The sequence below is a fragment of the Arachis ipaensis genome, chromosome B2 (assembly GCF_059453495.1).
Source record: "Arachis ipaensis isolate K30076 ecotype BB chromosome B2, ASM5945349v1, whole genome shotgun sequence".
NCBI lineage: Eukaryota > Viridiplantae > Streptophyta > Magnoliopsida > Fabales > Fabaceae > Arachis > Arachis ipaensis.
In genome coordinates, this window is record NC_142437.1 from 75,667,670 (window position 1) to 75,788,994 (window position 121,325).

Here is a 121,325-nt window from a genome sequence, read left to right on the forward strand (position 1 = left end):
AAAATTGTTTGCTCCAATGGTAGGAATGGAGATGCTTCTTCCATGTAAATTGGAATTTGGTGCAGTAAAGTCACCAAGCATTCTCCTTGCATTGTTGTTGGGTTCGGCTGCCATCTCCTTTACTTGTTCGAAATTTTCAATCAAGTTGTCTCTGGATTGTTGTGATTTAGCTTCTGTTAGTTTCCTCTTCAGAGTCCTTTCAGGTTCTGGATCAGCTTCAACAAGAATGCCTTTTTCCTTGTTCCTGCTCATAAGAAAGAGAAGAAAACAAGAAAAGAAGAGGAATCCTCTATGTCACAGTAAAGAGGTTCCTTATTGTTAGTAGAAGAAAAGAAGAAGAGAAAAATCTGAACTCAGAAAGAGAGAGAGAGAGAGGGTTCGGATTTTTGGTGGGTGAGGGAGAGATGTTAGTAGATGAATAAATAATTAGAATAAGATGAGAGAGGGAAAATTTCGAAAATAATTTTTGAAAAAGAGTTAGTGATTTTTGAAAATAGTTTTTGAAAAGGGTTAGTAATTTTCGAAAATCAAAAATTAAAATAATTAGTTAATTAAAAAGAATTTTTGAAGAAGAGGGAAGATATTTTCGAAAATTAGAGGAGAGAGTTAGTTAGGTAGTTTTGAAAAAGATAAGAAATAAACAAAAAGTTAGTTAGTTAGTTGAAACAAATTTTGAAAAGATAAGAAGTTAGGAAGTTAGAAAAGATATTTTGAAATCAAATTTTTGAAAAAGATAAGATAAGAAGATATTTTTGAAAAGATATGATAGAAATTAGTTTTTGAAAAAGATTTGAATTTTTAAAATCACAATTAATGACTTGATTCACAAGAAATCACAAGATATGATTCTAGAACTTAAAGTTTGAATCTTTCTTAACAAGCAAGCAACAAACTTGAAATTTTTTAATCAAAACATTAATTGATGATGTTATTTTCGAAAATATGATGTAAAATTAAGAAAAAGATTTTTGAAAAATATTTTTGGAATTTTCGAAAATAACTAAAAAAATTGAAAAAGATTTGATTTTTGAAAAAGATTTTGAAAAAGATAAGATTTTTAAATTGAAAATTTGATTTGACTCATAAAAACAACTAGATTTTAAAAATTTTTGAAAAAGTCAAATCTAATTTTCGAAATTTTAAGAGAGAGAAAGGGAAAGATATTTTTTTTTATTTTTGAATTTTTATGATGAGAGAGAAAAACAAGAAAAATGATGCAATGCATGAAAGTTATGGATCAAAACAATGAATGCATGCAAGAATGCTATGAATGTCAAGATGAACACCAAGAACACTATGAAGATCATGATGAACACCAAGAACATATTTTTGAAAAATTTTTAATGCAAAGAAAACATGCAAGACACCAAACTTAGAATTCTTTAATGCTTAGACACTAAGAATTCAAGAATGCATATGAAAAACAAGAAAGGACACAAAACATGCAAATGCAAAGATCAAACAAGAAGACTTACCAAGAACAACTTGAAGATCATGAAGAGCACTATGAATGCATGAGAATTTTCGAAAAATGCAAGATGAGTATGCAATTGACACCAAACTTATAACATGACTCAAGACTCAAACAAGAACACAAAAATATTTTTGATTTTTTTATGATTTTATGATTTTTTTGTATTTTCTTTTAATTTTCGAAAATCATTTTGAAAAAGAAAAATAAGGATTCCAAAATTTTTAATATGAATTCCATGAATCTTATGCTCTTTAGTCTAAAGCTCCAATCAAAGGGTCAGGCATGGCTTAATAGCCAGCCAAGCTTTAGCATGTAACAGGTAGATCATGAACAGTAGTAGGTGGATTAGCACCAACTAGCTTGCTCTTGATAACAAATTGGAAGCCTCAGTCCAAATGAATTTAGACATGGCTTTACAGCCAGCCAGGCTTTAGCATGCTTCATGAAACACTAGAATTCATTCTTAAAAATTCTGAAAGAAAATATATTTTTGAAAACAATTTTTTTTCGAAAACAAAGGAGAAATTTTTTGAAAGATTTTTGAAAATTTTTTGAAAAGAAAACAAAAAGAAAATTACCTAATCTGAGCAACAAGATGAACCGTCAGTTGTCCAAACTCGAACAATCCCCGGCAACGGCGCCAAAAACTTGGTGCGCAGAAATTGTGATTACACTTTAATTATGTAAAATTCATCGCTCTTTCTTTACCTGGTAATGGCGCCAAAAACATGATGCCAATACCATGGTTCACAACTTCGCACAACTAACCAGCAAGTGCACTGGGTCGTCCAAGTAATACCTTACGTGAGTAAGGGTCGAATCCCACGGAGATTGTCGGTATGAAGCAAGCTATGGTCACCTTGTAAATCTCAGTCAGGCGGATATCAAATGGTTATGGAGTTTTCGCAATTAATTAATAAAATAGGGATAGAAATACTTATGTAAATCATTGGTGAGAAATTCAGATAAGCGCATAGAGATGCTTTCGTTCCTCTGAACCTCTGCTTTCCTGCTGTCTTCATCCAATCAGTCTTACTCCTTTCCATGGCTGGCTTTATGTAATGCGTCACCATTGTCAATGGCTACTTTCGGTCTTCTCTCGGGAAAATGATCCAAATGCCCTGTCACGGCACGGCTAATCGTCTGGAGGCATCACCCTTGTCAATGGTCACATCCTATCCTCTCAGTGAAAGTGGTCAACGCACCCTGTCACGGCACGGCTATTCATCTATCGGTTCTCGATCATGCTAGAATAGGATTTACTATCCTTTTGCGTCTGTCACTACACCCAGCAATCGCGAGTTTGAAGCTCGTCACAGTCATTCAATCATTGAATCCTACTCGGAATACCACAGACAAGGTTTAGACTTTCCGGATTCTCTTGAATGCCGCCATCATTCTAGCTTACACCACGAAGATTCCGATTAAGATATCTAAGAGATACTCATTCAATCTAATGTAGAACGGAAGTGGTTGTCAGGCACGCGTTCATAGGGAATGATGATGATTGTCACGTTCATCACATTCAGGTTGAAGTGCGAATGAATATCTTAGAAGCGAAATAAGATGAATTGAATAGAAAACAGTAGTACTTTGCATTAATCTTTGAGGAACAGCAGAGCTCCACACCTTAATCTATGGAGTGTAGAAACTCTACCGTTGAAAATACATAAGTGATAATGGAGTTCATTGGTCTCAGCCCCAGAGGGGAACCGGAGTAACCAAGACTGTGAATACAATGATAACAAGTTCTATTCAACTAGCTACTAAGGTTTACAGAAGTAAGTAATTGATGTATAAATCCACTTCTGGGGCCCACTTGGTGTGTGCTTGGGCTGAGCTTGAGTGTTACACGTGTAGAGGTCATTCCTGGAGTTGAACGCCAGCTTTTGTGCCAGTTTGGGCGTTGAACTCCACTTTGCAACTTGTTTCTGGCGCTGGACGCCAGAATTGGGCAGAGAACTGGCGTTGAACGCCAGTTTGCGTCGTCTAAACATGGGCAAAGTATGGACTATTATACATTACTGGAAAGCCCTGGATGTCGACTTTTAACGCAATTGGAAGCGCGCCATTTCGAGTTCTGTAGCTCCAGAAAATCCACTTTGAGTGCAGGGAGGTCAGAATCCAACAGCATCAGCAGTCCTTCTTTAACCTCTGAATCTGATTTTTGCTCAAGTCCCTCAATTTCAGCCAGAAAATACCTGAAATCACAGAAAAATACACAAACTCATAGTAAAGTCCAGAAATGTGAATTTAACATAAAAACTAATGAAAACATCCCTAAAAGTAACTAGATCCTACTAAAAATATACTAAAAACAATGTCAAAAAGCGTATAAATTATCCGCTCATCAGAATCCCACAGGATCCCCACCTACCCCACCTCTTCTTCTCTCCTCTTCACACCCTTTCATAACACTCTTCCTCAAATACCCTTCACCAATCACCTCCATATCTCTTCCCCAAATACTCTCCACCACTCACATCCATCCACTCTTTCCCAAAAAAACCCCACCTACCTCTAAATTCAAATATCCTTTCCCTCCCAAACCCAACCCTAATACACGAAACCTAACCCTTCCCCTACCCCTATATAAACCCCTCAACACTACCTCATTTTCATACATTACAAACACTTCTTCCCCCTTGGCCGAATACACTCTTCCCCTCCATCTCCTCCATTTTCTTCTTCTTCTACTATTTTCCTTCTTCTTTTGCTCGAGGACGAGCAAACATTTTAAGTTTGGTGTGGTAAAAGCGTTGCTTTTTATTTTTCCATAACCATTAATGGCACCTAAGGCCAGAGAAACCTCAAGAAAGAGGAAAGGAAAGGCAATTGCTTCCACCTCTGAGTTATGGGAGATGGAGAGATATCTCAAAGGTCCATCAAGACCACTTCTATGAAGTTGTGGCCAAGAAAAAGGTGATCTCTGAGGTCCTTTTTAAGCTCAAAAAGGGCAAATATCCAGAGATCCGACAAGAGATTAGAAGAAGAGGATGGGAAGTACTCTCCAATCCTCTTCAACAAGTCGGAATCCTAATGGTTCAAGAGTTCTATGAAAACGCATGGATCACAAGGAACCATGATCAAATTATGAACCCGAATCCAAAGAATTGGCTTACAATGGTTCGGGGGAAATACTTAGATTTCAGTCCGGAAAATGTAAGGTTCGCGTTCAACTTGCCAATGATGCAAGAAAATGCACGCCCTACACTAGAAGGGTCAACTTTGATCAAAGGTTGGACCAAGTCCTCATGGACATATGTGTGGAAGGAGCTCAATGGAAAGTTGACTCAAGAGGCAAGCCGGTTCAATTGAGAAGACCAGACCTTAAGCCTATAGCTAGAGGATGGTTGGAGTTCATCCAACGCTCTATCATTCCTACTAGCAACCAATCCGAAGTAACTGTGGATTGGGCCATCATGATCCATAGTATCATGATTGGGGAGGAAGTGGAAGTTCATGAGATTATACCTCAAGAACTCTACAAGGTGGCTGACAAGTCCTCCACTTTGGCAAGGTTAGCCTTTCCTCACCTTATTTGTCACCTCTACAATTCAGCTGGAATTGACATAGAGGAAGACATCCTCATTGATGAAGACAAGCCTATCACTAAGAAAAGGATGGAGCATATAAGAGAGCCCACTCATGGACCTCAACAAGAGTGGTGCACAAAATTGTGATCATCAATGGTGCCAACAACTTGGTACACACAATTGTAATCTCAACTCTTTTTCACAATTCCGCACAACTAACCAGCAAGTGCACTGGGTCGTCCAAGTAATAAACCTTACATGAGTAAAAGGGTCGATCCCACGGAGATTGTTGGCTTGAAGCAAGCTATGGTCATCTTGTAAATCTCAGTCAGGCAGATTCAAATGGTTATGGAGAATTGATAATTAAAAGATGAATAAAATATAAAATAAGATAGAGATACTTATGTAATTCATTGGTGAGAATTTCAGATAAGCGTATGAAGATGCTTTGTTCCTCCTGAACTTCTGCTTTCCTATTGTCTTCATCCAACATTCATACTCCTTTCCATGGCAAGCTGTATGTTGGGTTTCACCGTTGTCACTGGCTACCTCCCGTCCTCTCAGTGAAAATGGTCCAAATGCACTGTCACCGCACGGCTAATCATCTGTCGGTTCTCAATCATGTTGGAATAGGATCCATTTATCCTTTTGCGTCTGTCACTACGCCCAACACTCGCGAGTTTGAAGCTTGTCATAGTCATCCCTTCCCAGATCCTACCCGGAATACCACAGACAAGGTTTAGACTTTCCGGATCTCAAGAATGGCCGCCAATAATTCTAGCTTATGCCACGAAGACTCCGATCTTTCGGAATGGAGGCTAAGAGATACACACTCAAGCTATTGCAAATAGAACGGAAGTGGTTGTGAGGCACGCATTCATAGGTGAGAATAATGATAAGTGTCACGAATCATCACAATCATCAGGTTGAAGTATGATTAAATATCTTGGAATAAGAATAAGCTTAAATTGAATAGAAAAACAATAGTACTTTGCATTAATTCATGAAGAACAGCAGAGCTCCACACCTTAGTCTATGGTGTGTAGAAACTCCACCGTTGAAAATACATAAGAACAAAAGGTCTAGGCATGGCCGAATGGCCAGCCTCCCACAGAGGGTTCAATCATCAAAACATGATTAAAAGATTTATTGAAAGATGAAAATACAATAGCAAAAGGTCCTATTTATAGAGAACTAGTAGCCTAGGGTTTACAGAAATAAGTAAATGATGCAGAAATCCACTTCCGAGCCCACTTGGTGTGTGCTTGGGCTGAGCATTGAAGCTTTCACATGTAGAGAATTTTCTTGTAGTTAAACGCCAGCTTTTGTGCCAGTTTGGGCATTTAACTCCAGCTTTTATGCCAGTTCTGGCGTTTTGACGCAGGAATTTTTATGCTGATTTGGAATGCCGGTTTGGGCCATCAAATCTCGAGCAAAGTGTGGACTATTATCTATTTCTAGAAATCCTAGGATGTCTACTTTCCAACGCAATTGAGAGCGACCCAATTGGGCTTCTGTAGCTCCAAAAAATCCACTTCGAGTGCAGGGAGGTCAGAATCCAACAACATCTGCAGTCCTTTTTCAGCCTCTGAATCAGATTTTTGCTCAGGTCCCTCAATTTCAGCCAGAAAATACTTGAAATCACAGAAAAATACACAAATTCATAGTAAAGTCCAAAAATGTGATTTTTAATTAAAAACTAATAAAAATATAATAAAAACTAACTAAAACATACTAAAAACTACCTAAAATAGTGCCAAAAAGCGTATAAATTATCCGCTCATCACAACACCAAACTTAAATTGTTGCTTGTTGATGAGCGGATAATTTATACGCTTTTTGGCACTGTTTTTAGTATGTTTTTAGTAGAATCTGGTTACTTTTAGGGATGTTTTCATTAGTTTTTATGTTAAATTCACATTTCTGGACTTTACTATGAGTTTGTGTGTTTTTCTGTGATTTCAGGTATTTTCTGACTGAAATTGAGGGACTTGAGCAAAAATCAGATTCAGAGGTTGAAGAAGGACTACTGATGCTGTTGGATTCTGACCTCCCTGCACTCAAAGTGGATTATCTGGAGCTACAGAACTCAAAATGGCGCGCTTCCAATTGCGTTGGAAAGTAGACATCCAGGGCTTTCCAGCAATATATAATAGTTCATACTTTGGCCGAGTTTAGACGACATAAAAGGGCGTTGAACGCCAGTTCTACGCTGCTGTCTGGAGTTAAACGCCAGAAACACGTCACAAGCCAGAGTTGAACGCCAGAAATACGTTACAAACTGGCGTTCAACTCCAAGATTGACCTCTACACGTGTAACATTCAAGCTCAGCCCAAGCACACACCAAGTGGGCCCTGGAAGTGGATTTATGCATCAATTACTTACTTCTGTAAACTCTAGTAACTAGTTTAGTATAAATAGGACTTTTTACTATTGTAATAGACATCTTATGATCTTCGGATCATCTTTGATCACGTTTTGGGGGCTGGCCATTCGGCCATGCCTGGACCTTTCACTTATGTATTTTCAACGGTAGAGTTTCTACACTCCATAGATTAAGGTGTGGAGCTCTGCTGTTCCTCAAAGATTAATGCAAAGTACTACTATTTTTCTATTCCATTCAAGTTATTCCGCTTCTAAGATATTCATTCGCACTTCAACATGAATGTGATGAACCTGACAATCATCATCATTCCCTATGAACGCGTGCCTGACAACCACTTCCGTTCTACCTTAGATTGAATGAGTATCTCTTGGATCTCTTAATCAGAGTCTTCGTGGTATAAGCTAGATTGATGGTGACATTCATGAGAGTCCGGAAAGTCTAAACCTTGTCTGTGGTATTCCGAGTAGGATTCTGGGATTGAATGACTGTGACGAACTTCAAACTCGCGATTGCTGGGCGTAGTGACAGACGCAAAAGGAGGGTGAATCCTATTCCAGCATGATCGAGAACCTCAGATGATTAGCCGTGCTGTAACAGAGCATTTGGACCATTTTCACAAGAGGATAGGATGCAGCCATTGGCAAGGGTGATGCCTCCAGACGATTAGCCATTCAGTGACAGCGCATCGGACCATTTTTCAGAGAGGATTAAAAGTAGCCATTGACAACGGTGATGTCCTTACATAAAGCCAGCCATGGAAAGGAGTAAGACTGATTGGATGAAGACAGCGGGAAAGCAGAGATTCAGAGGAACGAAAGCATCTCTATACGCTTGTCTGAAATTCTCACCAATGAATCACATAAGTGTTTCTATCCTTATTTTTTGTTTACTTATTATTTAATTTCGAAAACTCCATAACTATTTTATATCCGCCTGACTGAGATCTACAAGGTGACCATAGCTTGCTTCATACCAACAATTTCCGTGGGATCGACCCTTACTCACGTAAGGTTTATTACTTGGACGACCCAGTGCACTTGCTGGTTAGTTGTATCGAAGTTGTGAATGAAAAACAATTTATTAAGACGTGCGTACAGAGTTTCTGGCACCGTTGCCTGAGATCACAATTTCGTGCACCACTTGTCCCCAAGCAACTAAAAATCAAATAGGATAAAAAGAACAGAATATTCAATGAATTCCAAAAACATCTATGAAGATCAGTCTAAATTAGATGAGCGGGGCTATTAGCTTTTTGCTTCTGAACAGTTTTGGCATCTCACTTTATCCTTTGAAGGTTAGAATGATTGGCATCTATAGGAACTTAGAATTTAGATAGCGTTATTGATTCTCCTAGTTCAGTATGTTGATTCTTGAACACAGTTACTTTATGAGTCTTGGCTGTGACCCTAAGTATTTTGTTTTCCAGTATTACCACCGGATACATAAATGCCACAGACACATAACTGGGTGAACCTTTTCAGATTATGACTCAGCTTTGCTAGAGTCCCCAATTAGAGGTGTCCAGAGCTCTTAAGCACACTCTTTTTGCTTTGGATCATGACTTTAACCGCTCAGTCTCAAGCTTTTCACTTGACACATTCACGCCACAAGCACATAGTTAGGGACAGCTTGGTTTAGCCGCTTAGGCCAGGATTTTATTCCTGTGCGCCCTCCTATCCACTGATGCTCAAAGCCTTGGATCCTTTTTATTTTACCATTGCCTTTTGGTTTAAAGGGCTATTGGCTTTTTCTGCTTGCTTTTTCTTTCTTCTCTTTTTTTTCGCCTCTTTTTTTTTCTGCAAGCTTTTCACTGCTTTTTCTTGCTTCAAGAATTAATTTTATGATTTTTCAAATTATCAATAACATTTTTCCTTTTTTCATCATTCTTTCAAGAGCCAACAATTTTAACATTCATGAACAACAATTTCAAAAATATGCACTGTTCAAGTATTCATTCAGAAAACAAAGAGTATTGCCACCACATCAAAATAATTAAACTATTTTAAAATTCGAAATTCATGTACTTTTTCTTTTTGCAATTAAAAACACTTTTTATTTAAGAAATGTGATGGATTCATAGGACATTCATAGATTTAAGGCATAGACACTTAGACACTAATGATCATGTAATAAGACACAAACATAAATAAAACATAAAGCATAATTTTCAAAAAACAGAAAAATAAGAACAAGGAAATTAAAGAACGGGTCCACCTTAGTGATGGCAGCTTGTTCTTCCTCTTGAAGATCTTATGGAGTGCTTGAGCTCCTCAATGTCTCTTCCTTGCCTTTGTTGCTCCTCCCTCATGACTCTTTGGTCTTCTCTAATTTCATGGAGGAGGATGGAATGCTCTTGGTGCTCCACCCTTAGTTGTCCCATGTTGGAACTTACTCCTAGGGATGTGTTGATTTGCTCCCAATAGTTTTGTGGAGGAAAATGCATCCCTTGAGGCATCTCAGGAGTTTCATGATGAGGAATTTCCTCATGCTCTTGTCCATGAGTGGGCTCTCTTGTTTGCTCCATCCTTTTCTTAGTGATGGGCTTGTCCTCATCAATGAGGATGTCTTCCTCTATGTCAATTCCAGCTGAATTGCAGAGGTGACAAATGAGATGAGGGAAGGCTAACCTTGCCAAAGTAGAGGACTTGTCCACCACCTTGTAGAGTTCTAGGGATATAACCTCATGAAGTTCTACTTCCTCTCCAATCATGATGCTATGGATCATGATAGCCCGGTCTATAGTAACTTCAGACCGGTTGCTAGTAGGAATGATTGAGCATTGGATGAACTCCAACCATCCCCTAGCCACGGGCTTGATGTCATGCCTTCTTAGTTGAACCGGCTTCCCTCTTGAATCTCTCTTCCATTGAGCGCCCTCTTCACAAATGTCTATGAGGACTTGGTCCAACCTTTGATCAAAGTTGACCCTTCTAGTGTAAGGGCGTGCATCTCCTTGAATCATGGGCAAGTTGAATGCCAACCTTACATTTTCCAGACTAAAATCTAAGCATTTCCCCCGGACCATTGTAAGCCAATTCTTTGGGTCCGGGTTCACACTTTGATCATGGTTCTTGGTGATCCATGCATTGGCATAAAACTCTTGAACCATTAAGATTCCGACTTGTTGAATGGGGTTGGTGAGAAGTTCCCAACCTCTTCTTCGAATCATGTCGGATCTCCGGATATTCACCCTTTTTGAGTTTGAAAGGGACCTCGGGGATCACCTTCTTCTTGGCCACAACTTCATAGAAGTGGTCTTGATGGATCTTTGAGATGAATCTCTCCATCTCCCATGACTTGGAGGTGGAAGTTTTTGCCTTCCCTTTCCTCTTTCTTAAGGTTTCTCCGGCCTTTGGTGCCATAAATGGTTATGGAAAAACAAAAACCAACGCTTTTACCACACCAAACTTAGAAGGTTTGCTCGTTCTCGAGCAAAAGAAGAAAGAAAAGAGTAGAAGAAGAAAATGGAGGAGATGGAGGGGGTTTTGTGGTTCGGCCAAGGGGGAGAAGTAGTGTGTATGATGTGTGAAAATGAATGAGTAAATATGGGTTTATATAGGAGTGGAGATAGGGGTAGGGTTCGGCCATGTATAGGTGGGTTTGGGAGGGAAAGTGGTTTGAATTTGAATGGTGAGGTAGGTAGGGTCTTATGATGGATGGATGTAGATTGGTGAAGAGATTATGGAGAAGAGGGTAGGATTTGATAGGTGAGAGGTTTTTGGGGAAGAGGTATTGAGGTTATTGGTGAAGGGTATTTGGGGACGGGTGTTATGGGAAGATGTGAAGAAGAGAGAGAGATGAGGTAGGTGGGGATCCTGTGGGTTCCACAGATCCTGAGGTGTCAAGGATTTCTCATCCCTGCACCATGTTGGCGTGTAAACGCCCCTTTGATTGCCAATCCTGGCGTTAAACGCCAGGTTGCTACCCATTTCTGGCGTTTAACACCAGCTTTTCTCCCCTTTCTGGCATTTAAATGCCAGCTCTGTGCCCATTTCTGCCGTTAAACGCCAGCTCTGTGCCCCTTACTGGCGTTTAAACGCCAGTAAGCTTCTCCTCCAGGGTGTGCTATTTTTAATACTATTTTTCATTCTATTTTTGCTTTTTCAGTTGTTTTTGTGACTTCACATGATCATCAACCTACAAAAGACATAAAATAAAAATGGAAAATAAATAGATATTGTAAAATTGGGTTGCCTCCCAACAAGCGCTTCTTTAATGTCAATAGCTTGACAGTGGGCTCTCATGGAGCCTCACAGATACTCAGAGCATGATGATGGACTCCCAACACCAAACTTAGAGTTTGAATGTGGGGGCTCTATTTGACTCTGCATTGAGAGAAGCTTGTCATGCTTCCTCTCCATGACTTCAGAGAGAGATCCTTGAGCTTTAAACACAAGGGAGTCCTCATCTACTTGAAGGACCAATTCTCCTCTGTCAACATCAATCACAGCTTTTGTTGTGGTTAGGAAGGGTCTGCCAAGGATGATGGATTCATCCATACACTTCCCAGTATCTAGGATTATGAAATCAGCAGGGATGTAGTGGTCTTCAACCTTTACTAAGACATCTTCTACAAGTCCATAAGCCTGTTTCCTTGAATTGTCTGCGATCTCTAGTGAGATTCTTGCAGCTTGTACCTCAAGGATCCCTAGCTTCTCCATCACAGAGAGTGGCATGAGGTTCATACTTGACCCCAGGTCACACAGAGCCTTCTCAAAGGTCATGGTGCCTATGGTACAAGGTATTGAGAACTTTCCAGGATCCTGTCTCTTCTGAGGTAATCTCTGCCTAGTCAAGTCATCTAGTTCTTTGGTGAGCAAGGGGGTTCATCCTCTCAAGTCTCATTACCAAATAACTTAGCATTTAGCTTCATGATTGCTCCAAGATACTTAGCAACTTGATCTTCAGTAACAGCTTCATCCTCTTCAAAGGAAGAATACTCATCAGAGCTCATGAATGGCAGAAGTAAATTCAATGGAATCTCTATGGTCTCAGTGTGAGCTTCAGATTCCCATGGTTCCTCATTAGGGAACTCCTTGGAGGCCAGTGGACGTCCATTGAGGTCTTCCTCAGTGGAAATCACTTTCTTTCCCTCCTCTATGCATTTGGCCATGTGGGACGTGTTTATGGCCTTGAATTCTCTCTTTGGGTTCTCTTCTGTATTGCTTGGGATAGTACTAGGAGAGAGTTCAATAATCCTCTTACTCAGCTGACCCACTTGTGCCTCTAAATTTCTAATGGAGGACCTTGTTTTAGTCATGAAACTTTGAGTGGTCTTAGATAGATCAGAGACTACAGTTGCTAAGTCAGATTGGCTCTGCTTAAAATTCTCTGTCTGTTGCTGAGAAGATGATGGAAAAGGCTTGCTATTGCTAAACTTATTTCTTCCACCATTACTGTTGTTGAAGCCTTGTTGAGGCCTTTGTTGGTCCTTCTATGAGAGATTTGGATGATTTCTCCATGAAGGATTATAGACGTTTCCATAGGGTTCTCCCATGTAATTCACCTCTTCCATTACTGGGTTATCAGGATCATAAACTTCTTCTTCGGATGAAGCTTCTTTGGTACTGCCTGTTGCTGCTTGCATGCCAGACAGACTCTAAGAGGTCATATTGACTTGCTGAGTCAATATTTTATTCTGAGCCAATATGGCATTTAGAGTATCAATCTCAAGAACTCCTTTCTTCTGATTTATCCCATTATTCACAGGGTTCCTTTTAGAAGTGTACATAAATTGGTTATTTGCAACCATCTCAATGAGTTTCTGAGCTTCTACAGGCGTCTTCTTCAGATGAAGAGATCCTCCAGCAGAGCTGTCCAATGACATCTTGGACAGTTCAGACAGACCATCATAGAAGATACATATGATGCTCCATTCTGAAAGCATGTCAGAAGGACACCTTCTGATCAATTGCTTGTATCTTTCCCAAGCTTCATAGAGAGATTCACCTTACTTCTGTCTGAAGGTCTGGACCTCCACTCTTAGCTTACTCAATTTTTGAGGTGGAAAAAATTTGGCCAGAAAAGCACTGACTAGCTTTTCCCAAGAGTTCAGGCTTTTCTTAGGTTGTGAATCCAATCATATCCTAGCTCTGTCTCTTACAGCAAAAGGGAATAGCATAAGTCTATAGACCTTAGGGTCAACCCCATTGGTCTTGACAGTGTCACAGATTTGCAAGAATTTAGCTAAGAACTGATGAGTTCCAATGGAAGTCCATGAAACTTGCAATTCTGTTGCATTAGAGAAACTAATTGAGGCTTCAGCTCAAAGTTGTTTACTCCAATGGCAGAAATTGAGATGCTTCTCCCATAGAAGTCAGGAGTAGGTGCAGTAAAGTCACCAAGCACCTTCCTTGCATTGTTGTCATTGTTGTTGTTTTCGGCTGCCATGGTTTCTTCTTGTTTGAAAATTTCTGTTAGGTCCTTTCCAGAGAGCTGTGCTTTGGCTTCTCTTAGCTTTCTCTTCAAGTTCCTTTTAGGTTCAGGATCAGCTTTAACAAGAATGCTTTTGTCTTTGCTCCTGCTCATATGAAAGAGAGAAGAAGAAAGTATGGAATCCTCTATGTCACAGTATAGAGATTCCTTGAGGTGTCAGAGGAAGAGAAGAATGGAAAGAGGAGGTAGAAAGGAGAGAATTCGAACTTATAGAGAGAGGGAGTTCGAATTGCACATTGAGGAGGAGTGTTAGTCCCTTAAATAGAAGAAGGTGAGAAGGGGGAAAAGAATTTTCGAAATTAAATTTTGAAAGATTTTGAAATAATTAAAAGAAATTTTGAAAAAAAAATTGATTGATGATTTTCGAAAATTAAAATTGAGAAAGTAGTTAAGTGATTTTGAAAAAGATTTTGAAATCAGAAATAAAAAAAAAAGATATGATTAAAAATCATTTTGAAAAATATGTGATTGAGAAGATATGATTGAAAATCAATTTAAAAGAAATTTTTAAAATTAAAGTTGATTACTTGGCTAACAAGAAATTAAAAGACATGATTCTAGAATTTAAAATTTGATCCTTTCTTAATAGGCAAGTAACAACTTGAAAATTTTGAATTAAATCATTAATTGCAGCAAGGATTTTCAAAAATACCAAAAAAAATGGAAAGGATTTGATTTTGAAAAGATATGATTGAAAAGATATGATCTGAAAAAGATTTGATTTTGAAAATTTATGAAAATTTTAAAAAGATTTGAATTAAAAACAAAATCTTCCCTCTTGTGCCATCCTGGCGTTAAATGCCCAGAATGGTATCCATTCTGGCATTTAACGCCCAAAATACTACCCTTTTGGGCGTTTAACGCCCAGCCAGGGTACCTGGCTGGCGTTTAAACGCCAGTTTTCTTTCCTCACTGGGCGTTTTGAACGCCCAGCTTTTTTTGTGTAATTCCTCTGCTGCATGTTCTGAATCTTCAATTCTCTGTATTATTGACTTGAAAAGACATAATTTTAAAAATTTCTTTTGAATTTTTAATGATGAGAAATAACAAAATGAAACTAATCATGGAAAAACTAAGATCAAATAAACAATGCATGCAAGACACCAAACTTAGAAATTTTTATATTAGAGATACTAATAAATTGAGAATGCATATGAAAAACAACAAAACACACAAGACAAGAGAATTCAAAGATCAGAGCAAGGAAATCATCAAGAATAACATGAAGATTAATGAAGAACATAATGCATATATTCAAAAATTGCAAGAAATTAAATAAAACATGCAGGACACTAAACTTAAAAATTGACATTGGACTCAAACAGGAAACATAGATTATTTTTGGTTTTATGATTTTATAAAATTTTTTTGTAATTTTTCAAAAATTATTTAGAAAAGAAAATAAAGATTTCAAAATTCTTAATAAGAATTTCAGGAATCATGCAATGTTAGTCTAAAGCTTCAGTCTAAAAAGATTAGACATGGCTAGCCAAGCTTCAGCAGGACATTACATACAACAGCCAAATTGATGAGAATCAATCAGCTTTTGTGATGATACAAACATCATCTGAAACTCTAGAATTCATTCTTAAAAATTCTGAAGAATAAAAATAAAATAAAGTTACCTAATCTAAGCAACAAGATGAACCGTCAGTTGTACAAAATCGAACAATCCCTGGCAACGGCGCCAAAAACTTGGTGCACGAAATTGTGTTCATCAATGGCGCCAACAACTTGGTACGCACAATTGTAATATCAACTCTTTTTCATAATTCCGCACAACTAACCAGCAAGTGCACTGGGTCGTCCAAGTAATAAACCTTACGTGAGTAAGGTCGATCCCACGGAGATTGTCAGCTTGAAGCAAGCTATGGTCATCTTGTAAATCTCAGTCAGGCGGATTCAAATGGTTATGGAGAATTGATAATTAAAAGATGAATAAAATATAAAATAAGATAGAGATACTTATGTTGTGAGAATTTCATATAAGTGTATGAAGATGCTTTGTTCCTCCTAAACTTCTGCTTTCCTATTGTCTTCATCCAATCATTCATACTCCTTTCCATGGCAAACTGTATGTTGGGTTTCACCGTTGTCAATGGCTACCTCCTGTCCTCTCAGTGAAAATGGTCCAAATGCGCTGTCACCGCACGGCTAATCATATGTCGGTTCTCGATCACGTTGGAATAGGATCCATTGATCCTTTTGTGTCTGTCACTACGCCCAATACTCGCGAGTTTGAAGCTCGTCACAGTCATCCCTTCCCAGATCCTACTCGGAATACCACAGACAAGGTTTAGACTTTTCGGATCTCAAGAATGGCCGCGAATAATTCTAGCTTATACCACGAAGACTACGATCTTTTGGAATGGAGGCTAAGAGATACACACTCAAGCTATTGCAGATAGAACGGAAGTGGTTGTCAGGCACGCGTTCATAGGTGAGAATGATGATGAGTGTCACGGATCATCACATTCATCAGGTTGAAGTGCGAGTGAATATCTTGGAATAAGAATAAGCTTGAATTGAATAGAAAAACAATAGTACTTTGTATTAATTCATGAAGAACAGCAGAGCTCCACACCTTAGTCTATGGTGTGTAGAAACTCCACCATTGAAAATACATAAGAACAAAAGGTCTAGGCATGACCGAATGGCCAGCCTCCCACAGAGGGTTCAATCATCAAAACATGATTAAAAGATTGATTGAAAGATGAGAATACAATAGCAAAAGGTCCTATTTATAGAGAACTAGTAGCCTAGGGTTTACAGAAATAAGTAAATGATGCAGAAATCCACTTTTGGGCCCACTTGGTGTGTGCCTGGGTGGAGCATTGAAGCTTTCACGTGTAGAGACTTTTCTTGGAGTTAAACACCAGCTTTTGTGCTAGTTTGGGCGTTTAACTCCAGCTTTTATGCCAGTTCTGGCATTTTGACGCCAGAATTTTTATGCTGACTTGGAACGCCAGTTTGGGCCATCAAATCTCGAGCAAAGTATGGACTATTATATATTGCTGGAAATCCCAAGATGTCTACTTTCCAACGCAATTGAGAATGTGCCAATTGGGCTTCTGTAGCTCGAGAAAATCCACTTCGAGTGCAGGGAGGTCAGAATCCAACAGCATTTGCAGTCCTTTTTCAGCCTCTGAATCAGATTTTTGCTCAGGTCCCTCAATTTCAGACAGAAAATACCTATCATAGAAAAACACACAAACTCATAGTAAAGTCCAGAAATGTGATTTTTAATTAAAAACTAATAAAAATATAATAAAAACTAACTAAAACATACTAAAAACTACCTAAAAATAGTGCCAAAAAGCGTATAAATTATCCGCTCATCAAAGAGCATGAGGAAATTCCTCATCATGAAATCCCTGAGATGCCTCAAGGGATTCACTTTTCTCCACAAAACTATTGGTAGCAAATCAACACCTCCCTAGGAGAATTAAGTTCCAACATGGGACAACTAAGGATGGAGCACCAAGAGCACTCCATTATTCTCCATGAGATTAGAGAAGATCAAAGAGCTATGAGGGAGGAGCAACAAAGGCAAGGAAGAGATATAGAGGAGCTCAATAACACCATTGGTTCTTCAAGAGGAAGAAGACGCCACCCTCACTAAGGTGGACCCATTCCTTAATCTCCTTGTCTAGTTAATTTTTCTGTTTTTGTTCTCTATGCTTTATTTTTATTTATGTTTGTGTCTTATTACATGATCATTAGTGTCTAGTGTCTATGTCTTAAATCTATGAATGTCCTATGAATCCATCACCTTTCTTAAATGAAAAATCTTCTAAAAGCAAAAGAACAAGAAGTACATGAATTTCGAATTCATCCTTGAGATTAGTTTAATTATTTTGATGTGGTGGTAATACTTTTTGTTTTCTGAATGAATGCTTGAACAGTGCATATTTTTGATATTGTTGTTCATGAATGTTAAAATTGTTGGCTCTTGAAAGAATAATGAAAAAGGAGAAATGTTATTGATAATCTGAAAAATCATAAAACTGATTCTTGAAGCAAGAAAAAGCAGTGAAGAACAAGGCTTGCGAAAAAAAAGAGAAAAATGGTGAAAATAAAAGAAAAAAAAAGAAAGAAAAAGAAAAAGCAAGTAGAAAAAGCCAAAAGCTCTCTAAACCAAAAGGCAAGAGCAAAAAGCCAGTAACCCTTTAAACTAAAAGGCAAGGGTAAAAATGATCCAAGGCTTTGAGCATCAATGGATAGGAGGGCCCAAAGGAATAAAATCCTGGCCTAAGCGGCTAAACCAAGCTGTCCCTAACCATGTGCTTGTGGCGTGAAGGTGTCAAGTGAAAAGCTTGAGACTGAGCAGTTAAAGTCGTTATCCAAAGCAAAAAGAGTGTGCTTAAGAACCCTGGACACCTCTAATTGGGGACTCTAGCAAAGCTGAGTCACAATCTGAAAAAGTTCACCCAGTTATGTGTCTGTGACATTTATGTATCCGGTGGTAATACTGGAAAACAAAGTGCTTAGGGCCACGGCCAAGACTCATAAAGTAGCTATGTTCAAGAATCAACATACTGAACTAGGAGAATCAATAACACTATCTAAATTATAAGTTCTTATAGATGCCAATCATTCTGAACTTCAAAGGATAAAGTGAGATGTCAAAACTGTTCAGAGGCAAAAAGCTACTAGTCCTGCTCATCTAATTGGAGCTAAGTTTCATTGATATTTTAGAATTTATAGTATATTCTCTTCTTTTTATCCTATTTGATTTTCAGTTGCTTGGGTACAAGCAACAATTTAAGTTTGGTGTTGTGATGAGCGGATAATTTATACGCTTTTTGGCATTGTTTTTACATAGTTTTTAGTATGTTTTTATTATATTTTTATTAGTTTTTAAATAAAAATCACATTTCTGGACTTTACTATGAGTTTGTGTGTTTTTATGTGATTTCATGTATTTTCTGGCTGAAATTGAGGGACTTGAGCAAAAATCTGATTCAGAGGCTGAAGAAGGACTGCAGATGCTGTTGGATTCTGATCTCCCTGCACTTGAAATAGATTTTCTGGAGCTACAGAAACCCAATTGGTGCGCTTTTAATTGCGTTGGAAAGTAGATATTCTGGGCTTTCCAGAAATATATAATAGTCCCTATTTGCCCGAGTTTTGACGACGCAAACTGGCATTCAAACGCCAACTTCCTGCCCTATTCTGTAGTTAAACGCCAGAAACAGGTTGCAAATCAGAGTTAAACGCCAGAAACAGGGTACAACCTGGCGTTTAACTCCAAAAAGAGTCTCTACACATGAAATCTCAATGCTCAGTCCAAGAACACACCAAGTGGGCCCGGAAGTGGATTTCTGCATCATTTACTTATTTTCTGTAACCCTAGTTACTAGTCTAGTATAAAAACTACTTTTAGTGATTTATTTTAAAATCTGGAGATCATATTGTACACATTTAGGGGGATGGCCATTCAGCCATGCCTGGACCACTTTCACTTATGTATTTTTCAACGGTGGAGTTTCTACACCCCATAAATTAAGGTGTGGAGCTCTGCTGTTCCTCATGAATTAATGCAAAGTACTATTATTTTTTTTATTCAATTCAAGCTTATTCTTATTTCAAGATATTCACTCGTACTTCAACCAGATGAATGTGATGATCCGTGACACTCATCATCATTCTCGCATATGAACACGTGCCTGACAACTACTTCCGTTCTATCCGCAATAGCTTGAGTGTTTATCTCTTGGGCTCCTGGTTCAGATCAGAGTTTTCGTGGTATAAGCTAGAATCAATTGGCAGCATTCTTGAGATCCAGAACGTCTAAACCGTGTCTGTGGTATTCTGAGTAGGATCTGGGATGGGATGACTATGACGAGCTTCAAACTTGCGAGTGCTGGGCGTAGTGACAGACGCAAAAGGATCAACGGATCCTATTCCAACATGAGTGAGAACCGACAGATGATTAACCGTGCGGTGACAGCACATTTGGACCATTTTCACTGAGAGGACGAGAAGTAGCCATTGACGACGGTGATGCCCAACATACAGCTTGCCATGGAAATGAGTATGAATGATTAGATGAAGGCAGTAGGAAAGCAGAGATTCAGAAGGAACAAAGCATCTCCATACGCTTATCTGAAATTCCTACCAATGAATTGCATAAGTATCTCTATCCTATTTTATATTTTATTTATATTTTAATTATCAAAATCCCATAACCATTTGAATCTTCCTGACTGAGATTTACAAGGATGACCATAGCTTGCTTCAAGCCGACAATCTTCGTGGGATCGACCCTTACTCACGTAAGGTTTATTACTTGGACGACCCAGTGCACTTGCTGGTTAGTTGTGCGAAGTTGTGAAGAAGAATTGAGATTATGATAGTGCGTACCAAGTTTTTGGCGCCATTGAGATCACAATTTCATGCACAATGTATATCCTATGAAGAAGGGCAGGAAGTGTTGTGGCAGTGCCATGGATCTGCATATGGAGGTCACTTCAATGGAGAAAGAACAGCAGCAAAAGTGCTTCAATCTGGATTTTACTGGCCAACAATGTTTAAGGATGCTAAGGAATTGGTGTCAAGATGTGATGAGTACCAAAGAGCTGGTAATCTAACCAAGAGAAATGAGATGCCACAACAATTCATACTAGAGCTGGAACTATTTGATGTATGGGGATTGACTTCATGGGACCCTTCCCGACCTCCTACTCAAATAGCTACATATTGGTGGCTGTTGGTTGTAATGACCCAACTTCCAATACGTCATGATCGTACCAAAAGTAAGGCGTTACTGACCTGTTTTCCTCATTAACTATTTACTATTAAGCCTTTAGTTCGATATCGCGATTCAATTTTAGTAAAAATACCATAAAGTTTTGTTTTTATTAATTAAAATCATATAGCTGATGCGCATAAACTTGTTATGCTACGATTTAGGAAATTGCACGATCGGCAAAATTCCTTCCGGCAAGTGCACCGGTTATCGTCAAGTAAAAACTCACAATAGAGTGAGGTCGAATCCCACAAGGATTGGTTGAGTGAGCAATTCAGATTAAAAGTGTGTTCTAGTTGAGCGGAATCAAGATTTAGATGAGAATTGCGGAATGTAAAATTGGCGGGAAAAGTAAATGACAAGAAATTGAAATGGCGGAATCTTAAATTGCATGAATTAAAGAGCAGAATGTAAATTGCTGAAATTAAAAGGGAATGGGGGTGATTGCAAGAATTGAGTTGCAGAATGTAAAGAGAAATTGGAAATCAGAAATGGGGAATTCATTGGGTGTTAGGAGATATTGAGATCTCCGAATCAAAACATGTATATCTCTTCCTCAACCAATGCGTTCATTAAATTTTGCTTGGCAATCTTATATGATTGGATCCCAATCCCTTGGCTCACCAATTCTCTCTAAAAACAAACAAATTCCCAATCCCTTGGTTTAAATGTTCATAAGAAGAGATGATGCTCGATCACTGATTATACCACATAGTTTCATGAACCACAATTTGGTAGGATTACATGTCACAATATCCATCCAAACCCCAATCCAATTCACTGTGAGAAAGCTTCTCTAGCATGAATCCTCCATTCCTTTCCCAAGGTTCCGAAGGATTCCAATTATGGGTAGTTTCTTTCCCAAGACAACTACCCAATGGAATTAGAACGAGAAGCTTTCTAACAAAATTCAAGAGAAAAGATTGAAGAAGAAGATAAACTATTATTGATTCATTGAATTACAATAGAGCTCCCTAACCCAATGAAAGGGGTTTAGTGAGTCATAGCTCTGAATTCAACTACAAAGATATGAAAACTAGCTAAAAATGAAAAGGTAAAAGTTCCTTCTAACTTAAATTCTATCCTATTTATACACTTTCTATATTGAGCTTCTGTTGTGTTTCCTGGGCTTTGAGGCCTCTCCCTGCTTTCCTTTTGCCTTGGGTTTATGATCCATAATCTTGATGAGGCTGCTGATCCAAATTCTGTAACATTCATTGAGCCAACTTAGTGATAATCAAATAATGGCACATGACTCAATAAATTGAAATTTCAGACTCATCAATCCTTCAGGCCCAATCCCATAAACCATGATATTCAATTGGGTTTCATACCAGAATAAGTTTAAGTTAATGTTTGTGCTCAAATACTAACTTAAACCACAATATTTTTGGTCCAGAAACCTTTTCCAAGAGTGGCGTTTAAGTTGCAGTTTAAGCTTAAACTGCAGCTTAAACGCCAGACACTTCCAGTGAGGCCTTTTGTAGAAGCACGTTTAAGCTTCAGTTTAAGGTTAAACTGAAGCTTAAACGTGGAAATGGAAGAAGGCAGCCCTGGAGAGTCATGTAGTCGAACACGTTTAAGCTTCAGTTTAAGGTTAAACTGAAGCTTAAACGTGGATATAGGAAGGGCAGCCCTGGAGGTCGAACACGTTTAACCTCCAGTTTAAGGTTAAACTGGAGGTTAAACGTGGAAATGGAAGGAGGCATCCTGGAGGTCGAACACGTTTAACCTCCAGTTTAAGGTTAAACTGGAGGTTAAACGTGGAAGCTTAGAAGGTAGCCCTGGAGGTGTCGAACACGTTTAAGCTCCAGTTTGAGGTCAAACTGGAGCTTAAACGTGGAAATGGAGAGAGCAACCCTGGAGGAGAAAACTTGGTCGAACACGTTTAAGCTCCAGTTTGAGGTCAAACTGGAGCTTAAACGTGGAAATGGCTCCCTGGTGCTTTTCCCATTCTGGCGTTTAACCTCCAGTTTAAGGTTAAACTGGAGGTTAAACGTGGAACTCCTTCCTGAGTGGCATTCTCATTCTGGCGTTTAACCTCCAGTTTAAGGTTAAACTGGAGGTTAAACGTGGAATGCTTCTTTGGTGAGACTTTCATTCTGGCGTTTAACCTCCAGTTTAAGGTTAAACTGGAGGTTAAACTTCAATTCCAGCATTTCTTAGCCTTCATGATTCTGGCGTTTAAGCTCCAGTTTAGCCTTAAACTGGAACTTAAACTCCACATGTGATATTCAAGCTTCCTTTATTGATTTTGTTGCTTCCTTGCTTAGCCTCTTCTTCCCTGAAATCATCCAAACAATTGCATCAAAGTCTTGCAAAAATTTCATGAGAAATCTTCCATTCATAGCATTCAAGTAATATAACTAAAACTCATGGAATTTGCATTAAAATCATACTGTTTGGATGGTTCATTGCTTTGTTCTTCTTTTAACCATTTTTGGTTACTTTAAGCTCAAGAAAATGCATAAAACAACTAAAACTAACAGAAAAATGCTAGTGAAACTAGCCTAAGATGCCTTGGCATCACAACACCAAACTTAATACTTGCTTGTCCCTAAGCAAGTCCTGAGTTATTTGAGAAGAAAGTATGAAACAGAAAGCAATTACATTGGCTATATTAGCAAGCATTTGAAGTTCATCAGAAGGGTTTTATGCAGAAAGTTGCAGCATCACTTTTTCATTCTTATCAGGTAAGATTATCACTTTTTCCTTGCATCCATCAAACATTGCTATGGCCTCTTGTTATTCTTATGTCCTTGGCACTTCTCTTTTTTTTGTTTTTCTTTTCTTTTTCTTAGAGCTTCTTTGCTCCTTGTTTGCTTAGTGTCATGTGTTGCACAAGCCTTTGGCATTTTCTTTTTCTTATCAGTGCACTACACATATCCACTCCAGGCATTTTAGTTCACATTTCTTCTTGAAACATTGGTGCCCAGCACCTCTTTGTGTGACTAAATATTTTGTATTTAGGTTGCTCTTGATAATGGACTTTTGGTTGATAATCCCGGGTTAGTTAACCCAAGTTACCGAGTGTTGAAACACTCCTCAGAACCTATTCATCCAAGCATATCCTTAATACATAAACACCACAGGCATTTGTCTTAGAGTTCAAACCATTGGTGCCTAGCTTATTTTCTCAATCAATTTTTTTTTTCTTTTTGGTTGCCCTTTTTCAGTGGCTTTTTCTTCTTCTTTTTCTTTCTTTTTCATGGCCAAAGACATTTATTCATCAAGATCCATAGACAGTTTTCAATTTCTACACAAAAAATGATAATTTTACACTCTATTTCCAGTGATCTGACTAAACAATCAAGCATGCATACCACCACTTAATTCTACTTGATTTGTCACTAATTGAGCCAAGTTACTTTTGTTCAACTTTTCTTTTATTTTTGGAAACAGAACAAGCATGGCAAGCATTTGTTTAAGAAGGTGGAGTTATATCCAAACATCTAGGCATTCACTTTATTCAAAGCAATAAACAGACAAATATACTAAAAACTTCACATTCCAGAAAGATTCAACATTTACAGTTTAAACCATAACAAGCATGCTTTTGTTTGCCCTTTTTAAAGAATTATCAAGGAACAATACCACCTTGTGAAATTCCTTGTTTTCTCTTTGTTGCCAGGAAATAATTTGATTTCTCCTTCTTCTCCTAATTGTTGCTTCATGCTTTAAGATCCTTGTTTCCTTTCCTGCAAAGAGTGATGAAGTTGCTTGCTTCTCAAGCACTTGAGTGGTTAGCTCAACTATGTGTGGATAAGTATCTGAGTCTTAAGTTGGTGTGTGAACACCAAACTTAGTCTTCCACTTACTTCTCTGTTCTTTGAATCCTTGAGTTCTCTTTGGAATGAAGTTGCTGTTAAGGGTTTTAAGCATTTCTGTGACTGCTTAGAATGGTTGTTCCTTTCATATAATTCAAAGGTTGTTGTGTTCAGTTGATCTTTATGGTGGAACACCAAACTTAGAGTCACACATTCCCCTTTGAATTATTGATCCATGAATTCATTGTTTGGTGTGAAACACCAAACTTAATCCTTTGCAATGCACAGAAACTACTTCACCCTTTTTATTGAAACAAATAAAAGAAACAGCAAAAGGGTATTACCTCCGGTTGGGTTGCCTCCCAACAAGCGCTTCTTTAACGTCATTAGCTTGACGGTCAGCTTCCTCAGTTGAGGTGATATTTAACCTTGTCCTTCTCCTCCACATCTCCCAAGTAATGTTTGAGTCTTTGACCGTTCACAATGAAGGTTCGTTGTGACTTTTCTTCCATGATTTCTACTTGTCCATATTTGGAGACCTTGGTGACAAGGAATGGTCCAGACCACCTTGATTTTAGCTTCCCTGGAAATAGCTTCAGCCTAGAATTGTAGAGCAATACTTTTTGTCCTTCTTCAAATTTCCTTGGGGTTATGTTGCTGTCATGCTTCTTCTTTGCTCTTTCTTTGTAAATTTTGGCATTCTCATAAGCTTCAGCTCTGAATTCTTCTAACTCTTGAATTTGCAGCATCCTTCTTTCTCCAGCAGCTTTGCTGTCCAAGTTCAAAAGTTTCAATGCCCAGTATGCCTTGTGCTCCAACTCCAGTGGCAAATGGCAAGCTTTTCCATATACTAGTTGGTAAGGAGACATTCCAATTGGTGTTTTGAAAGCTGTCCTATATGCCCAAAGAGCATCATCTAGCTTAATCGACCAGTCCTTCCTTGAAGTTCCCACAGTCTTTTCCAGGATCCTTTTGAGTTCTCTGTTAGATATTTCGGCTTGCCCACTTGTCTGTGGGTGGTATGGTGTGGCTACCTTGTGTTTGACTCCATATTTTAGAAGCAATGCCTCTAATGGTTTGTTGCAGAAGTGGCTTCCTCCATCACTGATGATTGCTCTTGGAACCCCAAAACGGCAAAAAATGTGTTTTCTGAGGAAGTTCATGACTACCTTATTATCATTGGTTGGAGTTGCTATTGCTTCAACCCATTTGGAGACATAGTCTACTGCCACAAGAATGTAATTATTTGAGTATGAGGAGGGAAAGGGTCCCATGAAATCTATCCCCCATACATCAAACAATTCAAGTTCCAGAATGAATTGTTGTGGCATTTCATTTCTTCTTGGCAGGTTCCCCGCTTTCTGGCATTCATGGCAGTGCTTCACTAATTCTTTTGCATCTTTGAAGATAGTGGGCCAATAAAAACCACACTGCAACACCTTAGCTGCTGTTCTTTCTCCTGCAAAATGTCCTCCATAAGTGGAGCCATGGCAGTCCCATAAGACTTCCCTTCCTTCTTCCTCGGATATGCATCTTCTGAGTATGCCATCGGAACATTTTTTGAACAAGTATGGTTCGTCCCAGATGAAGTATTTGGCATCATTTACCAATTTCTTCCTTTGATGTTTGTTAAATTCCAACGGTAAACTCCCAGTGGCCTTGAAGTTTGCTATGTCTGCAAACCAGGGTGCTTTGTGAATTACCATGAGTTGTTCATCAGGAAAGCACTCATTTATATGTGTGCTTTGTGCGCTTCCTTCTTCACATGGTATTCTTGATAAATGGTCTGCCACCTTGTTCTCTACACCCTTCTTGTCTTTGATTTCAATGTCAAATTCCTGCAACAAAAGAACCCATCTAATAAGTCTTGGTTTGGATTCTTGTTTAGCAAGTAAGTATTTTAAAGCTGAATGATCAGTGAAGACAATGACTTTAGATCCAATGAGATAGGATCTAAATTTGTCAAATGCAAAGACTATTGCCAAGAGTTCTTTTTCAGTGGTTGTGTAATTCCTTTGGTTATCATTCAAGACTTTACTGGCATAATAAATCACATGTACCAAATTGTCTTTCCTTTGTCCTAACACTGCCCCAATAGCAAGGTCTGATGCATCACACATCAGTTCAAAAGGTAAGTTCCAATCAGGTGGGGCAATGATAGGTGCAGAGGAAAGTTTTTGCTTCAAAAGTTCATAGGCTAGCATGCAATTTTTATCAAATACAAAGGGTGTATCAGAGACAAGCAAGTTACTCAAGGGTTTGGCTATTTTAGAAAAGTCTCTAATAAACCTTCTGTAAAAACCAGCGTGTCCCAAAAAACTCCTAACTGCCTTGACATTACTTGGTGGAGGTAATTTTTCAATGAGTTCCACCTTAGCTCTGTCCACCTCAATGCCTCTATTAGAGATTTTGTGGCCAAGGACTATTCCTTCTGTGACCATGAAATGACACTTTTCCCAGTTTAATACTAGGTTAGTCTCTTGGCACCTCTTAAGCACCAAGGCAAGGTGGTGTAGGCAGCTAGGAAAAGAATCTCCAAACACAGAAAAATCGTCCATGAAGACCTCAATAAATTTTTCAATCATGTCCGAAAAGATGGACAGCATGTATCTTTGGAAAGTGGCAGGTGCATTGCACAATCCAAAGGGCATGCGTCTATAAGCAAAAACTCCATATGGACAAACAAATGATGTTTTCTCTTGATCCCTAGGATCAACTACTATTTGGTTGTAGCCTGAATATCCATCCAAAAAGCAATAGTAAGCATGTCCGGCAAGCCTTTCAAGCATCTGATCCATGAATGGGAGTGGGAAATGATCCTTTCTGGTGGCTTCATTGAGCTTCCTGTAGTCTATGCACATCCTCCACCCAGTGACGGTTCTTGTGGGTATGAGTTCGTTCTTCTCATTCGGCACCACAGTTATGCCACCTTTCTTGGGAACTACATGGATGGGACTAACCCATGGGCTATCAGAAATGGGGTAGATTACCCCTGCCTGCCATAACTTCATAACTTCCTTTTGTACCACTTCTTTCATGACGGGATTCAATCTTCTCTGAGCTTGAATGGAGGGTCTAGCATCCTCTTCTAACAAGATTTTATGCATGCATATGGATGAACTTATCCCCTTCAAATCTGCTAGGGTCCATCCAATGGCATCTTGATGAGTTTGTAGCACCTTGATCAATTCTTCTTCCTGTTCTTGGCTCAGGGCAGAGCTAATGATAACAGGATAGCTCTCATCACTACCCAAGTATGCATACTTGAGATTAGGGGGCAGTGCTTTGAGCTCAGGTTTTGGTGCTTCCTCCTCTTCTTTCACTATCTCTGGCATGTTTGGCATGGTTGTTTCCGCAGCCTTGATGTCACTAACTTCTATGTCCTTGGTGAACTCCTCCTCTGCCACTTCCTTTGTTGTTTCCTCAAAGGTTTCTTGTACGGCAATGTCCACTACATCCACCCTCATGCATTCCCTTAGTGATTCTGATGGATAGCTCATTGCCCTGAATACGTTAAACACCAATTTCTCATCATGTAGTCTAAGAGTGAGTTCACCCTTTTGTACATCTATGATGGCTCCAGCAGTAGCCAGGAAGGGTCTTCCCAGAATTATTGAAGCTTTGGCTTCTTCCTCCATATCTAACACCACAAAATCAGCAGGAAATATAAAATCTCCCACTTTCACCAACAAATCCTCAACTATCCCATGAGGGAATTTAAAAGTTCGATCTGCCAATTGGAGGGCCATTCTTGTTGGTTTGGCTTCCTCAATCTTCATTCTTCTCATCATTGTTAGAGACATCAAATTGATACTGGCCCCTAAGTCACACAAGGCCTTCTCCACCATGACTTCTCCTATGATGCAGGGGATTTGGAAACTGCCTGGGTCCTTCAATTTCTGAGGCAATTTGTGCTGAATGATGGCACTGCATTCTTCAGTTAACAACACAGTTTCCTCATTTCTCCAGCTTCTCTTCTTGGTCATTAATTCTTTTAAGAATTTTGCATAGAGTGGCATTTGCTCTATTGCCTCAGCAAACGGAATGTTGATTTGAAGCTTCTTGAAAATCTCCAAGAACCTGGAGAATTGACCATCTTTTTCACTTTTCATCAAACGTTGAGGATATGGTGCTTTAGGTGTATAAGGCTTCAGGACCTCTTTTTCTTTTTCTTTTGTTGCGGACGGTGTAAATGATTGTCCTTGTTCCTTGTCTCTCACATGTTCCCTTGCTTCATCCTCTGTGGTTTCCTTTGAGATCTCCTTTAGATTCTTTCCACTTCTGAGGGTTATGGCCTTACATTCTTCCCTTGCAATAGCCTTGGCAGCATGAGAAACGTTTGTCCCAGGGGTTTGCTTAGACAAATACAAAATTTGATTTTCTAGTTTCTGGATGGCAGCTCCTTGGTTTTGCAGGTTCGAGTTTACTTCTTCCTTAAAAGCTTTCAATTCGGTTATGTCTTGACTCATGGTTGCAAGCATTCCTTCTATCCGGTTTAATTGATCTTGAAATTGTTGGTTCGGATTAGGTTGGGTAGGTTGATTATTTTGGCCATGATATGATGGTTGGGAGTAAGTGTTTTGTGTAGCTTGGTATGATCTTTGGTTGGAGTTTTGGTATGTGGAATTGTTATGTTGGTTGTGGTTGTAAGGTTTGTGGTTTTGTGGTTGGGTTTGTTGGTTCCCCCACCCAAAGTTTGGGTGATTTTTCCATCCTGGGTTGTAAGTGTTGGAATGTGGATCATATGATTGCCTTTGTTGGTTTCCCACATAGTTGGCCTCTTCCCAATCACCTCCTTCAATGCTTACTTCCTCTTGATCTTGTGTGTGTATTGCAGCCACTTGCTTTGTTTCTAATTGCCTGGTAAGCTCTGCTAGTTGCTTGGCAAACACTTTGTTTTGGGCTAGAATTGTATCAACATGGTTTAGCTCCATGACTCCCTTAGTGTTGTGCCTCTCTGATGCATAGTAGTACTCATTCTCAGCCACTGTCTCAATCACTTCAATGGCTTCTTCCACAGTCTTTTTCCTGTTCAATGAACCTCCTGATGAATGGTCTACAGCCTTCCTTGATTCATAAGAGAGTCCATCATAGAAAATATGCAATTGCACCCAATCATGGAACATGTCTGGTGGGCATTTCCTTGTCAAATCCTTGAATCTCTCCCATGCCTCGTAGAGAGTTTCACCATCTTGTTGTCTAAAAGTCTGAACCTCAGATCGAAGCCTATTGACCTTTTGTGGGGGGTAGAAACGTGCCAGAAACTTGCTTTCCACCTCATCCCATGTTGTTAGACTCCCCCTTGGGAATGATTCCAGCCACTTAGCTGCTTTGTCCCTAAGTGAAAATGGGAACAAAAGCAGTTTATAGGCATCTTCCTGGACTCCATTGGACTTCACAATGTCACAAATTCTCAGGAATTTTGTGAGATGTTGGTTGGGATCTTCATTAGCACTCCCACCAAATGAACAATGATTCTCCACAAGTGATATTAGCTGTGGTTTGAGTTCAAAATTGTTGGCCTGAATGGGTGGTTTCTGAATGCTACTACCACAATTCCCAGAGGTTGGGTTTATGTATGAACTAAGAACCCTCCTCTCAGGAATGGCATTGTTTCCATCAGCTCTCTCATGGTTGTGAACTTCTCTATCCATATTGAGATCTAGAGCTTCCTCAAAATTGTCCTCAGATTCTCCTTCAGATTCTTCTTCTCCCAGTACTCTCTTCCCTCTTGCTTCCCTTCTAAGTCTATGAAGGGTCCTCTCTGGTTCGGTATATGGAGGAGTTGATGTCTCTCCTCTCCTACCTGTCATACAAGAACACAGCACAGGCAACAAACAAGTGAAATACTCTTGGTTAATGGAAGAGTATGGTTAGAGCAATTGAGGAATTAATTCAAACAGTTAGTGAGTCAGTGAGTTAGTTGCTTGAATTTAAAGGCATAAAGAAAGAACGCATGTAACAGAGTGCAGAAATTAAAATTCAACAAGTAACTTGTACTGAATTAATCAAAACAAAAAAAAAAATGCTCAATCTAGTTAACTTCCAATTGGAGAATTGTCAATCGAAAACCAATCCCCGGCAACGGCGCCATAAACTTGATGCGCATAAACTTGTTATGCTACGATTTAGGAAATTGCACGATCGGCAAAATTCCTTCCGGCAAGTGCACCGGTTATCGTCAAGTAAAAACTCACAATAGAGTGAGGTCGAATCCCACAAGGATTGGTTGAGTGAGCAATTCAGATTAAAAGTGTGTTCTAGTTGAGCGGAATCAAGATTTAGATGAGAATTGCGGAATGTAAAATTGGCGGGAAAAGTAAATGACAAGAAATTGAAATGGCGGAATCTTAAATTGCATGAATTAAAGAGCAGAATGTAAATTGCTGAAATTAAAAGGGAATGGGGGTGATTGCAAGAATTGAGTTGCAGAATGTAAAGAGAAATTGGAAATCAGAAATGGGGAATTCATTGGGTGTTAGGAGATATTGAGATCTCCGAATCAAAACATGTATATCTCTTCCTCAACCAATGCGTTCATTAAATTTTGCTTGGCAATCTTATATGATTGGATCCCAATCCCTTGGCTCACCAATTCTCTCTAAAAACAAACAAATTCCCAATCCCTTGGTTTAAATGTTCATAAGAAGAGATGATGCTCGATCACTGATTATACCACACAGTTTCATGAACCACAATTTGGTAGGATTACATGTCACAATATCCATCCAAACCCCAATCCAATTCACTGTGAGAAAGCTTCTCTAGCATGAATCCTCCATTCCTTTCCCAAGGTTCCGTAGGATTCCAATTATGGGTAGTTTCTTTCCCAAGACAACTACCCAATGGAATTAGAACGAGAAGCTTTCTAACAAAATTCAAGAGAAAAGATTGAAGAAGAAGATAAACTATTATTGATTCATTGAATTACAATAGAGCTCCCTAACCCAATGAAAGGGGTTTAGTGAGTCATAGCTCTGAATTCAACTACAAAGATATGAAAACTAGCTAAAAATGAAAAGGTAAAAGTTCCTTCTAACTTAAATTCTATCCTATTTATACACTTTCTATATTGAGCTTCTGTTGTGTTTCTTGGGCTTTGAGGCCTCTCCCTGCTTTCCTTTTGCCTTGGGTTTATGATCCATAATCTTGATGAGGCTGCTGATCCAAATTCTGTAACATTCATTGAGCCAACTTAGTGATAATCAAATAATGGCACATGACTCAATAAATTGAAATTTTAGACTCATCAATCCTTCAGGCCCAATCCCATAAACCATGATATTCAATTGGGTTTCATACCAGAATAAGTTTAAGTTAATGTTTGTGCTCAAATACTAACTTAAACCACAATATTTTTGGTCCAGAAACCTTTTCCAAGAGTGGCGTTTAAGTTGCAGTTTAAGCTTAAACTGCAGCTTAAACGCCAGACACTTCCAGTGAGGCCTTTTGTAGAAGCACGTTTAAGCTTCAGTTTAAGGTTAAACTGAAGCTTAAACGTGGAAATGGAAGAAGGCAGCCCTGGAGAGTCATGTAGTCGAACACGTTTAAGCTTCAGTTTAAGGTTAAACTGAAGCTTAAACGTGGATATAGGAAGGGCAGCCCTGGAGGTCGAACACGTTTAACCTCCAGTTTAAGGTTAAACTGGAGGTTAAACGTGGAAATGGAAGGAGGCATCCTGGAGGTCGAACACGTTTAACCTCCAGTTTAAGGTTAAACTGGAGGTTAAACGTGGAAGCTTAGAAGGTAGCCCTGGAGGTGTCGAACACGTTTAAGCTCCAGTTTGAGGTCAAACTGGAGCTTAAACGTGGAAATGGAGAGAGCAACCCTGGAGGAGAAAACTTGGTCGAACACGTTTAAGCTCCAGTTTGAGGTCAAACTGGAGCTTAAACGTGGAAATGGCTCCCTGGTGCTTTTCCCATTCTGGCGTTTAACCTCCAGTTTAAGGTTAAACTGGAGGTTAAACGTGGAACTCCTTCCTGAGTGGCATTCTCATTCTGGCGTTTAACCTCCAGTTTAAGGTTAAACTGGAGGTTAAACGTGGAATGCTTCTTTGGTGAGACTTTCATTCTGGCGTTTAACCTCCAGTTTAAGGTTAAACTGGAGGTTAAACTTCAATTCCAGCATTTCTTAGCCTTCATGATTCTGGCGTTTAAGCTCCAGTTTAGCCTTAAACTGGAACTTAAACTCCACATGTGATATTCAAGCTTCCTTTATTGATTTTGTTGCTTCCTTGCTTAGCCTCTTCTTCCCTGAAATCATCCAAACAATTGCATCAAAGTCTTGCAAAAATTTCATGAGAAATCTTCCATTCATAGCATTCAAGTAATATAACTAAAACTCATGGAATTTGCATTAAAATCATACTGTTTGGATGGTTCATTGCTTTGTTCTTCTTTTAACCATTTTTGGTTACTTTAAGCTCAAGAAAATGCATAAAACAACTAAAACTAACAGAAAAATGCTAGTGAAACTAGCCTAAGATGCCTTGGCATCAATAGCAAACATCACCAAGTAATAATAATCACATATTTATTAATAATAGTAATATTATACAAAAGAATTTAAATAAAATTCAGGTACAACTTCTATCCCTCTGCATAAAATAAAAACCTTAAGCAGTAAGGGCGAGGGAATTCTATGAAAGAATCTCAAGTTATAAACTTAACTCGTAAATAAATTCTAGAATCGCCCGCAGCTTCAAACTGAATCTTCGTACCTATGTCGCTGAAAGGGTGGAAGATTTTGGGGTGAGAACAAACCACACGTTCTCAGTAGGGAATGGGAATGCCGTAAAAGTAATGATTAACATGCAAATAATTAACTTTGCTTAATAAACCACCTTAGTCAAACCTTTTGAAGTACTTTTTAATATTACTTTAGATAAATAATTACTTTCTTTAAATTTCTAAACCCAAAACAGATCTCAATCACAATTTGTCATATTGAATATCTTTTAGCCACATAATTGAATCTCAGTCACAATTGATTCTCAGTCACAACAAACAGTTATTAATCAGTTCTATATATTCACAGACTACTAGCTCAAGTAAGAAACTCAATTCAATAGACAAACAAATCACAATAAAACAAACAACACAATCGCAGAGAAGTAATACAAGCAAACACAACCAAAAGCAAATGCACAACCAATATGATGCATGTCTGTCCTAAGCAGGCCATGAGCTCACGTGTCGGTTTACACCCTACAGCCCGACATTACCTAGGAACAAGTCCCAGATATTGTTTTCCTTTGTGTCCTTAGTGCATATGTGTCGGTGGTAAGAATACCACTCCTTCGTGACTACCGGCAGTCGGTGCGAAGCCCGACCCCATTATATACGCACAAGGGGAAACAGTGATCCTCAGTTCGTGGGCGTCCCCGAGATCATTTCACAAACAAAACAGAGATCTTCAGTTCCTGGGTTATACCCGAGATCAATACACAATAACATAGCGATCTTTAGTTCGTGGGTTATACTCGAGATCAATACACAGCAAACATTGATCTTCAGTTCATGGGCTATACCCAAGATCAACATACAACAATTCATGGGTTATTCCCGTAATCAATGATTATCAGTCCGTGGGTTTTTCCCGCATATAAAACAAATAACAATCTATAGGTTTTCCCCGAGATCAATGATCATTCAGTTCGTGGGTACTTCCCGAATTTTACCAATTATCAATTCATGGATTTTCCCCGTAGTTAAACAACTAACAGTTCGTGGGGTTTTCCCGTATTTTATCACTTTTCATTTTCCTTTCTAAAACTCAACAATCCATATATCAGTTCCCCATTCTCTTTTCCCTTTGAATCCTTAACATATTTTCTTAAACCTTTCTTAACTTTCTCAAGCATTCGTTCGCAAAAATCTCAATCATCAATTTAGTTCATAATCTCTGCTTTAGCAACCTTGAGTCAAGCTAACTTTAAAACTATTTTTCAGTTTAGTGCTCTATCAAAAGACTCAAGAAAATTATTTATTTTAATTTCATTAAACACCTTTCAAAACATAACCTCTCATTAGAAGTAATCAAATAAAACTTAAATAATCATTTTTCAATTCCAAATTTTCTAAAATAACTTCTCAAATAAAACCTCAAATTTTATAAAATTTCGGCAGCACCTCCCCTAAAACTCGGACTTAGCCACTCTTACGGGTTCCCTCTTTCTCAACAAGTCTCCCCCTTTCCTCAACAACTACCAAATAAGAGGTTCTCAAATCAGTCAGAAAATTCACAATTTACAATAGCCAACAGTTCGGTCATAACCCACAATTCCCACATAACCCATCAATTCAACTTTCACCTCATCAATTCGTAACTAACTTTCACTTATCATAGAATTCTTTCAAAATTAAACTCAATAAACTAGTATTCCAAGAAACTTGGTGTTGAGGTAATTTGGTCACAATAAAAACTTGTACCATCTCTCTTAAAATTCTGTTATTGTTTCATAAGAAAATACAGAAAAACAGCAGCAAGTAATAAGTTTGATAAATTCCTTAAAAATCCAGTTTTCACCCAATGCCTTTCAAAATTCACGACCTCAAACAAGACTCTTTTATCTTTTTATTGAATTAAATTTCAGATTAATACCATGTCATATGAAAAAGTTATGAAGTGAGAAACACAGCCAGGCCTTTTAGAATTCGGTTTCCAAAATCCAGTGAGTTATCCATACTCTTTTCAACACATCTACTTGGTTAAATAGGATATTGACATGAAATTTAAAATGAAGATTGTGGACACAGGAAGCTTAAAAATGCCATTGGTTTCAGCTCAAATACTTACCAGAATTGAAAGTTAAGTGAGTTGGAAGTTGGTGCTTCTGCAGTAAAGAAACAGAATTTTCTGCAGAAACCATCAATCTTCAAAAATTCATTTCTCCCAAAATACTCATCAATAAATTCTGAATTTTTTATGAGATGCTCAAAACACAGTAAAATTTCATGAAAAAATAGTTTCATTCAAGTATATGATCTGGGATGCTCCCAGAAATTGATTCTTTCTACTGTCATGTATGCAGAAATTCTGCATTAAGCATTTTCAACAACCTTACTTATCAAAAATCACATTTGAACTTATAACCCTTCCAAAATCACACGTTTAACCTCTTTCCAGTTATTCAAAATTGTCTTCATTGCCAACACAGCCCAAGAACCCAGAATCAATAATTCACACGATGTCAAGTACTTAAGCATCATCAAACCTTTTCTTTTCTACACTATGCCAAGCATAATTTTCCATATACACTCATCATCATTCAAACACACAATAACTCATCAATTCACACCAGCAAGCTTAGCAACAAAAGTAACACCATTTATTCTATCCCTTACAATATTCAGTACGCACAATCATCAAATCAATCACCAACTACAGTTATAATTCAACTCAATTCCATCCATATCAGAGAAAACAATATCAATTACAACTTCAAACACTCACAACAAAGCCCAAAGACATCCGCAGCCTTAACCTGAATTCAATAATCCAATTGAAGCACTAAAACATCATCAAACTTATTCCAAATTTCATAACCTCAAACCAAGCTTATTTCTATCAATTAGTCTCTCATAACAACAAAACTAATTACATTCACAGCAATAATCAAAACTCAATTCATCAGTTATCCATACCACAGCTTTTCAATAATTAACTCGGCATATTTCAATTTAATAAACTATACTAAATTAATCATTATTCACAACAGCATCTAAATTCAATCACAGCTCAGAATAATCACAACAACTAACTAATTTCAAATGCATTTCAAATCATTCATGTCAATTAAGAAATTCTTAACCATTTGCACTTATCCAAATAACTTTGTAGGCATTCTAAATTAAAAACGTTAAATCCCCTACCTCAAAGTCGAAACTCGCAAAAATCACTAAACGCAGCTGCTCCATTAGCAGTTTCCAGCATCTATTTCCATGGCAGCAACAATGACAAAGTGAAACGCCTCCTATCCTCTCCGATCTGGGATTCCAGAAGTAGCAGCCATTTTCAAATAGAACCAGCAGCATCGTGAGGTGGTCACGGCAGCAATCAGAAACGGTGAATTCAAATAGGATAATAGTAAAAATTCTGTAAACTCCATGCTAACTCAAATTGAAGCAAGAGCCAGAATGCCTTACCTCAATTAGACAATAATAGAACGAGAAAACGGCGGCAGCAGAAGCATTAACCGGAATAATAGCAGTCTCATTTTCTTAAGGCAGCGACGATGGTTGCAACAGGACAAAGGATTTGAATCGAATAGGAAGCAAGAGCAAACACAACTCTGGAAAATTCAGGACAAGGAACGTACTAAAAAGTTAAATCGTTAACAAGGATGGTAGTGACAAAGGAAGTGTGTAAATGGAACAGAATCAAATAAAGTAATAGACCAGATCCAGAACAGCAACTCCGGTGATCTTCTCCAGCAACAAGGACGACAGTTTGGCTTACCATCTTCAGCAGTGGCGTAGATTGGCGGCGATGGACCTTCAGTGGCAGCAAGATAGAAAAATCTGTAGTAGCTCTGTTGTGACTGGCGCGAAATAGAGGCTCTGCTCCTCAGTGGCGTCTTCTCCATCAATGGCGACTTGGACCACAGGAACCTAGGCAGTGGCGACGGCAACCACCACGGCGCGTTCACAGCTCCTCCCTCATCTCTGTCTTCCTCAATGACGGGGCGAACTCCAAGGTTGCGGCAGGAAGATCGACGACGTTCGGTCTCCATAGCGATGGCGGTGAGACGCCGGTGATGGCGAGCTACACAGCGGCTGGGTGCGACAACTCTTCTTCTTCCTCGCGTCGTCCCTGGCTCGCGGCACTCTCTCCTCTCGAACGAGTCTGTTCGACAGCAGCGGCAAGGAGCACGATGGTACTTCGTCCGCTTCTCTCTGCAACGGCGTCGGCGGCGTGTTCCAGGACGGCGGCAGTGACGGTGAACAATCCTCGCTTCCTCTCTTTCCCTCAGCTCTCTCAGAAGTCCTCCCCTATTTTGTGTGTGTGCTGTTTACGTTGAAGGTGATGAAAGGGGGGTGTGGGCTGCGTTTCAAAGGCTGGGGAAAGGGGAAAAATTAGGGTTAGGTCAATTTGAGAAATTAGGGTTTTTGAGTTTGATTTGGGAATTAGGGTTAGAAATTAGGATTTTATAAAAGAATATGGATAGATATGAATAGATATTTTGATAAAATTGAAGGGTAGAGTAATTTTAAAATCAAATATACTCTCTTAAAAATATTTAGGAACATTATTTATCAACATATTGCTAAGTTCAATCAATTATTTCTAATTTAAATTATAAAATGAACAAGTTAATTATATTTTGTAAAGTACAATTTAAATTCAAATATCAATTTTCTAGATTAAATCATACAAATCTCTATTATTTTTCTATCTCTGAAACTTTAATTTCAATTTATAAAATAATTAATTATAATAAAAATTGTACATAAACATTAATTGACTTAAACTTAAAGTATTTATAAATATCAATCTAATCATTTCTAATAAAATAATTTCTAGGAGTTCAAGTTAATAACATAATTTATCCAAAATAGAATTTATTTAAATTAAATTATACAATTCTTCTTATTTTTCAATTATCAAAATTATAATTTCAATTATACCAAATATCTAATAAAGATTATATAAAAATTCTAATTAATTTAAACTTCAATTATCATGAAAATGTATTTAATTACCTTTAGTAAAATAATTTTCTTAAAATAAAGTTATCAACAAATATAATAAATCACAAATAACCAATTATTTGATTTTCAAAAACTAGGGTTGTTACATTGATTATGTCTTAAGGTGGGTAGAAGTCATAGCCACTGTAACAAATGACAACAAAGTTGTGATAAGCCTCTTGAGAAGGAACATCTTCAGCAGATTTAGAGTTCCCAGAGCTCTCATTAGTGATGGAGGGACACACTTCTGCAACAAACAACTTGAGACACTCCTTCTCAAATATGGAGTCAAGCATAAAGTGAAAACTCCATACCACCCACAGACCAACGGACAAGCTGAAATTTCCAACAGAGGGCTAAAATAAATTCTTGAAAAAACTGTTGGAAGCTCAAGAAAGGATTAGTCTAAGAAGCTGGATGATGCACTATGGGCCTACAGGACAGCCTACAAGACACCCATTGGGATGTCTCCATACCAACTGGTATATGGCAAGGCTTGTCACTTACCAGTTGAACTTGAGCATAGAGCGTTTTGGGCTCTAAAAATGATAAACTATGATGAGAAAGCTATTGGAGAAAAGAGATTAATGCAACTCAATGAGCTGGAAGAATTTAGAAATCAAGCATATGAGAATGCAAAAATCTACAAAGAGAACACAAAAAGGTGGCATGACCAAAAGATAGCAAGAAGAGAGTTCACTGAAGGACAGAAGGTGCTACTCTACAACTCAAGACTCAAGTTCTTCCCTGGAAAACTTAAGTCTCGATGGTCAGGACCCTTCACCATACTCAAGGTGTTTCCCTATGGTCATGTAGAGCTCATGGAGGACAAGACTCAGAGAACTTTTACTGTCAATGGCCATAGACTCAAACACTACTTGGGAGGCTCCTTAGAGGAGCAGAGAGTGAGCTACAAGCTCAACTAAAGATGAAGGAATGTCAAGCTAGTAACACTAAAGAAGCGCTAGTTGGGAGGCACCCCAACACTTTATCCTTTTTGATTTATTATTTTTTGTAGAAGTAGTTTAAAATCTATTGCTTTAGATAGTTTACATTTCAGTCTCACATTTGTGTTACATTACCAATTAGAATTAGATTGAACAACTATGAACAACTAAACCCCTTTTATTGGGTTAGGGAGCTCTGTTGTAATTTGATGGATCAATAATAGTTTTCATTATTCTTCTTCTTTCTTTTCTCTTGATTTTACTAGAAAGCTTTCAATCTTCATCCAATTGGGTAGTTGTCTTGGAAAAGAAGCTATTCATACTTGGATCTCTTCGGAACCTTGGAAGAGGAAGGAAGAGATCATGCTAGAAATGCTTTCTCATGTTGGACCAAATTGGAGTTTGGATGGATATAGTGACATATAATCCTACCAACACTTTGATTTGGGAATACATGTGGTATAATCAGTGACCATACTTCATCTCTTCTCATGAGCAATTAGACCAAGGAGTTGGCTATTGATCAAGATTTGAGAGATTGGGTTGCCAAGGAATTGGAATCCAATCACTTAAGATTGCCAAGGAGATCAATGAATGCATTGATTGAGGAAGAGATGAGAATGAACTTGATCCGGAGAATACAACATCTCCTGAGCCCAATGAATCCCCCATTTCTGATCTTACCCATTCTCTTTACTTTTTGCCATTTACTTTTATGCTCATTTTCCCAAGCCCCCATTTAAGATTCTGCAATTTACTTTCCGTTATTTACATTCTGACATTTATTTCCAGCAATTACGTTTTCAGTTATTTACTTTCCCGCCATTTACTTTTCTGCAAATCTCAACTCAATTTCTGCTTAGCTCAACTAGAACATTTCTCTGATTAAAGTTGCTTGACCAATCAATCCCTGTGGGATTCGACCTCACTCTATTGTGAGTTTTTACTTGACGATAATTCGGTATACTTGCCGAAGGAAATTTGTTGAGAGACAAGTTTTTGTGTATCAAGTTTATGGCGCCGTTGCTGGGGATTGATTTTGTATCAACAATGATTAAATTGGTGGATAACTAGATTGAGCATTTTTCTTTTATTTGATTTAATTTCTGTTTGAGTGATTTATTTTCAGTTTTAGTTATTTTCTTTCCTTTATCCCTTACCCATTTGTGGTGTTCTCTTATTTATTACAATTCAGTTCACTAACCCACTTACTGTTTGATATATTGCATCACTCACACTAACAGCATTTCTGACAAGAATACTTCCTGTATTTATCTCCTTCTTGCTTGTGCCTTGTTGGTTGTATGACAGGTAGAAGAAGCGGGGCTTCAACTTCCTTTGATTCTGAACCTGAGAGGACCTTCCTTAGATTAAGGAGGGAAGCAAGAGGAAAGAGAGTCGTTGGTGCTGAGAAAGAGGAAGAGTACTTTGAACCAGACATGGATGAGAATATGGAGAACTCTCATGAAGAAGAGGCTCACAACCATGGCAGAGAAGGTCCAGTGCATCATGCTGGATAAGAGAGAAGAGTTCTAGGCTCTTAAATCAATCCAAACCCAGGAAACTGTGGAAGTAGCATCCAAAAGCCAACCATACATGCCAATAACTTTGAACTAAAGCCACAGCTCATCACCCTTGTTCAAAACAACTGTTCATTCGGAGGAAGTGTCCAAGAAGACCCCAATCAACATCTAACCACCTTCCTGAGGATATGTGATACTGTGAAGTCTAATGGTGTTCATCCTGACACCTATAGATTGCTTTTGTTTCCCTTTTCACTCAAGGACAAAGCATCTAAATGGCTGGAATCTTTCCCGAAGGAGAGTTTAACAACCTGGGAAGATGTGGTGAACAAATTCTTGGCGAGATTCTATCCTCCTCAAAGAATCAACAGGTTGAGAGCTGAGGTACAAACCTTCAGGCAACAAGATGGTGAAATCCTCTATGAAGCATGGGAGAGGTTTAAGGACTTGACAAGAAGGTGCCTGCCAGATATGTTCAATGAATGGGTACATTTACACATTTTCTATGAAGGTCTTTCTTATGAATCAAAGAAGGCAGTAGACCACTCATCCGGGGGATCTCTGAACAAGAAGAAGACCATTGAAGAAGCCATAGATGTTATTGAGACTGTAGCTGAGAATGACTACTTCTATGCTTCTAAAAGAGGCAACACTAGAGGAGTGATAGAGCTAAACAACGTAGATGCACTGCTGGCTCAAAATAAGTTGATCACCAAGCAGCTGGCTGACTTTACCAAGAAGATGGAAAGGAACCAAGTAGCAGCAATCACTACCTCATCAGCGGCTCAAGAAAGAGTGAATGCAGAGACAGAGGATGATCAGGAACAAGCCAACTACATTGGGAACTCACCTAGGCAGACCCATGATCCATACTCCAAAACTTATAATCCTGGTTGGAGGAACCACCCAAACTTCGGGTAGGGAAATCAACAAGATCAAGGCCAAGATCAGAGACGTCACAACCCCAACAATAATGCAACTCACCAATATTCCACACAGAGATCATATCAGCACCCACCTAACAGCACCTCTCAACATCCATATCAAAACCAAAATGGCCCTTCTCATCCCTCCAATCTCAACTCACCATCATCCGAAGATAGACTCTCAAGGATTGAGACTCTACTTGAAGGCATATGTAAGGAAATCCAAGATAACAAGGTGTTCAAGGAGGAGGTGCGAGCCAATATCAAAAACCAGGGAGACACCATCAAGAGGCTAGAATTTCAAGTGGGATACCTCTCTGAGAAGATTCCCAAACCTACTAACAGCTTCCCAAGTGACACAGAGAAAAACCCGAGAGGTGAAGCAAAGAAAGTAAGATGGGAAGAATGCAAGATGGTCACTATAAGTGATAGGGGGACTGAGGAAGAGCTGAACAAACCCTTCGAACACTCTGGAGATACTGCAGAAGAGAAGCAGGAAGAGGGTCACCAAGAAACCAAAATTACACAGAAGGAGATTTTGAACCTCTATGCACCTTTTCCCCAAAGACTCAAGGGTGGTGTAGAAAAGAGAATATACTCAAAGTTCCTTGATATGTTTGCATCTCTCCATGTAAACATACCATTCATCAAGGCTCTCCAACAAATGCCCTCATACATTAAGTGCATGAAGGAGCTGCTGACCAGGAAAAGCTCACTCAAAGGAGGGCAAACAATAGTGATGAATAAGGAGTGTCGTGCTCTCATTCAACCAGAGTTGCCTACAAAAAGGAAGGATCTAGGGAGTTTTCACATCCCCTGTGCCATAGGAGAAACAATGTTTGATAAAGGACTCTGTGACCTGGGAGCAAGCATCAACTTAATACCTTTATCCCTTATGAAGAAGCTGCAGATCAATGAGCTAATGCCCACAGACGTAGTCATCAGGCTGGCTGACAAAACTCAAAAACAAGCAGTAGGAGTTGTTGAAAACGTGTTGGTGAAGGTTGGGAACTACTTCCTTCCCACAGATTTTGTCATATTGGAAATGGAAGAAAGTCACCTTCACCCAATCATATTGGGAAGACCATTCCTAGCTACAGCCAGAGCGCTTATAGATGTGGAGCGAGGAGAACTAATACTGAGGATACATGATGAATAACTCGCATTCAATGTCTTCAAACCCTCACAAGAAGCATATCAAGAAAACAAGGAACCAAAGGAAGAGCACGACAAGGCACTGGTGGAAGAAACAAGCATTGAAACACAAACTGTACGCCTGGGAATCCCTTTTGCTGATAAGCAAAACAGTCAGAAGGTACCACAGCTAAAGGAAATCCAAGAGGAACCAAACCCACCAGAGTCATATGAGACCAGCAACAAAATTTTCTTAGAAAAAGAGGCCACAAAGAGCAGGGCAGCATTAAAAGAAACAAAGAAAAAGGCACCAAGGAGATGGAGGAACAAGAAGATTCCTATAGAGGATTTCTCTCCAGGGGATAAAGTGATCTTAGCTTATCTCCTAGCTATCCCACCTCATCTCCCCACCATCCCATCTCAGATGCCTAAAGTTTTCACCATCAGCAGAATTCTCTCCTTAGAACATGTGGAGATCTTTAATGAAGCCAATGGAGATAGAATCACTGCGAGGGGAAAGATTTGAAGCATTACCAACCACCCTGACAAAGGCAGAACGTCAAGCTAGTGACGCTAAAAGAAGCGCTTCATGGGAGGCAACCCATGTTTTATATGCTTTTAAAGTAGTTAATAATGCAAGGTTCATGAATTCCAAATCAACTTTGACATATACTTGAATGAATCCTTTCATGCAACATATAGTGAAGAACAAGTTTGGTGTTCAAGGCACACTAAGAGAACATGAATGCAATTCATATCATGTCACTCTTAGAACATTGAACAAATCTTTTTTACACCACATGACCACAAACTAAGTTTGGTGTCACCAATGTTGCATACATGGACAGTTGATTAGTCAGTTGGTTTGCATTCATGAATTACATTTAGTTAGTTAAAAACAAAAAAAAAATTAAAAGTAGTTATTCTTTCTTTTTTTTTTAATTTTGCCGCCATTATCCAAAAAGTTATTAATTGCATTCCTTTTTTTTGTAGGAGAAATGAAAGGAAGATTGGAAGGAATTGATGGGACAATTGAAGAAGAAGGGTTCGGCCACTTCACAAAAGGGGGACTATACACATGTCTTCAAGGGGAATGCATTAGAAAATGTTGCCATGCAACATTGAAAGAATAATACCCTTGGAGACTGAACCAACCCCATCATAAAAGTGATGATCCTTGTGCCCATCCCATGCTAAACCCCATCCATTCATCATGAGCCTGCACCATCAATCCACACCTTTCATTTACTCACCACTTTTCTATATAAGTGGTTCTTATTTCGTACCCCTTCACATTCCAATTCCCATTCTTTGTACTTCTCACTTTCGAAATCCAACACCTCTTACCCCATCAAAGACACTCTCACCCACTTCCTTAATTACACCTTACCCTAACGAGGCCGAATTCCATCAGCTATCCACACCCTTCAACACCTTCACATATCAAAAGTCACTCATGGCATCATCAAGTTCCAAAAGGCGAAAGGGAAAGACACCAGTGGAGAGCATTCCTTTTGACAAAGGAAGGTTCAAGACTACTTTCCATGAGCTTCAATTCGAACGTATCAAGCACAAGAAAGTATTGCCAGAGCTGACATTCCAATTCAACTATGATGAGTGACCGCAGATTGGAGAGAAGATTGAACAGAGGGGTTGGCAAGAACTCACGAACCCAGAAACAAAAATAAATGCAAATCTCATTAAAGAGTTCTATGCCAATGTGGCCAGAGAAGACAATACCAAGGCTCCTACCTTCAAAAGTTACGTGAGAGGAACAGAGGTGGACTTCAGTCCCAATGCTATAATGAGGACTCTTCATCTAAGATCACAACCCTCTGATAAGCCAAGTTATCAAGCAAGAATAAGTAATGGCCTCAACAATGATGAGCTTGAAGAAATTGTGAATGACATATGTGTCATAGGATCAGATTGGGAGAGGTATTCAGATAAGAGCCCACGGTTCATCAAAAGAGGAGACCTCATCCCGAAAGCCAAGGGATAGTTTGAGCTTGTGAGAAGATCTATCCTCCCAGCCTCAAAAAATTTTGAGGTCAACATTGCTCGAGCTACCATGCTACATTGCATTATGAGTGGTGGAGACATCAATGTACATGAAATTATAGCTGAAGGAATCCAAGAGGCAGCCGAAAAGAGTGATCCGAGTTCTCGACTTTTGTACCCCAGCACCATTGTGAGACTATGTAAGAAAGCCAAGGTGGTCTTCGAAGACAGCAATCCACATTGGATAAACCCTGGGAGGTTAGTTACGCTCCAGTGTATAACTTATGTGGCACCCACCCAACAACAAAGAAGGCCTCAAATAGGGAAAAGAACATCACAAGAAGGACCTCACCAAGAAGAATCTCATCAAGAAGAATACCAGCAAGAAGAGTACTATGATCCAACCAATATAAATCTGGGCCACATTCAAGGAGCCATTGAGGACTTGGCAAGGAGATATATGGAAGGGCAAGAGCAACAACTACACCTTCAATCCCAATAGATGGATCATCAGGAAGAACTACTTGCTAACTGGATGAATCAACAAGGAGAGTGGCAAAAACAACAAATGGAGCAGCAACAGGAACACTACTCTCAGTTCACTCAAGCCATCAATCAAGTGACTGAAAGGCAAGAGCGTCAAGATAAACGCCTTCAAGAACTCAACCAACGTCAGCTAGCTCAGACGAAGGCATTCATTGAGTTCAGCGTGCTTAATGAAGGACGACAACTACACAGGAAAGAATTCAACATAAACACTCAAGCCAAGTTGAACTATATATCTGGGCATATGCATAATTTGCACTCTGCAATCCCCAGGTATGATACAGTCCAAAAAGATCTAACAGAACAAGAGAAAAGGAAGGTGAAGCAACAGAAGGAAATATTGAAAAAGAAGATGGAAGATGCTGGCTTCTGGAAAAAGTTGATTGGAAAAAGCAAGGGAAATGGGGGTTCAAGCACTCAAGAAGGACATAAAGAGGACAAACAAGAGAGAGAGCATGGGCAGCCCCATGAGTAAAAGGTGGTGGAGTTCCCTCTTCGTTTATCTTTTTCAAGTCTAAATAAGGAAAATCATGTATGAAATAGAACATGCTTCCATAGTAGCGTAGGAATTTTTAATTCTGTCTTTAGCATTTTCAGTTATTTTGTCATATGTGTGCTGGTCCAAGTTACCTGTTTTCATCTTCATCCTACTTACTTGTATGCGTCCACTTTGAATTTAATGAAAGAAAATGTTATGGAAAGAAAAACCAGAGTGGGTTCATATTGTGGAGTAAGTTCTCAAGGTTTGTGGTGTGGTAGGTTAGCTAAGTTGGTTCACCTGTTAGGTATAAGGACACTTATGCATTGAATTACATGCTTGAAGCACATTCTATGAGACCAGCTAAACAACAAGATCCTAATAAGAAAAAGAAAAAAAAACAATAAGAGTTTGAGAAAGAGAAAAAAAGAATAAATAAGGCTAGGCACCAAGGGTTTGAATCTTGAGGGATGTGTCTGTGGTGATCTTGTACCAAGGATCTGCTTGGATGAATAAGTTCTTAGGAGTGCTTCATCACTTGGTAACTTGGGTTAACTAACCCTGGATTACCAACTGAAAATCCACTATCAAGAGCAACCTTGCTACAGAACATTTAGTAACCCAAAGAGGTGCTGGACACCAAGGCCTCAAGAAAAAGAAATAACAAATCATGTGCCTGTGGTGTGCATGTATGGGGGAGAGAAACTTGAGGGAGTAAGTCCTTAGGGGTGTTTCAACACCTAGCACCTTGAACCAACTGGTTCAGGAGTGTTGGCTGAAAGCTTATTTTAAAGAGTCGCCCCCTCATAGAGCACTTAGCCTAAGGATGCAATAAACCCTGAGAAAAAAAAAAAGGGAGGATCAAAGAATAAGGATCTCATAGGATGCAATCAAGTAAGTATTCAAAAGCATGATAAGGACCTAGAAACCAGTAAAGGAATGAACCTAAGTTTCTATGCATGAAACCCCATAAACCAAGAGCTCTACTTCTATAATAAGAACTTATTTCTCTTGTTCTTTCATTCATCATTCTTATGTTTCAGTACTTGCTTAGGGACAACCAAGCTTTAAGTTTGGTGTTGTGATGCCAGGACATTTTGGCCAGTTTTACTGACCTTTTCTTTACTGTTTTAGGGTAGTTTCATGCATTTTTCTAGTAAATAAGCAAGTTTTGGGTAGATAGTCACTTACATCTTGATTCAAGCCAAGGCCTTAAGTTATAAAGGCTTACTCACATTGATTTGCTTGGGACAAGCAAAGCTTAAGTTTGGTGTTGTGATGACTTGCATCATCTACCCTTCTTTCTTGCATAAAGAGGACCATAAACGAGCATAAATCTCATTTGATCAGTATAACTCATGCATTATTTGATGAATATTATGGTACACTACTTTGAGATGAGTTGTGCTGAATTTCAGGTGAAAAAGGCATCAAAAATGGGTAGAAAACAACAAGAAGCTGGGTGTGTGAAACTGGCGTGCCACTTGGGAGCAAACGCCACAAAAATGCACTGGCGTGGCACGCCAGTACTAAATTCCAGAGGAGAAGTCCAAGCATGCATGTGGGCGTGGCACGCCAGGGACTGGGCGTGGCACGCTAGTACAAAGTTCCAGAGAGCAACAATGGAGGACACAAAAGGGGCGTGGCATGCCAGGTTGGGCATGGCACGCCTAAACCATCAGCTACTATGGGCGTGCCACTTGAGCAAAGGGGCGTGGCACGCCAACTCACCACTCCAGGAAGAACCTTCACTATGGCGTGCCACTTAGTATCGAAGGCGTGGCACTCCAGCTCCAAGAAGTCACTTGGGCGTGCCATTTAAGAATCCAGGAGTGGCACGCCAAGCTTGAAGAGTTCACAAATGTATGGGTGTGCCACTTGAGCAGCATGGCGTGGCACGTTGGTACAATAATCCAGAGAAGGGGCTGAAGGCAATTGAAGACTGGGCGTGCCACTTGAGGTCGAAGGCGTGGCACGCCAACCTCTCAATCTCACTTAGGCGTGCTACTTGAGCAACCAGGCGTGGCATGCCAATGCACAAAGAGACCAAAGCAAGGGCTGGGCGTGCCACTTGAAGACTGAGGTGTGGCATGCTAGCTACTAGAACCAAGGCAAGATCATGGGCATGGCACGCCAGCCTCTAGACGTGGCACGCTGGTATAAGTTTCCAGAGAGGGTGAAGGAGGCCAATTACATGGGGCGTGCAACTTGGTATCGAAGGCGTGGCACGCCATTCACTATTCCTCACTTGGGCGTGCCACTTGAATCCCAGGCGTGGCACGCCAGTGTCATTCAGAGAGCAAAGAAGCATTAGGGCGTGCCACTTGAGTTCGTGGCGTGGCACGCCAAACAGAGGAACCACTTATTCACAAAGGGGCGTGGCACGCCAGACCCTGGGCATGCCACACTAGTTCAACTTTCCAAAGAAGCTTGGCCAAGCATACAGCAAGGGCGTGGCACGCCATACCCTGGGCGTGCCACACTAGTTCAAGTTTCCAGAGGCAAAGAGAAGTGGAAAAAGGCCAGGGCGTGCCACTTGAGCTCGAAGGTGTGGCACGCCAATGTTGTTAGTGAAGACGAGCGTGCCACTTGAAGGACTGGGCGTGGCACGCCAAGCTTGAATTGAAGAGCACGTGACACGCCACTGGAGCGCCAACCACACGCCAGTTGGGAAGTCACACTTATTGAGCTTATTTTCCCTCCAAAATGTAATTTTCCTTTTTCACTTTTGTAATTCTTTTATTTTTACTAGGAGTAGTATAAATACCCCCAAAGAGTACTGAAGAGTGGGTTAAGCAGTTAGAGAGATTAGTTTTAGATCCACTTTTACACTTCACTTTTGAGCACTTTTCCATGAGCTATGAGTAGCTAAATTCCCTCTCATTGAGAGAGGGAGCTCTGTTGTACTTGATGGTTTGATGATTGATGAGCAGATAATTTATACGCTTTTTGGCATTGTTTTTATGTAGTTTTTAGTAGGAATTAGTTAGTTTTTAGTATATTTTTATTAGTTTGTAAGCAAAATTCATATTTCTGGACTTTACTATGAGTTTGTGTGTTTTTCTATAATTTCAGGTAATTTCTGGCTGAAATTGAGGAACTTGAGCAAAAATCTTATTCAGAGGCTGAAAAAGGACTGCAGATGCTGTTGGATTCTGACCTCCCTGCACTCGAAATGGATTTTCTGGAGCTACAAAAATCCAATTGGCGCGCTCTCAATTGCGTTGGAAAGTAGACATCCAGGGCTTTCCAGAAATATATAATAGTTCATACTTTTTCCAAGTTTTGACGACGCAAACTGGCGTTCAAACGCCAACTTCCTGCCCTATTCTGAAGTTAAATGCCAGAAACAGGTTGCAAATCAGAGTTAAATGCTAGAAACAGGCTACAACCTGGCGTTTAACTCCAAAAAGAGTCTCTACACATGAAAGCTCAATGCTCAGCCTATTCACACACCAAGTGGGCCCGGAAGTTGATTTCTGCATCATTTACTTATCTTATGTAACCCTGGCTACTAGTTTAGTATAAAAACTACTTTTAGTGATGTATTTAAGATCATCTTTTGGATATTTTTATGTTCGGAGATCACGTTTAGGGGGCTGGCCATTCGGCCATGCCTGGACCTTGTTCTTATGTATTTTCAACGGTGGAGTTTCTACACCCCATAGATTAAGGTGTGGAGCTCTGTTGTTCCTCGAGTATTAATGCAAAGTACTAGTGTTTTTCTATTCAATTCAAGCTTATTCTTATTCCAAGATACTCGCTTGCACTTCAACATGATGAATGTGATGATCTGTGACACTCATCATTATTCTCAACCTATGAACGCGTGCCTGACAACCACCTCCTTTCTACCTTAGATTGAGCGTATATCTCTTAGCCTCCATTCCGAAAGATCGGAGTCTTCGTGGTATAAGCTAGAATTATTGGCAGCCATTCTTGAGATCCGAAAAGTCTAAACCTTGTCTGTGGTATTCCGAGTAGGATCTGGGATGGGATGACTGTGACGAGCTTCAAACTCGCGAGTGTTAGGCGTAGTGACAGACGCAAAAGGATCAATGGATCCTATTCCAACATGATCGAGAATCGACAGATGATTAGCCGTGCGGTGACAGCGCATTTGGACCATTTTCACTGAGAGGACGGAAATTAGCCATTGACAATGGTGATGCCCAACATACAGCTTGCCATGGAAAGGAGTGTGAATGATTGGATGAAGGCAGTAGGAAAGCAGAGATTCAGAAGGAACGAAGCATCTCCATACGCTTGTCTGAAATTCTCACCAATGAATTGCATAAGTATCTCTATCCTGTTTTATATTTTAATTATATTTTAATTATCAAAACCACATAACCATTTGAATCTGCCTGACTGAGATTTGCAAGATGACCATAGCTTGCTTCAAGCCGACAATCTCCGTGGGATCGACCCTTACTCACGTAAGTTTTATTACTTGGACAACCCAGTGCACTTGCTGGTTAGTTGTGTGAAGTTATGGAGAAGAATTGAGATTATGATTGAGTGCACCAAGTTTTTGGCGCCGTTGCTGGGGAACAAACAATCCCCGTGCAACCAAGTTTTTGGCGCCGTTGCCGGGGATTGTTCGAGTTTGGACAACTGACGATTCATCTTGTTGCTCAGATTAGGTAACTTTATTTTATTTTTAAGCTTTTTATTCTTTTTTGTTTTCGAAAAAAATTTTCAAATTTTTTTTTTCTATTTTATACTTCAGAATTTTTAAGAATGAATTCTAGAGTTTCATGAGATATGTTGAATCCTGGCTGGCTGTTAAGCCATGTCTAATCTTTTGGACCGAGGTTTCAACTATCTTGAGAAGAGCTTCTTTGTCTTTCTCAACAAATTAGCTATTTTATGTAATGTTCTGCTGAAGCCTGGCTGGCCATTGGCCATGTCTAGTGTTTTAGACTGAAGCTTTCACTGGAAGCTTGGCTGGCTAGTAAGCCATGTCTAATTCCTGGACCGAAGCTTTAGACTAACATTGCAGGATTCCTGGAATTCTTATTAAAAATTTTGAAATCCTTATTTTCCTTTTTCAAATTAATTTTCGAAAAATACCAAAAAAATTAATAAAATCATAAAACCAAAAATAATTTGCGTTTCTTATTTGAGTTTAGTGTCAAATTTTAAGTTTGGTGTCAACTGCATGTTTTAACTTTTCAAAAAAAAAATTTCGAAACTCATGCATGGTGTTCTTCATGATCTTCAAGTTGTTCTTGATGATCTTCTTTGTTTGATCTTTTCATTCTCATGTTTTGTGTCTTTTCTTATTTTTCATATGCATTTTCGGATTCTTAGTGTCTAAAGTTTAAAAATTTTTAAGTTTCGTGTCTTGCATGTTTTTCTTTTCTTAAAAATTTTCAAAAACATGTTCTTGATGTTCATCATGATCTTCAAAGTATTCTTGGTGTTCATCTTGACATTCAAAGTGTTCTTGCATGCATTTATTGTTTTGATCTTAAATTTTTATGTTTTGTTTCATTTTTGCTGTTTAAAGAGAAAAACAACAAAATGATATTTTTTTTCTCTTTCTTCATTAAAAATTCAAAAAATAAAAAAAATATCTTTCCCTTATTCTTCTCATAAATTTCGAATATTTGAGTTGACTTATTCAAAAAAATTTTAAAAATTTAGTTGTTTCTTATGAGTCAAATCAAATTTTCAATTTAAAAATCCTATCTTTTCAAAACTTTTTTCAAAAATCAAATCTTTTTTTCATTTTTCTTTTATGATTTTCGAAAATTCTAAAAATGATTTTCAAAATCTTTCTCTTAATTTCATTTCACAATTTCAAAATCTTTACTAACAATTAATGTGATTGATTCAAAAATTTTAAAGTTTGTTACTTGCCTATTAAGAAAGGTTCAATCTTTAAATTTTAGAATCATATCTTTTAGTTTCTTGTTAGTCAAGTAATCAACTTCAATTTTCAAAATCAAATCTTTTTAAATTTCTTTTTCAAATCTTTTTCAAAATAAATTTCAAATCACATCTTTTTCAAAATCAATTTCAAAATCTTTTCTAACTTCTTATATCTTTTCAAAATTGATTTTCAAATCTTTTTCAATTAATCTTATCTTTTTGTTTGATTCTTATTTTTTTCAAAACTACCTAACTACATCTCTCTCTCCAATTTTCGAAAATCACTAACCTCTTTTTCAAAATTTCTTTTCATTAACTGATTATTTCAAATTTTAATTTTAATTTTAATTTTATTTCTCTTTTTAAATTTTAAATTCTAACTAATATTTAAAATAAAAATAAAAATATTTTCCTTTTATTTTAATTTAAAATTCGAATTCTCTCCCTCTCACCTCTTTCTATTTATTTATTTATTTACTAATACTTCTCTTCTTCTTATAATTCGAACCCTCTCCCTCTCTTTGTGTTCGAATTCTTCTTCTCCCTTTTTCATTCTGTTTCTTCTATTCTTTTACTCACATAAAGGAATCTCTATACTGTGACATAGAGGATTCCTATTCTTTTCTGTTCTCTTCTTTTTCATATGAGCAGGAGCAAGGATAAGAACATTCTTGTTGAAACTGATCCGGAACCTGAAAGGACTCTAAAGAGGAAGCTAAGAGAAGCTAAATCACAACACTCTGGAGAGGACCTGACAGAATTTTTCGAAAAAGAAGAAGAGATGGCCAAACCCAATAACAATGGTGGAGATGCAAGGAAGATGCTAGGTGACTTCATTGCACCCTCTTTCCAACTTCTATGGAAGAAGCATCTCAATTCCTGCAGTTGAAGCAAACAAATTTGAGCTTAAGCCTCAATTAGTTTCTCTAATGCAGCAGAATTTCAAGTTTCATGGACTTCCAATGGAAGATCCTCATTAGTTTTTAGCTGAATTCTTACAAATCTGTGACACTGTAAAGACCAATGGAGTTGATTCCGAGGTCTACAGGCTTCTGCTTTTCCCTTTTGCTGTAAGAGACAGAGCTAGAACATGGTTGGATTCACAACCTAAGGATAGCCTAAACTCTTGGAATAAGCTGGTCAGTGCTTTCCTGGCCAAATTCTTTCCACCTCAAAAGATGAGCAATCTTAGAGTGGAAATCCAAACCTTCAGACAAAAAGAAGGAGAATCCCTCTATGAAGCTTGGGAAAGATACAAGCAACTGATCAAAAGATGTCCTACTGACATGCTTCCAGAATGGAGCATCATATGGATATTCTATGATGGTCTGTCTGAGTTGTCAAAAATGTCATTGGACCATTCTGCAGGAGGATCTCTTCACGTGAAAATCCCTGCAGAAGCTCAGGAACTCATTGAGATGGTTGCAAATAACCAGTTCATGTACACCTCTGAGAGGAATCCTGTGAACAATGGGACGCCTCAGAAGAAGGGAGTTCTTAAAATTGATACTCTGAATGCCATATTGGCTCAGAAAAAAATATTGACTCAGCAAGTCAATATGATTTCTCAGAGTCTGAATGGATTACAAGCTGCATCCAACAGTACTAAAGAAGTATCTTCTGAAGAAGAAGCTTATGATCCTGAGAATCCTGCAATGGCAGAGGTGAATTACATGGGAGAATCCTATGGAAATACCTATAACCCTTCATGGAAAAATCATCCAAATTTCTCTTGGAAGGATCAACAGAAGCCTAATCAAGGCTTTAATAATAATAATAGTGGAAGAAATAGGTTTAGCAAAAGCAAGCCTTTTCCATCATCTTCTCAGCAACAGACAGAGAATTCTGAGCAGAACCTCTCTGACTTAGAAGCCACAGTCTATGATATGTTTAAGACCCATCTCAGTTTCAGGAATGAGGCACGGTCCTCTATCAGAAATCTGGAGGCACAGGTGGGTGAGCTGAGTAAGAAGATTACTGAAACTCCTCCCAGTACTCTCCCAAGCAATACAGAAGAAAACCCCAAGAGAGAGTTTAAGGCCATAACCATTACCAACATGGCCGAACCTGGAGAGAGTGAGGAGGACGTGAGTCCCAGTGAGAAAAGCTTCATGGGATGTCCTCTGGACAGAAAGGAGTTTCCCTTTGAGGAACCAAAGGAATCTGAGGCTCATACAGAGACCATAGAGATTTCATTGAACTTCTTTCTGCCATTCATGAGCTCGGATGAATATTCTTCCTCTAAAGAGGATGAAGACATCATTGAAGAGCAAGTTGCCAAGTATCTAGGAGCAATCATGAAGTTGAATGCCAGTTTATTTGGTAATAAGACTTGGGAGGATGAACCCCCCTTGTTCACCAATGAACTGAGTGCGTTAATGAGGTAAACATTACCTCAGAAGAAACCGGATCCCAAAAAATTCTTCATACCTTGTACCATAGGCACCAAGACCTTTGAGAAGGCTCTGTGTGACCTGGGGTCAGGGATAAACCTCATGCCACTCTCTGTAATGGAGAAACTGGGAATCTTTGAGGTACAAGCTACAAGAATCTCACTAGAGATGGCAAACAAATCAATGAAACAGGCTTATAGACTAGTAGAGGACATGCTTGTGAAGGTTGAAGGCCTTTACATCCCTGCTGATTTCATAATCCTAGACACTAGGAAGGATGAGGATGAATCCATCATCCTTGGAAAACCCTTCCTAGCCACAGCAAAAGCTGTGATTGATGTTGACAGAGGAGAGTTGGTCCTTCAGTTGAATGAAGACTACCTTGTATTTAAGACTCAAGGTTCTCCTTCTGTAATCATGGAGAGGAAGCATGAAAAGCTTCTCTCAATACAGAGTCAAACAAAACCCCCACATTCAAACTCTAAGTTTGGTGTTGGAAGGTCACAATCAAACTCTAAGTTTGGTGTTGAGAGGCCCCAACCTTGCTCTGATTATCTGTGAGGCTCTATGAGAGCTAACTATCAAGCTATTGACATTAAAGAAGCGCTTCTTGGGAGGCAACCCAATGTTATTTAATTATATCTATTTATTTTTCATTGCTATTTTATGTTTTCTTTAGGTTGATGATCATGTGAAGTCACAAAAACAACTGAAAAATCAAAAATAGAATGAAAAACAGCACTAAAAATAGCTCACCCTGGAGGAAGAGCTTACTGGTGTTTAAACACCAGTAAAAAGCATCAAACTGGTGTTTAACACCAGAAAGAAGCATCAAGCTGGTGTTAAACGCCAGAAACAAGCACTAGACTGGCGTTTAACGCCAGAACAGAGCATCTACTTGGCGTTTAACGCCAAGAATGGGAGAAAAGCTGGCGTTAAACGCCAGAAACAAGCAGCAACCTGGCGTTTAACTCTGGAAATGCACTCTAAGGCCGTTTTGCACGCCTAAATGGAGCAGGGATGATAAATCCTTGACCCCTCAAGATCTGTGGATCCCACAGGATCCCCACCTATCCCACCTCTTCTTCTCTCCTCTTCACACCCTTTTATAACACTCTTCCCCAAATACCTTTTACCAATCCCCTCCATATCTCTTCCCCAAATACTCTTCACCACTCACATCCATCCACTCTTCCCCAAAAAGCCCACCTACCTCTAAATTCAAAAATCCTTTCCCTCCTAAACCCAACCCTAATACACGAAACCTAACCCTTCCCCCACCCCTATATAAACCCCTCAACACTACCTCGTTTTCACACATTACAAACACTTCTTCCCCCCCTTGGCCGAATATACTCTCCCCCTCCATCTCCTCTATTTTCTTCTTTTTCTACTATTTTCCTTCTTCTTTTACTCGAGGACGAGCAAACATTTTAAGTTTGGTGTGGTAAAAGTATTACTTTTTGTTTTTTCATAACCATTAATGGCACCTAAGGCCAGAGAAACCTCAAGAAAGAGGAAAGGGAAGGCAATTTTTTCCACCTCTGAGTCATGGGAGATGGAGAGATTCATCTCAAAAGTCCATCAAGACCACTTCTATGAAGTTGTGGCCAAGAAAAAGGTGATCCCTGAGGTCCCTTTTAAGCTCAAAAAGGGCGAATATCCAGAGATCCGACAAGAGGATGGGAAGTTCTCTCCAATCCTATTCAACAAGTCGGAATCTTAATGGTTCAAGAGTTCTATGCAAACGCATGGATCACTAGGAACCATGATCGAAGTATGAACCCAAACCCATTCGGGGGAAATGCTTAGATTTCAGTCCGGAAAATGTAAGGTTGGCGTTCAACTTGCCAATGATGCAAGAAAATGCATGCCCCTACACTAGAAGGGTCAACTTTGATCAAAGGTTGGACCAAGTTCTCATGGACATATGTGTGGAAGGAGCTCAATGGAAAGTTGACTCAAGAGGCAAGCTGGTTCAATTGAGAAGACCGGACCTTAAGCCTGTGGCTAGAGGATGGTTGGAGTTCATCCAACGCTCTATCATTCCTACTAGCAACCGATCCGAAGTAACTGTGGATCGGGCCATCATGATCCATAGTATCATGATTGGGGAGGAAGTGGAAGTTCATGAGATTATACCTCAAGAACTCTACAAGGTGGCTGACAAGTCCTCTAGTTTGGCAATGTTAGCCTTTCCTCACCTCATTTGCCACCTCTGCAATTCGGCTGGAATTGACATAGAGGGAGACATCCTCATTGAAGAGGACAAGCCCATCACTTAAAAGAGGATGGAGCAAACAAGAGAGCCCACTCATGGACCTCAACAAGAGCATGATGAAATTCCTCATCATGAAATCCCTGAGATGCCTCAAAGGATGCATTTTCCTCCACAAAACTATTGGGAGCAAATCAACACCTCCCTAGGAGAATTAAGTTCCAAGATGGGACAATTAAGGATGGAGTACCAAGAGCACTCCATCATTCTTCATGAGATTAGAGAAGATCAAAGAGCTATGAGGGAAGAGCAACAAAGGCAAGGAAGAGACATAGAGGAGCTCAAGAACACCATTGGTTCTTCAAGAGGAAGAAGACGCCACTCTCACTAAGGTGGACCCGTTCCTTAATCTCCTTGTTCTTATTTTTCTGTTTTTCGATTTTTTGAGCCTTATGTTTTATTTATGTTTGTGTCTTTACTACATGATTGATGAGCAGATAATTTATACACTTTTTGGCATTGTTTTTAGTATGTTTTTAGTAGGATCTAGTTACTTTTAGGGATGTTTTTATTAGTTTTTATGTTAAATTCACATTTCTGGACTTTACTATGAGTTTGTGTATTTTTTTGTGATTTCAGGTATTTTCTGGCTAAAATTGAGGGACTTGGGCAAAAATCAGATTCAGAGGTTAAAGAAGGACTGCTGATGCTGTTGGATTCTGACCTCCCTGCACTCAAAGTGGATTTTTTGGAGCTACAGAACTCAAAATGGCACGCTTTCAATTGCGTTGAAACGTAGACATCCAGGGCTTTCCAGCAATATATAATTATCCATACTTTGGCCGAGTTTAGATGACGCAAAAGGGCGTTGAATGCCAGTTCTACGCTGCAGTCTGGAGTTAAACGCCAGAAACACGTCACGAACCAGAGTTGAACGCCAGAAACACGTTACAAACTGGCGTTCAACTCCAAAAATACCCTCTCCACGTGTAAACTTCAAGCTCATCCCAAGCACACACCAAGTGGGCACCGGAAGTGGATTTATGCATCAATTACTTACTTCTGTAAACCCTGGTAACTAGTTTAGTATAAATAGGACTTTTTACTATTGTATTAGACATTTTATGATTTTTAGTTCAGCTTTGAATCATATTGATCACGTTTGGGGGCTGGCCTCTCAGCCATGCCTGAACCTTCATCACTTATGTAATTTCAACGGTAGAGTTTCTACACTCCATAGATTAAGGTGTGGAGCTCTGCTGTTCCTCATGAATTAATGCAAAGTACTACTGTTTTTTATTCAATTCAACTTATTTCGCTTCTAAGACATTCATTTGTACTCCAACATGAATGTGATGAACGTGACAATCATCATCATTCCCCCATGAACACGTGCCTGACAACCACTTCCGTTCCACCTTAGATTGAATGAATATCTCTTGGATCTCTTAATCAGAATCTTCGTGGTATAAGCTAGATTGATGGTGGCATTCATGAGAGTCCGGAAAGTCTAAACCTTGTCTGTGGTATTCCGAGTAGGATTCAGGGATTGAATGACTATGACAAACTTCAAACTCGCGAGTGCTGGGCGTAGTGACAGACGCAAAAGGAGGGTGAATCCTATTCCAGTATGATCGAGAACCTCAGATGATTAGCCATGCTGTGACAGAGCATTTGGACCTTTTTCACAAGAGGATGGGATGTAACCATTGACAACGATGATGCCCTTACATAAAGCTTGCCATGGAAAGGAGTAGGACTGATTGGATGAAGACAGCAGGAAAGCAGAAGTTCAGAAGAACGAAAGTATCTCTATACGCTTATCTGAAATTCCCACCAATGAATTACATAAGTGTTTCTATCTTTATTTTCTATTTATTTATTATTTATTTTTGAAAACTCCATAACCATTTGATATCCGCCTGACTGAGATTTACAAGGTGACCATAGCTTGCTTCATACCAACAATCTCCGTGGGATCGATCCTTACTCACGTAAGGTTTTATTACTTGGACAACCCAGTGCACTTGCTGGTTAGTTGTGCGAAGTTGTGAAGTTATGTTTGGACCATGGTATTGTGCACCAGTTATTGGCGCCATTGCCAGGGAGAGAACGAACAACAAAATTTTACAACCAAGGATCACAATTTCGTGCACCAATGATCATTAGTGTCTAGTAACTATGTCTTAAGGCTATGAATGTCCTATGAATCCATCACCTTTCTTAAATGAAAAATGTTCTAAAAACAAAAGAACAAGAAGTACATGAATTTCGAATTCATCCTTGAAATTAGTTTAATTATATTGATGTGGGTGATAACACTTTTTGTTTTCTGAATGAATGCTTGAACAGTGAATATTTTTGAATTTGTTGTTTATGAATGTTAAATTTGTTGGCTCTTGAAAGAATGACGAAAAAGGAGAAATTTTATTGATAATCTTAAAAATCATAAAATTGATTTTAGAAGCAAGAAAAAGCAGTGAATACAAAAGCTTGCAGAAAAAAGAAGAAGAAAAAAAAAGAAAAAGAAAAAGCAAGCAGAAAAAGTCAAAAGCTCTTTAAACCAAAAGGCAAGAGCAAAAAGCCAGTAACCCTTTAAACCAAAAGGCAAGGGTAAAAAGGATCCAAGGCTTTGAGCATCAGTGGATAGGAGGGCCCAAAGGAATAAAATTCTAGCCTAAGCGGCTAAACCAAGCTGTCCCTAACCATGTGCTTGTGGCGTGAAGGTGTCAAGTGAAAAGCTTGAGACTGAGCGGTTAAAGTCGAGGTCCAAAAAAAAAAAAGAGTGTGCTTAAGAACTCTGGACACCTCTAATTGGGGACTCTAGCAAAGCTGAGTCACAATATAAAAGGTTCACCCAGTTATGTGTCTGTGGCATTTATGTATCCAGTGGTAATACTGAAAAACAAAGTGCTTAGGGCCACGACCAAGACTCATAAAGTATCTGTGTTCAAGAATCAACATACTGAACTAGGAGAATCAATAACACTATCTGAAATCTGATTGGAGCTAAGTTTCATTGATATTTTGGAATTTATAGTATATTCTCTTCTTTTTATCCTATTTAATTTTTAGTTGCTTGGGGACAAGCAACAATTTAAGTTTGGTGTTGTGATGAGCGGATAATTTATACGCTTTTTGGCATTGTTTTTAAGTAGTTTTTAGTAGGATTTAGTTAGTTTTTAGTATATTTTTTTTAGTTTGTAAGCAAAATTCACATTTCTGGACTTTACTATGAGTTTGTGTGATTTTCTGTGATTTCAAGTAATTTTTGGCTGAAATTGAGGGACTTGAGCAAATATCTGATTCAGAGGCTGAAAAAGGACTGCAGATGCTGTTGGATTCTGACCTCCCTGCACTCGAAAATTATTTTCCGGAGATACAGAAACCCAATTGACACGCTCTCAATTGCGTTGGAAAGAAGACATCTAGGGCTTTCCAGAAATATATAATAGTTCATACTTTGCTCGAGTTTTGACGACGCAAACTGGCGTTCAAACGCCAACTTCCTGTCCTATTCTGAAGTTAAACGCCAGAAACAGGGTACAACCTAGCGTTTAACTCCAAAAAGAGTCTCTACATATGAAAGCTCAATGCTCAGTCCAAGCACACACCAAGTGGGCCCGGAAGTAGATTTCTGCATCATTTACTTATCTTATGTAACCCTAGCTACTAGTTTAGTATAAAAACTACTTTTAGTGATGTATTTAAGATCATCTTTTGGATATTTTTATGTTCGGAGATCACGTTTAGGGGGCTGGACATTCGGCCATGCCTGGACCTTGTTCTTATGTATTTTTAATGGTGGATTTTCTACACCCCATAGATTAAGGTGTGGAGCTCTGCTGTTCCTCGAGTATTAATGCAAAGTACTAGTATTTTTCTATTCAATTCAAGCTTATTCTTATTCCAAGATACTCGCTTGCACTTCAACATGATGAATGTGATGATCCATGACACTCATCACTATTCTCAACCTATGAACGCGTGCCTGACAACCACCTCCGTTCTACCTTAGATTGAGTGTATATCTCTTAGCCTCCATTCCAAAAGATCGGAGTCTTCGTGGTATAAGCTAGAATTATTGGCAGCCTTTCTTGAGATCCGGAAAGTCTAAATCTTGTCTGTGGTATTCCGAGTAGGATCTGGGATGGGATGACTGTGATGAGCTTTAAACTCGCGAGTGTTGGGCGTAGTGACAGACGCAAAAAGATCAATGGATCCTATTCCAACATGATCGAGAACTGACAGATGATTAGCCGTGCGGTGACAGCGCATTTGGACCGTTTTCACTGAGAGGACGGGAAGTAGCCATTGACAACGGTGATACCCAACATACAGCTTACCATGGAAAGGAGTATGAATGATTGGATGAAGGCAGTAGGAAAGTAGAGCTTCAGAAGGAGCGAAGCATCTCCATACGCTTGTCTGAAATTCTCACCAATGAATTGCATAAGTATCTCTATCCTATTTTATATTTTATTTATATTTTAATTATCAAAACCACATAACCATTTGAATCTACCTGACTGAGATTTGCAAGATGACCATAGCTTGCTTCAAGCCGACAATCTCCGTGGGATCGACCCTTACTCACGTAAGGTTTATTACTTGGATGACTCAGTGTACTTGCTGGTTAGTTGTGCAAAGTTGTGAAGAAGAATTGAGATTATGATCGAGCGTACCAAGTTTTTGGAGCCTTTGAGATCACAATTTCGTGCACCAATGATAGTGAAATTCTTCTTCTCTTCATCTTCTCTTTGATTTGCTAGAAGGAATTTCGTTCTTAATGCTTAGTGTTCAATTATCTTGGGAAAGAGATTGAATGTAAATTGGGTTTCATGGGAACCTTGACAAAGGAAGCATGAAACCATGCTTGAAATCCCTTCTCACACTTGAGTAGAATCTGGGTTTTGGTGTTTGGATATGTGACATATAATCCTCCCTCTACTTGGACCTATGATGGTGTGTGGAATAATCAGGGACTAAGCATATCTCTCTTCATGAGCAATTAGACCAAGGAATTGGCTATTGATCAAGATCTGAGAGATTGAGTCACCAAGGGATTGCGGCTCAATCAATCATGATTGCCAAGAGGTCAATGAGTTGCATGATTGAAGAGGATATAAGCTAGAATTGATCCAAAGAGACAACATCTCCTGATCTCAATGAATTTCCCCATTCTTATCTATCCCTTTCTTTATAGCTTAATTTTACATTCAGCAATTCCCCATTCCCATTTACATTCAAGTCATTTATGATTCTACACTTTACATTCTGCCATTTCCATTTCTGCACTTTATTACTTTTCTTTATATTCTAGCCATTTACATTTCTGTCATTTATAATTCTGCAATTCACAATCTACTTGTTCCGCTTGACTAATTCATCAATCAATTAAAACTGCTTGAATTTGCCAATCTCTGTGGATACGATCCCACTCCACTGTGGGTTATTACTTGACGATAATTTTGGTGCACTTGCCAAAAGAACTAATTCACCAATTTTTGAATGGGGTGTGAATTGGACTCATCAACTTACAATTAAAGATAATCAAAATCCAAAATTAAGCTTGCTTTAAAATGCTACAATGGAAATAGAAATGAAACCCTAAGAGAGCAATGCTACACTACTCCTACTCCTACTCCTAAATTACTATGAAAAACTATTTAAGTGGGCCCCCTAAGCTAATGCCTTCATATGAGATGTTGCCACCTTCATATAGCACTTGATTTCAGCCTCCAAGCCTTCCAAAATGGGCCAAAAGCTTCCAAAATTCGCGCAGCACATGTTTCATAAATGAAATCACGTGCAGGGACCCTTCCTTGTTTTTTCTTCATATTTTCTCCCTTGTACATGCTTTCTCCCACTTTTGGCCATCCATTCTTGCCTCAAAGGCCTGAAATCACTCAACAAACCTTTTATGGCATCAAATGGAATAAAAGTGGAATTAAATTGCTCCTTTCAAGCACAAAATTACATGTTTTCACATTTAGGACCAAATTGGGGACAAAACACAAAAGTTTGCTATTTTGGTGCTTAAGTGTGAGTTCATGTGCTAGAATCCATCCAAATTAAGTAAAAATACATCATAAAATATGGACTCATCAGCATGCTTAGTGTGATCCACCCTCAGCTACTCCATGTTTGAGCTCGACTCCCCTATTGAGGTATTCAGTTGATCCTAAAAGTCATGGAAAGGAAAATACATCCCTTGAGGCATCTCAGGGATCTTAGGTTGAGGCAGTTGCACAGGCTCTTGTTGTGCGTGTGCATGCTCTCTAACATGCTCCATCATTCTTTTCGTGATGGCCTTGTTCTCCTCAATGGGGGTATCTTTTTCTATGACAATTCTAGCTTAATTGCATAGGTGACAGATGAGATGTGGGAACGCCAGTCTTGCCTGGGTGGAGGGATTGTCTGCCACCTTGTACAGCTCTCGAGGTATTACCTCATGTACCTCCACCTCATTGCTAAGCATAATGCAATGGATCATTATTTCTCGGTCAATAGTAACCCCATATTGGTTACTTGTAGAGATGATGGATCATCGAATGAACTCCAACCATCCTCTAACTACAGGCTTGGGGTCAAGCCTACTCAGTTGGTAGGGCCTGCCAAGGGCGTCCAGCCTCCATTGGACTCCCTCTACACAGATATCAGTGAGCACTTACTCTAACATCTGATCAGAGTTGACCCTTTTGGTGTAAGAGTGTGGGTCTCCTAGCATTTGTGGTAGCTTGAGCGCCACTCTTACACTTTCTGGACTAAAGTCCAAAAGTTGTTCTTTCACCATGGTGCACTAGTTCTTGGGCTGTGGGTTCACACTAGTATCATGCTTTTTGGTGACCCAAGCATTGGCGTAAAATTCTTGCACCATTAGTAATCCAACTTTTGGGATAGGATTAGTTCGGACTTCCCGATCTCTTTTCCAGATTTCTTGTTAGATTTCTGGGTACTCATCCTTTTTGAGCCTAAAGGGGACTTCGGGGATCACCCTCTTTTTTGTTACCACGTCATAGAAGTGATCTTGATGAGCCTTGGTGAGGAATCTCTTCATTTCCCAAGGTTCAGAAGAGGAAGAGGGAGTCTTTCCCTTTCTCTTCCTTGAGGCTTCACTGACCTTGGGTGACATCTTAGGAGTGGTAGAAGTCAAAAAGCAAGGATTTTGCAACACCAAACTTAAGAAGTTTGCTCGTTAATAAATCCCAATTTTGTGGTTTATCTTGTGCTTAATTTAGGAAATTTTACCAACTTATCTCACATTTATTAAATGAAATAACATAGTTTTGTAATTCTCCCTAAATTTGTGCTTAAGAGTGAAAACATGCTTTTTAGGCCTTAAATTTGCCAATTTTAATTCACCTTAATTCTATTCGATGCCTTGATATATTTGTTGAGGATTTCAGATTCATAAGGCAAGTATTGGATGGAAGAAGTGAAGAGAAAAGCATGCAAAGTGGAGAATTCATGAAGAAATGAGCATTTGGAGAATTAAGGACCACGCGCACACGTCATCCACGCGTAAGCGTAAGAAGAAGATCTTCAGGCCACGCGCATGCGTCATCCAGGCGTACGCGTGAGGAGGAAATTCACCAGTGACGCGCACGCGTTGTCCACGCGCACACGTGACAAGCGGCACGTGACCCCATTAAAGTAAATTCGCTGGGGGCAATTTCTGAGCTGTCCAGGCCCAAATCCAACTCATTCCTTAGACTATTTCATGCAGAATTCAAGCTTGGACAAAGAGGGGGCAATCAGTTTTAGGTAGCATCATGTAGGTTAGTTTTCTAGAGAGAGAAGCTCCCTCTTCTCTCTAGAATTAGGGTTCTTAGGTTTATTTTGCATCTTAGATCTAGGATCAATTTCTTATGTTAATCTTGTTTTCTTTACAATTTCTTGTTCTAGTACTTTAATTCTCCTAGTCTCTCTTGCTATTTCTTTTATTTTGCCTCTTTCTGTTTATGAGCACTCTTGTTAGATTTGGATTTCCTTTAATGCAATTTCATATTTAATATTCTTTTATTATTGATTTGAGTTGTTATTATTATTTCCTTGCAATTGGTAGTTGTAGAATTTACCTTTCCTTGCAATTTACTATGCTTTCCTTTTATGCCTTCCAAGTGTTTGATAAAATATTTGGTTGGATGTTAGAGTAGCTTTTTGTGCATTCTTGGCTTGGAAAGAGAAATTAGGTGCTCTTGAGTCATTAATACCCAATTTAGATTGGTGGCCTAGAGTGATTAGTTAATATTGTTTCCATTGACTCTAATCTCTTGCTAATTCAATTAGTAAGTTGATTAGGACTTTTGGATTGGGATTAACTAGTTCTATTTGACTTTCTCCCTATGTTGAGGATGACATTGTACCTTTCTCCGATGTTGGAGATGACGAAATAGGATTAGCTCTTGTTAATCATTGTATGACTAGGATAGAAAGCCTTAATTCTCAACGCCCACTCACCCAAGGAAGCTGGCGTTGAACGCCAGCAAGGACATCCTTACGGGGCATTCAACGCCCAGACTGCTAGAGGGACTGGCGTTTAACGCCAGTCAGGGTGGACAACAAGGGTGTTCAATGCCCAATAAGCTGACAGAGATGGCATTGAACACCAGTCAAAGTACACCCTTTGAGTGCCTAAATCCCATTCAAGAACCCTCTATCCCAGAACCAAAGGAAACCATAAAGACCATAGGGGTTCCTTTGCATGCACTTCTACAGTGCATGAGTTCTGATGACTATTCATCCTCTGATGGGGATGAAGACACTAGGGAAGAGCAAGTTGTTCGGTACCTAGGAGCTCTTATGAAGCTGAATACAAAGTTATTTGGTACAAAGCCATTGGAGGAAGAACCTCTAATGCTTACCAAAGAACTCCATGCTTTGGTTCAGTAGAGGCTACCTCAGAAGCTTCCAGATCCTGCACGCTTTTTGATTCCTTGCACCATAGGAACCATGACCTTTGATAAGGCTCTGTGTGACCTAGGTTCAAGCATCAATCTCATGCCACTCTCTGTAATGGAGAAGTTAGGAATCCTTGAGGTACAAGCTGCACACATCTCATTAGAGATGGCAGATAAGACCATGAAGAAGTCATATGGCTTAGTAGAGGATGTCTTGGTTAAAGTTGAAAACCATTACATCCCTGCAAACTTCATTGTCTTTGACATAGGAGAGGATGAGGATGACTCTATCATCCTTGGAAGACCTTTCCTAGCCACAGGCAATGCTATCATTGATGTGGCTAAGGGAGAACTGACCCTACAATTAGGGAAGGATCACATCTTATTTAAGATGCCTCATCCCAATTCTCCCTCTAAAAAAGAGATAACTGTGCAACACCTCGTGTTCCAACCCTCTCTTTCTGTGCAGAGCTTTACAGAGCCCCCACACATCAATTCTAAGTTTTGGTGATGGGCAGCCATCAACAAGCTCTAAGCACAAAGGTACTAAAAAGAAAGTACCTAAAGACTGGAGGGACAAGAAAGTTTCAACAGAAGGCTTCTCACCTGGCATGAGAGTTGTCTTCACTAAGAAGCCAGCCTTACCACATACAGTGAGTCATATCCTGTCTTTAGAGCATGTGGAGCTCATTCATGAGAGGACAGGAAGGAAATTCACTGTAAGGGGAAAAAATTTGAGGCCATACTCACCTCCGTAAGGAGCTAACCGTCAAGCTAATGACGTTAAAAGAGCGCTTGTTGGGAGGCAACCCAACCTTACTGAACTATATTTATTTTCATTTTTCTTTCAGTCTTAAAGTCATGATCATATGTAGCATTCAGAACAGAGATAGAATTTCACAGCAGTGAAAACAGAACACTCTGGATAGAGTGTTAAAGTTGAACGCCAGTGCAGAGAAGTAGGGAATCTGGAATTCCCTAGCCTCTCAGGACCTGTGAGTCCCACAGCATCTTCACCTACCCTACCTACCCCTTTTACTTTCACACTTTCCTATACACACTTCCCTAGAAACCCTAGCTCAATCACATCCATACCATTTTCCCAAACCATTATAACTCCCACCTACCCCCACCCGCTTCAAAATCAAATTTCCCACCCAAAACCCACCCTATGGCCGAACCCTAACCCTTCCCCACTCCTATAAATACCCCCTCTCCAAACCCTTCATACACACACCTCTCATACACTAGTACACCCACAAAGATGAGCCCTCTCTCTCCCTTTCTATCCTTCTATTCTCTTTTTCTTCTACTCCATTCTTCTATTTCCTTTATTTTTGCTCGAGGAGGAGCAAAATTTTAAGTTTGGTATGGGAAAAACATAGATTTTTTCTTTCCATTACAATTCATGGCACCCAAGGTTAGAGACTCCTCTAGAAATAGGAAAGGAAAGACAATAGCCAATCCCTCTGAATCTTGGGAGATGGAGAGATTCATTACTAAAGCTCATCAAGACTACTTCTATGAAGTAGTGGCTGAGAAAAAAGTGATCCTTGAGGTCCCTTTCATGCTCAAGAAGAATGAGTATCTAAAAAATCGAAGAGAGATCCGGAGAAGAGGTTGGGAAGTCCTAACCAATCCCATTCAGGATGTTGGAATTCTCATGGTGCAAGAGTTCTATGCTAATAAATGGGTTACCAAAAACCATGACACTAGTGTGAACCTAAATCCAAGGAATTGGATCACCATGGTCCGAGAAAGAATCTTAGAGTTCAGCCCGGAAAGTGTGAGGTTGGTGTTTAACTTGCCTCTAATGCAAGGAGATCCTCATCCCTACACTAGGAGAGTCAACTTTGATAGAGATTGGATCAAGTGCTCTTTGACATCTATGTGGAAGGAGCACAGTGGAAAAGGGATTCCCAAGGCAAGCCCATTCAACTAAGAAGGGTTGACCTTAAGCCCATAGCTAGGGGATGGTTGGAATTCATCCAAAGATCCATCATCCCTATTAGCAATCGATCAGAAGTGACTGTTGACAGAGCCATCATGATTCATTGCATCATGATGGGAACTGCGGTAGAAGTACATGAGGTGATTCCTCAAGAACTGTACAAGATAGCTGAGAAACCTCACACCAATGCCAGGTTGGCATTCTCACACCTCATTTGTCATCTATGCAATTTAGTTGGAATTGTCATAGAAGGAGATATCTCCATTAGGGAGGATAAGCCCATCACTAAGAAGAGGATGGAGTAAACCAGAGAGCATGCACAAGAGCCTGTGCAGCCGCCTCAGCATGAGATCACTGAGATGCCTCAAGGGATGTACTTTCCTCCGCAAAGCTATTGGGATCAATGGCAAACTTCTCTTAGAGAATTGAGCAATAACATAGAGCAATTGAGGATGGAGCATCAAGGGCATGCTACCACCCTCAATGAAATAAGAGAAGATCAAAGAGCCATAAGGGAAGACCAAAGGGCTATGAGAGAAGAGCAACAAAGGCAAAGGAATGACATAGAAGAGATCAAGCATCACATTGGATCCTCAAGGAGGAGCACTAAATGCCATCATTAAAGGTGGATTCATTCTCTTTACTCCCCTTTCCTATTATTTTTCTGTTTTCTGCCTGTTTATCTGTTCTCTTGTTCTAGTTGCATGATCATTTGCATTGATGTCTTAAAAAGTTGTAAAATGTTTCATATATCTCCCACCTTGCTTAAACAAAAATTTTATTGAAAAGAATTGAGAGATGCATGAATTTCAAGTTTAAAATAAGATTATTTCAATTATTTTGATGTGTTGTCATTTGCTTTTGTTTTCTGAATGTATGAATAAACAGTGCATATTTGAAGTTAAAATTTTAGAATGTTGGCTCTTGAAAGAATAAGGAAAAAGGAAAAATATTATTGATAATCTAAAAAATCTAAAAATTGATTCTTGAAGCAAGAAAAAGCAGCAAAAAGAAAAAGAAAAAGCATGTTGCAAAAGAAAAAAAATTACATATGCATGCAAAAAAGAAAGGAAAAATGGAGAAATAAATAATAATAATAATAATAATCAGAAAATTTCATTATTGCCCAAAAATGCAGGAAAAGGAGGGCAAATTGAAAAAGCCAGTAACTCTTTAAACCAAAAGGCAAGGGTAAAAGGACCCAAGGCTTTGAGAATTAATGGATAGGAGGGCCCAAAGAAATAAAATCCTGGCCTAAGCGGCTCAATCAAGCTTTCCCTAACCATGTGCTTGTGGTATGAAGGTGTCAAGTGAAAAGCTTGAGACTGAGCAGTTAAAGTCGTGGTCCAAAGCAAAAGAGTGTTCTTAAGAACTATGGACACCTCTATCTGGGAACTCTAGCAAAGCTGAGTCACAATCTGAAAAGGTTCGCCCAGTTGAATTGTCTGTGGCATTATTATATCCGGTGATAATATTGGAAGACAAGGTGCTTAGGGTCACGGCCAATACTCTGAGTTTCAATGGATAATGAGTTGCCAAAACTGTTCAGAAGCAAAAAGCTACTAAGTCCCGCTCATCTAATTGTAACTAAGCTTCATTTGAAACTTAGAAATTTATTGGTATCTTAATTTTTTTTTATCCTACTGTGTTTTTAGTTGGTTGGGGACAAGCAATAATTTAAGTTTGGTGTTGTGATGAGCGGATATTTTATACACTTTTTGGCATCATTTTCATATAGTTTTTAGTAGTTTTTATTTAGTTTTTATAAAGTTTTTATAGGTTTTAGTGTTAAATTCACAGTTTTGGATTCTACTATGAGTTTTTGTGTTTTTGGACAATTTCAAAAATTTTCTGGCTGAAATTGAGGAGTTGGAGCAGAAGTTTGATTTAGAGACAGAGAAAGCACTGCAGATGTTGTCAAGATCTGCCCTCCCTGCATTCGGAAGAGCTTTTCTGGAGCTACAGAATTTTGAATGGAGCACTCTCAACGGCTATGGAAAGCTGACATTTAGAGCTTTCCAGCAATATATAATAGTTTATACTTTTCTTCAGCTTAGAAGGCCCAAAACTAGCATCCAACACTAGCTTCTTGCTCCCTTCCAGCCATCCAGTGCCCAAAGAGCAGAGACCAATGTACAAACGCCCAAAGAGGACCCCCTAGCTGGCGTTCCATGCCCAAGAGACCTCATAGCACGTGGATCTTATCAAAGCTCAGCCCAAACACTCACCAAGTGAGCCCCAGAAGTGAATTTTAGCACTAAAAAGACTATTTTACCCTTACTAGTCATCTGTTTAGTATTTAACGTGTATTTTACATCATCATTAAGGAAACATCGAGAACTTTATGCTATTTTCGAGTTTACCATTTTATTTTACATCAGTATGAGTTTCTAAACCTCCTAGGTTGAGGGGAGGAGCCCTGCTGAGTCCTATGAATTAATAAAAGTATTACTATTTTTTCTTTGATCTGTGTTTGATTTATGTCTAAGATGAATATCCGATCTTTATCGTGGTGAATAGGATGATCTGACAAATTAGCTTTGTTCATCATATTAAGACGAATGTGCCTGACAAACACCCACATCTACTTGGATTCATGTGAATACGTGGCCGGAAAGCACGAACCAACAGCTATGTTTATACATCTCTCAGACAGAGAATCCATGACTTCGTTGGGAACTTCTCAAGACACCAGTTCAGCCAATTTTCGGGGAGATTAGGGTCTCTGTGGCATAGGCTATAATCCATAGAAGTAGCATTCTCTGATCTGGAAGATTCAACCTTGTCTGTGGCGTTTTGAGTAGGATCGCCAAGAGAATGAACTGCTAGAGCTTCACCCTTCGTCAGATTGAATGACCACGGGCAATGGCGTTTGATCTGAAGCAGAGGAGATCAATGACTACGGGCAATAGCTTTGATCACATACAGCCTGCCATAGAAGAAGATCATTCATAAGTAGAGAAGACAGTAGAACCAGAGTTAATTCAGAAAGACAACGCAACTCCAATCCTTAATCCTATTTTTATCAGTATTTTCTACCTCTTTTGCTTTCATAATTTCATGATCATCTTAGTTCAACAAACCTTCTAATCTGCCTGTCTAAAACCTATAAGATAACCATAGCTTGCTTCAAACCACAATCCTCGTGGGATCGACCCTGACTCGCTCAGGTATTACTTGGATGGCCCATTCCACTTGCTAGTACAACAGTACGAAGATGTGGGAATTCGTGCTACCAACAAACAAGATTTAAATTTGGTGTTGTGATGCCAGGGCATCTTGGCTAGTTTCACAAGCCGTTTTGAGTATGATTTAGGCTAGTTTTATGCATTTTCTTAGGCCATAATCAAGTATTTGGTTGAGTATGCATTCATATCTTGATTCAATCAAACATTGTGAATTCTAAACATTTTCATGAGAATAATGCAAGGATTGAATGATGTAATGAATGATGCATTATCTTGTGATTAGAGCAAGGCTTTGATGCAATCTATTTGATTGATTTCAGGTAAGGAGAAGCAGAAAAGAGCCACGTTAGTGCCACTAACATGGGCACTAACGTGGAAGAAGGGGCAGCTTGGGACGTTAATGGTGAAGTTAACACTATTAACGTGATTGAAGGCCAAGGAAGCCCACATTAGTGGCCACGTTAATGCCACTAACCTGATCCATTAATGTGGAAGAAGTGGAGTTTTGGGATGTTAATGGTGAAGTTAACACCATTAACGTGAGGCAAAGGCAAGGAAGCCCACGTTAGTGGCCACGTTAATGCCACTAACGTGGAAATTAATATGGAAGAAGGGGCAAGGCCTGGCGTTAGTGGTGGTGTTAATTCCACTAACGCCGGCGATGGTGAAGAATGAGTGGCGTTAGTGGCCACGTTAGTGCCACTAACGCCAACATTAACGTGGCTTAGGCAAGGGTGTGGTGTTAGTGGCCATGTTAGTGCCACTAACCCCAGGAGTAACGTGAATGTGAGGGATTTTGGGACATTAATGACCACGTTGATGTCACTAACGTCTTCGAGCCAGGAATTTACACGACATTACTCACACTAACGGCCTGACTAACGTGAATACTGCCCAACTTAAACTCCTCCAGCAAGCTGAGCAAAGCCCAATGAGTTAGTTAACGGCTTCAACTGAGGCCAAGGGCCCACATCTAGAGACTTGCAGACTCAACTGAGGATCAGAGAAGTAATATATATATGTATGGGTAGTTGACGAACTGATTCTTGCCAGTAAAAAAATTCATAAAAATAATCACGTTGTAGGTATAGTTTCTAAACTAATAGAAAATCATTTCGTACAAACGTTTTGGTTGTCACAAGTAATAAAACCCAATAAAATTTATAACCGAAGTATTGAAACCTCGGGTCGTCTCTCAAGGAATCGCAGGGAGGTGTGTTTATTATTGGTTATGGAAAAAGATATATTTTTGGGTTTTTGAAATAGGGAACAATTAGTTTAAATGGCAAGCAAGATAAATTAATAATTAGAAAAACTCTTGGCAAGGTATAAGAACTGGAACTCCCATCCTAGTTATCCTTATCAGGTGTGATGAGAATTGTTTAGTGCTCCCACTTAGTTAACCCTTACTAAATAAAGGAAAGTCAAGTGGACTAATCAACTTGATTCTTCAAGTCCTAGTCAACTCCTATGGAAAGACTAGCTTTAGAGGGATCCAAATCAATCAGCAATTTCCAATTTTCAATTAACCGCTGAGTTTGACAACTCAAGTGTCACCAATTACTCAACCAAAGCCAAAAGGGAAGAAAATCTACTCGAATAAAAATGCCTTGACCAGGAGAAAATTAATTGGAAGCATCAATAACATAAATTAAAGAAAGCAATCACAAATCTAAAATACCTCAAATTATATTAAATAAAGATATCAATTCTAACATGGGAAAGTTCATAAATCAAATTGGGAGAGTAAATAAACCAAGTGATAAAGTAAATAAAAGTAGAAGAGAAATTAAATTTAAGGAACATTGAACCTGGAATGAGGAATATAACCATAAACTAAGAGAAATCCTAATTCTAAAATCTAAGAGAGAGGAGAGAGCCTCTCTCTCTCTAGAGAACTACATCTAAAACCAAAATTCTGTCTATTGAATGAATGATTGATGGATGATTTGATTCCCTCATTCTCCAGCCTCTATTCTGTGTTTCTGGGCTTGGATTTGGGCCAAAAAAGGGCCCAGAAATCGCTGGGGGCGACTTCTGCAATTTTCTGCACGTGGCGTCAGTCACGCGTGCACGAGGGTCACGCGTGTGCAAGGGTTACGCGTGCGCGTCATTTGGAGATTTTTCTTGTCACGCGTTCGCATCGTCCATGCGTGCGCGTCGCTGCCATTTTCTTCAAAACTCCATTTTGTGCGTTCCTTCCATTTTGATGTGTTTCCTTTCTGTCTTCTAAGCCATTCTTGCCCTATGAAGTCTGAAATTACTTAACACACAGATCACGGCATCAAATGGTAATAAAGGATAATTAAAATAAATATTTTTAAGGCATAGGAAACATGTTTTCACACATATCATAGAATAAGGAATGAATTGTAAAACCATGCAAATTGTATGAATAAGTGGATGAAGAATTGATAAAAACCACTCAATTGAGCACAAGATAAATCATAAAATAGTGGTTTATCAACCTCTCCACACTTAAACAATAGCATGTCCTCATGTTAAATTCAAGAGAAACGGAAAAAGAGTGAAGGTAGAATGGTGGAATCTTATGCAATGCAATCTATTCTAAATGCAAGCTACCTAAATGAATCATGCAATTCTAATTACTATCCACTTATATATATAAAGCTTACATGTGATTATATTGAGTCAAATTCTTCAAGGAAACATATATGCACAGCCATGGCTAAATCATGTTAAAACACATTCACAATTGAGTTGAGTTAATCAAAAGATTTCACAAACTTGCAAGACAATCAATGATCAAACATGGATATATGTAATTGAGCCATTGAACCCTCACTGGATTTGTGTATACACTCTAGTCACTCAGTGTTTGGGGTTAATTACTCTATTCTTCTCTAGTCATGCTTTCTGAAACTTTGTTCTTCATCTAACTAATCAACAAACATTTAATGTACACATGCAAACATCATGAGGTCTTTTCAAGGTTGTAATGGGGCTAAGGTAAAGGTGAGGGCATATATATAAGGCTAAGTGAGCTATAAATTGAATTCTTGATTAGTCTAAAATCTCACCAAACATATACATACTCTCTACAATTTTAAAATTATGCCTAGCTGCCCAATTTTTCCACTTTTGTATCACATACTCATGCACCAAATTATTTTTGAATTTTTTATTACATGTGCATTGATTTTTCTACTAAACTTAATACTGGGGTAATTTTGTCCCCTTATTTATTTACTTATTTAAAGGGATTTTTTATATCAATGCACATGGTATTTTAATTATTTAAGTCTCACATGAGCATGCACCCAATATTTCAAATAATTTATCAATTTAATATCTTCCTACCAACCCAAGTTCCCATAGTTTTCCCACACTTAGTGGATACACAATCTCTATCTTAAGCTAACCAAAGATTCAATTTAGGATATTTAATTTGTTTTTCCGCTTAAGGTTAGTGATGTGGTTATAGAACGGAAGGGATTAAAAGGCTCAAAGTGGCTTAACAAGGGTAACATAAAAGGGTAGGCTTATTTGGGATAAGTGAGCAAAAACAAGTAATGGCCTCAATCATATGCAAGAATGTAAATACATTGAATATTGGACATATAGAATGAAACAAAGTAAAGTCTACAATTATAGTGAAGAAGGGAGAAACACACAGGAATGAAAACTATGGTTAAATAATGTAACCATGCAATTAAGCTAAAAAACTCACGGGTTGTGTGTTCTTTGGCTCAAAACCATATATCAGTTATGTATATCATACAAGTAGGAATTAAGAGTTTCCATTCAACTCAATGTGAATCTTTGAATGGCTCATAACCAATAATAAGGCACACAATTACAATTCCCCGGCAATGGCACCATTTTGACGAACTGATTCTTGCCAGTAAAGAAATTCATAAAAATAATCAAGTTGTAGGTATAGTTTCTAAACTAACAGAAAATCCTTTCGTACAAAAGTTTTGGTTGTCACAAGTAACAAAACCCAATAAAATTTATAACCGAAGTATTGAAACCTCGGGTCGTCTCTCAAGGAATTGCAGGGAGGTGTGTTTATTATTGGTTATGGAAAAAGATATATTTTTGGGTTTTTGAAATAGGGAACAAGTAATTTAAATGGCAAGCAAGATAAATTAATAATTAGAAAAACTCTTGGTAAGGTATGAAAACTGGAAATCCCATCCTAGTTATCCTTATCAGGTGTGATGAGAATTGTTTAGTGCTCCCACTTAGTTAACCCTTACTAAATAAAGGAAAGTCAAGTGGACTAATCAACTTGATTCCTCAAGTCCTAGTCAACTCCTATGGAAATACTAGCTTTAGAGGGATCCAAATCAATTAGCAATTTCCAATTTTCAATCAACCGCTGAGTTTGACAACTCAAGTGTCACCAATTACTCAACCAAAATCAAAAGGGAAGAAAATCTACTCGAATAAAAATGCCTTGACCAGGAGAAAATTAATTGGAAGCATCAATAACATAAATTAAAGAAAGCAATCACAAATCTGAAATACCTCAAATTATATTAAATAAAGATATCAATTCTAACATGGGAAAGTTCATAAATCAAATTGGGAGAGTAAATAAACCAAGTGATAAAGTAAATAAAAGTAGAAGAGAAATTAAATTTAAGGAACATTGAACCTGGAATGAGGAATATAACCATAAACTAAGAGAAATCCTAATTCTAAAACCTAAGAGAGAGGAGAGAGCCTCTCTCTCTAGAGAACTACATCTAAAATCTAAAATTCTGTCTATTGAATGAATGATTGATGGATGATTTGATTTCCTCATTCTCCAGCCTCTATTCTGTATTTCTGGGATTGGATTTGGGCCGAAAAAGGGCCTAGAAATCGCTGGCGGTAAATTCTGCAATTTTCTGCACGTGGCGTCCGTCACGCGTGCGCGAGGGTCACGCATGCGCGTCATTTGGAGATTTCCTTGTCACATGTACACGTCAGTCACGCGTATGCTGGTGCACAAAATTACAATCACACTTTTGCAATTCCACACAACTAACTAGCAAGTGCACTGGGTTGTCCAAGTAATACCTTACGTGAGTAAGGGTTGATCCCATAGAGATTGTCAGATTGAAGCAAGCTATGGTCATCTTGTAAATCTCAGTCAGGCAGATTCAAATGGTCATGAGTTTTGATAATTAAAAGACAAAGGAAACATAAAATAAAGATAGAAGTACTTATGTAATTCATTGGTAGGAGTTTCAGATAAGCGTATGAAGATGCTTTGTTCCTTTTGAATCTCTGCTTTCCTATTGCCTTCATCCAATCATGCGTACTCCCTTCCATGGCAAGCTGTATGTTTGCGGATCACCGTTGTCAATGGCTACCGTCCGTCCTCTCAGTGAAAATGGTCCTCTACGGGCTGTACGGCTAATCAACTGTTGGATTTCTCGTCTCGGATGAAAAATACCAGGCACAGCTACCGCATGGCTAATCAGCTGTCGATTCTCGATCGTGTCGAAATAGGATACATTTATCCTTTTGCGCACTGTCACTGCGCCCCACAGTCACGAGTTTGAAGCTCCTTCGCAGTCGTCCCTTCCCAGATCCTACTCGGAATACCACAGACAAGGTTTAGACTTTCCGGATCTCAGGAATGCTGTCTATTGATTCTAGCCTATACCACGAAGATTCTAATCTCAGATTCAGATGCTCTGTTATCAGGAGAGATGATGTGAATCGTTGAATAGAGATCCAAGAGATATGCATTCAAGCTTGTTTTCTTGTAGAACAGAAGTGGTTATCAGGCAGGCGTTCATAGGTGAGAATGGTGATGAGTGTCACTTGATCATCACATTCATCATATTGAAGGGCGAATGGATATCTTAGAACAAGAATAAGCTCAAATTGAATAGAAAATAGTAGTAATTGCATTGATTCATGAGGAACAGCAGAGCTCCACACCTTAATCTATGATGTGTAGAAACTCCACCGTTAAAAATACATAAGAACAAGGCTAGGCATGGCCGAATGGCCAACCTCCCCAAACATGAAATGAAGCTCTCTAAAAGATGATCAAAAGATCAAAAGATGATCCAAAGATATTCCAAAGATGAAAATACAATAGTAAAAGGTCCTATTTATAATGAACTAGTAGCCTAGGGTTTACAGAAACAAGTAAATGATGCAGAAATCCACTTCTAGGGCCCACTTGGTGTGTGCATGGGCTGAGCATTGAAGCTTTCATGTGCATAGGCTATTCTTGGAGTTAAACGCCAGCTTTGGTGCCAGTTTGGGCGTTTAACTCCAATTCTGGTGCCAGTTTGGGCGTTTTACGCCAGAATTCCTTGGGCTGACTTTGAACGCCAGTTTGAGCCATCAAATCCCGGGCAAAGTATGGACTATTATATATTGCTGGAAAGCCCAGGATGTCTACTTTCCAAAGCAATTCAAAGCGCGCCGATTGGGTTTCGGTAACTCCAGAAAATCCACTTTGAGTGCAGGGAGGTCAGAATCCAATAGCATCTGCAGTCCTTTTCAGCCTCTGAATCAAATTTTTGCTCAGGTCCCTCAATTTCAATAAAAAAATACCTGAAATCACAGAAAAATACACAAACTCATAGTAAAGTCCAGAAATGTGATTTTTATTTAAAAACTAATAATTATATGCTAAAAACTAACTAAATCATACTAAAAACTACCTAAAAATAATGCTAAAAAGTGTATAAATTATCCGCTCATCACAACACCAAACTTAAATTGTTGCTTGTCCCCAAGCAATTAAAAACAAAATAGGATAAAAATACGAGAATATACAATAAATTTTGAAAATATCTATGAAGATCAGTCTTAATTAGATGAGCGGGGCTATCAGCTTTTTGCTTCTGAATAGTTTGGCATCTCATTTTATCCTTTGAAGTTCAGAATGATTGGCATCTATATGAACTCAGAATTCAGATAGTGTTATTGATTCTCCTAGTTCAGTATGTTGATTCTTGAACACAGTTACTTTATGAGTCTTGGCCGTGACCCTAAGCATTTTGTTTTTTAGTAGTACCACCGGATACATAAATGCCACAGACACATAACTGGGTGAACCTTTTCAGATTGTGACTCAGCTTTGCTAGAGTCCCCAATTAAAGGTGTCCAGAGCTCTTAAGCACACTCTTTTTACTTTGGACCATGACTTTAACAGCTCAGTCTCAAGCTTTTCACTTGACACCTTCACGCCACAAGCACATGGTTAGGGACAGCTTGGTTTAGCCACTTAGGCAGGATTTTATTCCTGTGGGCCCTCCTATCCATTAATGCTCAAAGCCTTGGATCCTTTTTCTACCCTTGCCTTTTGGGTTAAAGGGTTATTGGCTTTTTTTGCTTGCTTTTTCTTTTTCTTTTTCTTTTTTTTTCGCAAGCTTTGTCTATTCACTGCTTTTTCTTGCTTCAAGAATCAATTTTTTGATTTTTCAGATCATCAATAACATTTCTCTTTTTTTATTATTCTTTCAAGAGCCAACAAATTTAACATTCATAAGCTTCACTATCAAAAATATGCATTGTTCAAGCATTCATTCAGAAAACAAAAAGTATTGCCACCACATCAAAATAATTAAACTATTTTAAAATTCGAAATTCATGTACTTCTTTTTCTTTTTCAGAAAACAATTTTTTTCATTTAAGAGAGGTGAAGGATTCATAGGACATTCATAACTTTAAAGCATAGGCACTAGACACTAATGATCATGTAATGAAGATGCAAACATAGATAGCACATAAAGCATAAAAATAAAAAAAAAACAGAAAGATAAGAACAAGGGAATCAAAGAACGGGTCCACCTTAGTGATGGCGGCTAGTTCTTCCTCTTAAAGATCCAATGGAACGCTTGAGCTCCTCTATGTCTCTTCCTTGCCTTTGTTGCTCTTCCCTCATGGCTATTTGATCCTCTCTAATTTCATGGAGAATAATGGAGTGCTCTTGGTGCTCTATTTTTAGTTGCTCCATATTGGACTCAAATATCCTAAGGAGGTGTTGATTTGCTCCCAATAGTTGTGTGGAGGAAAATGCATCTCAGGGATTTCTTGATGAGGGACTTCCTCATGCTCTTGTTGAGGTCCATAAGTGGGCTCTCTTATTTGCTCCATCCTCTTTTTAGTCATGCCTTTGGAGTCTTTTTTCCACTAAGCTCCTTCCACACATATGTCCATAAGGACTTGGTCCAACCTTTGATCAAAGTTGACCCTTCTAGTGTAGGGGCGTGCATCTCCTTGCATCATTGGCAAGTTGAATGCTAACCTTACGTTTTCCAGACTGAAATCTAAGTATTTTCCCCGAACCATTGTAAGCCAATTCTTTGGGTTTGGGTTCACACTTTGATCATGGTTTTTGGTGAGCCATGCATTAGCATAGAACTCTTGAACCATTAAGATTCTGACTTGTTGAATGGGGTTGGTGAGAACTTCCCAACCTCTTTTTCGAATCTCATGTCGGATCTCCGGATACTCATACCTTTTGAGCATGAAAGGGACCTCAGGGATCACCTTCTTCTTGGCCACAACTTCATAGAAGTGGTCTAGATGGACCTTTGAGATGAATCTCTCCATCTTTCATGACTCAGAGGTGGAAGCTTTTGCCTTTCCTTTCCTCTTTCTAGAGGTTTCTCTGGCCTTAGGTGCCATAAATGGTTATGAAAAAACAAAAAGCAACACTTTTACCACACCAAACTTAGAAGGTTTGCTCGTCCTCGAGCAAAAGAAGAAAGAAGGGAGTAGAAGAAGAAGAAAATAGAGGAGATGGAGAGGTGTGAGTGGTTCGGCCAAGGAGGGAAAGAGGTGTTTATGATGTGTGAAAATGAAGGAGGCATGAGGGGTTTATATAAGAGTGGAGAGATGGGTAGGGTTCGTGTATTAGGGGTTGGGTTTGGGAGGGAAAGGATTTGAATTTGAATTGTAAGGTGGGTGGGGCTTTTGGGGAAGAGTGGGTGGGTGGAGGTGATTGGTGAAGAGGTGATGGGGAAGAGAAATGGAGGTGATTGGTGAGGGGTATTTAGGGAAGGGTGTTATGGGAAGGTGTGAAGAAGAGAGAGAGAGAGTTGAGGTAGGTGGGAATCCGGTGGGGTCCACAGATCCTGAGGTGTCAAGGATTTCTCATCCCTGTACCATTTTGGCGTGTAAACGCCCCTTTGAGTGCCAATCCTGGCGTTAAACGCCAGGTTGCTACCCATATCTGGCGTTTAACGCCAACTTTTCTTCCCTTTCTGGCGTTAAACGCCAACTTTTCTTCTCTTTCTGGCGTTAAATGCCAACTTTTCTTCCCTTTCTGGCGTTAAACACCAGTCTGGTGCCCTTTTCTGGCGTTAAACGCCCAGAATAGTGCCAGACTGGGCATTTAACGCCTATTCTGCTACCCTTACTGGCGTTTAAACGCCAGTAAGCTCATCCTCCAGGGTGTGCTATTTTTTATTTTAGCTTTTGTTTTTGTGACTCCACATGATCATCATCCTAAAGAAAATATAAAATATCAATGGAAAATAGAAATTTAACATAGATAAGTAAAGATTTGGTTGCCTCCCAACAAGCACTTCTTTAATGTCAATAGCTTGACAGTGGGCTCTCATGGAGCCTCACAGATACTCAGAGCATGATGATGGCCTCCCAACACCAAACTTAGAGTTTGAATGTGGGGGCTCTGTTTGACTCTGCATTGAGAGAAGCTTGTCATGCTTCTTCTCCATGTGTACAGAAGAAGATTCTTTAGCTTTAAACACAAGGTAGTCCTCATTCACTTGAAAGACCAACTCTCCTCTGTCAACATCAATCACAGCTTTTGTTGTGGCTAGGAAGGGTCTGCCAAGGATGATGGATTCATCCTTATTCTTCCCAGTGTCCGGGATTATGAAGTCAGCAGGGATGTAAAGGCCCTCAACCTTTACTAAAACATCCTCTACAAGTCCATAAGCCTATTTCATGGATTTGTCTACCATCTCTAGTTAGATTCTTGTAGCTTGCACCTCAAGGATCCCTAGTTTCTCCATTACAGAGAGGGGCATGAGGTTTATACTTGACCCTAGGTCACACAGAGCCTTCTCAAAGGTCATGGTGCCTGTGATATAGGGTATTAAGAATTTTCCAGGATCAAGTTTCTTCTAAGGTAATGTCTGCCTAATCATGTCATTCAGTTCATTGGTGAGCAAGGGGGGTTCATCCTTCCGAGTCTCATTACCAAATAACTTGGCATTCAACTTCATAATTGCTCCAAGGTACTTAGCAACTTACTCTTCAGTAATATCTTCATCCTCTTCAGAGGAAGAATACTAATCAGCGCTCATGAATGGCAGAAGTAGGTTCAATGAAATCTCTATGGTCTCTGTATGAGCCTCAGATTCCCTTGGTTCCTCAAAGGGGAACTTCTTTTCGTTCAGAGGACATCCCATGAGGTTTTTCTCATTGGGAATCACGTCCTCCTTACTCTCTCCAGGTTCGGCCATGTTGGTCATGGTTATGGCCTTGCACTCTCTCTTGGGATTTTCTTCTGTATTTCTTGGGAGAGTGCTAGGAGGAGTTTTAGTAAATCTCTTACTCAGCTAACCCACTTGTTCCTCCAAATTTCTAATGGAGGATCTTGTTTCATTCATGAAACTTAGTGTGGTCTTAGATAGATCAGAGACTATGGTTGCTAAGCCAGAATGACTCTGTTCAGAGTTCTCTGTTTGTTGCTGAGAAGATGATGGAAAAGGTTTGCTATTGCTAAACCTATTTCTTCCACCATTATTGTTGTTGAAGCCTTGTTGAGACTTCTGTTGGTCCTTCCATGAGAGATTTGGATGATTTCTCCATGAAGGATTATAGGTGTTTCCATGGGTTCTCCCATATAATTCACCTCTTCCATGCACTCAGGATCATAAGCTTCTTCTTCAGAAGATGTTTCTTTATTATTGCTGGATGCAGCTTGCAATCCAGTCAGATTCTGAGAAATCATATTGACTTGCTGAGTCAATAATTTATTCTGAGCCAATATGGTATTCAGAGTATCAATCTCAAGAACTCCTTTCTTCTGAGTTGTCCCATTGTTCACAGGATTTCTTTCAGAAGTGTACATGAACTGGTTATTTGCAACCATTTTAATGAGTTCCTGGGCTTCTGCAGGCATTTTCTTCAGATGAATAGATCCACCTGTAGAATGGTCCAATGACATCTTGGATAACTCAGACAGACCATCATAGAAGATACCTATGATGCTCCATTCTGAAAGCATGTCAGAAGGACACTTTCTGATTAATTGCTTGTATCTTTCCCAAGCTTCATAGAGAGATTCACCTTCCTTCTGCTTGAAGGTTTGAATTTCCATTCTAAGCTTACTCATCTTTTGAGATGGAAAGAATTTAGCTAAGAAGGCATTGATTAGCTTTTCCTAAGAGTTCAGGCTGTCTTTAGGTTGTGAGTTCAACCATACACTAGCTCTGTCTCTTACAGCAAAAGGGAAAAGCATAAGTCTGTAGACCTCGAGATCAACTCCATTGGTCTTAACAGTGTCACAGATTTGCAAAAATTCAGCCAAAAACTGATGAGGATCTTCCAATGGAAGTCCATGAAACTTGCAATTCTGTTGCATCAGAGAAACTAATTGAGGCTTAAGCTCAAAGTTGTTTGCTCCAATAGCAGGAATAGAGATGCTTCTCCCATAGAAGTCGGGAGTAGGTGCAGTAAAGTCACCAAGCACCTTCCTTGCATTGTTGGAATTGTTGTTATTTTCGGCTGCCATGTCTTCTTCTTTTTCAAAAATTTCTGTTAGGTCCTCTCTAGAGAGTTGTGCTTTAGCTTCTCTTAGCTTCCTCTTCAAGGTCCTTTCAGGTTCAGGATCAGCTTCAACAAGAATGCCTTTGTCCTTGTTCCTACTCATATGAAAGAGAAGAGAACAAGAAAGTATAAATATTCCTTGAGGTGTCAGAGGAAAATAGGAATAGAGGGATGAGGTAGGTAGATAAGAATTCAAACATATGAAGAAGGAGAAAGAGTCCGAATTGTTAATTGAGGAGGAGTGTTAGTCCTTAAATAGAAGGAGGTGAGAAGGGGGAAAAATTTTTGAAAACAAATTTTTAAAGAAAACTAAAAATTTTAAAATAATTAAAAAGAATTTTGAAAAAGTGGTTAGATGATTTTGAAGAAGATTTTGAAATTAGTAATCAAAAAGATATGATTGAAAATTATTTTGAAAAAAGATGTGATTGAGAAGATATGATTGAGAAGATATGATTGATAAACAATTTAAAAAGATTTTATTTTTTATTTTTTTTTAAATTAATGACTTGGCTAACAAGAAATTTAAAAGATATGATTCTAAAATTCAAATATTGAACCTTTCTTAACAAGGAAGTAATAAACTTGAAATTATTTGAATCAAATCATTAATTGGTAGCAAGGATTTTCGAAAATAGTGAAAGAAAAATGGAAAAAGATTTGATTTTGAAAAAGATATGATTGAAAAAGATATGATTTGAAAAATATTTGATTTTGAAAAATTATAAAAATTTGAAAAAGATATGAATTAAAAACTAACTTACCTCCCTTGTGTTGTCCTGGCGTTAAACGCCCAGCCAGGTACCCTGGCTGGCGTTTAAATGCCAGAATTCCTTCTTCACTGGGCGTTTTGAACGCCCAGCTTTTTCTCTGTGATTCCTCTGCTATATGTCCTGAATGTTCAATTCTCTGTATTATTGACTTAAAAAGACATAATTTTAAAAAAAAAATTTTGAATTTTAATGATGAGAGAGAACAACAACAAAATAAAACTAATCATGAAAAACTAAGATCAAATAAACAATGCATGCAAGAACACGTTGAATGTCTAGATGAACATCAACAACATATTTTTAAGAAAAGAAAGACATGCAAGACACCAAACTTAGAAATTTTCATATTAGAGACACTAACAAATTGAGAATACACATGAGAAACAACAAAAGACACAAAACAAGAGAATTAAAGATCAGACCCAAGAAAATCATCAAGAACAACTTGAAGATCAATGAAGAACATAATGCATATATTTTAGAAGAATGCAAGAAAATTAAAAATATGCAAGACACCAAACTTAAAATGTGACACTAAACTCAAACAAGAAACACAAATTATTTTTTATTTTCATGGTTTTATTAATTTTTTTGGATTTTTCGAAAATTATTTTAGAAAAAGAAATTCAAAATTTTTAATAAGAATTCCAGGAATCATGTAATGTTAGTCTAAAGTTTCGGTCTAAAAATTTAGACTTGGCTTAATAGCCAGCCAAGTTTTATGTGAAAGCTTCAGTCCAAAAGATTAGACATGGCCAAATGGCCAGCCAAGCTTTATCAGAGCATTACATACAACAAGCAAATTGATGAGAATCAAAAAGCTCCTGCAATGATAAGTAAAAACCTCGGTCCAAAAGATTAGACATGGCTTGACAGCCAGCTAGGCTTCAACAGATCATGATGAAACTCTAGACTTCATTCTTAAAAATTCTGAAGAACAAAATAAAACATATTTTAAATTTTTTTTTGACTTTTTTGAAAATAAAAATAAAAAGCTTAAAAATAAAATAAAATTACCTAATCTAAGCAACAAGATGAACCGTCAGTTGTCCAAACCTGAACAATCCCCGGCAACGACACCAAAAACTTGGTGCACGAAATTACAATCACACTTTTGCAATTCCGCACAACTAACCAGCAAGTGCACTGGGTCGTCCAAGTAATACCTTACGTGAGTAAGGGTCGATCACATGGAGATTGTCGGATTGAAGCAAGCTATGTGTTCCGAGGGTTACCTGAAACTGGAGGTCGATCTCGGATGAGATCGCCTGTACTGGTCGGAGTTGACGTGTCCGGCTAGCTGATGGCGGCCGGAGCTGTTGTGTCCGACTTGTTGGATTGACTACACTGCTGATCCTTGGCCACCGGAGGGTGGGGGTACCTGCAAGAGACTCCGATGCTTAAGTTAGCACGGGTATTAAGCAGGTTTTTAGTAGAATCAGAGTATGAGTTATACCTGGGTGTTCCAGTGTATTTATAATAGTTGTAGAGTGACCTTTCTAGATAAGATAAGTTAGTTATCTTATCTTATCTTTATCTTTGGGTTGAGGTCAGCTTATCTTCAAGGGAACCGCCCTTATCTCTATAGGCTTGGACGACCTTTGGATTTGGGTCGTGTTCCTCTACTTGGGCCCTTTATGGGCTTTCCTATCGATTTGGCCGAGTTCTTTAAGAAGAAGTCGGTCCGCTTGACCTGAAGAGGTCGGTCGCTTTGTCGTTAATCATCCCAGGTCGGATAGCTTGACCCAGGGTATGAACAGTGCCCCTGCTTGAGCTCGGTCTTCTTTGTCGAGGTTGAGTCCTTAACTTCAGTTTTTAGCGAAACCGAACTCAAGCATTTTATCGACTTCTTTTTGTAGCAGCTTTTGAATGTAGAACGTTTTTCCTCTATAAGCGCGCGCTTTTGTATTAGCGCTTTTTTGGGAATGCAAGCGGTTTTAATATCCGCATTTAATTGGCATTTAATTGCCCCGTTTCCCCTAACTTCTCTATTTTTAAATTTTGCATTTCAAGAAACGGTTTCTCTCCTTCGCCCTTTTCGTAACTTCTTCGCACTTATTCATTTTCTGCTTTTCACCCACATTTCAATTTTCTTGCGACGTCGCTTGGTGATTTTTCTGAAGCTTCTGTTTTTGCCTGGCATTTTTGTAGTTTCGCGTTTCTTTCTGTGGTACTGCTTTTGTTCGTGCTTCTTTGCTCGTGAGAGGGCAATTCCCGATTTCGTCTTCCATCCTCAATTTCCCTGAAGTTTGCTACTTTTTCCAGGTTGGTACTATCTTTCTTGCTTCTTTCATAGCTTTGTCTTCAGTTTTTTAGTGAAGCTTTGATTTTTCATGTTGGAAAGTTTGAATCTTTTTCGTGGTCTTGTATTCGCTTGTTACTGTAATGTGTTTTTCCTGACTTTTCTTTTACGCATTCTCTTGGCATTTCCGTCAAGGCTTTCTAGGGTTTTGTTGTTGCTTCTAGTTGTTTTTCCTGTCTGATATCGATAGAGAATCTGCCTCTGTTTCTCGCTTTGTTTGGAGATTTCTTTTTTGATTCTGACAAAGTTTTGCACCTTTTGATGATTTTTTTTTTGCGTGTTCGGTGTTAGTGCTTGCTCTTTGTTGATGATTTTTTGCTCGATTTCGAAAAAGTTTGCGCCTTTGCTGTTTTTCCGCTGATAAACTGTAGGAGGATGGATCTTTGTTTTCTGGATTTTATTTTGATGAGTGCCGGGATGTTGGTTGTAGAAATAACTTAAAGACCTTGCTTTGTTTACTGCCTCCAAGGGATGCCCCAAGACCTTTGTCTTAAGTCTTGGGGTTTTCCCTTTTCGTTTATCCGTCCGTTGAGATGTTTAGCCCTTTGTCCGAGATGTTTTTGAGTAATCCATTCTTCTTTTCTTTTGTAGGATTTAGTTAACCTCATGTCTTCGCGAAATAATGTTGTAGAGATGCCTTCCCAGGTTCCCGCGGGTATGGCCGATTGGGTGGACTCCATGGTTCTCATGTGTGTCTCGCTGGTTGATTATGAATTTTGTGCTCAGCTTAGGCAGTTTCACAATGTCTGTAGTAATTCTGGTGATGAGAAGAACTATGAACTTGTCCCTCCCTCTTCTGACGAGAGAGTCTGCTTTTCAACTCGGGTTGTTGATGGTCGCCCTTTCTTTTATGCTTATGATTTTTTCTTTGGTCAGCTGGGTATCACCCTTCCTTTTACCTAATTTGAAACCGACCTGTTATGGTCTTATAATGTTGCCCCTTCTCAACATCACCCCAATTCCTGGGGTTTCATTAAAATTTTCCAATTGCTGTGCAATGGCTTTGGTATTCCTGCTTCCCAGTCTCTCTTTTTCTATCTGTTTGTTTTGACTAAGCCCGGTGTGGTAAAAAAGAAATCAGCTTGGGTCTCCTTTCATTCTACCCAGGTTAAAGAAGTTTTTCTCCATGTTTGACGAGTCGTTCCGTGATTTTAAAAACTACTTTTTCAAGGTCCGAGCTGTTGAAGGAGCTCGGCCCTTTTTTCTGGATGAAAATGACGAACCTGCTTTTCCCTTGGAATGGCAAAAAGATGTGAGGGTCTCTAGGTATTCGTGGGAGATGTTGGATGATGCTGAGTGAGCCTTTGTGACTATCCTGGAAGAACGCTGGGGTCAAGCTCCCCATCTCGACACAAAGAAATTTCTAACCAATCCTTCTCTTCTTTAAACTGAACTTGGTATCTTTGCGTATTCTTTATTATCCGTGTATGTTGCTTGTAGCTGTCTTTCCGACTTGTCTGAATCGGTATAACTGATTTTCTGTTTTAGTTGCAGAGGCAATGAATTATAGTGAATACATGAAAGCTTTTAAGAGGGCGCAGAGGGCAACTGCTGCCAGAAATGTTGCTGCCAAGGTGGCTGGGGAGGGATCCTCCCAAGTGCGCGAGAAGCCATCAGTGCAGAGTTCCGCCGGGGTGAAGAAAGTGATCCCTAAACCCCGAGTTCGTTTGGCAGATCCTCACGTTACCTCTGCTGCTCCTTCCGTTGCTCCTCCCAATAAAAAACAAAAGACTGCTGAACCCTTTGACCTCGATGCTCCTGATTTTAATGCTATTGAATTCGTGGATCAACAAATCGGTCCCTACGGCGCTCTCTCCATGGACGATGTGTCCATCCTCCATCACTTGGAATTCATGGCCCGAAATCATGTGAAGATGGCGTATATGTCGGCTGCCATATATTGTACTGCTCAAAATCTCCCTCTTCATGCTACTAAAGCGTTTATGGAAGAGACAAAACAAGAGTTTGATCGGATGAAGGAGTTAAAGGAGGAGCTTGAGACGAAGGTAGCCAAGTTGGAGAAGGACTTGAAGAATGAGGAGGCGAGTTCTCAGTCGTTGGCGGCTTCTTTGAGGTTGGCTGAGGACGCAGTCCTGATGCACAAGGAGAGTTACCTTTCATCTTATCGGGAGGTGATGCGCCTGAGGGGTGAGCTTGACAGTGTTCGGGAAGATTATGCTGAGCTCCAAAGTCATCTCGTTGGCAGCATGACTGCTGCTTATGAGAACTTGAGGGAGCAAGTTCAGGTCATTGCTCCCGAAGCCGACCTCACCCTTTTTAGCCTGGATAATGTAGTCAGGGATGGCAAGATTGTCCCTGATGATGAGGGTGATGATGATGATGTTGTTCCTCCCCCTGTGTCCTCTACCAAAGTACCGACCTCTTCGGTTCCTCCTGCTGTGCCTGACTCGGATTGTCAGATCCTGAATCGGGAGGATGGAACTGTGGATACTGTGCCGATTCAGACTCGCCCTCCTTCTCCTTGTCCTGATGCTGCCGAGAAGGCTCCCGATGCTTGTTGATCTCTTCTTAAAAATTTGTGTAGTTGGCCCGGCTAGTGGGCTCGTTTAGAACTTTTTTATTTATTTGCTGACGCTTCCTAGTTGCTTGTCTATCAACTTTTTATTTTGAAAAACAAAAGGTAACTTGTCATCTCTTTGTGGTAGGTTTTGGTGGCCTTCGAGGCCATATAACTTTATAGAGTAGAAGCAGTTGTTTGACTTGGCATCTTTTTTGTTTTTCCATTGATGTTCGAAATCATGCTGCTCGACCTCCTTGGGTTACTTTGCTTTATTTGCTTGTATCTTGGATCTTTTGAGGCTGTGATTGTATAGATCCAACTTTTTACTCGGTTTTCTGTGTTTGTGACCGATTCCTTTGCGTTGGTCCCCTTCTAAGTTATTTTCGTAGTCCTCTTTTTTGGATCTTGGTCAGATCACTTTCAGGGACTATTTTGATAACTTTTTAGTAGTAGGAGTCCGACTTGGTTATATCGGTCTCCTGTAAGTTATTTTTTGTAGTCTTCTTTCTTGGATCTTTGTCAGATCTCTTTCAGGGACTATTAGTAGTAGGAGTCCGACTTGGTTATACCGGTCTCCTTTAAGTTATTTTTTGTAGTCCTCTTTCTTGGATCTTTGTCAGATCTCTTTCAGGGACTATTTTGATAACTTTTTTAGTAGTAGGAGTCCGACTTGGTTATATCGGTCTCCTTTAAGTTATTTTTTGTAGTCCTCTTTCTTGGATCTTTGTCAAATCTCTTTCAGGGACTATTTTGATAACTTTTTAGTAGTAGGAGTCCGACTTGGTTATATCGGTCTCCTTTAAGTTATTTTTTTTTGTAGTCCTCTTTCTTGGATCTTTGTCAGATCTCTTTCAGGGAATATTTTGATAACTTTTTAGTAGTAGGAGTTCGACTTGGTTATATCGGTCTCCTTTAAGTTATTTTTTGTAGTCCTCTTTCTTGGATCTTTGTCAGATCTCTTTCAGGGACTACTTTGATAACTTTTCGTTTTGGGCTGACTTTGTTATGTCGGGTCCTTCTAAGTTAAAGTAATCCTCTTTAATAGGGTTGGCCAGACCTCTTTCCAGGGTTTACTTATAACTTGGTTTGACTTGGTTCGACCTCTTAATGTTCGACCAATTTTTAAGTTATTATTTTAGCGATCCATAAGACCTCGTCAGGTTCTTTTTTAGATCACTTTCGATAACTTCTTACATTATTCTGTGTTCATCTTTGCCGATTTGTAGAAAGCAGTTGTCATCTCTAGATCGTCCTTTGGGTGAATCGCATTTTCACCTTTATCGGACGGTTGTCTTTATCATGATCGTGCAGTGAAATTCTTTTTCACTTTCTGCCGATCTGTTGCTTTATAATCGGACAATGAATGCTTCAGATTAATGTGTCTTGAAATCTTTGTAGAATATCTAAAATATATTTTATTTAAAGGAAAAATGCAGATAGATACATATGGGATTGTCTGAGTCTCAACTTGGTGCCTCATCAAAAAACCTTTTCAGGAAAAAGAGTGCATCCAATGATGAGATCTTTTATCTCTTCTTAACTGTAGTACCTTCTTAGGTTGCAAGCGTGCCACGACCTGGGAAGCTCTCGTCCATCGAGCTCAGACAGTCTGTAGTAGCCCTTTCCGAGTACTTCTACAACTCGGTAGGGTCCTTTCCAGTTTGCTGCCAGCTTTCCTTCTCCTGGTCGAGTTATTCCGATATCATTTCGGATTAGGATGAGATCATTCTCTGCAAAACTTCTCGGCACTACCTTTTGATTATATCTGGAAGCCATTCGGCGCTTTAGAGCTTCTTCCCTGATCCGAGCTCTTTCCTGGAGTTCGGGTAACAAGTCGAGCTCTTCTCTCTGAAGTTGGGAGTTTGCTCCCTCATTGTAGTAAACTACTCTGGGCGACCCTTCCTCAATTTCTACTCGAATCATCGCCTCTATTCCGTATGCTAATCGGAAGGGGGATTCCTTCGTGGTGGAATGTGGCGTTGTTCGATATGCCCATAGGACCTGTGGAAGCTCTTCTGCCCAGGCTCCCTTTGCATCTTGTAATCTCCGTTTTAATCCGGCCAGTATGACTTTGTTAGCATCTTCGGCCTGTCCGTTGGCTTGTGGATGTTCAACGGAGGTGTATTGGTGCTTTATATTCAAATCGGCTACTAGTTTTCTGAAGCCTGCATCTGTGAATTGAGTGCCATTGTCTGTGGTTATTGAATATGGAACCCTGAACCTTGTGATAATATTTCTATATAAGAATTTCTGGCTTCTTTGAGCGGTAGCATTGGCTAGGGGCTCTGCCTCGATCCACTTTGTAAAGTAATCTATCCCTACTATGAGGAATTTAACTTGTCCTGATCCCTGTGGGAAGGGGCCGAGAAGATCGAGTCCCCAATTTGCAAACGGCCAGGGTGAGGTCACGCTGATGAGCTCTTCTGGCGGAGCGACGTGAAAGTTGGCATGTTTCTGACATGGTGGGCATGTCTTTACAAATTCTGTGGCTTCTTTCTGTAGAGTCGGCCAATAAAATCCCACCCGGAGTACTTTTTTGGCGAGAGCTCGTGCTCCGAGATGATTGCCACAAATACCGCCGTGTATTTCTTCTAGCACTTCCCTTGTGTTGGAGGTTGGCACGCATTTTAGTAAAGGTGTTGAGATTCCTCTTTTGTATAGGATGTTGTTTATGATGGTGTAGTATTGTGCCTCCCTTTTTAATCTCTTTGCCTCCTTTTCTTCTGTAGGGAGTGTCCCTGTTTTGAGGTAGTTGGTTATAGGGGTCATCCATCCTTGGTCCTGACTTGTTATAGTCAGGACTTTTTCCTCTTCCGAGATTGACGGGTTCTGCAGCATTTCCTAGATGAGGCTTCTATTGTTACCCCCTGGTTTGGTGCTGGCTAGTTTTGAGAGTGCATCAGCTCGGGCATTTTGTTTGCGGGGTATGTGGCAGATCTTATACTCCCCGATTTGTCCGAGCTGTTCCTTGGTTTTATCCAAATACTTTTTCATGGTGGGATCTTTGGCTTGGTAGCTCCCTATTATTTGTGATGTAACCACTTCTAAATCGCTGTAAATGTTGAGTTTTTGAGCTCCGACCTCTTTAGCCAGCTTTAAACCAGCTAATAATGCTTCATATTCTGCCTAGTTGTTTGAGGCCGGGAACCCGAACTTGAGGGAGAGCTCAACTTGGGTTCCTTGGTTGCTTTCTATTATCACGCCTGCGCCGCTTCCAGTTTTATTTGAAGAACCATCCACGTAAAGGTTCCATTCTGTGGGTGTTTCTAGGGCATCTGTGAATTATTCGATAAAGTCAGCCAGATATTGTGATTTGATTTCCGTTCGAGCTTCATGTTGGAGATAAACTCTGACAACTCGACTGCCCATTGTAGAATTCTGCCTGCTAGATCTGTTTTCTGCAATATTCCTTTTATGGGCTGGTTAGTTCGAACCTTAATGGTGTGAGCCTGGAAGTACGGGCGGAGTCGTCGAGATGTTAGGATAAGAGTGTAGGAAAATTTTTCTATTTTCTGATAGTTCAGCTCGGATCCCTGTAGTGCCTTGCTAATGAAGTAGACAGGTTGTTGCCCATTTTCGTATTCTCTGACTAGTGCCGAGGCTATTGCCCGGTTCCCTACTGCGAGATACAATATGAGCGGTTCTCCTTCTCGTGGTCGGGATAGGATAGGTGGCCGTCCTAAGAACTCCTCGAAGTCTTGGAAGGCTTGCTCACATTCTGTCATCCATTCGAACTGTTTTCCCTTTCTTAACGTAGCGTAGAAGGGGAGGGATTTTATCGCAGCTCCTGCTAAGAATCGGGATAGGGCGGCCAATCTCCCGTTGAGTTGTTGTACTTCTTTGACACAGGTTGGGCTCTTCATGTTGAGTATGGCTTGACATTTGTCTGGATTTGCTTCAATTCCCCTTTGTGTGAGCATGAAACCTAAGAATTTGCCTGCTTCTACTGCGAAGGTGCATTTTGCGGGATTGAGTCGCATGTTGTGCTTCCTTATAGTGTCGAACACTTGAGCTAGGTCGGATAATAATGTATCTTCGCTCTGTGTCTTTATCAACATGTCGTCCACATAAACTTCCATGATTTTTTCGATGTGATCTGAGAAGACTTTATTCATTAGCCTTTGATAAGTAGCTCCTGCGTTCTTGAGACCGAAAGGCATCACGATGTAGCAGTAGTTTGCCTTTGGTGTTAAGAACGAGGTCTTTTCTTGATCTGGTGGATACATGGAGATTTGGTTGTATCCCGAATATGCGTCCATAAACGAGAGGTATCTGTATCCGAAGGAAGCATCTACCAGAGCGTCGATGCTTGGGAGTGGGTATGGATCTTTTGGGCAGGCTTTGTTGAGATCGGTGTAATTGGTGCATATTCGCCACTTCCCATTTGATTTTTTCACCAAGACGACGTTAGCTAGCCATAGTGGGTACTTGACTTCTCTTATAAATCCTACCTCCAGTAGTGCTTGTACTTGTTTTTCCACAACTTTAGATCGTTCTGGCCCGAGTTTCCTTCGTCTCTGCTGCACCGGCCGAGATCCTGGGTAGACCGCCAACTTGTGGCACATTAGCTTAGGGTCTATGCCTGGCATGTCTGCGGCTTTCCATGCGAAGAGATCGATATTATCTCGTAAGAATTGTATCAGTAATTCTTTTGAGTCTCCTCTTAGGATCGTGCCAATATTGGTCGTTTTGTCCGAGGTGTCTCCAATTTGAATCTTCTCTATCTCGCCTTCTAGTTGTGGACAGAGTTCTTTTCGTCGCTGGGCTCCGCCCATTTCAATTGTATGAAACTCTTCTCCTTTGCCTCTGAGGTTTAGGCTTTCGTTATAACAGCGACGTGACATCTTTTGGTCAGCTTTTATCATGGCTATCCCTTTCGGAGTTGGAAATTTCATACATAGGTGTGGGGTCGAGACTATTGCGTCGAGTTGGTTGAGTGTTGTCCGACCTATAAGAGCATTGTAAGCTGAACTTACATCGACTACGATGTAATCTATTTTGAGGGTCCTGGATTGGTCCCCTTTTCCGAAGGTTGTATGTAGTGGTATGTATCCTAGTGGTCAAACCGGGGTATCTCCTAACCCGAACAGACTGTTTGGATATGCTTTGAGTTCTTTTGCTTCTAAGCCGAGTTTATCAAAGGCTGTTTTGAATAAGATGTCGGCAGAACTCCCTTGGTCTATTAACGTGCGGTGTAGGTTGGTGTTTGCCAATATGATGGTGATAACCATGGGATCGTCATGTCCTGTGATGACGCCCGACGCGTCTTCCTTAGTGAATGTTATCGCTGGGATGTTGAGCGCTTCTTCCTCTCCTTCGACATGATATACTTCTTTGAGATATTGATGAGCGGATAATTTATACGCTTTTTGACATAGTTTTTAGTATGTTTTTAGTAGAATCTAGTTACTTTTAGGGATGTTTTCATTAGTTCTTATGTTAAAATTCACATTTCTGGACTTTACTATGAGTTTGTGTGTTTTTCTGTGATTTCAGGTATTTTCTGGCTGAAATTGAGGGACTTGAGCAGAAATCAGATTAAGAGGTTCAAGAAGGACTGTTGATGCTGTTGGATTCTGACCTCCCTGCACTCAAAGTAGATTTTCTGGAGCTACAGAACTCAAAATGGCGCGCTTCCAATTGCATTGGAAAGTAGACATCCAGGGCTTTCCAGAAATATATAATAGTCCATACTTTGGCCAAGAATAGATGACGTAAACTGGCGTTCAACGCCAGCTTTCTACCCAAATCTGGCGTCCAGCGCCAGAAAAGGAGCCAAAACCAGAGTTGAACGCCCAAACTGGCACAAAAGCTGGCGTTCAACTCCAAGAAGGACCTCTACACGTGCAACACTCAGGCTCAGCCCAAACACACACCAAGTGGGCCCAGGAAGTGGATTTATGCATCAATTACCTACTCATGTAAACCCTAGTGACTAGTTTATTATAAATAGGACCTTTTACTATTGTATTAGGCATCTTTGGATTACCTTATGATCCTTTGATCACGTTTTAGGGGGCTGGCCATCTCGGCTATGCCTGGACCTACACTTATGTATTTTTAACGGTAGAGTTTCTACACTCCATAGATTAAGGTGTGGAGCTCTGTTGTTCCTCAAAGATTAATGCAAGTACTACTGTTTTCTATTCAATTCATCTTATTTCACTTCTAAGATATCCATTCGCATCCAAGAACGTGATGAAGGTGATGATTATGTGTGACGCTCATCACCATTCTCCCCTATGAACACGTGCCTGACAAACACTTCCGTTCTACATGAAATAAGCTAGAATGAATATCTCTTAGATCTCTTAACCGGAATCTTCGTGGCGTAAGCTAGAATGATGGCGGCATTCAAGAGAATCCGGAAAGTCTAAACCTTGTCTGTGGTATTCCGAGTAGGATTCAATGATTGAATGACTGTGACGAGCTTCAAACTCGCGATTGTTGGGTGTTAGTGACAGACGCAAAAGGAGGGTGAATCCTATTCCAGCATGATCGAGAACCGACAGATGATTAGCCGTGCTGTGACAGAGCATGTGAGTATATTTTTCACTGAGAGGATAAGATGAAGCCATTGGCAAAGGTGATGCCTCCAGACGATTAGCCGTTCCGTGACAGGGCATTGGATCATTTTTCTGAGAGATGACCGAAAGTAGCCATTGACAGTGGTGATGTATCACATAAAGCCAGCCATGGAAAGGAGTGAGACTGATTGGATGAAGATAGCAGGAAAGCAGAGGTTCAGAGGAACGAAAAGCATCTCCATTTGCTTATCTGAAATTCCTACCAATGATTTACATAAGTACCTCTATCCCTATTTTATTAATTAATATTCGAAAACACCATTATCAATTTATATCTGCCTGACTGAGATTTGCAAGGTGACCATAGCTTGCTTCAGACCAACAATCTCCGTGGGATTCGACCCTTACTCACGTAAGGTATTACTTGGATGACCCAGTGCACTTGCTGGTCAGTTGTATCGAAGTTGTGACAAATTATGAATGTGTAATCACGATTACGCGTACCAAGTTGCTCACGTGCCAGGAATAGTTTGAGCCTGGACATCACAATTTCGTGCACCAGATATCTTTTGCGAGAGGATGTGGAGATCCCTCCTGCTGCGAATCCGCCATGTATCATGTGGACATGTCTTTCTGGTGTCCGAGGTGATCGTTCTGTTCGTCCGTCATCCTCGTCCCTTCGTCTTTTTCTTTGGTCATCATCTCGGGTAGCCAGAAATCGATCTAATCTTCCTTCTCTCGCTAATTTTTCTATGATATTCTTTAAGTCGAAGCACTCATTGGTGGAGTGCCCTCGAACTCGATGGTATTCACAATATTCCTTCCGGTTTTCCCCTCCCCTTTTGCCTTTGAGTGGTCGCGCTGGGGGGATTTTCTCTGTGTGGCAGACTTCTTTGTATACGTCGACCAGAGATGCCCTGAGAGGGGTGTAATTATGGTACTTTTTTATTTTCTCCCCCTGTCGATCTTCTTTCTTTTTGGATTCCTTGTCTTTATCTCGGTAGGTGTTCCCAGATTTTGAGGTTTCTCCCAACCGAGCGTTTTCTTCCATGTTGATGTATTTTTCTGCTCGCTCATGTACTTCGTCTAATGAAGTAGGGTACTTCTTTGATATAGATTGGCTAAATGGTCCCTCTCGTAGGCCATTGATGAGTCCCATGATGGCGGCCTCTGTTGGTAAGCTTTGTATGTCCATGCATGTTTTGTTGAATCTTTCCATGTAGTTGCGGAGGCTCTCCCGATCTCCTTGCTTGATCCCTAGTAGACTGGGGGTGTGTTTGGCTTTATCTTTCTAGATAGAGAATCGGGCCAGAAACTTTTTGGCCAGGTCGTCGAAGTTTGAGATGGACTTTTGGAGGTAGGTTGTCGAACCATCGGATTGCTGTCCTCGTGAGAGTTGTTGGAAAAGCTTTGCAGCGAACGGCGTCTGAGGTGTCGGTAAGGTACATTCTGGTTCTGAAATTGCTGAGATGGTGGTTGGGATCTGTGGTACCGTCATATAAAGTCATATCTGGGAGTTTAAAGTCCTTTGGGATTTTGGTTTTCATGATCTCCCTGGTGAATGGATCCTGTTCTTTACGTGAGCTTTCCTCGGGAGTGATCTGAGGGGCCTTCGATTTGAGATCGGCTTCTAATTGCTGTAATGTTTCTTCCAACTCTCGACGTCGCCTTACCTCTCTTTGTAGATCCTTTCCGATTTCTCGTTGTTGTTGGGTTTCTTTTTCAAGTTGTTTCAAGCGATCTTGAAGAGCTTTTATTGCCCCCGGTTTAGATGTATTTTTGTCTCCATTGGATTCTGGGGTGTCTTCTAGTGGGGTGTCCGTATTTTTGTGCGGTGTTCTATTTTCTAGATCTGAATCGTGGTCGTTGTCACGGTTATCCGCCATGGTGATGGGATGACTTCCAGGTTCCCCGGCAACGACGCCAATGTTTCGAGGGTTACCTGAAACTGGAGGTCGGTCTCGGATGAGATCGCCTGTACTGGTCGGAGTTGACGTGTCCGGCTAGCTGATGGCGGCCGGAGCTGTTGTGTCCGACTTGTTGGATTGACTGCACTGCTGATCCTTGGCCACCGGAGGGTGGGGGTACCTGCAAGAGACTCCGATGCTTAAGTTAGCACGGGTATTAAGCAGGTTTTTAGTAGAATCAGAGTATGAGTTATACCTGGGTGTTCCAGTGTATTTATAATAGTTGTAGAGTGACCTTTCTAGATAAGATAAGTTAGTTATCTTATCTTATCTTTATCTTTGGGTTGAGGTCAGCTTATCTTCAAGGGAACCGCCCTTATCTCTATAGGCTTGGACGACCTTTGGATTTGGATCGTGTTCCTCTACTTGGGCCCTTTATGGGCTTTCCTGTCGATTTGGCCGAGTTCTTTAAGAAGAAGTCGGTCCGCTTGACCTGAAGAGGTCGGTCGCTTTGTCGTTAATCATCCCAGGTCGGATAGCTCGACCCAGGGTATGAACACTATGGTCATCTTGTAAATCTCAGTTAGGCGGATTCAAATGGTCATGAGTTTTGATAATTAAAAGACAAAGGAAACATAAAATAAAGATAGAAGTACTTATGTAATTCATTGGTAGGAGTTTCAGATAAGCGTATGAAGATGCTTTATTCCTTCTAAATCTCTGCTTTCTGATAGAAGAATTTTGCTTTATGGTCTAGAATTTCTTCTTATAGAAGGAATAACTTCGTTGTAAGCATAGCTCCAAACCAACAAACAATTCCCACATCAAAAATTTGGTTTTGTCACAATTAACAAACCCCAAATAAAAATTAACCGAAGTATTTGGACTCCGGGTCGTCTCACGAAGAGTTGCAATGAAGTGTTTAATTATTGGCTATGAAAATGCAAAAAGGGGGGTTGATTTGATATTTGACAAGAAAACATAAATGACAAGAAAGTAAAACAACAGGAACTAATAAAAGAAATAGTAAGAACTCTTGGCTAGACATAGGTAATTGAGATCACCATCCTTGTCTACGTACCAAATATTGATAATTATGAGAGGCCAACCCATTAAGTCTACTTCCAAAGCCTTAAGTACGTAATATCTACCCCTAGGCTTGAAGTACGTCAAATAGGCTTGATCACATCCACCCATAAGTCCTAACCTATCTACTAATTAGCTTAGTAGTGGGTTAGCGTCAATGAGCTTCAAATTGATCACACAGGGTTCTCAAATCACCAATTCAATGAGACCCAATGACTCAAGGTCACTCAATTCCCTTAGCCTAGACCAAGAGCAAAGAAAACTACTCAAAAACTAGAGGAAGCATTTTAACAAACACCTAGAGTGCAAGAAAAGTAAACATCACAAAATGCAAGAATTAAAAAGAGATCCAACTATACTTGGAAGGCATAAAAGCAAGGCATAGTAAATTTGTGACAAGAGTAAAAGCTAACAACAATTGAATGTAAGAAATCAATAACAACAATCAAAGGAAACAAGATCTAAATGAATTACTTCAAATTACACTAAAAAAAATTAGGATGAGCAAAAGTAGATCCACAAACAAAGTAGAAGAGAGTAATAACAACAATGGAAGAATGATAAATGTAACAATAAGGAATTAAGAAGAAAGAGTAGAAGAAAACATGAATTAAAACCTAGATCTAAGAACTAAAACTAAACCTAATCCTAATTCTAGAGAGAAGTGAGAGCTTCTCTCTCTAGAAACTAAGCTAAAGCATAATGAAACTAGACTATGACTAAGTGTCTTGACTCTCCTTCAATCCTTGGCTAAAATAGCATCAGAAATGAGTTGGGTTGGGCCCAAAGTGCTTCAGAATTCGCTGGGGGCGAATTCACTTTAGTGGGCCATAGCAGAATCGGCGCGCGCGCGCAAAGTGCGCATGCGCGCCCCTCAGAGCGAAGTAACATATGACAAATTTTATATCATTTTGAAGCCCCAGATGTTAGCTTTCCAACGCAACTGGAACCGCCTCATTTGGATCTATGTAGCTCAAGTTATAGTCGATTGAGTGTGAAGAGGTCGGACTTGACAGCTTTACAGTTCCTTCATTTCTTCAGGAGTTCTCCCACTTTGCATGCTTTTTTCCTCATTTCTTCCATCCGATACTTGCCTTATGGACCTGAAATCACTCAATAAATACATCAAGGCATCGAATGGAATTAAAGTGAATTAAAATCACCAATTTAAGGGCCTAAAAAGCATGTTTTTACACTTAAGCACAATTCAAGGGAGAATTACAAAACCATGCTATTTCATTGAATAAATGTGGGAAAAGGTGATAAAATCCCCCAAAATAAGCATAAGATAAATCACGAAATCGGGGTTTATCACTTTCCTATTGCCTTCATCCAATCATGCATACTCCCTTCCATGGCAACCTGTATGTTCGGGGATCACCGTTGTCAATGGCTACCGTCCGTCCTCTCAGTGAAAATGGTCCTCTACGGTTGCTGTACGGCTAATCAACTGTCGGATTTCTCATCTCGGATGAAAAATACCAGGCACAGCTACCACATGGCTAATCAGCTGTCGGTTCTCGATCGTTTTAGAATAGGATACATTTATCCTTTTGCGTACTGTCACTGCGCCCCACAGTCGCGAGTTTGAAGCTCCTTCGTAGTCGTCCCTTCTCGGATCCTACTCGGAATACCATAGACAATGTTTAGACTTTCCAGATCTCAGGAATGCTGTCTATTGATTCTAGCCTTTACCACGAAGATTCTAATCTCAGATTCAGATGCTCTGTTGTCAGGAGAGACGATGTGAATCGTTGAATAGAGATCTAAAAGATATGCATTCAAGCTTGTTTTTATGTAGAACGGAAGTGCTTGTCAGGCCCGCGTTCATAGGTAAAAATGGTGATGAGTGTCACTTGATCATCACATTCATCATATTGAAGGGCGAATGGATATCTTAGAACAAGAATAAGCTCGAATTGAATAGAAAACAGTAGTAATTGCATTGATTCATGAGGAACAGCAGAGCTCCACACCTTAATCTATGATGTGTAGAAACTTCACCGTTGAAAATACATAAGAACAAGGTCTAGGCATGGCCGAATGGCCAGCCTCCCCAAATATGAAATGAAGCTCTCTAAAAGATGATCAAAAGATCAAAAGATCATCCAAAGATATTCCAAAGATGAACTAGTAGCCTAGGGTTTACAGAAACAAGTAAATAATGCAGAAATCCACTTCCGGGGCCCACTTGGTGTGTGCTTGGACTGAGCATTGAAGCTTTCACGTGCATAGGCTATTCTTGGAGTTAAACGCCAGCTTTGGTGCCAGTTTTGGCCTTTAACTCCAATTCTAGTGCCAGTTTGGGCGCTTTACGCCAGAATTCCTTGGGCTGACTTTGAACGCCAACTTGGGCTATCAAATCTCGGGCAAAGTATGGACTATTATATATTGCTGGAAAGCCCAGGATGTATACTTTCCAACGCAATTAAGGGCGCGCCGACTGGGTTTCTGTAGCTCCAGAAAATCCACTTCGAGTGCACGGAGGTCAGAATCCAACAGCATCTGCAGTCCTTTTCAGCCTCTGAATCAGATTTTTGCTCAGGTCCCTCAATTTCAGCCAGAAAATACCTGAAATCATAGAAAAACACACAAACTCATAGTAAAGTCCAGAAATGTGATTTTTATTTAAAAACTAATAATTATATACTAAAAACTATCTAAATCATACTAAAAACTACCTAAAAACAATGCTAAAAAGCGTATAAATTATCCGCTCATCATACGCGTTGCTTGTGCTTTGCGCTAGACACGCGTCCGTGTCGTCCATGCGTGCGCCTCGCTGCCATTTTCTTTAAAACTCCATTTTGTGCGTTCCTTCCATTTTCATGTGTTTCCTTTCTGTCCTCTAAGCCATTTGCCCTATGAAGCCTGAAATTACTTAACACACAGATCACGGCATCGAATGGTAATAAAGGATAATTAAAATAAATATTTTTAAGGCATAGGAAACATGTTTTTAAACATATCATAGAATAAGGAAAGAATTGTAAAACCATGCAAATTGTATGAATAAGTGGGTGAAGAATTGATAAAAACCACTCAATTGAGCAACAGATAAATCATAAAATAGTGGTTTATCAGTAGTTTTGAACTGGAAAGGGAATTGGGACATGGGGGATCCAGGATTGTAAACACCCATAATTTACTTTTCTCTGTACTCAGTTCACTTTCTAATGCAATTTACATTTCCAGTTTCCATTCGCAGAGCCATGATCAACTAAACCCCACTTCATTGGGGTAGGGAGCTCTGTTGTAATTCAATGGATCAATCATAGTTCTTGTTATTCTTCTTCTTTTCATTCTCTTTGATTTGCTTGAATGCTTTCGATCTTCATCTAATTGAGCAATTGTCTCAGAAGAGAAATTGTTCATACTTGGATTTCCTCGGAGCCTTGGAAAAGGAATGAGGAAATCATGCTAGAAATGCTTTCTCATGTTGGACTAGATTTGGGGTTGGACAGATATAGTGACATATAATCCTCTCGATACTTTAATCTAGAAAGACATATGGTATAATCAATGATCGCACTTCATCTCTTCCCATGAGCAATTAGATCAAGGAATTGGGAAATTGTTAAAGCTTAAAGAGATTGAATTGCCAAGGAATTGGGATTCAATCACCTAAGATTGCCAAGAGGTCAATGAGTTGCATGGATTGAGGAAGAGATGAGAATTAACTTGATCTGGAGAATGCAAGATCTCCTGAACCCAATGAACTTCCCCATTCTTATCTTCCCACTCTATATATTCTATTGTTTACCTTGATGTTCATCATCCCCATTCCCATTTAATTTCTGCAATTTACTTTTTTGCAATTTACTTTCTGTGATTTACTTTCTGCCATTTACATTTAGTTATTTACTTTCTCATCATTTACATTTCTTGCTATTTGCATTTCCCGCCATTTATATTTCTGTGAATCTCAACTCAATTCTGTTTAATTCAACTAGAATATTTCTCTGATTAAAGTTGCTCAACCAATCAATCTCTGTGGGATTCGACCTCACTCTACTGTGAGTTTTTACTTGACGACACATTCGGTATACTTGTCGAAGGGAGTTTGTTGAGAGACAGATTTCCCAATATCAAGACTAATGCACAACCTCCGACACATGACTTAAGCAATGAGGAATGTGTAGAAGAAGTTGGTGAACAAGGAATTAAAATTGAAGATGCTTGTCAAGAGGTGGAGGAATTTAAAGAAGAGCACAAGGGAGCGGACCTTGCATTGTCAAAGTGTGGGGAGACCCTCCTTCCTAAGTCACCATTAATCCTTACATCATGCAAGTGGGTAAACCTCTTACCTCTAAGCTTTATCATCCCACTTGAATATGGTATGCTTGAACCGGATGGTCAACTTAGATCTCTCTGTGGAATGGGAAGTAAGAGAAAGTTGGTTAGTGGTCGGCACCGCAATTTAAGGTTCACTATGGTTGAGTTTTCAAGCTCTAAGTGCAATTGGTGGAATAATACTCGATTGAGAAGATCTAGGAGGAGAGTTTGGTGTCTAAAGGAGAATTCCATGTGCTTGCCACCCGAGTGGAGTAATGACGATCAATTAGAAGACGAAGAAACAAGATTTGGGATCCCGACATATATGAGGATCAATTGTGGGAGCTCCGAGCTTGTGGAAAACTCCACCAAAAGTTGGTGCACTTGGTTGGAAATTCTGGGAACCAATTGAAGTCCAAGCATTGGTGAAAGTTTAAGGATGAATTCAAGCACAAGCCTCCTTGATTAGAGCTCTCCAAAATGTCCAACTTAAGGACTTTAAATAAAAGTGCTAAGTGGGAGACACCACACCATGGTAAACTCTTTCCATTTCTCTTGTAGATATAATCAATGAATGAATTGAGTTGCTATCGTTAGGTAGTTCTTTCCTTTTATTCTTTTGTATGTTTTGTTTTGGTTGCTAGGTTGTTTGTTGGTTTTATGCTTCGAATAAAGATGATTCTTTGAATTGGAGTATTTGCTTGAATTGCAAGTTTTCTCAAATTTTGTGAAAAATCCTCAAAACTCAAAAATATTGCTAATTTGAATTTTAGTTGGTTTGGAGTTGTAGATAGTGTTAAGGGAATTTTAAGCTCTGGTTTGGTGTTAAAGAAAAAATATGGAAGGCAGCTCATGCGTGTGCATGCCTGACGCTTACACGTCATCTTGTGTTCCTTGCATTCCACGTGCATGCGTAAGCGACGCGTACGTGTCGATATGCTATTGTGGCTGCTCCATGCAAAATCCAGAGAGTTGCATGAAAGGGGCGCTGAAATTGTGCATTTAGCACAATTGTGCCCCACGCGTACGCGTGGTTGACGCGTACGCGTCATCCTCCCTTCTCACCCCTCACGCGTGCGCGCCGAGGACGGGTACGAGTCATACCCTCTTTTTCTCCCTTCACGCATTCACGTCGACGACGCATACACGTCGATGCTTGTTTTGTCTCACCCACGCACACGCGTCAATGATGCCTACGTGTGGATTTAAATGAGATAACCCCCTGATGCGCGAACTGATGCGCATAAACTTGTTATGCTACGATTTAGGAAATTGCACGATCGGCAAAATTCCTTCCGGCAAGTGCACCGGTTATCGTCAAGTAAAAACTCACAATAGAGTGAGGTCGAATCCCACAAGGATTGGTTGAGTGAGAAATTCGGATTAGAAGTGTGTTCTAGTTGAGCGGAATCAAGATTTAGATGAGAATTGCGGAATGTAAAATTGGCGGGAAAAGTAAATGACAAGAAATTGAAATGGCGGAATCTTAAATTGCATGAATTAAAGAGCAGAATGTAAATTGCTGAAATTAAAAGGGAATGGGGGTGATTGCATGAATTGAGTTGCAGAATGTAAAGAGAAAGTGGAAATCAGAAATGGGGAATTCATTGGGTGTTAGGAGATATTGAGATCTCCGAATCAAAACATGTTTATCTCTTCCTCAACCAATGCGTTCATTGAATTTTGCTTGGCAATCTTATATGATTGGATCCCAATCCCTTGGCTCACCAATTCTCTCTAAAAACAAACAAATTCCCAATCCCTTGGTTTAAATGTTCATAAGAAGAGATGATGCTCGATCACTGATTATACCACACAGTTTCATGAACCACAATTTGGTAGGATTACATGTCACAATATCCATCCAAACCCCAATCCAATTCACTGTGAGAAAGCTTCTCTAGCATGAATCCTCCATTCCTTTCCCAAGGTTCCGAAGGATTCCAATTATGGGTAGTTTCTTTCCCAAGACAACTACCCAATGGAATTAGATCGAGAAGCTTTCTAACAAAATTCAAGAGAAAAGATTGAAGAAGAAGATAAACTATTATTGATTCATTGAATTACAATAGAGCTCCCTAACCCAATGAAAGGGGTTTAGTGAGTCATAGCTCTGAATTCAATTACAAAGATATGAAAACTAGCTAAAATGCCAAAGTCAAAGTCCCCTCCTAACTTAAATTCTATCCTATTTATACACTTTCTATATTGAGCTTCTGTTGTGTTTCTTGGGCTTTGAGGCCTCTCCATGCTTTCCTTTTGCCTTGGGTTTATGATCCATAATCTTGATGAGGCTGTTGATCCAAATTCTGTAACATTCATTGAGCCAACTTAGTGATAATCAAATAATGACACATGACTCAATAAATTGAAATTTCAGACTCATCAATCCTTCAGGCCCAATCCCATAAACCATGATATTCAAATGGGTTTCATACCAGAGTAAGTTTAAGTTAATGTTTGTGCTCAAATACTAACTTAAACCGCAATATTTTTGGCCCAGAAACCTTTTCCAAGAGTGGCGTTTAAGTTGCAGTTTAAGCTTAAACTGCAGCTTAAACGCCAGACACTTCCAGTGATGCCTTTTGTGGAAGCACGTTTAAGCTTCAGTTTAAGGTTAAACTGAAGTTTAAACGTGGAAATGGAAGAAGGCAGCCCTGGAGGGTAACTTGGTCGAACACGTTTAAGCTTCAGTTTAAGGTTAAACTGAAGCTTAAACGTGGAGATAGAAAAGGCAGCCCTGGAGGTCGAACACGTTTAAGCTCCAGTTTAAGGTTAAACTGGAGCTTAAACGTGGAAATGGAAGAAGGCATCCTGGAGGTCGAACACGTTTAAGCTCCAGTTTAAGGTTAAACTGGAGCTTAAACGTGGAAGCTGAGAAAGGTGGCCCTGGAAGTGTCGAACACGTTTAAGCTCCAGTTTAAGGTTAAACTGGAGCTTAAACGTGGAAATGGAGAAAGCAACCCTGGAGGAAGAACTTGGTCGAACACGTTTAAGCTCCAGTTTAAGGTCAAACTGGAGCTTAAACGTGGAAATGGCTCCCTGGTGCACTTCCCATTTCTGGCGTTTAACCTCCAGTTTAAGGTTAAACTGGAGGTTAAACGTGGAAATGCTTCCTGATTGGCATTCTCATTCTGGCGTTTAACCTCCAGTTTAAGGTCAAACTGGAGGTTAAACGTGGAATGCTTCTTTGGTGAGACTTTCATTCTGGCGTTTAACCTCCAGTTTAAGGTTAAACTGGAGGTTAAACTTCAGTTTCAGCATTTCTTAGCCTTCATGATTCTGGCGTTTAAACTCCAGTTTAGGCTTAAACTGGAACTTAAACTCCACATGTGATATTCAAGCTTCCTTTATTGACTTTGTTGCTTCCTTGCCTAGCCTCTTCTTCCCTGAAATCATCCAAACAATTGCATCAAAGTCTTGCAAAATTTCATGAGAAATCTTCCATTCATAGCATTCAAGTAATATAACTAAAACTCATGGAATTTGCATCAAAATCATATTGTTTGGATGGTTCATTGCTTTGTTATTCTTTTAACCATTCTTGGTTACTTTAAGCTCAAGAAAATGCATAAAACCACTAAAACTAACAGAAAAATACTAGTGAAACTAGCCTAAGATGCCTTGGCATCACAACACCAAACTTAATACTTGCTTGTCCCTAAGCAAGTCCTGAGTTATTTGAGAAGAAAGTATGAAACAGAAAGCAATTACATTGGCTATATTAGCAAGCATTTGAAGTTCATCAGAAGGGTTTTATGCAGAAAGTTGCAGCATCACTTTTTCATACTTATCAGGTAAAATTATCACTTTTTCATTGCATCCATCAAACACTGCTATGGCCTCTTGTTATTCTTATGTCCTTGGCACTTTTCTCTTCTTTGTTTTTCTTTTCTTTTTCTTAGAGCTCCTTTGCTCCTTGTTTGCTCGGTGTCATGTGTTGCACAAGCCTTTGGCATTTTCTTTTTCTTATCAGTGCACTACACATATCCACTTCAGGCATTTTAGTTCACATTTCTTCTTGAGACATTGGTGCCCAGCACCTCTTTGTGTGACTAAATGTTTTGTATTTAGGTTGCTCTTGATAATGGACTTTTGGTTGATAATCCCGGGTTAGTTAACCCAAGTTACCAAGTGTTGAAACACTCCTCAGAACCTATTCATCCAAGCATATCCTTAATACATAAACACCACAGGCATTTGTCTCAGAAGTTCAAACCATTGGTGCCTAGCTTATTTTCTCAATTTTTTTTTTTGTTTTTTGGTTGCCTTTTTTTCAGTGGCTTTTTCTTCTTCTTTTTCTTTCTTTTTCATGGCCAAAGACATTTATTCATCAAGATCCATAGACAGTTTTCAATTTCTACACAAAAAATGATAATTCTACACTCTATTTCTAGTGATCTGACTAAACAATCAAGCATGCATACCACCACTTAATTCTACTTGATTTGTCACTAATTGAGCCAAGTTACTTTTGTTCAACTTTTCTTTTATTTTTGGAAACAGAACAAGCATGGCAAGCATTTGTTTAAGAAGGTGGAGTTATATCCAAACATCTAGGCATTCACTTTATTCAAAGCAATAAACAGACAAATATACTAAAAACTTCACATTCCAGAAAGATTCAACATTTACAGTTTAAACCAGAACAAGCATGCTTTTGTTTGCCCTTTTTAAAGAATTATCAAGGAACAATACCACCTTGTGAAATTCCTTGTTTTCTCTTTGTTGCCAGGAAACAATTTGATTTCCCTTCTTCTCCTAAATGTTACTTCATGCTTTAAGATCCTTGTTTCCTTTCCTGCAAAGAGTGATGAAGTTGCTTGCTTCTCAAGCACTTGAGTGGTTAGCTCAACTATGTGTGGGTAAGTATCTGAGTCTTAAGTTGGTGTGTGAACACCAAACTTAGTCTCCCACTTACTTCTCTGTGCTTTGAATCCTTGAGTTCTCTTTGGAATGAAGTTGCTGCTAAGGGTTTTAAGCATTCCTGTGACTGCTTAGAATGGTTTTTCCTCTCATATAATTCAAAGGTTGTTGTGTTCAGTTGATCTTTATGGTGGAACACCAAACTTAGAGTCACACATTCCCCTTTGAATTATTGATCCACGAATTCATTGTTTGGTGTGAAACACCAAACTTAATTCTTTGCAATGCACAGAAACTACTTCACCCTTTTTATTGAAACAAATAAAAGAAACAGCAAAAGGGTATTACCTCAGGTTGGGTTGCCTCCCAACAAGCGCTTCTTTAACGTCATTAGCTTGACGGTCAGCTTCCTCAGTTGAGGTGATATTTAACTTTGTCCTTCTCATCCACATCTCCCAAGTAATGTTTGAGTCTTTGACCGTTCACAATGAAGGTTCGTTGTGACTTTTCTTCCATGATTTCTACTTGTCCATATTTGGAGACCTTGGTGACAAGGAATGGTCCAGACCACCTTGATTTTAGCTTCCCTGGAAATAGCTTCAGCCTAGAATTGTAGAGCAATACTTTTTGTCCTTTTTCAAATTTCCTTGGGGCTATGTTGCTGTCATGCTTCTTCTTTGCTCTTTCTTTGTAAATTTTGGCATTCTCATAAGCTTCCGCTTTGAATTCTTCCAACTCTTGAATTTGCAACATCCTTCTTTCTCCAGCAGCTTTGTTGTCCAAGTTCAAAAGTTTCAAGGCCCAGTATGCCTTGTGCTCCAACTCCAGTGGCAAATGGCAAGCTTTTCCATATACTAGTTGGTAAGGAGACATTCCAATTGGTGTTTTGAAAGCTGTCCTATATGCCCAAAGAGCATCATCTAGCTTAATCGACCAGTCCTTCCTTGAAGCTCCCACAGTCTTTTTCAGGATCCTTTTGAGTTCTCTGTTAGATATTTCGGCTTGCCCACTTGTCTGTGGATGGTATGGTGTGGCTACCTTGTGTTTGACTCCATATTTTAGAAGCAATGCCTCTAATGGTTTGTTGCAGAAGTGGCTTCCTCCATCACTGATGATTGCTCTTGGAACCCCAAAACGGCAAAAAATGTGTTTTCTGAGGAAGTTCATGACTACCTTATTATCATTGGTTGGGGTTGCTATTGCTTCAACCCATTTGGAGACATAGTCTACTGCCACAAGAATGTAATTATTTGAGTATGAGGAGGGAAAGGGTCCCATGAAATCTATCCCCCATACATCAAACAATTCAAGTTCCAGAATGAATTGTTGTGGCATTTCATTTCTTCTTGGCAGGTTCCCCGCTTTCTGGCATTCATGGCAGTGCTTCACTAATTCTTTTGCATCTTTGAAGATAGTGGGCCAATAAAAACCACACTGCAACACCTTAGCTGCTGTTCTTTCTCCTGCAAAATGTCCTCCATAAGTGGAGCCATGGCAGTCCCATAAGACTTCCCTTCCTTCTTCCTCGGATATGCATCTTCTGAGTATGCCATCGGAACATTTTTTGAACAAGTATGGTTCGTCCCAGATGAAGTATTTGGCATCATTTACCAATTTCTTCCTTTGATGTTTGTTAAATTCCAACGGTAAACTCCCAGTGGCCTTGAAGTTTGCTATGTCTGCAAACCAGGGTGCTTTGTGAATTACCATGAGTTGTTCATCAGGAAAGCACTCATTTATATGTGTGCTTTGTGCGCTTCCTTCTTCACATGGTATTCTTGATAAATGGTCTGCCACCTTGTTCTCTACACCCTTCTTGTCTTTGATTTCAATGTCAAATTCCTGCAACAAAAGAACCCATCTAATAAGTCTTGGTTTGGATTCTTGTTTAGCAAGTAAGTATTTTAGAGCTGAATGATCAGTGAAGACAATGACTTTAGATCCAATGAGATAGGATCTAAATTTGTCAAATGCAAAGACTATTGCCAAGAGTTCTTTTTCAGTGGTTGTGTAATTCCTTTGGTTATCATTCAAGACTTTACTGGCATAATAAATCACATGTACCAAATTGTCTTTCCTTTGTCCTAACACTGCCCCAATAGCAAGGTCTGATGCATCACACATCAGTTCAAAAGGTAAGTTCCAATCAGGTGGGGCAATGATAGGTGCAGAGGAAAGTTTTTGCTTCAAAAGTTCATAGGCTAGCATGCAATTTTTATCAAATACAAAGGGTGTATCAGAGACAAGCAAGTTACTCAAAGGTTTGGCTATTTTAGAAAAGTCTCTAATAAACCTTCTGTAAAAACCAGCGTGTCCCAAAAAACTCCTAACTGCCTTGACATTACTTGGTGGAGGTAATTTTTCAATGAGTTCCACCTTAGCTCTGTCCACCTCAATGCCTCTATTAGAGATTTTGTGGCCAAGGACTATTCCTTCTGTGACCATGAAATGACACTTTTCCCAGTTTAATACTAGGTTAGTCTCTTGGCACCTCTTAAGCACCAAGGCAAGGTGGTGTAGGCAGCTAGGAAAAGAATCTCCAAACACAGAAAAATCGTCCATGAAGACCTCAATAAATTTTTCAATCATGTCCGAAAAGATGGACAGCATGCATCTTTGGAAAGTGGCAGGTGCATTGCACAATCCAAAGGGCATGCGTCTATAAGCAAAAACTCCATATGGACAAACAAATGATGTTTTCTCTTGATCTTTAGGATCAACTACTATTTGGTTGTAGCCTGAATATCCATCTAAAAAGCAATAGTAAGCATGTCCGGCAAGCCTTTCAAGCATCTGATCCATGAATGGGAGTGGGAAATGATCCTTTCTGGTGGCTTCATTGAGCTTCCTGTAGTCTATGCACATCCTCCACCCAATGACGGTTCTTGTGGGTATGAGTTCGTTCTTCTCATTTGGCACCACAGTTATGCCACCTTTCTTGGGAACTACATGGATGGGACTAACCCATGGGCTATCAGAAATGGGGTAGATTACCCCTGCCTGCCATAACTTCATGACTTCCTTTTGTACCACTTCTTTCATGACAGGATTCAATCTTCTCTGAGCTTGAATGGAGGGTCTAGCATCCTCTTCTAACAAGATTTTATGCATGCATATGGATGAACTTATCCCCTTCAAATCGGCTAGGGTCCATCCAATGGCATCTTGATGAGTTTGTAGCACCTTGATCAATTCTTCTTCCTGTTCTTGGCTCAGGGCAGAGCTAATGATAACAGGGTGACTCTCATCACTACCCAAGTATGCATACTTGAGATTAGGGGGCAATGCTTTGAGCTCAGGTTTTGGTGCTTCCTTCTCTTCTTTCACTCTCCCTGGCATGCTTGGCATGGTTGTTTCAGCAGCCTTGATGTCACTAACTTCAATATCCTTGGTGAACTCCTCCTCTGCCACTTCCTTTATTGTTTCCTCAAAAGTTTCTTGTACTGCAATGTCCACTACATCAACCCTCATGCATTCCCTTAGTGATTCTGATGGATAGCTCATTGCCTTGAATACGTTAAACACCAATTTCTCATCATGTAGTCTAAGAGTGAGTTCACCCTTTTGTACATCTATGATGGCTCCAGCAGTAGCCAGGAAGGGTCTTCCCAGAATTATTGAAGCTTTGGCTTCTTCCTCCATATCTAACACCACAAAATCGGCAGGAAATATAAAATCTCCCACTTTCACCAACAAATCCTCAACTATCCCATGAGGGAATTTAAAAGTTCGATCTGCCAATTGGAGGGCCATTCTTGTTGGTTTGGCTTCCTCAATCTTCATTCTTCTCATCATTGTTAGAGACATCAAATTGATGCTGGCCCCTAAGTCACACAAGGCCTTCTCCACCATGACTTCTCCTATGATGCAGGGGATTTGGAAACTGCCTGGGTCCTTCAATTTCTGAGGCAATTTGTGCTGAATGATGGCACTGCATTCTTCAGTTAACAACACAGTTTCCTCATTTCTCCAGCTTCTCTTCTTGGTCATTAATTCTTTTAAGAATTTTGCATAGAGTGGCATTTGCTCTATTGCCTCAGCAAACGGAATGTTGATTTGGAGCTTCTTGAAAATCTCCAAGAACCTGGAGAATTGACCATCCTTTTCACTTTTCATCAAACGTTGAGGATATGGTGCTTTAGGTGTATAAGGCTTCAGGACCTCTTTTTCTTTTTCTTTTGTTGCGGACGGTGTAAAAGATTGTCCTTGTTCCTTGTCTCTCACATGTTCCCTTGCTTCATCCTCTGTGGTTTCCTTTGAGATCTCCTTTAGATTCTTTCCACTTCTGAGGGTTATGGCCTTACATTCTTCCCTTGCAATAGCCTTGGCAGCATGAGAAACGCTCGTCCCAGGGGTTTGCTTAGACAAATACAAAATTTGATTTTCTAGCTTCTGGATGGCAGCTCCTTGGTTTTGCAGGTTAGACTTTACTTCGTCCTTAAAAGCTTTCAATTCGGTTATGTCTTGACTCATGGTTGTAAGCATTCCTTCTATCCGGTTTAATTGATCTTGAAATTGTTGGTTCGGATAAGGTTGGGTAGGTTGATTATTTTGGCCATGATATGATGGTTGGGAGTAAGTGTTTTGTGTGGCTTGGTATGATCTTTGGTTGGAGTTTTGGTATGTGGAATTGTTATGTTGGTTGTGGTTGTAAGGTTTGTGGTTTTGTGGTTGGGTTTGTTGGTTCCCCCACCCAAAGTTTGGGTGATTTTTCCATCCTGGGTTGTAAGTGTTGGAATGTGGATCATATGATTGCCTTTGTTGGTTTCCCACATAGTTGGCCTCTTCCCAATCACCTCCTTCAATGCTTACTTCCTCTTGATCTTGTGTGTGTATTGCAGCCACTTGCTTTGTTTCTAATTGCCTGGTAAGCTCTGCTAGTTGCTTGGCAAACACCTTGTTTTGGACTAGAATTGTATCAACATGGTTCAGCTCCATGACTCCCTTAGTGTTGTGCCTCTCTGATGCATAGTAGTACTCATTCTCAGCCACTGTCTCAATCACTTCAATGGCTTCTTCCACAGTCTTTTTCCTGTTCAATGAACCTCCTGATGAATGGTCTACCGCCTTCCTTGATTCATAAGAGAGTCCATCATAGAAAATATGCAATTGCACCCAGTCATGGAACATGTCTGGTGGGCATTTCCTTGTCAAATCCTTGAATCTCTCCCATGCCTCGTAGAGAGTTTCACCATCTTGTTGTCTAAAAGTCTGAACCTCAGATCGAAGCCTATTGACCTTTTGTGGGGGGTAGAAACGTGCCAGAAACTTGCTTTCCACCTCATCCCATGTTGTTAGACTCCCTCTTGGGAATGATTCCAGCCACTTAGCTGCCTTGTCCCTAAGTGAAAATGGGAACAAAAGCAGTTTATAGGCATCTTCCTGGACTCCATTGGACTTCACAGTGTCACAAATTCTCAGGAATTTTGTGAGATGTTGGTTGGGATCTTCATTAGCACTCCCACCAAATGAACAATGATTCTCCACAAGTGATATTAGCTGTGGTTTGAGTTCAAAATTGTTGGCCTGAATGGGTGGTTTCTGAATGCTGCTACCACAATTCCCAGAGGTTGGGTTTATGTATGAACTAAGAACCCTCCTCTCAGGAATGGCATTGTTTCCATCAGCTCTCTCATGGTTGTGAACTTCTCTATCCATGTTGAGATCTAAAGCTTCCTCAAAATTGTCCTCAGATTCTCCTTCAGATTCCTCTTCTCCCAGTACTCTCTTCCCTCTTGCTTCCCTTCTCAGTCTATGAAGGGTCCTCTCTGGTTCGGTATATGGAGGAGTTGATGTCTCTCCTCTCCTACCTGTCATACAAGAACACAGCACAGGCAACAAACAAGTGAAATACTCTTGGTTAATGGAAGAGTATGGTTAGAGCAGTTGAGGAATTAATTCAAACAGTTAGTGAGTCAGTGAGTTAGTTGCTTGAATTTAAAGGCATAAAGAAAGAAAGCATGTAACAGAGTGCAGAAATTAAAATTCAACAAGTAACGTGTACTGAATTAATCAAAACAAAAAAAATGCTCAATCTAGTTAACTTCCAATTTGAGAATTGTCAATCGAAAACCAATCCCCGGCAACGGCGCCATAAACTTGATGCGCATAAACTTGTTATGCTACGATTTAGGAAATTGCACGATCGGCAAAATTCCTTCCGGCAAGTGCACCGGTTATCGTCAAGTAAAAACTCACAATAGAGTGAGGTCGAATCCCACAAGGATTGGTTGAGTGAGCAATTCGGATTAGAAGTGTGTTCTAGTTGAGCGGAATCAAGATTTAGATGAGAATTGCGGAATGTAAAATTGGCGGGAAAAGTAAATGACAAGAAATTGAAATGGCGGAATCTTAAATTGCATGAATTAAAGAGCAGAATGTAAATTGCTGAAATTAAAAGGGAATGGGGGTGATTGCATGAATTGAGTTGCAGAATGTAAAGAGAAAGTGGAAATCAGAAATGGGGAATTCATTGGGTGTTAGGAGATATTGAGATCTCCGAATCAAAACATGTTTATCTCTTCCTCAACCAATGCGTTCATTGAATTTTGCTTGGAAATCTTATATGATTGGATCCCAATCCCTTGGCTCACCAATTCTCTCTAAAAACAAACAAATTCCCAATCCCTTGGTTTAAATGTTCATAAGAAGAGATGATGCTCGATCACTGATTATACCACACAGTTTCATGAACCACAATTTGGTAGGATTACATGTCACAATATCCATCCAAACCCCAATCCAATTCACTGTGAGAAAGCTTCTCTAGCATGAATCCTCCATTCCTTTCCCAAGGTTCCGAAGGATTCCAATTATGGGTAGTTTCTTTCCCAAGACAACTACCCAATGGAATTAGATCGAGAAGCTTTCTAACAAAATTCAAGAGAAAAGATTGAAGAAGAAGATAAACTATTATTGATTCATTGAATTACAATAGAGCTCCCTAACCCAATGAAAGGGGTTTAGTGAGTCATAGCTCTGAATTCAATTACAAAGATATGAAAACTAGCTAAAATGCCAAAGTCAAAGTCCCCTCCTAACTTAAATTCTATCCTATTTATACACTTTCTATATTGAGCTTCTGTTGTGTTTCTTGGGCTTTGAGGCCTCTCCATGCTTTCCTTTTGCCTTGGGTTTATGATCCATAATCTTGATGAGGCTGTTGATCCAAATTCTGTAACATTCATTGAGCCAACTTAGTGATAATCAAATAATGACACATGACTCAATAAATTGAAATTTCAGACTCATCAATCCTTCAGGCCCAATCCCATAAACCATGATATTCAAATGGGTTTCATACCAGAGTAAGTTTAAGTTAATGTTTGTGCTCAAATACTAACTTAAACCGCAATATTTTTGGCCCAGAAACCTTTTCCAAGAATGGCGTTTAAGGTGCAGTTTAAGCTTAAACTGCAGCTTAAACGCCAGACACTTCCAGTGATGCCTTTTGTGGAAGCACGTTTAAGCTTCAGTTTAAGGTTAAACTGAAGCTTAAACGTGGAAATGGAAGAAGGCAGCCCTGGAGGGTAACTTGGTCGAACACGTTTAAGCTTCAGTTTAAGGTTAAACTGAAGCTTAAACGTGGAGATAGAAAAGGCAGCCCTGGAGGTCGAACACGTTTAAGCTCCAGTTTAAGGTTAAACTGGAGCTTAAACGTGGAAATGGAAGAAGGCATCCTGGAGGTCGAACACGTTTAAGCTCCAGTTTAAGGTTAAACTGGAGCTTAAACGTGGAAGCTGAGAAAGGTGGCCCTGGAAGTGTCGAACACGTTTAAGCTCCAGTTTAAGGTTAAACTGGAGCTTAAACGTGGAAATGGAGAAAGCAACCCTGGAGGAAGAACTTGGTCGAACACGTTTAAGCTCCAGTTTAAGGTCAAACTGGAGCTTAAACGTGGAAATGGCTCCCTGGTGCACTTCCCATTTCTGGCGTTTAACCTCCAGTTTAAGGTTAAACTGGAGGTTAAACGTGGAAATGCTTCCTGATTGGCATTCTCATTCTGGCGTTTAACCTCCAGTTTAAGGTCAAACTGGAGGTTAAACGTGGAATGCTTCTTTGGTGAGACTTTCATTCTGGCGTTTAACCTCCAGTTTAAGGTTAAACTGGAGGTTAAACTTCAGTTTCAGCATTTCTTAGCCTTCATGATTCTGGCGTTTAAACTCTAGTTTAGGCTTAAACTGGAACTTAAACTCCACATGTGATATTCAAGCTTCCTTTATTGACTTTGTTGCTTCCTTGCCTAGCCTCTTCTTCCCTGAAATCATCCAAACAATTGCATCAAAGTCTTGCAAAATTTCATGAGAAATCTTCCATTCATAGCATTCAAGTAATATAACTAAAACTCATGGAATTTGCATCAAAATCATATTGTTTGGATGGTTCATTGCTTTGTTATTCTTTTAACCATTCTTGGTTACTTTAAGCTCAAGAAAATGCATAAAACCACTAAAACTAACAGAAAAATACTAGTGAAACTAGCCTAAGATGCCTTGGCATCACGAACCCCTTCTCATTTTCGCAACCTCTCCTCTTCTCTTCATCCCTAACGTCTCTCTTCTCCCTCCAAGAACCAAAAATCCCATAACCACCACCATCAAGCTTCTGCCTATCACTATCGGCCATCATTCTGATGACCAAACCGCCGCCGACAACCCACTCTCTTCCCTTTTCTTTCTTTCTTCTTCCCTATCTTCCCCCTTTCACCGCCCCTCTGTTCTGCCACCATCACCACCGCCGTGGCCAAACCTTCGCCGCCAACACCCTTTCTGATCACCGCTACTGCCTTCTCTCTTATCTTCTCTATTCAAGTTCACTACACTCCCTGATCCTCTAAGTACTGCTCCCTGAGCCACCCTCTGTTCGGCTTTATACTGCTGCCACTGAACCGTAGCAGTGCTGCTACTAAACCAGTAGCGCCTCCATCCTCCCAGTCTCTACTCCCATCTCCATTTTGATTCTTTTTCCTCCTGTTCATCTTCCCAGGTTCCCGTTCCCTCTGTTTCAATTTCTGTTCTGTTTTTGTTTTTCTTTTAATTAATTTTCCATGTTAGTATTAGTTGATTAAGTTTTTGTTTGATTAGGTTAGCTCAGATTGCATGTGGTTAGGTAGTTTTAGGATTTTGGTTAGTGGATTTAGCTATGATTTTTGCTATTGATGCTATCTGAAATGGCTAATTTTCATTTGCTTTGTTGAGTGATGATGAACTTGATATTCTGTGATATTTTACATGTTGCTGTTGTTGCTAATTTTAGGTGCTACTTGCTGTTTGATGCTGTTCTACTAATAATGCCAATTCATATGAGTTTATTATGTTTACCTATTGTTTAAATCTATCCTAAGCTCATATGGATTGAAATTGCTGCTCATGTTTGAATATGCACCTTAGTTCATATGAAATTATGGTTGTTGATTTTGTCTGAATTGTTTTGAATTCATATCGGCTAAGTTTTGCTGCTTGTTTGTACCCGGGAACGTCCAATTTATTGTTGAGATGCTGCCAAAATTTTTAAAAAAATTTTATGCTATTAAGTTGCAAATTGTGAGTTGAATTTGGTGCTATTCTACCTTGGTACGTTTTATTATGGCCAAAATTTAATTCATGCTTCATTCGGTCAGCACTTCCGCATTTTTTTTTGTTCCCTTTCATATGCTTTTGTGATTGACAGAATCAAGAAACTATTTTACGGATTTCTGTGTCAAATAGGGCCTTGGTTAACCAAGTTAATGCGATCCTTCTTTGTGCTTTCAATCCTTCAAGTTTAAGTCAAAACCTTTTCAGCTTCTTGGTTCAAGTTCAATTTCCACCTTCTTTAACCAATGAAGCTATTTCTGTAATTTTGCCATTTGACTTAAACTTGTCTCCTTTAATTAAGGTTCTTATGTTTGTAATAATTGGTGCTTTCCACTGGTGTGAACCTTTTAAAATAAAAACTATTTTAAACCCTCTTTTGGTTACACCAAGTGCATATTTCATTTCTTTTACATCAATCTTTACAAATTTAGTGACCAACTTCATTGATGATGATCTCACCTCTTTTTGCATTTATAGTGCATAACATATTCCATCATCAATAACTTGCATCATCTTCATGAATGTGAGCATGCTTGTTTTGAAAATTTGCTGATCCTGTTTTGGTTAAGTTCAGTAATTATCATGCCACTGATTTTTAACCTACTTTTCTAACTTTTGACTTAATTAACTTTCTAACTTTTCTTTTAGTTTTTCAAACAAACCCTTTTATATTCCTTTGGGCATGATAATTATTGTTTCTTAACAAACAAGCATCTTTACTATCATTGCATGAATTATTGGATTGTGTTTCTGATTGATGTCTGAATTCTATTTTTCTTGCATTCCAAGAATTTATTTCTTTGGCTCACTTCATGAATGTACCTTAATATCCTTCTGTTTCATGCTTTTTGTCTGTTGTTTATATACTTAGTTCCCATTCCTCTGCTTTGCTTAATATTCTGTATCCTGTGATTTCTGTTTTTCAGGATGTCCGACAGAGATAAAGGAAAAGCCAAGGCTACCTCTAGAAAAAGAAAGAGGGGCTGGGCCTTCTTAGACAGAGAGCTAGCGAGAGTGACCTCCAGTCTATCTGAGAAGCGTCTCTCTGAGAAGGAGAAGGCGGATCAACCTACGCCTCCTACCAACTCAGAGAAGTTTACCAATCTATATTGTGAGCTCTGATTTTCGCGCTTTCAAGAGCCAAAGCTCATCCTGGAGAAGAAGCTAGTTATCCCCTCCGATCTGAGCTAGTATACTGAGCGCCGGATTGAGGAGAGAGGCTGGGGCTTCCTAGACAGAGAGCTAGTGAGAGTGAATGAGTCCTGTGTCCGAGAGTTCTATTGCAATTTCTTCAGATCGACCTTTGACTCAGTTCACCTCAGAGACAGGCAGGTCATGGTCACAGAGTTGGATATTAAGGAGATCCTCCACTGTTAGCCTAAAATCAGTGATAAGGATGTTTTCCATAGGGCTGAGGAAGAGTTGCACAACATGACTATTGATTATGATGCACTACGTAGTGTGGTTGCCCAACCGGATGCCCCCTGGGAGATGGATTCCTCTAAAGTGAAGCCTAAGGGCATGAGGTTTGATTATTTAACGAAGGAGGCTAAGGTATGGTAGTAGATCCTGTCCCATTATGTCATGCCTAGGACTCACTTCACCGAGATTCCGGTTGATATGCTTGTTCTGATCTAGTGCGTCCTTGAGGGGAATGAGCTATACCATCCCTGACTTATCAGATGATACATGTGGCGGGCCCACATCAGGGGTAACCTTCCTTTTCCGTGTTTGGTCACGCAGCTCACTCACCGGGCTGGGGTCCCTTGGCTACCAGATGATGAGTCACCGCCAGTAGTCCATGGCAAGGAGAAAGTTATTACGTGGGGGACTTGGGTTGGTGACCGGCCAGCAGCACAGCATAGAGACCGAGCTACCATAGTAGTAGCATCTGAGTAAGCTTCTTCTTCAGCAGCAGTAGGACCCTCGACAGCACCACATGCATCCACTAGGCCAGCACCACCATCATCATCCCAGCCGACCTACCGTCTCGTGCAGCGCTTCTTTTAGCGCATGGATCAGATAGAACGTCGCAACAAGAGACGTTATGAGCACCTGAGACGGATGGTAGCAGCATTAGGCGTCGACATTCCCTCCGAACTCGATACTCCTTCTGACCAGTCTGAGGTGGAGGAGGAGGCTCAGGAAGAGGAGGCTCAGTAGGCAAAGGCCCCTACACAGACTCAGGCCCCACAGAGACTCAGGCTCCTGATGAGCAACAGACTTCTGTGGAGGCACAGCCTCAGCCAACTGCAGATGTTGACCCTCTCACCCAGCCTGAGTTGTAGCATCGAGGACGATGCTTTCGTCTAAGTGTGGGGAGGTCGTCGTCTTCGGCGAATTTCGTTTTGGTGACCATTTCAAACTTTTATTTTATTTTGCTTTATTTTGTTTTATTTTCAGTACTTGTACATTTTTACTTTATTGCACTTTTGGATTCTTGTATATATTAGTTATTTTGGATACTTTTGAGTTTATCGCATTTTGCACTTTAGTTTGTATATATCTTAGATTTTTATATTAACTTGCACTTTTAGTTTGATAGTATATATATATATATATATATATATATATATATATATATATATATATATATATATATATATATATATATGCGCATAATTAAGCTTAGTTTATTCCGTTGCATATGAGAATTGATTTGGTTGAAAATAGGAATTAAACTAAGTAATTTTAACCTTTCTCAATCACAACATTTCATTTAGGGCATATACATAATAAGCTTAGTCAAAATAATGAATTTTTTCTAGAAATTTATCTATAGGACATCCCAATTGATTGAAAAAAAAATTTTTAGAACTTGCTTGAAATATATATATTGTGGAACATGTTTTGAGCTAAGAACACATAAGCATGTGAGATTTTGAGCCTAATTGTGTAGTTACATCATATAACCACTGTTTCCATTCTTGTGTGTATTATTCTCTTTCTATGATTGTAATCTTTGATTTGCTTGATTCTTTATGTCCATTATTTTGTGTATGACTGCACTTATATGATTGAGGTCATTGTTTCAATTAGCTCACTTACCCAAATAGCCTACCTTTTATCTTCCATTGTTAGCCAACTTTGAGCCTATGCTAAACCCATTTGTTCTTAATTTTAGCACATTACTAGCCTTAAAGCGAAAAACAATAAATGTCCCTAATTTGGATCTTTGATTAGTTTAGGATATTGAGAGTGTTTATCATTTAAGTTTGAAAAATTTGGAAACATTGATTGGGATAAAAGAGTATTTTTGAGTTTCTATTGAAAATATTAGGAATTGGGTACATACTCATGCATTGAATGTTAAACTATATGCATTGATACTCTTGTATATATTTTAGTTTGAAAAAAATATCACAAAGAAAAAAATAAAAAGAAAAAATATATATATATATATATAGAAAAAGAAAAGAAAGAAAGAAAAAGAAAAGCAATAAAAAGGGGACAAAATGCCCCAAAGTGAAGTTCAATAAAAATCAGTGCATATGAGTTGTGATAAAAAAGAGAATGCATGAGTGTTTGAAAAAGTGAAGAATGGGTAGTTAGGTTAGCTTTGAAATTATATAGGTTGTCATAGGTTAGGTGGGAAGTTTAAGTTAATCAAAGATTCAAATTCTAGCCCACTTGACCAAATACAATCATACCTTGACCCTAGCCCATTACAACCTTTGGATAAATCCTCATGATATTATTATGCATGCATGAAATAATTGTTGATTGTTAGATGAAAAACAAATCATAGAAAGCATGATTAGGAGAGAATTGAGTGAATCAACCCTATACACTTGAGTGACTAGAGCGGATACACATCCAGTGAGGCTTCGATTGCTCAATTACATGTTTCCACCCATGATCATATCTTTTCTTGCAAGTTTGTACATTCTTTTTAATAACTCAATTCAATTGTGGATTTGACTTGGTTGTTAATACCTTAAGCCCTCATATACATATTGACAACGCCCAAATGCACGGGTTAGGAACTTGATTATCAAAATGGAATTGGCGTTGTAAGTATAGTCCTAACCCAACAAATTGGCCATCAATCAAATTGTTAATCCAAAAGATAGTCACAAGCAAAACCAATTCAAAACCAAGAGTATTTGACTCCCGAGTCGTCTCCCAAGGAGCACTTTAGAGCAATGAGTGTGCAATTCCGATTGTAGTGATCAAGGGGTTGTCAATGAATAAATGAACATATAAAGCAATGAAAGAACATGAAAAATTGTAATGATTGAACTAATGAAGAAATTAAAGAACCGACTATGTAATATAAACAAGTAAAGTATAAAAGAGATTAACATAGAAGTGTATGAAAGATTCAAAGCATAAAAAGAGTTTTGGCTTGGAGTGAGCTTAGGGTCCTTTCCTTGTTGGAACCACCACTATGACAATTATGATGGATTCGTCTCATTTGATCAACCCTCACATCGGAAAATAAGTTAAATGAGCATAAGTGTTCTCAACCCACAAATCCTAAATTGCTTGCTAATTGCCTTAGCAACAAATTAGCGTTAGTGGGAATAAGAACAATTAACAATCCAAGAATTGAAACTAAATGTTGGACATTTCAACTCTAGGAACCCAATTTCTCACTTTACCCAAGCCAAGAGCTAAAAATTTAGCCTAAAACCATGTTTGACATTTTGTCAAACACTTGGTGGGCATAAACCTTAAACATGGAAGAAATGAGAAAAGGCTTGAAACTAAAAGCAACAATTAATCTCAATCAACAAGAATAACACAAGAAAGCATGAAACAAACATCAAACATCAAATTCATCAACAAGAAATTGAAATTACAAGAGAGAAGTAAAATTGAACTATAACTTGAATTAGAAGAAAGAGTAATGACAATGTAACTATAAAGAGTAATAATAAGAGAATACTTACAATGAAAGCTAGCAAAATCCAAGATCAAAAATAGAAATGGCACTTGAATGTAAAACCCTAATATAAACCCTAACAGAGATGATGAAAAACTTAGAGAAAAAACTAAACTAAAAGCTTCCTACCACTACTCTTAAACTATACTAATGATATGCTATGTTATCCTCCTCATTTTTCCTTCAAATATGAGTTAGAAGACTTCAGAAATGGGCCTCCAAAGCCCCCAAAACACGAGTCACGTGCCATTTTAATGAAGTCATGCGCGGACACCTGTGCGGACGCACAGACGTGTGCGTTCACACACTTTGCGAAAAATCCCATCATGTGCGTACGCACAAGCAGCTGTGCGCATGCACACTAGGCGATGCTTGAATGGACGCGCGACGTGCTCGAAGCAATCCACGCGTTCTGATTGGGCAGCTGTGCGTACGCACAAGTAGCTGTGCACACGCACACGGCTCTGAACTCACCTCCTTTGATTCTTTTTGTTTCCTCCACTTTGCATGCCCTTCTTCCATTTTCTCTAACCATTCCTATCTTATACACCTGAAATAACTCACAAACAACATCAAGACATCGAATGGAAGGAAAATGGAATAAAATAGCTTAAATCAGGCACGAAAGAGCATATTTTCATAATCAAGGGCAATTCGGGATGAAAGTTCAAAAGCATGCTATTCCAGGGAATAAGTGCAAGTTTATGTGATGAAAATCCATTCAATTCTAACAAAAAATCATCATCAAA

At 39.4% G+C, this 121,325-nt stretch overlaps 1 protein-coding gene and 4 non-coding genes across 5 annotated transcripts; 3 read left to right on the plus strand and 2 right to left on the minus strand.

The window, feature by feature from the left end:
* The first annotated feature begins 29,474 nt into the window (after positions 1-29,474).
* Positions 29,475-29,578, plus strand: LOC148574434 (small nucleolar RNA R71). Its single transcript, XR_015906096.1, has one exon. It is a non-coding gene; the product is annotated as a small nucleolar RNA R71 (small nucleolar RNA).
* Positions 29,579-36,571: 6,993 nt separating this feature from the next.
* On the minus strand, positions 36,572-114,738 carry LOC110265482 (uncharacterized). Its single transcript, XM_088505898.1, has 6 exons — positions 114,620-114,738; positions 110,049-110,200; positions 107,626-109,208; positions 106,622-107,130; positions 36,810-37,342; positions 36,572-36,642 (listed from the first exon to the last, which is right to left on the minus strand). The coding sequence occupies exons 1-6, from the start codon at positions 114,736-114,738 to the stop codon at positions 36,572-36,574; spliced, it is 2,967 nt and encodes a 988-aa protein (XP_088362024.1).
* On the minus strand, positions 40,881-40,987 carry LOC148574435 (small nucleolar RNA R71). The gene has a single exon (XR_015905977.1). It is a non-coding gene; the product is annotated as a small nucleolar RNA R71 (small nucleolar RNA).
* On the plus strand, positions 81,312-81,419 carry LOC148574436 (small nucleolar RNA R71). The gene has a single exon (XR_015906831.1). It is a non-coding gene; the product is annotated as a small nucleolar RNA R71 (small nucleolar RNA).
* LOC148574437 (small nucleolar RNA R71) lies at positions 111,245-111,348 on the plus strand. Its single transcript, XR_015906107.1, has one exon. It is a non-coding gene; the product is annotated as a small nucleolar RNA R71 (small nucleolar RNA).
* Positions 114,739-121,325: the final 6,587 nt, after the last annotated feature.

Bases quoted from the DNA above. Each gene is read 5' to 3' on its own strand.
- LOC110265482 (XM_088505898.1), bottom strand. From the start codon at position 114,738: ATGGCCGATAGTGATAGGCAGAAGCTTGATGGTGGTGGTTATGGGATT. The intron at 110,201-114,619 runs GTTCGTGATGCC...TCAATTCTCCAG, and splicing joins GGTTGCGAAAATGAGAAGGG to GTTCTTGGAGATTTTCAAGA. The intron at 109,209-110,048 runs GTGCCATCATTC...AAATCTTGTTAG, and splicing joins GTTGTTAACTGAAGAATGCA to AAGAGGATGCTAGACCCTCC.